This window comes from Cololabis saira, chromosome 4 (assembly GCF_033807715.1).
Source record: "Cololabis saira isolate AMF1-May2022 chromosome 4, fColSai1.1, whole genome shotgun sequence".
Classification (NCBI taxonomy): domain Eukaryota; kingdom Metazoa; phylum Chordata; class Actinopteri; order Beloniformes; family Belonidae; genus Cololabis; species Cololabis saira.
The window spans coordinates 18,885,794-19,000,092 of record NC_084590.1 but is presented as its reverse complement, the minus strand read 5'-3'; the positions used below and the strand labels follow the sequence as shown (position 1 = coordinate 19,000,092).

The 114,299-nt window shown below is 40.7% G+C and overlaps 1 protein-coding gene across 12 annotated transcripts; it reads right to left on the bottom strand.

The window, feature by feature from the left end:
- Positions 1 to 8,536: 8,536 nt before the first annotated feature.
- gramd1bb (GRAM domain containing 1Bb) lies at positions 8,537 to 95,558 on the bottom strand. 12 transcript variants are annotated; one of them, XM_061719059.1, is made up of 23 exons: positions 95,117 to 95,558; positions 86,715 to 86,804; positions 80,488 to 80,514; positions 43,417 to 43,627; positions 40,552 to 40,572; positions 39,132 to 39,155; positions 32,136 to 32,156; positions 31,479 to 31,502; positions 25,346 to 25,430; positions 23,255 to 23,358; positions 23,059 to 23,154; positions 22,626 to 22,706; positions 22,365 to 22,441; positions 21,248 to 21,407; positions 20,911 to 21,100; positions 20,170 to 20,313; positions 19,959 to 20,077; positions 18,155 to 18,297; positions 17,934 to 18,037; positions 14,399 to 14,699; positions 13,525 to 13,632; positions 12,853 to 12,973; positions 8,537 to 10,299 (listed from the first exon to the last, which is right to left on the bottom strand). In XM_061719059.1, exons 1-23 carry the CDS (start codon positions 95,524 to 95,526, stop codon positions 10,210 to 10,212), a joined length of 2,751 nt encoding a protein of 916 aa, XP_061575043.1. In that variant the 5' UTR covers positions 95,527 to 95,558; the 3' UTR covers positions 8,537 to 10,209. The 12 variants fall into 12 exon arrangements, with proteins under 12 accessions (XP_061575043.1, XP_061575041.1, XP_061575050.1 ...); XM_061719057.1 differs by lacking the exon at positions 80,488 to 80,514 and having other exon boundaries at positions 22,365 to 22,480; XM_061719066.1 differs by lacking the exons at positions 86,715 to 86,804; positions 95,117 to 95,558 and adding an exon at positions 81,988 to 82,041 and having other exon boundaries at positions 22,365 to 22,480.
- Between the last annotated feature and the right edge of the window lie 18,741 nt (positions 95,559 to 114,299).

Here is a 114,299-nt window from a genome sequence, read left to right as displayed (position 1 = left end):
AAGAGTACAAATACTACTGGTCAAAATTTACTCCGTTACAAGTAAAAGTATCTCAGTCAAAATATTACTTGAGTAAGAGTAGAAAAGTACTTGCTTTTAAAGGTACTTAAGTATCCAAAAGTAAATGCTTTTAAATTTACTTTAAGTAAAAGTAAGAGTAAGAGTAAGAGTAAATTTCTTATTTTCCACATCAGTAAATTACTATATTTTTTCTAAATTAATTGTTGCAGCTCTATCGTGACCTTTTGCGGCTCTGTCTTGACAAACGCAGGCTACTTTGGCGGTATCGTTTTGAGGAGGCTTGACGTATTTCCGCTTTACGTACATCCCAGTGGAGAGCGTGCACTGTGATAGATCTCCTCCTTTGACAAAAACAGCTTGTGTCCAATAGGATTTTAGGGAAGAAGAAAGAAGAGCAGACCTGAAAGTAACGAGTACTTTTCAGCCTTCCTAGAAATTTACTCGAGTAAAAGTAAAAATATTTGTCTTGAAAATGTATTCAAGTAAGAGTAATAAGTACCAAAGAAATCTAATACTCAAATAAAGTACAAATCCTCTGGATATGTACTTAAGTACAGTACTCAAGTAAATTTACTCCGTTACTGTCCACCAGTGATAATAATTAAAGCTGCAAGCAGCAATGAACGGGCCCTCGCGCATGCAATTTTCACCAATAAAGGTCAAGGAGTCAAAACCGAGTCCGATGACACCACCGACGACTCTGTATCTCATACCAGTCAAAAGTTATGGCAGAAAGTAGGAACTATCAAACATCGACCAATCAGAAGAAGGGGCGGGGATAATTCATGCCAATGAAGGTCAAGTACTCAAAACCGAGTCCGATGACACCACCCACGACTCTCTATGTCAAACCATTCAAAAGTTATGGCAGAAAGTAGGAACTATCAAATATGGACAAATCAGATGAAGGGGCGGGGCGCGCTTGTTGGCGTCTATCGTTGCCACAGTAACGCTTTTGACTGAGAAAAGTAATGCGCATCGTCGCAGGATGGAGACGCACATTTTGATGTATAACACACCTGGGTGCACGTTACGGTTCGGGCAAAGAAGCGGCCGAAAAAATGGCATAAATTGCGGCAAAATTACGCGATTAATTGAAAATAGCCGACTTCCTGTTCGGAGACTTTTCTTTAAGTTGCGACATGATACAGGTGTGTACCGATTTCCGTGCATGTACGTCAAACCGTATTGTGGGGCTTGAGGCACAAAGTTTTCTAGGGGGCGCTGTTGAGCCATTTTGCCACGCCCATTAATACAAACCATTAAATATCAAATTTTTCACCAGGCCTGGCTTGCGTGCAAAATTTGGTGACTTTTGGGGCCCGTTTAGAGGGGCAAAAAGGCCCTCATTTCGTCAGAAAAATAAAAACGAGAAAAAAAAATTCCTACAGATACAATAGGGCCTTCGCACTGTAAGTGCTTGGGCCCTAATAATAATAAATAGTAGTAATATGGGCAGGACAACCTACACAGGATGTAAGAGAGTAAGTGATAGCCAGGTGCTGCTAAAATGGATGAACCAATCAGGTGTGCAGACCTTTCTAAAAGCAGATGTGTTGGCAGTTTGCTAGTCTGGAGCAGTCAGGTGTATGTTTACATAATGCCAAGAGTGGAAAACATCCGCTAATGTCTTAGAAAAGCAGTTGTTTCTGTACAGGAATCTGGAAATTACTGGTAAAACCATTTACAAACAATTTTAAGTTTAATGTTATTCAATTTAATTTAATGCAGTTTACTTTTATTTATATAGTGTCTATTACACAGTATACATTGTAGGTGCTTTCCAGAGACCCAGAACATGACCCCAGAGCAATTATTACATAAACAATGGCAGGTAAAAACTAGCGGGAGAAAACCCTTAAGCCAAACAGTGGCAAGGAAAAACTCCCCTTTAAGAGGGAAGAAACCTTGAGCAGGACCTGGATCATATGGGGTGACCCTCCTGCCCAAGGCCAGCTGGGTAGAGCGGGAAAAGGAAGACAGGAAAGAGAGATTGAAGGACAGAGAGAAGAGAGGTTCAGGCATATTGTCAATGGTACATAAGACAAGATATAAATAAGTGGTCTTTATCTATATAAACGGGTGTAGACAGCAGACACTGAGGTGGTCAGGGGCGAGGGGGGTCTGCAGGTCAGCATGCAGCTCCTGAAGCTCTGGAGGTGGTGGAGGGGGGTGGGAGATCAGCAAAACAAACTACAAGAACAATGGAGAACAATGATGGTTATGAGATACTTCTAATAAATAACCGTGGATTGAGTTTCAGAAAGGAAAGAGAAGAAGAGGAGAGAAAGGGTGAGGGACACTGGTCAGTCGCTCGTGTTGGTGTCCCCCTGCAGCGTTGCTCTATAACTATACAGGACTGTCTCACAAAATTAGAATATTGTGATAAAGTTCTTTATTTTCTGTAATGCAATTAAAAAAACAAAAATGTCATACATTCTGGATTCATTACAAATCAACTGAAATATTGCAAGCCTTTTATTATTTTAATATTGCTAATTATGGTTTACAGTTTAAGGTTAAGATTCCCAAGATTAAGGTTGCAGAATAATACTGGAGGCAATCACAACACCCTCTAATCCCCACCTAAGGTGTTTGGGGCCAAAAACAATAATCTCGGTTTTATCCAAATTTAGAAGTAAAAGGTTAGCGGACATTCAGGCCTTAATGTCCTTAATGCATTCCTGAAGTTTAGTTAACGGTTCTGTTTCAGTTGACGTCATAGACAAATACAGCTACTGTAGGTATCATCAGCATTGTAATGAACATTTATGCCATGATTCTGGATTATACTTCCCAAGGGGCTGTATTTATAAACTGAACAGGATTGGCCCTAGCACTGAACCCTGCGGAACACCATAACAGAGGCTCGTCTGTTCTGAAGAAACCTCATGTACATGAACGAACTGGAAAATGTCAGATAGATATGATTTAAACCAACGTAGAGCTGTCCCTTTAAACCCAACAACATGCTCTAACCTGTGCAGTAAGCAGCACTGAGGTCCAGTAGAACCAGTATGGACACTAATCCCTTATCTGAGGCCATAAGAAGGTCGTTAGTGACTGAAGTTTTTTATTCAGGGTTCATAATACATCGTAGTACAAAAACAGCGCTCAAACAGATAATTTTTATACAAATGGTCACATAACTGGCTTGCAACAACCTTTTCCAGAATTTTAGATATGAATGGAAGGTTGGACATTGGTCTTTAATTAGATAAAATGTCTGGGTCAAGAGAAGGTTTTTTGAGTAAAGGTTAAGTTACTGCAACTTTAAAAACCTGTGGCACATATCCTGATTTCAGGGATAGGTTGAGCTGATCCAATATTTTCATACCAACAACAGAGAAAAACATTTTTGGGCAGTCAAGTCAGGATGGGGTCTAACAGACATGTGGATTATTTAACTTTATTCACGACCAAGATTAGCCTGAGGAAGTTACTGAAGCTGAAGAAACACCCACAGCCGCTACCTGGTGGGCCTGGTTCCTTTTTTCCTCTAATTCTGATGATTTTATTGCTAAAGAAGCTCATAAAGACTTAATTACTGAGAGCTGCAGGAATGCACAGCCCAACAGAGTTATGGCTCTTTGTCAGCCTGGCTACAGTGCTGAACAGAAAAAAAGAGTTATTTTATTATCTTCTATCAATTAGGAATAATAAACTGTTCTAGCATTGTGAAGGGCTTTTTAATATACTTTTTAGACTATACTATTCAGTGATACAAATTGTGGAACCGGAAGCCATTTAATACAGCAGCCATTCCTCCCAGGAGTGGACATCCTGGCAAATTTACAGCATTGTCAGACAGTGCAATACTCAGAGAAAGACTGAAAATAAATAAATAAAAAAAAAAGAGAGAAAAAAACCAAGAGCTGGAGCATACGGGCCAAACTGAGCATGTGAAACGTGAAAGTCCATGTTGACACAATTAGCAGACTGAACTGACTGGCGGGATAAAGACTCCTCTGTCAAAAAAAAAAAGAGCATGGAAGGAATACAGACGATCGCAAAATACATCTGAATAAATCACAAGACTTGTGGTGAAACCACTTTGGAGCAGGCTTCATCTATCCAAAGGACACTTTGGTCTTTACTGTGGCTGGATCTTTGGAGAATTGTACTGACTTAGTGCTGAGTACAAACAAAATAATTCCTACTACTATGGACTTCATGTGTACAACACTTGAGAATTAATCACAGAGGAAGCTGTAGCTCCATGTCCTTGCAAGATTTACTGATGAATTTCTAAAACACAACTATCTCCCTGGCATTTATTTAGAAGTTTATGAAACAGTAATTAAGATGCAACTAACACAGGAGTCAGGGTTTTTTCAGAAGACTGCTGAAGCTGAAGAAGTTGCCTCTTTCTTTACTGACAACATTCAGAAAATCAGAGTCAGTCAGTGCTCCTATGCTAGATGCAAGATATGTGCAGCCTCTGTGTCCACTGAGAGAAACCATGGCACAATTTTGTCCAAATACTCAAAATAAACTGGATCACATCACCTGCCTTGATACTCTGCCAACAGGGTTTTTCAACAGTGTTTCAAAATGGCCTCAGACATTGTAAATACGGCTTTGCTTTCAGATATTTTCCTTCAATGCCTAAAAGCAGTGTCATTAATCCCCTTTTAAAAAAGAATAGTCTAGAAAGACCGGTGGGCAGCACGGTGGCTTAGTAACACTGTTGCCTCACAGCAAGAAGGTTCCCGGTTCGACTCCCAGGCCCAGCAGGACCTTTCTGTGTGGAGTTTGCATGTTCTCCCCGTGCTTGCGTGGGTTTCCCCTGGGTACTCCGGTTTCCTCCCACAGTCCAAAAACATGCATGCTAGGTAAATTGATTATTCTAAATTACCCGTAGGATTGAGTGTGAGTGTGTCTGGTTGTTTGTGGGGACTGCGGGTGGAAACTGTCATTTCTGCCAAACCCGGTGTATTTACACTGCTTATTGTAGTGTTCATGAATATGCATTGTCCCGTCTAAATAAACTTTGAAACTACCACTTATGAACACCTATTGTTCTGTATCAAGCCTCCCCATTCTTAGTAAAATCATAGAAAAAGCAGTTTTTCAACAGTTGTACTAAATGACTGTTTTGATGTCGTCCAAGCATGTTTCCGACACAGCACAGAGACAGCTCTAGTAAAGGTCCTTAATGCATAAAAAATAGAAAAAATAGAAAATAGAAAGTGGCAAAATATCAGTCTTGGTCTTACTGGCTCTCGGTGCTGCATTCAACACAGCCACCTTGCCAGGAGACTATATTCCAATTCATACATTAATCAAATGCACTGATCAAATTAAAGAATGGATATGGATTGAAGTTTCTTCAATTAAATGAAGAGAAAACAGAAATAATAGTGTTTTTTAACAGCCACCTTAGGACAGTAGTGAAGTTAACCTACTGTCACCTAAAGAACAGATCAAGGACTGATGTCTCAGCACTTAGAACAACTTGTCCATGCTTTTATCTTCAGTAGACTGGACTACTGTAACGCTGTTCTCACGGGTCTCCCTGTGCTCAAAGAGAGTGGACTATAACTCCAGCTCTTAGATCTTTACAACGGCTTCCTGTCTGTCACAGAATAGATGTTAAAATCCTGCTATTGGTTTATAAATCTCTGAATGGTCTCGGACCAAAATACATCTCTGATCTCGTGGTCCATTATGAACTAACCAGAACCCTCAGGTCTTCAGGGTCACGTCTACTATCTGTACCTAGAGTTTGAACCAAACACGGTAAGGCAGCCATCAACTTTTATGCTCCTCACTTGTGGAACAAACTCCCAGAATGCATTAGGGCTGCTGAAACTCTCAGTTGCCTTAAGTCAAGGTTAAAAAAATATTTTCATTTACTGCTGCACTTCAGTAATCTCCTAGAATGCACTAAAACCTTTTTTTTTTCTTGCATCTCATTTGTTTTATTCTTTTTAACGTATGTCTTTTTGTCTTTAATTTCTGCTTGTAAACTCTTTCACTTTTTAATGCATTTTTAACCTGATCTTTTTATGTGAATTGTCTTGTTCCTGAAATGTGCTACACGAATACACTTTCCTTATAAAAAGCTACCTCAGCTCCCCAAATAACAATGCTTTCAGTACATGACATGAACTATTGTTAGACCTTTTCTAAAGTGCAGTATAATCAATATTTCATATTGCATTTTCTCTCTTTCAGGAAACTCAGGATCTTATACACTCTGCTCTTATAGAAACACTTGTAGTTCCTGCTGGAGAAATCATTTATGATCAAATCTAAACTTTTTAAAATCAAAATAAATGCAGATGTATTCTAAAGTGTTTGCATTTCCTGTAGATGTGACATAAATAAGTAATCATTGAAAATAAACAGCATTATTTGTTGAATTGTTTTTTCTTTATTCATACTTCCAGTCTTTACTTCACATGAACCAGAAAGCCACTTCTCTCTTCAGTCTCTGAGGCAAAATCATCATTAAGTCAAAACCCACGCGCAGCGCAGGCTGTACACATTATCAGTGTGTGTGTGTGTGTGTGCGTGCAGATACATACACACACAAACACACACACACACATACAACAAAAACTTCTTGTATATTCAACTTGTGTATAAACTTCACTAAAAGTCTAAAGATTAAAACATTTTCTTAAAAAAAAAAAAAAAACAACAACAAAAAAAAACAAAACAAACCAAAACATACAGTAGATTTTGAAAGGAACTACACCAGTACAAGTTTTCTCAAGACACACTCTGAGAAAAGCATTCGAGTTTGATCAGTGGTCATTTTCACGAGGTTGAGAGAGATGCTATTGTGTGTTGCACAAGGCTGTTAGTGAGCGCTTTGCTGCGCGGCTGGCACTGCGTCAGCCGGGCGGATGCCAACTGCAGCAGTCAGCGGAGCGCACAAGCCGTCAGTTGTGAGTGATAAATTCAAAACTCTCGGGTTGCCTTGGTGAGCGGCGAGAGCAACTATAATATCATTCGTGTGACACGGGTTAACAATGTGAGAGCAAACTGGAAACAAGGAATGAACACAAATAAGAGAGGCAAAAAAGAAAAGTAGATGATAGAAACATGGGCGTTCCGAATCCAACTTTTATAAGAGTCAAGGGTCAAGTCAACATCTTGGAAACCGTCTAAGTCAGGCGTTTATCGTGAAACATCAGAGGAGGAGACGTGATGACATCCGAGAATGTAATTACAAATGTAAAAAAAGGAGGAAAAATTGAATACACTCAAAAGCAAACTCTTAAAGCCTTCTAGTCATACTGTCAAACGTGACATTCCTGCACAATCATAGATATGAAGCAAAACTTCAGTACAATCTGTCTGTGTCATCACACTGAGGGAAGTGATGCCTCCAAAGCATTTCTAACTGTTCACATTCGGCTCTTGAAGTTTTTGCGTGCCCTCTTCTAATGCAATGTGCACACAGACTCACACACCAGGCAGGACTCCAGTCTCGAAGCTTATTCCGCTGATTTAAGTTCGTCAGCAACATGCTTCGCAGGCACACTGTACGAACACCTTATATCCCTGCCTTGGCATGAAAACGGAGATGGACGTGTGTCATTATTCTTGCTGTGGGTTGGAGCTGCTTGTTTGGGTCGTGTTTTTGGAATTGTCTCAGTTTCTAATGTAACGAGTTTGGGAGTTGTACATCACCAGTGTGGTATTTCCTCGGCTCTGCATTCTTCTCCAAACTAAACCCTTTTTTTTCTTTCCTTAGCTACCTAAAAAGGCCTTAAAGTGCTTCGCTTTTCTTCTCCATAAAGAAGTTTTTGTTTTTTTTGGAAGTGCCGTAAGGGGTCTCTGTTGTCCATTTCCTAAGAGATAATCTATACTGCACCTCTTCCAGTACTAGTATATATATATATATATATATATATATATATATATATATATATATATATATATATATATATATATATATATATACTGTTGCACATGACATACATGATAAATACTTCATTTAAAACAACATGACAATCCGTGACGGTACATTTCTACTTCTTTCTTTTGGCTCAATTTAGTTGTGTAAAGTTTTATATTCATGCTTTCATTGCATCCAAGACAGACACTTGAAATGAGGAAAAGGAAGGTATATTCTGAGGTGAAGAGATAGTTTGATATTTTGAGAAATGTGGTTATTATTATTTTTTCTTGTTTTAGGTGAAAACATTGAATTCAAAGCTCAAGATGGACTTAGAAGCTTGCTAGGCATCCGGTTTCCCAAGGTTTCTTAGTTTTATAGCATACAGACATGACAGTGGGATAAATCCTCATTGAATGTGTACAAAGATGGCAAACAAGTGCATTTCTTAAAATGTCAAAATGCTCCTTTTTAAACAAAGTGACCAAGCTACAGAAGTGGCAACATGATCAGAAGAGTTCCTCATAGACAGCAAATGAAGGATTCATCTCCAACATGTCAGATATCCATTTCAAGAGAAAAATCATTGATATTTGTCTCTAAATCAGAACAATTTTGATGACTTGCCCCCCCTTATAAATTTCACCTATCAAACGTGTGTCAAAAAAAGACATTTATTTAAGCACTCAATCACTCTGTAAAAGCAGAAGTAACAGTGACAAACTTGTTTTTAAATACTGGATGCATCACTTTGGAACAAAAACTCTCGGGGCTGTAAACTGTACCCTGGTGGGACTAATGCAAGGCGACTTCCAAATGCATTAGCATTCAAAATAAAAGGCAGTCTGGCTGCGTGAGCCAGGAAAGGAAAAATATAAGAAACATACAAGAGTGGAATGGTAAAAATGCCATCACTTCCAACGCACACACGCACACACACACACACACACACACACACACACACACACACACACACACACACACACACACACACACACACACACACACACACACACACACACACACGCACACACGCACGCACGCACGCACTCACTCACACAAATGTACGCGAATATAATCGCGCAAATGTAGAATCATACTTGCACACTGGACATGTCACAGACATATCTGGCATGCATCTCTAAGAAGAAAACACTTTTAGTTAGAAATTCTGTAACTGGTCTAGAGCTCTGATAATTTCTGTATGTACATAAATTAACAATAAATATAGGTAATGTTTATATATTTTGAAATATATATATTATTAAATAATGAAATATTCTTATATATTTCAAATATATTCATAGAATCCTTTCCAATTTGAAACATCTTTAAAGAGATATAATCACAGTTTAGTAATGAAACACGTAAGAATAGCAGGTCTCCCTACTGGTCTGGCTGCAGAGTCCCCGTAACAAAGATCAATAAACTGTGATCAAAGTTGGCTTATTAATCCAGACTAATACATTCCACTTCACCTGAAGATTGAGAAGTAATGCTATGCATGTGGGAGGGCTGAGTAATCACGTGATTTGTGCCCCAAGTAGAGAAAAAAAAGAAAAAAAGACGGGGCTCTGATGGGCTCTGATCGAACCACAGATCTGACTTTTCAATGTTTGAACCCGGCAGTCCGACAGGGAACCAGCCCTGACAGGAACTGTGGAGGCCTGGTTCAAACAAGAACATAGGGATTGATTATTATCCTACAATATATCTATATATATATTTATTATTTTCTCTGGAGCCAAACTGTCGTCTGATCACGTGGATGTTTATTAAAGGGACACTACAGCGAGGACCTCCAGGGGAAGGTTGGTACGGAACAGTCGAGAGAGTGTAAAAAGCCATAAAGACCCGAAAGGACTCCCGTTTCCTTTGACTCAATCTCCCTTCTTCTGTTCTGTTTTTTTTTGTTTTGTTTTGACATACATAGACTGGAACTGGACCACATTAACACTGACTGAGGGGAGCTAGGTTGTCTACATGCATGCAGTAGTTCCTTCTTTCTCTCTGCCCCTCTCTCCTCGACATGGCTTACGGTGGGATGCACTCGGAAACAAAGAGAGCTGAAGGAAACGGTTATCCTCCCATAATGCCTCAGTGATGTTGGGGGAACACCTCAGCTCCCCGTGTGTGTCCATGATTGCCTCCCCTGGGGAGGAGTGTTAATTTCTGGAAACGACTGTTCCTCTCTTTGCATCTTTGGACCCGGTCACCGTTGGTCCCACCTCCCCTTATGTCCTCTGACTGTCTTGCTGATGCCTGCGTATCGGTTCACAAACAAAACAGGTCTCATATTGCACAGCATGCCCTCATGGCCTTGTGGTGGTTCGTCAGTGATAGCGACTTCTCTTCTCCTCTGTCTCAGAGTTGTAGTCCCTCAAACCAATCCCTCGCTGGAGGTTCAATAAAGAGTCTTTCATCTAAAAATCAGAGGAGAAAGATGAAACACAATTGAATGTTTAGCCATGGTAGGGAAATTCAGTCCAAACAACAATCAGTTCTTGAAACAGGGCATGGGAATGGTTTTAAAAAATCTGTCTGGTATTAACACACGTTTTCTTTAAAAAAAAAAATATTATTAACTGGTTTAAGATTCCTTCCACATTTGAACTGCTCTGGTAGATTGTAGATGAGACTTTAAAGTCTAGCAAATGAAAGAAAGATGTTTTTCCTTTGTTTTTATTGGCCCCATGTTTGCGTGACTCAGTACAACGTTGAATGGTGGTGAAATATTTCACATGAAGCTTTAGTGGTTTTTCGCCAGGAGAAACTTTTGGCAGTTTCGCTTATTTTTATTTGAACAGTCCTGCAGAGAAATTCCAAATTAATATAATGAGAAATCCCCTGGAAGACATGCCAAGGTAACAGCGAGTGCTCGAGCTGAATGCTCATTTAGGTTAATGGAACCACAAAGCACGGCACTTTTCAGAACTGAAAGGTTTTTTAACTTTGCAGGGTTTGTGAATATGTGAATATACACTGCCTTCGGTACAGTTATGCATGGTTATTGGCGAAATATGGTGTCTACTTTAGAGCACTAAATCAGTCAGTTATTTTGATTCCTTCTTTTGAAAGCACACCTTGCTGTTCCTGCATGAACTTCCAAACTGTACAAAAGTTCTGTTCAGCTCAGGAAAACAAATTGCCGCACCAAGCACGTGTTAACACTCACAACAAAGGAGAGTGGTAGCCTAGTGGTTACAGGGGAGGGCTTCAAGTTCAGGTTCAAATTCCTGGGATGGCAACTGAGGGGAATCAGTTTGGGCCCCTGCACAAAGCCCTTAACACTAACTGCCCCATGTCTGACTAGTGATGGGTTAGCAGCAGAAGACTTTCAGGTTCAGTGTGTTTCGTGAGAAATTATTATTATTAACATCTAAAATGTGGACTTGATCGAGCCTGGAAGATTTGCAAAAAACATTTTAAAAGAATAAAAATAAAAAAGGTTCAGCCTCTTCCCTCCCACTTCTGTCAGAAACCCCCTCCAGAACAACTGAACGTGCACTTTCAAAGTCAGAACAAAAGTATCTATCATCATGATCCCTTGTCTCCACTTGATTCTGAGCAGAAGCCGCTCATTCCTGAGGGAACCTCCATGACCTCTGATGTTGCAAAACTCACCTTTACTGTGTTTTTAGGTCATTTGTCTTCCTTCGGTTGCTTGACTATGTGGTGGATATGTATAGTCAATAAGTGTAGGAGATCATAAATATAATTGTTCCTTGTTGGATTTTCAGCATCAGAGCAGCCGCTCAGAGCTGTACTATCTTGGTTCAAACACTAGGGGCATATTAACAGTATATGGAGTTAAAGAGGGCAGACGGAAACAAGCAATGTGGGTTTTGTTAATATTGTTTACCTCAAAGTAGTGCTGTGTCTGGGCATGACATGTGACACGCATATTAGACATGCACAATCACTTTTCTAAGGTTTCAATCCAATTCCTGATAACCAGTAGGGATTCCAGTATCAAGGTTATTGATGCTGTTGTTTGTTGTTTCCAAATTGCAATAAAAGTGCGAAAACTGTAAAAACTGAATGATCCAATTCTTCAAACACTGCAAAACGACAGTGTTTGATTTAAGCTTCTTGTAATCGTACAAAGCATGATACAATATACGCATGCAATACCCCAAAGGAACAGGAAAGATGTAAGCCTATGAAGACCATTTCCACCTTAAACACAATTCCTACAAGCAGCAAAGGGAACATGCAGAGAACCTGCACTAATGACTTATTTAAATCCAAATGTTGTCCTCAAAACACACGGAGAGTAACTGACTCCAAATTCCTCATCTGTGAATGCAAACCTGGCCAATAAACCTGAATCTCATTCTGAAAAAAAAAGCTAAGGCTCCAGAGATTGCAACAGTAGAAGGATCGCTCCTCTGTGACTAATTACCTGTCCAACAGTTCCAATCAAGGACACTAACGCCAATATCAACTCTCATTATACCTCCTGACACATCTAGTCTCAGATGTCTCAGGTAAAGCCTGTCTTTTGTAACCCATAGTTTTTCATGCGTCCTCAGGCAATGATCTCCCTTCTCTGACAATGACCGCTCCTCCTCCACCTGGATGTTTGTCTACAACGAAGGTCACGTGCACTCGGCATGCGTGAGAAGAGTTTGCATCACCGCCACAGAAACAAGCAGAAGCCTGGACGACTGCTTGACAAGACGGTGAATCATTGTCCTCGGCTTGAGTAGAAGAATTGGGCATGTTTTTTTACGGCTCCCCAGCCTCCACAGACGACAGATGTTCTTCATATTAATCTTAGAACATGTATTTAATTATTTATGATGAAAATCTAAAAGCAATTTGAACCAATAATACAAAAATGCTTCTTGAAATGATCCCCTACTCCACAATCAGATGAGTCAAATCCACTTATTTCAGGCTGAAACAGTCTCCTCCTGTTAGTGCAAGTACGGTCCTAACTCTTTTAAGACCTCTCCGTTGTATCCGAGTACCTGATCCAGCAGCACTACTGACGACTTGATTATCTCTCTCCACTTCTGCAGCTCAGCGTCATGGTAACGCTGCTGCGCCTCCAGGAGCTGGGCCCACTCCATCTGTGTCTGAGGCAGTTTACTGCAAACACACACACACACACACACACACACACACACACACACACACACACACACACACACACACACACACACACACACACACACACACACACACACACACACACACACACACACACACACACACACACACACACACACACACACACACACACAACATTAGGGGGAAGGACCCGAAGCATGATTTCCATTTGGAGAGACTGCCAATAAACAGTTTGGTAAATTGTTTCAGTAAGCCCAGAGCTATTCAGGGGTAATTTTAGAAACTCTGTTTTCCTGTCACGTGACGGTCCATATGGATATAGTTTAGTCTGTATGTCTGAGAGAGGGTGTGTGTGTGTGTGTGTGTGTGCATGTGTTCAACTGAATGACAGCATTTAGTGCAAACATGACTGGAAGTCTGTTCAGTCTCGTCTCTTCCCTGATAAGGATTTTAGATCCTCAAACGCCACTGAGGTCCATTAATCATGCCCAGTCGCTCCAACAAAAAAACGATCATATGGATAATAGCTAAACAGGAATGTGCAGAATGTAAAATGTGCGCCTGTGTACCTCTCTTGTAGCCGCAGACCTTGCCAGGTTGTTAAGGACTGTGCAGAGTACTCCAGCATCCACAGCTTGTAGAAGAGCATCATGTTTAGGAAGACCAGCAGAACCAGACTGATGGAAGCCAGCAGAGGAACAAAGTCACACAAGAGGTTCCCCCCCATCAAATTTGAGCATTTCCTAGTACATTTTAACCTCATGGCAAGACAGTGGGAGTTATATATTTAATTGTAGTGGGGATACATGTATCTGAGCCAACTGGGTAATACAAAACATCTACCTGAGACAGATCCTAGGGATGGCAGTGGAAGGAGAGGAGACGGTCATTACACTCAAGAGAACAATGATGAAATTATTTAAAAGGAAAGCAAAAGAATATGGTTCCTCACCATAGCAGGACAAAGTTAGCATTTATTTATGTGATTAATTGTGTTTTGTTGTCTTGGCTTTGAGTACTTTATACTCTATAATATGAATGATACAGTAGATTGTGGACAAACAAAGATAAAAAGACAATTGTCTTTGAGACCTGGACCTAGCTCTATCTCTTAAAATGTACACATATTGATCCACTTTCCCCCTGTGCTTTTTATTATCCCATCTGTGCCGTTTGTTAATGTCCTTTTCTTTTTTTTTCTCCTTTTTTCCATATATATTGTAAAATTTCTTAAAAATAAAGTTTAAAAAAAAAAAAAAGGAAAGCAAAAATGTACATTGACAAATATTTTATTTTTAAATCAGTAACTCCTCTGGGTCCACAGAAAATAGTTTTCTCATTTATGTCCTCCAACATCTCTGCATAGAGGACTGTGTGTGTGTGAGTGTGTGTGTGTGTGTGTGTGTGTGTGTGTGTGTGTGTGTGTGTGTGTGCGTCTCCTACACAAAACTGATGATGAGCAGCAGCTTGGAGACGCTGTACAGAGCCAGGCCTCCGGGCAGGTGATGGTGTTCTGGACTCTGGTGTCTGGTCTGCGTGGAGCCGGCCACTTGTTTGATCCTCTGGATCACTTCCTCATCTGTTGGCGTGGTAACAGGACTGAGGGCCTCATCCAGATGTTGGCTGCGCATGTGGGGGAGCGGCCTCTTCTTCCGCCTCACCGTGGAGTTCTTTATCACTTTGGCCTTTGGAGATAACTGGTGGGCCTCGGTCAGCATCTCTTCCAGCTTGGACAGCTCCATCTCTGAGAGGAAACAGAACCTCTGTCAGATGTTTGTGTCAACGCCTCGCTGCACATTCATTAAAAGCCATGACTGAACAAGAGGAACTGGAAGTCTTCACCGTGATTACATATGAAACCAATTGTATTAATGTACTGACTGTGGAGATCAAATTTAGTCAAGTTTTAATTCATCTCAGACCTGCAGTCATGGGTGACAGTACCCCATTTTAAAATTTGTATAGTCAAATACAAGCTCAGATTTGGAGTTGAGAAAGATTTAAAATGCAGGGTAGTGGACCCAGGGGACCTGCACTGAAGAACACGGCTCTGGACTTTGATGAGGCCAGTCCAAAACCTCTTTTATTGTGCAGCCATTCTGATGTAGACGTGTCGGTGTGCTTTGGATCGTTGTCCTGCTGCATGACCTGTCAATGTCAATGTCAGCTCAACTTATATAGCACATATAAGAGCCTACGGCCAACCAAAGAGCTTCACAATGAGAAATCAAAAGCCAAGGTGAACAAATGGGTCCTGAGACGTGTTTTAAAAATGGAGAGGCTATTTTCAGACAGCACAGAGAGGGGCGATGCGTTGCACAGTGTGGGAGCCACAACTGCAAAAGCTCAATCTCCTCTGGTCTTCATGAGGGATCGAGGAACGTCCAGGACCATCTGGTCAGCTGACCTAAGTGCTCTGGAGGGTTGTTGCACCTTAACAAGGTCGGATAAATAATCTGGGGCCAGTCCTGGGGCCAGTAAAATCAATTCTGTACCTGGCCGGAAGCCAGTGGAGTGAAGAAAGCACCGGCGTTATGTGCTCGTATTTCTTTGTCCCAGTCAGGAGACGAGCTGCTGCATCCTGAAGCAGCTGCGGACGGCCGAGTTCAGACTGGCCAATGATGACGTACAGGGAGTTACAGTAATCCAAGCACGATGTAATAAAGGCACGGATAACTTTTTCCAGATCAGCCCTTCTCAGATAAGGTTTGGCTTTGGCTCGAAGCTGAAGCTGAGAGAAGCTAGCCTCGACCACACAGCTGATCTGCTTGTCTAATTTAAACACCCCAATCAAAAATAACACCAAGATTACTTGCCTGCGGTCGCATATACGGTACTAGTGAGCCAATGGAGCTGGTAAGAACCTGGACCATGTCAGGGCAACCAAACAGGACAATCCCAGTTTTGTTTTCAGTTAATCTTAAAAGATTTAAGTCCATCCATGTCTTGATATCCCTCATGCAATTAAACACAGCATGAAGAGATTCCTTAGAAGGGGCCTTTAATGGCAAATAAACCTGCACATCGTCAACGAAGCAAAGAAAATGAATATTATGCTTCGTACATTTTGACCCGAGGGGTAGAACCTGACTTGATTTCAATCACACCTCAGCTGTTGAACACATGGCCTCACATTTGCCTCTAGAAACTGCAGCATGCTGAGGAATTGGAGGCTGCATGTCCTGTGGCTGCAAGACAAACTCAGACACATCACCCCTCCACTGCTGTGGGGACTGTGGGAGAGGTGGTTCTACTGAAATGCTGTGTTTTTATCTTCCTGCAAACATGGTGTTGGACATCAAGGCTAAACTACTTCTCTGGACATTATTCCACAAGTCTGGTGACGGGTTCAGATGTAGTTTTGCAAACCTCAGTTGTGCTTCATTTTTGTTTTTTTGATAGAAGAGGCTTTTTTCTGGTAACTGTATTGTCATGGATCTATTCTGTATTTATTTATTCTTCTAATTGTTCCGTCGTGGACTTAGATTTTTTTATTCCTAGTAGGCTCCGAAAAGTCTGAAATGTAGCTCCTGCATTTACCTATTTATTATTTATTTATCTTGTGAATTGCATAGATCTTTGGTGTAAATTTGCAGGGACGTCTGTTCCTCAGAATATTGGCAACTGCCTTGAATTCTTTCCACCTGTGAATACTTGTTCACAGTATAATAACAATAAAAAAGATGAGTATGTCGAGGTCCAAATTGTTGGGAAGTAGTTTCATTAATCTTTCAAAATCAAACCAAGAGGGAAAAAAAACAATAAGACAAATCCTTTTACAAGACCACTGCTTATGTCGCTGTCGCTTGGCCTTGTGAGAGAGGCTTCATGATAGGCAGCTCCTACGTTCAATTTTCTGCGGAAGCAGGAAGGGGGTACTTAGTATTGCCCGCATTATTTTTCTTTCTGGCTTCATCTTTGATAAAAGTCCCACTTTATTCAAGCATGATCCATAATCAAATTGAACAAGCACCACAGTAAAGTTGTTTTACTCGGATAGCGGCCCAAAAACTCGCCGTCTGTTACCTCATGCAGCCTAAATCTATTACATCTCTGTGAACTGTGGTGAGCAATGTGTTTGTCTGATTTATATAAGAGAGAAAATCCAAATGATTTTTCTTTGGACCTGCACAAATGTTACAGCCCACACATGCTGCTCATATATCTCTTCTTTGGATAACATTTTATAACTGTGTCTTTTATTTGCTTTTCTTTTTTTTATGCCTGTCAACGTATGAAAGCGTTGGTGATGGTTGCTCTGAAAGTCACCTCTGACGGTTCTACTCCATCGGATCAAATAGTTCAGCAATTCACTCCATGTGCCGTTTAAAGTCTTACAGCAGATTGCCTCTGTGGATCGTGTTGCCTGTGTTTTTTGTAAAGACATTAGTGAATATTGGTTGTGGTTCTTCTCTGTAATCATGCTCTTGTGGTTGCTTGTTGCCTTGTGTAATCACTTGCAAGAAGGCACTTGAAGGAATTTAAACTCAAATATGTATCAGCTTTGTTGATTTTTGTGTGAAGTGCGCTTGTGATTGTCAGGAGACCCGGCCAGAATTGAGTTCATACACATTCAGTTCATTATTTCCCGTTACACGCTCTTGAATCAGGGGAACTGCCACTTGTCCATGTCAGTTTGTTGTTACATCTGTTAAACACTGAGGTCAAGTTAACTTTTGGGGCTCTGTTTTCTTTCTTTATTCATTTGGTTTTCTTTTATTGTTTTTTTCCATGTTTCTGTCAGGCTGGTCCCCTCTCTTCAATGAAATCATGGAGAATTAAGTAAAACCCACTTCTATATCAGATTTCTGTTCTGATCTTGGCCTGGCTGAGACGCAGCACTGCACATCTCAGCTGCAGTAGCTCTCCAAACACCAAAGATTTGACATGCTTCTTCCCCATCAAGTACCGCATCAAGTGGGACGAATGGAAAAGTATGTGACCGACCCGAACGGACAAACAAAATCACAAGAGTTACCGAGATGGCGGAAGTTCTCCTCCAGTCCACTCCAGAAGTTTTTCTCAATGAAGCCTTTCACCAGCCCCCACGGCTGTTTCCTGTAGCGCAGCTCTGTCGACACTCTGAAGGGCAGAAGTGTGTTTATACATCCAGGCAGTCTTTGCAAATACCAAATGAATCCAGAATATAGAAGGGGATGGAACTAAAACCCGTCATCATAAAACAGAAGTCTTACTCACCGTAACCGACACTTGTTCTTGGCCACCCGCGTGAGCATGTAACGGTTCAGAGTGTAGAAATAATCGTGGTAGGGCACGTCATGTGTGATGACCTCAGCATCGATTATGTAACACTCGCTCTCCTGACTGGCTTTATACAGAGTCTGAAAGAGATCAAGGACATTTGTTGTTCAGTCCGATGTCGTTTAGGGTGTTTTCAATCTTTAGTTCATTCTTGCTGGTCTTTCTCTTAGTTTGGTTTCCGTTTTAAACAGAGAAAAATCCAAAGTGCCCCAATGTGTCACATCAGTCAACACTAGCATGTCCTCACTACTTCCTCCTTAAATGTGTCGCTAGAGGAACAAAAAAATATAAACAGAGGAAGAAGATGCTGTGGTGTGAAATATAACGGTGTTTAATGACAAGCAGACCAGTATTTTGTAATGTCAACACTACTAAAGACTGCTTGGATCGCCATGAATGGCATCTATTGTGTGGCTCAGTGGGGAGAGCTTCTGTCTGCCAACCCCAAAGTTGGTGGTTTGATTCCTGGCTTCATGATCCATACTGTTTGTTATGGTGTCCAGGCATCAGTGTGTGATTGTGTGTATGATATAAAAAGCACTGCTTAGATTTGATAGAAAATAAATCTGTGCAGATTTCTGCAGACTCCAAGAGTAAAGAATGCTGTATGGATGAAGCCTCCTCGCAGAGTAAACACTACACTGCAAAACAACCCATCTACAAATAAAGCTAATATTCAATAAATCTAGGTCAATTATCTTGTTTTAAGCAAAAAAATACCCAACAAAAACAAAAAAAACAACCACTTAGCCAATGGGATATACATTTTTTTTTTACTATAATTCTTAAAACGGACAAAATAATCTCAAATAATCCACTTATTTTCTTGAAGAAAGCCATTTTTTTTAGAAATGTTCTTTTTTGCAGTGTACTGTATAAATATCTGTGTATGACTGATGACTGGCTCTGATTTAGGCGTCTGTGCCTGAAATGCTGCGGCGCACGACGATGCAAGTTAGTAATGACATAAGGAAGGACACAAGCAGTAAGGGATGTAGAACACGTTTTAAACCGGGGATTACATTCTCTCACATGTAAGTCGCTTTGGATAAAAGCGTCTGCTGAATGACAGTAGTAGTAGTAGTAGTAGTGGTAGTAGTAGTAGTAGTAGTAGTAGTAGTAGTATTAAGATGTTCTGTTAAAACGATAAAGAGACTTTGCTGTCATGCCACCAAACCGGTTCATCGCTACGGTGGTTGCCAGGTGTCATTTTTTCCCAAATAACCTAATTTTGTTGCTTGAATATAAATACTGCACCTTTACTTTTGTTCAGTGTCTGTATGGATTATTTACTTGTCTGGCATGCTGAAGTATTGCAATATTCAATATTCAGTAATATTAGATGTCAAATGTTTCCTAAAGGGACTGCAGCCCTGATTATGCGGCAAAGTGTTTGCCATGCAGGGCAGAACTATCTGATTATTGGTGGAGAGAGCTGCTGCATACATAATCATCCAACAAGGTTTCTATCAGGCTCCGTACCACCTCATGTCTCTACGTTGGTCCAAGATTCATCCCCACAGAACTGTAAACCCATTTTGTGCTGAACCCAGTACCCTAAATCCTGTGATTCAGGACCACACCAGAGTTTTGTCAGACGATTTGGATCGAGAACAAAGTTTGATTGCTGTGTTCACACGGGTCAATACGAAAAGCAGCGAGTACGAAAACAAACAGCAGTTGCTTTACACAGACTACAGCCTGTAGGTGTGAAACGGTCAGAAACCCGAGCCGACTTCACCTGTGTCTCAGTGACTGTGGCTGTTTTAGGTGCCAGGGGGTTGGACAGGGAGATGGTGTACATGATCTCTCTGGTCTGGTTCCCAGCCTCTTCTTTCTTCCACGGATGGTACACCACATCTGAACAGAACATGTTAGGTAATGTATACCGTGTCCCGGGTAGTTAGACAGAAAATACCTCGATGACAGGCAGAAACGCGCCGACTAATTACCTGAAAATCGCCTCTGCTCCATGAAGTCGCTCATGAACTGAGACTCAGTGAAGAGGATGTCATAGAGCTTGTCCACGCTGAACTTGTACACCTCATTGATATGCTGCCTGCCGTTCAGATCCTCGTGAAAGGCTTGTACCTCACCTTCATGTAAAGAATTATCATAAAAGAAGCACATGACCATGGGAAATCAGTAACGATTATTTATTTACCGTATTTTCTGGACTATAAGCCGCACCTGTATATAAGCCGCATCCGCTCTAATTAAAAAAAAAGATATGCAAGCCGCAAATATTTATGTTGTTAGATTAGACATTTACTACATGTACAGAGCCATTTTGAACTGTAAATGATGTACATGTTTGTACCTAAATAGATCCTTTCCTAACAGTGTCTTTTAACACGGCAGCAACTTTGCTGATTAAAACTGGACAGAACCAAGAGAAAATAACCGGTATTTATTTATCTATTTATCTGTTTGAAATCTGCTTCTACCTACTTCTATCTGCTAAAGAAGAAGTAGCGTATTCTTCTTTGCATTTATTTTGTCTTAGTTTTTATTCTAATTCCGGTTAGAGCGCCCGAGCGGTGGCAGAAAAATCCACAGAATAGCCGCACCTTTGTATAAGCTGCATGGTGGAAAACCTATGAAAAAAGTAGTGGCTTATAGTCCAGAAAATACGGTACTTGATTATATTTGGGATCTGAAAGGTGGGAGCTCAGTCTTTTTGGTGCGTTTACCCTCGTCGTGGGTTTCGGAGGAGTCGCTGAGCTCGGTGGGGATGTCTTCATTGTCGTTTAAGTCCAGTGACGGTGAGGGGACAAGACCACCAGGCCCGCTGGTTTCGTTCTTGTCCTCCACCGCTAGAGACACGGCCAGCAGCTCTCCATCTGGTAGGCAGTCTGCAAATTCCTCTGCTGGGAGTTCAAACTAGGGGAAAGCAACGAGACGCAGGACAAGCATTCCATGTAAATGGTGTCAAGTGCATTTCCTGAACGTATTCTGACCTGGAGAGATGCTTAACTTGATTTGGTACTTGCGTAGCGCAGCCGGGATTGGCAGGTGGGTTGAACTTACTGTAATGGGTGTGTCGTGGTGGCCAGGGCCGGGGAGGGTGCTGTTCGGGATGGTCTTCTTGTGTAGCGGAGGGCTGGGCTCAGGCTTGGCTTCGGCACTGTTTTTTGTCAGGTTGTCAACGTTGATCTCATTCTCTTCATTGGGAATCTCTTCACTGAACCTGGGAACAAAAAAAAGAAAAAAAGTGGGGGATTATTTCATTTCCATTGCGTGCCGTCTCTCCTCCTGATTATTTTCAATATGTCAAGAAGTGCTTGGGATTTTTTTTTTCCCCAGCGTGATTTGACTTATTTGGGTCATAAAGAGCTGTGTGTTTGACATATGGTCAAACGCAGATGAAAGACCTGCAGACTCACCCTGAAGAGTGTCTTTCTTTGATTACATTAGCATCTATCAGCTGATGATTCACATGAATGTCTGAGCTAATGTTTCATTTGTTCTGGCAGAAAGCCTCCGGCCCTGTTCCCCTTCCATCCACCTACGCATCAGCTGTTTATTTAAAATGGGTTGGGTCTGATATGATAAGACCGTACGGAGGGACACCATTACGGCTTTCGTTTGTCTTTGTTGCTCTGACTGGTTTTAAGTTTATCCGGATGAAGGCGGAGGCATCCACCACCCACTGATACTGCTCATTAGAAAACAACGGTACTATCTACTCAAGACTAATTCTATGTGTGTGAGAAACATAAGAAATTATCTTTACTTCATTTTGCATCCAAGTATGTAAACGGCCACCCCTCATCAGAGACAGTGAATGTACCACAAATCGAACAGATTCAAACCGAAGCTCTTTATGATTTCAACCGCTTTAGACAGCTATAGAAGATGTAGTGCTAAGCCTTCAGGCTGTATTTACTCTTTTGTATCTTTGGACACATTTCCAGCTGCTCAGCAGTTTCCAACCCATCTGGAAAAGCAAGAACTTTGAAAAAAAACGATGGAATTACTGAATGTGTACAACTGTGGATTGAAAAAGTTTACCCTGGAGAGCTGGAGTGAGTGCTGATGCTAGTAAGTGACTGACCATATGACTGTATGTTGTTATGGGATCACTTATTATTTTCTGTTTCGGGCTATTTTTATTTATTTTTTTAAATGGTACAAGAAAACTCACCCCATGGTGTTGAAGTCATCATCAGGGGGAACGTAGTCCTCGTCGTCACTGGTGAGGCCAAGCTCGTTGCCATAGCACTGGTGGACAAAATGCCACAGTTCTTTAGGGCACAGGGGCTGCAGAAGATGAAAACGATGCAAACGATGAATCAGGAATATGTCTCGGGGATGCATTCATCTGATATATATGATCTATCTGATGTGAGCGTCCATGAGTTTTCAGTTTCAGATAAAGATGAACAATGATCAGTAGTTTTCTTACCTTGTCGAGCAGCGCATTCTGCCACAGTCTGAACATCATCATGTAGGTCCTGTCCCTGGCCCCAAATGAGGTGAAGAAGTGCTGGGAGGAAAAATAAATAAATATTACAAGAAATCAATCCAATCCAATCCAATCCACTTTATTTGTATAGCACATTTTAAAAACAACAAGGTTAACAAAGTAAATCAAAGGAACATATCTATGAGAACGGCCGAATCCCTTCTAAAATAAGATTATCATAATTCAGTGTAACATACATTGATAGGAACTTTCTGAATTTCTGAAAGGAACATGCCCCCTCTGCTGGTGACAAAGATTAAATCCCTAATTTTTTCCTTTTAGCAGTCAGACCCTTTACCACGAGGCCTTCCAAAATGTCATTTGGGCCTACATAAATACATTCACAGGTTAAGTAAAATATTGCATCCCTTACCTTCTCGTTGTCTGTGCAGACCTGGATGGCATTGGGAATGAGGCGAGCTGTCTTCTCTTTCGTCATTGAGCAGATGTCCTTTAGTCTCACTGTCAGCTACGAGCAAATGCACAGCAACGCAGATTAAAAAACGAACGTACACTCTTACACCCATTCCCAGCAAAGCAAATAAAGCGTGGGCAGTTAAAAGCCTTACAAGAGTTTCCCAGCGGAAGATGTTGCTATAGAAACAGATCCAGTTTTCAGAGAGGTAGAGTCGTCCCTGCAGGAGGATGTCCCGTTGGAGAGCACAGGAGTAGTCTGCAACACATAAAAGGCTAAATAATCACTACACACCCGGTAGGATGGTGAGGTACACATTACATGACAACATGGCTAAACTACACCATTACCATGCGTGAACAGTAAAACATTATCACGGGTAGTTAAATCCACGTCTGGTGCAGCACCCTTAAAAACAGAGATCAGACTTGAAAATATTCAAGCTTTACGACAAAGTCCCACAACTTTGAGTAAAAGAGCTTAATTAACATAAACTACCATCAGGGAATGCTAAAACACCAATCCCAAAAGTAAAATTGCAACTCTTCAAAAAGGTTAGATGTTACGCCCTTTTTCAGATGGACGGCAGGCGCCCCGATATCTAAAACGTTAAGAGTGGATACTGTTCACATCCTGGAGCCCTCCAGGCGGGAGACACTCAAATCCTTTTAAGTGTTATGAACTTTGAAACAAAACCGATGTTCTAATGTGTTTCAATGTTGACGGTGTCCTTCTGTAAACAATGACATGGTTGTCACGTGACGCATCATGGACGCATAAAAGCATCACAATCCATCAGAGCGCTCCTTCAGGGAAGAGGATTGTGAAAAAAGACATGGAAGTCATCCATGAACTGCTGGCCACTTGCACCGACGAAGAACTGATCTAATTATGTTACATCTGATCTCAGGTGTTTAGCGCGTCACACCTTGGCTCACGCTGTGAGGTGTCCCGTTCGCTGCAGACGAGCCTGAATGGTTGCTGAAATTAATGTGAAGGTCTTTGAGAAAGGTCAAATTTTCTCTCGCGCTGTGTTTCAAACTTGCATATCAGCAGATTAAAGACACATTATCTGATGTCCAACATTTATTTATATCGACATCAGTTAATGGTTTAACAGCGTTGAAAGGGGGAAAAGTCAACAAACCCTATTATGCTCATGTCCCGCCAAAGAAAATGCATCTAAGAAGTCTGACTTCAATAAAACACAGTTTCAAAAGATGAGGAAGGAATAGGAATAAATGGAAATTTCCCAAAACAAGACAATGGGTATAGTTTTGAGAAAAAAGGGATAAACCTACAGAGCATTCATCAAAAAAAAGAAAAGAAAAACCTGTTCAGAAAAGGCGTTTTTGGATAAAAAACACTGTTACATGCTGGTGCATACAACAACAAGTACAGACTGAGGAGGACCGAAGGATATCTGCACTGAAATAACGATGACTCAAAACAGATCCTTCAGGATAGAAAAACATCAGGTTCAAGACCTGTGGGTCAAACTTTCATGCCTACATGCAACGTTTCGCTGCAGGAAATACTTGGAAATCTTGACGCTACTTCAATATCACTCTTGCAGTCTCATAGCAAGAACCTGCATGACAGAACCCAATGGCGTCACACGGCCAGACGATGACCTCAAGTACGTCTCTGGACTGCCCTGAAACAACCAGGATGATGTGATTAGTCAAGTCCGGACCTCTGAGGAGAACCCCAAGGGTTCAAACCAGATAGCTAAAGAAAAAAAAGCAAATCCCTCGGGGAACCTGTTCGACTGCACTGGAGACGGCAGCAATGCGACGACAGAAAGACGCAGCTACTATATTTGAATTAATCCTGACTTGTATCAGCTCTTCAGAAACGGATCCTGACTGTCCTTCTTGTCAATAAAGTCCTCTTAAACTAAAGATAAACATTTTTGGTTATATTTATACTTTCGGACGGTGTACAGTAAAAAAGCAGACACATTTTTGGCATTTTGCTTTTGTGTACATGTGTAAAGTGTTGGATTGCAAACAAAGGTCACATTCAGAGTTTCCTCTTTAGAGGCATCCGTACTAAACTCAAATCCATAATTAACAGATAAGAATCTACAACATGATCAGCTTATACAAACTTTGAATGTCCAATATTTGTCTACTACTTCCCTGTTTAGCGAGGATTAATCATTCTCTAGACACTAACAAGCTGGGCGCACCCTGCCAGTCCTCAGATGGCCTCGGTGTGTGTGTGTACGCCATCCACTCACCCACAATGAGCCTCTCTGTGTCCGGGAGCTGCTTGAAGAGTTTCCTGAAGTCCTCATTTCGCTGCTTGTATGTTGGGCTCAGCACCTGCAGTGATGGATAGAGTCAGAACCTCTCCCCAAACTCTCATCCTCGTGTTCACTCACAAGCATCTCAGCTGCACAATTCAGTTTCTTTCTTTTCCTCTTTCTTTTCTTTTCTTTTTTATTCTACGAGCATGTGAGATAACCATGTTAAAATCACCCACAGCTTTGAGCAGGACGCCTGGTTTTATTTAGTCGCGTCCCAACCTTCGTGCTGTGGGGGATTTTGACAGGTCCTGGACATGGAGATGCAGTGAATGGCAAGCAAGAAGAATGTGGTTGTGAGTTATCTGCAAGGCCGCACCACCGCCGATACTCAGTGACAGCGTGACGTCACAGGCGATCTGTGAGAAATCAGCAAGAAGCAGATCATCTGATACACATGCTGCCATGACTAAAGTTTAGAACTTGTAATTAAGTTTCTGTGTAAGACTCCACTCTGAGATGGACCGTTTCTGTCAATGAGGTTTTTGTGAAATGGAAATGGGGAAGGACATCTAATAAATGTATCTGAACGCTGAGGTTAAACATCCTGAGAAAAACAGATAAAAACAAATCCCCGCAGCTCTGAGAATGATATCCTCTTCAATACGATCCCCCTTTTTGCTTTCCTTGGCTTGAGCTGACGTGATTATTTGCAGTGCAGAGTCTGTGATGTGCAGAAATCTCCAAACTGAGAGCTCCCAGTGTCTGTGCCAGATGCTTCTCTTCAACAGGAAATTTTCAGGAAACTATAGCTGCCAATACAAGAAACGAGTGGTTGACTGAAACAAAAGAGAAATATATTTCTTTGGAACGGGACTGGTTGGAAAAAGGACATCATGTCCATGTAAGAGAAACATGTCCTTTCCCTGTGTGATGAAGGGAGAGTTATAATATTGAAATACAGTGTCACTTCTGCTAGGTTTTCACTCTGAGAAACATGAGGTGGTCAAATAAGCTGCTGAAATCCCCCCAACCTTCCTCTGTGCCTGGAAACAACTAAACATACTCCCTACATGGCTGATGTATATGAAGTCTCTCACGTAGGAACCTGATGATCTCGCCTAACAACGGGCCCAAGTAAACCCCTCACAGAAGCGAGCCAACAACCGTGACTCATAACCAAAACCAGTGGTTTTATATAGTGCTGGGAAAATGACCACAGACCTACGCTTGCAGCTGCATACAGTGAAGACAAAAGAGTGATTCAAAGCCTTGTTGATGACCCCCACCCTCTTCTCTTGTGACTAAAGTTAATAACACCACAACAATCCCGACTCATCTGCTCTTTGCTCTGCCTGTTGCCTGCAAGCGGAGGTCAACTTACAGCGGGAATGTCCTCAGTGTCCCACTCAGGGTCCTGCAGGTCTGAGGCGGCCCAGCCCCACTCCCAGCCCCACTCCCCTGCAGCTGGCACCCGCAGGAGCCACCCCGCCAACGCCTCATCCAGCTCCAGCACGGCCTCCCACTCCGAAAGCGTGCAATCCTCATCCAGCTCCGAGCTCATTGCTGCGGCTCCTACTTTTGGCGCCTGGATGCAATCAGATTGTTTTTTTTTTTTTCCTCCCCGAAGCTTGCCTCAGCAGGGCTGCCCAGATCCTGAAGGACTTGTCAGTTTAAGAGTGTGTTTGGCAAAGAAGAGGCGATAGATGTGGAGTCCGGTGGTTTGGGGAGCTGCGGTGTCCGCCCCCTCCTGCGTTTGGGTGCTGCAGCGGACGCGGCTCACTCCAGCCACATGATCCGTGTGTTGCTCTGTCGCTCTCCGGAGTTATGGCCGTTGCCCTCCAGTAACCCCAGCCAACAAGTCCTTTATTATCATGCCACAAGCCCTTTTCCTCTCCCCCCCCCCCTCTGTTCCGCTTACTCCTCCTATAAGTGTGTGACCAGAGCGTGTGTGTGCGGTGTTGTCCAGATCTTGAGTGCCTCGTAACTTCTCTGTTTACAAGAAGCAAAGAATGAGACAAGTTTACTTTGTGGAAATGTGGAAAGCAGCCGAGAGAATCTGGATTGTTTTCACTGCGCCTTTTTGAGCATGCGTTGAGTCCGTCGTGCTGTCTGCACGACCGATTGAATTATAGCGAACAGATGTGAGAGTAACCTCCAGTTACCTCTGCCTGCAAAACATGGCCATTAATTTTGACTGTGTCTGCACTGGGCAGTGAGCCGGCGCTCATGTTGTGGAGGGAAGTCCCAGGTCATAAAGGCTCGATATATAAATGTATTGGCAGGTAAAGGGAACAATCTGGAGTTAATTCTTCTGTTTCATGTGCTTTATGTATGAAAAGCTGCTTCAATCCCAGCCAGAGGAGGTGAAAGGGCTGATCGCGGATGATATGGAGTCACATTCAAGCACCCCTGATACTCGATCCCACGCTGTTATTCCGAGCAGATACGAAAGCTGCACAACTCCTTTTTTAGAAGCCCCTTGGAAAAACAATGCATGTGGATGTCTCCCAACTATTCTTCAATCAAAACAGTTCAACAGTCAGGAAGATGGGAATCAGTCTGTATGTCTGCGCGGCCAGTAAATAAAAACAAACAAAACAAAACAAAAAGCAGCTAGAAAAATTTCAGTGCCTCCTGCTGGAAAAAGTAAAAAAAAGTCCAAGCTCAAGTCCAATGTTTGCTGTTTTTTTTCTTCACTGATGAAACCATCCAAAGCAGAGAAATCGTCACAGCGAGCTTCAGCCGCTGTTCTCCCGAGAAGCCCGAGCTTTTATCTCCAGGGAGCGATCTGCATCATTCCGATCAAACTCCAGGGAGATGGTGATTCATTCCTCAAAATGATGCTGAAAGCCATCCTTTATGTCCTTCTCTTCTCTCCGATAAATCAAGCGAAGAAAGAAGCCACTGTGAGAGATGCGGCGGGCAGAGTTCAGGTGACTGCGTGAGGATCAGGATGGGCTGGGACTGCGGATACACGGTGAGTATTGATTTGGTTAATGATTAACTTGCTGGACAAACAGTAGGGGATGGAGGAGACTGGTACTGTGTGTCAGGGCGTGTACTGCCGGAAGACTGTTTTCCTAGAAACAATAAACTATCTTATATAATATCACTATTTTCCATTTGGTGGGGGAGTCAGGCAAATCATAACGATGTTCATAAGAGACGGAGATAAGAATGATTTTTACCAACTTCTGTCAATGCAGATTAAAACTAACTCAGTTCACCAATGTAACCAATGTCACTTAATGTAACAATGTCACTTATTGCGTTGGTTGCCGGGTCTTTCCCCGCTTTTTGCCAGCTTCCTCCAGCCTGTTATTCACAAACTTCCGTCAATATGAAGTGATCATAATGGCATTTTTAAGCCCCTCCTGTTGAGGAAGTGAAGGACAGCGTTTTACGGTCTCCGGAGGTCACACCTTATCTGACCCGAGGTGCAAAGCTTTTCCACACTGCTGGAGCCAGATGGAAAATTAATCGGTTGCACACGTTTCACCGACTGATTGAGTTTCGCTCTAAATGAGTGAGTGAGTGACAGCCAGCGTACAAGATGTCAGGAACGCAGCCACGATGTGATGCATAATCTTTAGAAAGCAAATTCAATTCAAAGCACTCATCAGTGTGCAAGGTTAAATCTGGCACATTTACATGATAGACTGAAGCACTTATGTAAATAAAAGGGCTCTGAACGGCCCCTTTTTTTAGGATAATAAACAAATAGATGCAAACCTATAACCTTATAACCTAGAAGGTAAAACCTATTCCCATTTACTATGTGGTGTCATAAATGAGCCATCTTTTAGAGGTAGTTTCACAAAACCAGAACGAGGTTTGAAGGCTGCATTTAGAAATTAATATATTGAGGGAATTAGGCCTCATTTAACCAGGCTTTCAAATTAAAAGCCTGTTCATTCATAGGAATAATACCGGTGTATTTACTGTCAATAGCCCATCACCATCAGGGTGTGAAAATCCTTTTTGTAAATTTGGAAGGAAGATATTACAGTTCATGCAGACTTTCTGGGCTACACCGATACTTTCCTCAAAAAGTGAGAACAGCAAAGAACAGTGCACACTTTGGTCTTCGCTTAGTTGAGTGCAAAAGCCATGTTGTGGTCCAGCGGAACAGGACAATGTACGCAGAGCTGATTAAATATAGATTCATTCTTCTAATATCAAAGTTTTTACTTTCCTAGTGAGCTAAAAGCTCAATAAAATTGGCATTTTTCCCGGTCTGCTTTTTTTTGAGTTGCGACAAAAAGAAAAGAAAAGAAAAGCTTACAAAGCCTTTGAGCAGTTCTGAAATATGTATGAGCACTATAACATGTGAAATCTTTGCCAACTATTTCTGGACAGTGTGTCTGCAGAAGCAGTTAAACGCTAATGCGACTGTTGCAGATCATCCCCTGATAAGTGACTTACGGTTTAGCTAAATATATTGGCAGGTAAAAGGAACAATCTGGGATTAAATCAACCCAAGAGCTACTATTAGACTGTAAGAAGTGTAAACATTTATTAGGGGACCAAAACATCACGTTATAAAAACAGTTTTGAGTAAAAATGGTTAATATGTTTGCAGCAATCACCAGTAAACTTGGAAATAGGGTCAACTGACATCAGCAAAAATGAATCATTCAAAGCCTCTGACAAGACTTTGTTTTAAGTCCGTACAGACTGCTTATATTTATGACAACATAGGATAGTGTTATAAGAAAAGGCCATGAGCTCTCCTCCACTGAGTGCAGTTGTAGTACCGACACTAATTGACATTTTGCATGACATCCATTTTCTAACCTCGCTCAAAGCTTCTTCAGTTCACATCTCTTTGACCCCTAATGAAAGTTTACGCTCATTTACCACCTAATAATAGCTCTATGGTTGTTTTAACCCAGGAATGTTGATTTAAATCCTTGTTTTTTCAAGGATTAATAATGTTCATGTCTTACAGGATATCCAACTGCTGCTATGGCGAAGCTTGTATTATTATAATGACAATTAAACAGCACTGCATGCTTACCAGTCAAATTCATCTATTTTGGAAAATAATCCTCAATAATACAAATGTTGCCGTTTTAAAAATTCACTTGACGATAGTCATCAGGATTTGTTTCTTGTTTCTTTTGGTGTTTTGCTGGGATTTATTAACAATAAAAGAAAGAAAATTCGTTACGAGCTCCAGTTTACCTTAAATGCCTCCAATACTCATCTTTCCCTATGACAGTGTTCAGTTAACTTTTTCACATGTGTTAGTTTCAAAATCCATCTTTCATTTGCTTGCAAAGGACTTTGAATTGCATTTGATTTCTTTGAAAAAGTGAAATGTAATTGGGTTGTTTGTGTAGTATATTTGAGGATGACAGCTGATTATCATAGTATCAGTGCTGATAGCCAAGTGCAAAAACAACATTATTTGTTAGACAGCATGAGTCAAAGCAGCATCAACTGGACATTTTTACTTAATATGCTCTAATCTGAACAGTTGGTCAAAAGAGGAAATAAAGACAGGTTTATTACAGCATAGGTAAAGGGTTTGTGCATCAACAAGAACCTTTCTGCAGTTTTTGGACTGAGCCTCTTCAGAGCGCCCTATCTCCATATTCATTGTCTGCGGAGACGTCTCTGTATTGTCCACTTATTGTAATACCCAAAAAACAAAGCCAAACGGTGCCCAAGTGCCCATGTTTACCACAACACAAAGAGCAAAGTTCACTGGAGCGAAACATGCGTCAGCCTACACGACCATGCTCCATTCCCACGGCTCATCCAGAGGCCCTCGCCATGATTTGTTTTCTTGTTTAGTACAGTGAAGAGCTCAGCGTGCTTGTTACCACCTGTTGCATACCAGAAAGACAAGTTTGCGTAGCGACAGAGAGCTCTGAATTATAATGAGATAAATGAGACCGACATCATTAATCTGTAATTTGAGTTGGACAAATATTTTAAAACGTGTGTATTTCGAAACAACAAAATCTCTTCCTCCAAAGAGCGGTCTGCAGAGGGGTGGTAACAATACTGAGTGAAGTCAGTGAAATGACAAACAGGAAGGAGAGGTGTTAAAACCCCGGCGGTCTGAGAGACAGAAAGATATCCAGGGTTGCACAAGAATAGGAGTCATGCTTACTCTCAGGATGTGTTGTCGTTCATGCTGGGGAGAGAAAGGAAGAGTGTACACACAAGGAATAATACAGAAATAAATCAAATAAAATGGGAACTTTTGATTTAAAGACACTCCAAGAGGACCTGTGGATTGACACTGGTGTCAACTTTCATTCCTGCTCAGGCTGTGGGCTTAACTTGACCAACAGAGGCCCTCAGAGAAAAAAGATGGTTGACAATAATTGTTAAAAGGGTGTTCAGCGGATCGCTGCACGATGGCTTCACAAACAGTGTTAGTGCCCCACCTGCTGGTGGAAACTGAAACTGCATTATTCAGGCTTAGAGACAACACTTCGTCAACAGGAACAGAAATCTAGATATAAACTCTTGTATTTACTCTACTACACAAGCCTAATCTCTCCATTTCCCTGTTACCTTGCACTGAAGGGCCCACCTGTTGCTCTCTTAAGCCCACGCTAATCCCCGTCGGCATGACTACTAACCCACACTACTGATGTTTGATGCACCAGTGAACCGGGTCAAGGATAAAAACCTTTCACCTCTTAAGCAGGATACATCCAGGATTCACATGCATGACAGGAATTCACACCAGAACACACACACAAACTTAAACGATAATAAAAATACATAAAAAAGTAGATAAAAACAGGGTGTGACTTACATTGTACCAGCTTTGGCTCTTCTGTGGGAAGACAAAGAGAGAAGATGCAGTTAGGCAGGTCTGTGGGTTAACGCACACATATACAGAGAGTGCAACACATGGCCGTCCGTCTCAAAGCAGCTCACAGCAGGTGTGGACGTTGACATTATATCCTGACAGGATTTACAGGAAGTTATCTATGTGACTAACGCGCTCTTTTCCTCTGATGCAGTCAACTAAAGGTGGAATTTGTTTCCAGGTCAGCTACAGAGGAGAGAGAAGTCAATCAAAAATAATAAAAGGCCTTCTGATAAATCTGCTAAATGGACAGGAGGTACTGAATTAAAATTTCACTCCATACACAAGTTTAGCAAGTATGCAAAATTAAAGGTTTATTCAAAATTGTATATTTTACAACCATTTAACTTCATAAACATGAAACTTCTTAACAGTTCTGGATAAAGACAGAACCCATCTCTCTTCATACGCTACTCTCTCAACTAAAGGCTGATTTATGGTCCCGCGTTACACCAACGCAGAGCCTACGGCGTAGGGTACGCGGCGACGCGTGCCGTACGGTGCGTGTCGCCGTAGGCTACGCTGTACCCTACGGCGTAGGCTTGCGTCGATTTAACGCAGAACCATAATTCAGGTTTAACAACCCCTTTCCTGCTGTTGCGCTTTCGCAACAGGAGAGGGCAGCAAATATATCTCCTAATCCTGTAAATAACATTATAACGTTTTTCAGAAACATAAAAATGTTTTCCTTCCTAACTCCTCATCTCATTTCTCTATTTGCACAACTTTGACTCCTTTCCTTGCATCCTAGTGCTTCCCACTAGAGACGCGAGCAGAGGATAAACTGGTGCTTCCTCACTTAAAGACCCTCCAGCAAAACCTCCTCTCTCCTCCAGGTGCGTTTAAGGGACTTTGACATCCTTCATAATATTTGTTGAGATCAATTTCAGGGTCACAGGTGGGGAGGGGGGGTGAAGGAAAGAGAAGACAAAGAGCCACGTAATTTGACAAATGACATGAGCCTTAAAGAGTAAAAGCATGCAGGTGATCATTCAAAGGGTGACACAAGGAAAAGGGTGTTTTTCTGGGAGAAAAACGAGAGTTAAGGGGAAGAAAAATAGCATTTTAGATACTTTTACCAAATTCCAAGTTAAACTGAAAGGTTGCATTTTCTTGTACCTACAAATGTTATTATGATGAACTACGGTCGGAGCTTTAAAGCGAGACCACCATCACCTTTGAAGAAGGCTTCAAACAGGACAGATTTTCAACAGTTTCTTTTTTTGACCTGACCGATAATCAGCTTTGGATGTGACCTTAAAGCATACTTCACAAGCTAAAACAAGACCTACTTATGGTAAATCTGCCCTTTCAAAAACCAGACACACAGCAGAGTTTTCTCTGTCCTGGACGAGGTGCAGTGGCTGTTCTGTGTGGCTGGCGTTAGCCCGCGGCGAGCTCCAGGAACAGGCCCCAGGCCTGGCTGTGACGATCGCTGAGCTAATGTAGACTAATCTGATTTGAAGGTGACAGAGACATGAGAGTGGAATTACTTAGAGGCCACTGTCTGGTTGAGGCTTGTGTCATTGTGCTGTTGATGGGGCTGCAGCCAGTGAGGTTGTGAGATTTATTGTTTCAACACAGACAGCGTGTGTTTATAGTGTGATTGTATACAAGTGAGTTATTTTAAAAGGAAGATGCAGAGAAAGAAAGGGAAATAGGTCAATCAAAATGATGTTTTTCAAATTCAGCTGAATCTGGTGACTAACTAAAAAGTAAATTGAGCATATTTCATCTAACAGATATAACAAAAGTTATCTGACTGATAACTAACATTAACACTGTTGTGATATGTATTCAGGACACAACTACCCCAGGGAGCAACAACTGCTTTTCAAAGCTGAAGCTGTTGTGGAAGTTTGGAAAGCTGCAGTCCCTTGAACGGCCACTAGAGGCTGCCTCCAAAATTCATCCAATCTTCACTGACCCCCAAATGCCCAGCTGTACAGCAGAAATAAACATATTTATATCCTGGTACAAAACAAAACAAAACAACAAAAAAGACAGTTTTGGTCTCCATAGCTAAATTTCACATCCATGACAACTGCAAAATGAAGTCAGTAAAAATAAGCAGAAATCTTTAAAAATAAACATTAAATCACAAATTCATGCATATATCCAGTATATGGGGGTGTTGACAGCTCCATGGCAATTTACTGTGTTAAATAGCAAGCTCTCATCACTTTAGCTACTTGGTACTTTAAGTGAACGTAACTGAGCTGTGAAAATACCTGAGAGAACCTAGTAATTCATATTTTGAATATAATATAATAAGGCTTGTGCTGTAAGTTCTTGTAGGAGACTACTGCAAAGAGTCCTGGGTTGGCTGAACGGTCCAGCAGTGAAGGTAGCTCGGCTGGAGTAGATAGCAGCAGCCGCATTTGTCCCTAGTAGGGATGGGCGATATTTTACCGTTCACGACATACCGTCAAAAAAATTTCCCACGGTAAGAATTTGTCATCTCACGGTAAAAATGATAAATTCCCGTTGATGACGTTTTTGTGTAAAGCTGATTTGGAAAGTCTGAAAGTCTGAAGGAAGGAAGGAAGGAAGGAAGGAAGGAAGGAAGGAAGGAAGGAAGGAAGGAAGGAAGGAAGGAAGGAAGGAAGGAAGGAAGGAAGGAAGGAAGGAAGAAGGGAAGGAAGGAAGGAAGGGAAGAAAGAAGGAAGGAAGGAAGGAAGAAGGGAAGGAAGGAAGGAAGGGAGGAAAGAAGGAAGGAAGGAAGGAAGGAAGGAAGGAAGGAAGGAAGGAGCCAGAAAGAAAGAAAGAAAGAAAGATAGATATGAGCCTGAAAGAAAGAAAGAAAGAAAGAAAGAAAGAAAGAAAGAAAGAAAGAAAGAAAGAAAGAAAGAAAGAAAGAAAGAAAGAAAGAAAGAAAGATTCCCATTGATGACGTTTAGTAGCATTTAGTATTCTTTTAGAGCAGTGTTTTGGGGGCTCCAAAAACTGAATGTGGTGATAGATTTATAGTTACAAAGGTGGAGTTGAATTGGTATTTTTTTATCGTCATTTTTATCGTTATCGGGATAAATGCCAGAAATTATCGTGATAAATTTTTTAGTCCATACCGCCCATCCCTAGTCCCTAGATAAAGTCCATCCGTCGATGGTCGCTGGAGACTGGCTAGCTCGCTCTAGCAGTCGACCTCTCTGGCTACCTCCCCCCCTGCCAAACCATGTTTGCCTCCAGAGGATTTTTCATTAGGTTACTTTTTTTAAGGCCGTCCTGGAATTGTGTGGGAGCAACCTTTTCAGGTGGGCTAGCTGGACTGCAGCTAGCGGCCTAATAATTGTGGACTGGTGGCGGTCCTCATGTCAGCTCTGGGCGTTTTGTTCCAGATGCTGACAGATTTGATAAAATAAAACAAGACCGCTGCGTTTAGCCGGCGCTGGGTTCGTACAAACAGGTGGTTGCTTTGCGATGGTCGGTAGCATGACAGTTAGGGATGAGGAAGTGATAACGGCTAGCGACTGGCCGAGCCAACTGCCAATGACTATTAGAAATAAATGTATAGCTTAATATAAACTCTCCTGGCATGGTACAAAAAAAATAAAAAAATCACCACCCTCTGACTTGCCATGGGTGTGAAATCAAACAATTGGGAGTAAAACTTTTTTTTTTTAACAAGGCTGTTAATATGTTTATTTCTGCTCTAAAGTTAGACATTTTAACATGAAGGTCAGTGGAGATTGACTCACTTTTGGAGCCAGCCTCTATGTGTTAGTTCAGGAACTGCAACAAAACTAGATGTTTGGAGCTTGGCTCTACCCAATAACCATAATGATATGATAATAACAGAAAAGAAGCTGGGAATGCTGTTGTCAAAAAGCCCTTACATACTGGCATTTCTTTGAGGAACATTTCCCCCTTTTGCTGGTCTCCATGCCTGTATGTAAGAGCCCCTTTCTGAAAAGGCATTCAATCTGATCACCTCTTGTATCCATAGATAGATCCTTGTATCCTTGGATAGACCAAAGGGTGTAGAAAGAGTTCTCTCTTGCTTGGGTCAATACGTAAAGCCTGATACAGTAAAGCTGGTGGCCCATTTTTATGTAAATGTTACCAAACACCAGTATTTAAGGGCCTATGTTTTGATTTGAAAGTTTCAGATGCGTGGGCCGATGGGGCAGGTGAGGAGGGAGGGAAGAAGCTGGATCAATCACTTTCTATCAACAGTGATTGCTTTAACCTAAGGCATATATATGTGCATTGCTACTATATTTAATATATATACATATATATACACGCATACATACGCATACACTTCGTGCCTTTGGGCTTTGTGTTTTGATTATCAACATGAACACCATTCCCTGCCTTTTTAGTGTTTCTATCAGTGACCAAAAAGAGAAAGAAAAACTGCAAAAGGAAACCACACCATTTTCAGAACAAGATGATTCAAAAGTCATTGTTTAAAGTGACCTTCCTTAGAATCTAGCACAGACTTAACTCTTGAAAGTCCCATACATTTTCCTGTATTGTCAAATTGTGTCTTCAAGTGATTGGAAAAAAAAAAAATCACTACAACTTTGATGAAACAACAGAGCTCAGGGTTCAGAGGACTTCAATATGGTACATTGTAGGGGAGTGGTGGTCTAGTGGTTACAGAGGATACAGGCTTGGGTCTGGAGGACCCAGGTTCAAGCCCCCAGGATGGCAACCAAGATAAACCACTTTGGGCTGAGCAAAGCCCTTGACCCTAATTGCTCCCCGGGCGCTGGTATAATGGCAGCCCTCTGCTCCTAGTCGAACTAGTGATGGGTTAAAAGCAGAGGACAAATTTCGGTGTGTGTTTCGATGTATACTGACAGATAAAGATTATTAGGGCCCGAGCACTTACAGTGCAAAGGCCCTATTGTATCTGTAGGAGTTTTTGTTTTTATCCTAGTTTTTCTTCCGACGAAACATGCCCCAAAAGTCACCAAATTTTGCACGCAAGCCAGGCCTGGCGAAATTTTTATATTTAATGGTTTGCAAAGTCTCTTGGCGCCATGGCCGAAACCGACAGGAAGTCGGCCATTTTTTTTTTGTTTAAGATTTTTTTGGGCTCTAGTGGCCCTTTATTGGAGATGCAGACTGGAAAGGGGTAGAGAGAGAGAACGGGGAAGACACGCAGCAAAGGTGCGCAGGCTGGATTCGAACCCGCGACCGCTGCAGGAGGAGGACTGTAGCCTCAGTATATGAGCCGCTGCTTAACCCACTGCGCCCAGGTGTGTTTTATATCAAAATGTGAGTCTCAGTCCTGTGACGACCAGCATTACTTTTCTCAGTCAAAAGCGTTACCGTGGCGACAATAGACGCCAAAAAAACGTACCTCTACTTCATCTGATTGGTCCATATTTGATAGTTCCTACTTTCTGCCATAACTTTTGAATGGTTTGACATAAAGAGTCGTGGGTGGTGTCATTGGACTCGGTTTGAGTCCTTGAACATAATTGGTGCAAATTAGCCCCGCCCCTTCTTCTGATTGGTCGATATTTGATAGTCCCTATTTTCTGCCATATTTTTTGAATGGTTTAACATAAAGAGTCATGGGTGGTGTCATCGGACTTAGTTTTGAGTCCTTGAGCTTTATTGGTGAAAATTGCACGTGCGAGGGCCCGTTCATCGTTGCTTGCAGCTTTAATTGTTATTATTATTATATGCCAGACTGTACAAGAAGAACTGGACAAGCCCCTGTGAGGAGCGCTTTGAAGCGTCTTTCCCGACTGCACCGCCTGATGCCATTTTACAAAATGGGAGTAACCAGCAGGCCTGAGAGTAGACTGAATCACACCCACCTTCAGTTAGTTTGTTATCTATAATTCAATTAACATTACTTTGTATTCATTCTGATTACACATGTCCAAAAAGAGCTGTTGCCATCAGCCTGGAAGATGTGGGTTGAGGGACTGCGGGTCCCAGCACAGTTCACAGTGGTTTCGGGTTCAACCTCAGATGTGGCCGCTGTGTTTAGCTGCTAAACGGTTAGCATAAGCTGCCTTCTGCTCAGCTAGGCTTCAACCCAGTGCCAGTCATGGTGGTCTGTTTTTACAGTCAATAGCCCAATAAAACGTATTTACTAAACCTTCCTCCTGTGTTAGCTCTCTGTTACCATCCCCGGTGTTAACGGGTCAGTTTCAACCTGTCTTAAATCAGCTTAATTTGTTTTTTCATGTCTTGGTTACCTTGTTAGGCTTCTTTTTCCATGAAAATGTTGGGTTTAATATTTTTGGTGTGGGTCTCTGGGCCTTTTTTTCAGTATACCTCTTGATATATGAATATATTAAATGTTGTTATGTTACCTGAATATTACTGAGGGGTATAGTGCGTACTGTGCTGTGCTGGTTTCTTTACTCACAGCTCATAGGCTATGCTCAGGAGTCAAGACAATGCTAAGTGCTGAGCAGCAACAGTGATGACAGCTAGACACTGGCTCTGCCTGCTGTCAATCAGAAGACAACGCTCCTCAATATACATCCATTAGTTGTATTATACAATTTTACCTGATGCGGTACATCAGGTAAATCAGGTAGCCTACAGTTGTCATGAATGTGAAATCTAGCGTGGGAGAACTAAACTGTTTTTTGGAGATAGACTGTAAATATGTTAATTTCTGCTGGAAAGTTGTACATTTTAACATGGCGATCAAAGGAGACTGACCTGCTTTAGGAGCCAGCCCCCAGTGGTTAGTTGAGGAACTGCAGCTTTTCTTAAATCTGCATTGGATTCAACCCGAAAGCTGCAGTGTTGCACGCCACAATATAAGAAAAAGAAACAGCTGTGTTTTCAGATGAATTTAGGAAAATGGGTAGCATTGGAGAAAAAAAAACATCAGGGACTGAAACTGTCAAAGGAGAGTAGTGGCACAGCTACACTTCAGAGGGAGAAACGGGCTTGGGATTTAAGGGGCCAGCAGGGATTGCCACTAGGTCAGATGTAAAAAGAAGAAATGCTTACTTTAATCAGGTTTAGTCTGTCATACTGAAAGAAAATTAAAGAGAAAACAAAAAGTTAACAAAAGCAGCGAGTAACATGGGCAAAGACAGGAATGAGAAAAGAGAGAGGACGAAAACGTTGAAATCCAAGTAGCTCCGTGGACAGTACATCTCTGCAGTAAGTATTACAAAGCAATAATGTCAGTAGGCTAATCCTGAAAATTTCACTACACAACTGAATTTGAGCCTCAAGCTAGCTGCTGTGTTACATGAGAAGCCCGATTGATTATTGGTACGCCATCATCACTGCTGCCATCATGAATCCATTCTTGCAGAAAGGCACAATGCCACTGGGTTTACAGAATGCACCCTTTTATTTGGATTGCATTAGGGTTAGGGTGACCAAGCTCACGTTGCTAGAATGACCTCATCCCTTGCATGGGGTCATGTGACCACTGTGGGCAACAAAGGCTTATCTGGGGGCCTTGCAGCGGGGTTTTGGGGTGGACCACCACAAGGGTCCCCCTACAACCATTTGTTAAAAACTCTTCTCTCTCTATCAGATTTTGACACATTTTGACTCTTTCCAAACTACGAATCTAGTAAATAACAACAGAAAGTGGAACAAACCCATGACAAGAACATAATCAGGTGGAAGAAGCGACATTCTCTGTGATGAGGTGAGACATGACACCAGTCTGTGGCACATTTGCAAGACTGAGTGGGATTTTGGGCTTGCGATGCGGGAAAAACAAAAGCAACAAAAAGGCTGATCAAATAATAGTTTTGTTCAAAAGTCCTGAAATGGGATGGTGGCAAGATTTTCAAACGTTTATCCTCCCACAGAGATGATATTACAGAACACAGCAGAACAGACATACAGCTCTCAGTGCCACAGAACAACAATCAGATAAGTTCATGGAAAGAGGCATATAGGGGATACAGGCATGAGCACAGACCAGAAAGAGGAGGAAGGACAGGAATTTTGACTTTTATTTGTGATATTCTTAATAGAAATTTGTATCACTAACATTTACTTTCATACTCGGACTTCTTAGCAAAATCTGGAACTCCTGGACAATCGCGCCTTTGAGTATTTAATCTGCTTTATTGCTGCTTTCCTTGCGTTTGTAAAGCAAATGTCACACCCTTATTTGTTACTCAGTCTTGACACGCATATTGGGGATTTAAAAAAAAAAATTAAGGTCAACTTAAAAGTGTAGAAAGGAAACGGCAGCTGGGAAGAGGGGAGGGAGGAATGTCTGATGGGACTTGCGCTATTGGCCGTCTGCACAAGAGGAAAAGCCGGGTTCAGGGGGGAAGGAGTCAAAACAGGCCTCAGACATTTCCACAGAGCAGCTCACAAGACAGGAGGTGTTGCAGGGGGCGGGGAAGGTGGGCACAGAAATATTTGAAGAACAGAAGAAAAGAGTAATGCTTACTTTGGAAAGTCGCTTGTGAGACTTGCATGCAAACAGGAGAAGAACAAAGAAAAATCAGATAGAAAAATGAAAACAAAACGAACAGAGCTGCAAGAAGGAACAGCTGAAAGAACCAACAGAAGAGCTGAAGAATCGTTATCAGATGGACCACATTGTCACATGGCACGTAGCAGCAGCACAGCGGCAGAGTGAGCGGACCAGACGTGCACATTGTGTTGATTTAAAGACAACAATAACAATGTGATTTAAAAAACAGCAGAGACAGATGAGGGCTGGGTGGAAGGCAAATAATGGCAGGAGAGGCATGATTGTGTCTAACATCTGGGGGGAGCTAAATGGTGGCAACATGCAGGTAAAAATAACCTCATGAAATATCACAACTTATCTGAAATACCATATAGTTCACTTGTGAAGGGAGATGCAGATGAGAGGAAGGACAGGCTATACGCTATACTCAGTGTTACATTGTATATTCTTTGATTTTAAGCAATTGTTTGTTGAAATCAAGACAGAAAACTCAAATGATGATTGAATGATTGCACAACCTCAGAGGAACATAATCACCTAGACATAACTTAACACATTCATGAGAGCCTCTCATTGGAAAAGAAGTGCAGATTTACGGTTTTAGCAAACAAAAAAAAAAAAACAACCTCAAACTACTGTAGTAATATTGAAAAAACTGCTTGTGGTGGAAGAAAAAAATACTACTCTAGTTCAGAACGTTCCTTTTTTGGGTCTTCATCAAGCACACAAACTAAAGAGATTATGCCACTCAAATTAAGTGAAGACCTCCCAAGGGCATTCTTAAAACCTGAAGGTACAGATGTGAAGCATCATCTTCAAGGAAGAAACAAAAATGTAGTATCACTGTGAGATCATAGAGATCACTTAAATGTTTGATAAAATATGACCGAAGAAACTCAACAGTCAAACTTGTGGGGATGTATTTCTTGTTTTTTTTTCAGTGAAGCTAATTTAAGTGACTACTCTACAACCCTACAGTGGCAGAAGGATGATCTGGGGCTGCTTGAGTTGGTCAGGCCTAGGTGCAGCTGTGTAATGTGTCCAAAAATAAGGTCCGCTAACTGTATGAATAACTTAGCTTTTTATTCATCAATAGATTATTTTCTTTGCCCAAGCACACAGACATATTCCATGATGACAAAGTTACAATTCATAAGGCTACAATTCAGAGAGGCTGATTCAGGGAGCATGAGACATCATTTTCACACATGGATTGACCACCATACAGTCCAGACCTTTGCCTCTGATAACTCTTGAGATGTGCAAGAGAAGAACTGTGCAGGCCTCTGACTCTCCTCAATACCTGATCTGGGAGATAAAATAATACAACGCTGAGAGGAAATAAATGTTGTATCATAGCTTAAGTGAATGTGTGCTAAAATCATAGAGGCTGTCAAACAAAATAGTGTGTGTGTTTAATTATTTTCCAGGCATATATATATATATTAGTGATGCACCGAAATGAAAATTTGTGGCCGAAACCGAAACCGAAAATAATAATAAACACTTTCGCCGAATACCGAACAATACCGAACATGGTTCTTCAGCAGTTTTTCATTTATTTTGCCAATTTTTTCACCATTGCATAAATCAAATACATTTGATTTAGGCATGCTTTTCAAAGAAAAAAATCTTTTACAAAATGACAAGGTAGAAAATATTTATTGAACATAAAAAACTGAACATGTTTTAATTTCCCAGCATTATGTTGTTTTGGTTCCACCTCCTGGTGAATATTAGGTCAAATTCTTATGGGGTTAGTTTTTGGTTGGCCAACGATTTATGTTTGTGGTGCAACCGGTACGGGAGCGGCCAGTCTATTTCCTTATATTACAACGCCGTTATTAATCGTTCGGTTTTTTTCCCCACTTATTCCACCGAACACCGAAAGTGTTTTTTTTGCCATTTTCGGCCGAACAATTTCGGTTACCGAACAATCGGTGCATCACTAATATATATAGATGAACTTAAGTCGCTGAGTTGCTACCAGTCAAAGCAGTGGATTTAAGCTGGTAAGAAATTCCCTTTTTTCAGTCTACATGGCATGAATTTGTTTTCTGAGACTGCAGTCCTGTCAACTCGGTGGAATAAAAGGAGAAGTATAAGAGAATGTGTCCTCACTGTTTCATGCATCAGCTTTTCTAATGAAGTATTTGTAGTTTTGGATACTGCTGTAGTTTGAGTTGCTATGACTCATGTCTCCTCCGAAAACTCTTTAGAAGAGTCTCATTTTTAAGAGTTTTGTCAAATCAACAATTTTGGATGTCTTTGGAGCACATTATAATTAAAAGCTTACTCCTATCTTCTCTGTGTGTGCTATCACTGCTCATTTCTCATTTTTGCAAGTTCAATAGCCTTCTGGGTCTTCCTTCAATTGGTCTTAAAGTCTGAATGATCCAAAGGCTGTTTTTCCTACCAGACACAAATTGACTCATTGATCGCTTCAATCCACATCTTTTTGTCTGTCAAAAGTTACACATCTGTAATTTTTAGCTCAGTTCAGGCAAATCATTGTAAGGACCTGGACTGAGAGAAAATGAGTGAAAGTGCTTCCAGGCCTTTTCTTGAAAAGTCAAGTATTCTTCCATGTCCCTGAATCTGCCACCTTGTGCCCAATAATGACCCCACACCACAGCTATTGAGATCTTTATATCATAGAGCACTGTGCAGTTCTGCCCTGAGATTCTTTCCTCACATCACTGCCTGGATGGAAAATGCCCACATCATTCCTGACACAGCTACGAGCTACACACAGGTGGTCTCTCCTTATCTTTATCACGATGTGAAGAAAATGCACCACACAGGTGAAGGAGGGTGGGGTAAGTCCTGCTCACTCACCTTGGAGTTCTTTCCGCCGCTTCGTGCCGACTGCACCGTGTACGTTCTCTGGGGGACCTGCTCAGGTGTGGAGGGGGACTTGTCAGAGGAGTGGTCTGAACCCTTCTCCACCATGTTCTCACACTCCAGGCTCTGTGGTGTGGGCGAGCGTGAGCGTTTACGCAGGACTGGCGAGCAGGCTGGTGTGCTCTTGTTTGAATTACTGGCAGTGCTAGAAAAACAGAAACAAAAACAAAAGACAGGAAGTGGGATGAGAAAAAAAACATTTACGCATTTATTCCAGTACTATTTTAGTCTTTTACCAATGTTCAAATCTCTAAAATAATACAGTAATAGTCGATCCAACATCGTCATAAAATTATTGCTGATCGATTCAATTTTCCATCAATTTGAATCAAATCCACTTGGGACATTTTACGAATCAGAACTGAATTCGGCAACTCAGCAGCAATTCCTTCACAGGTCAGTGTGCAGTCAAGCATAACACACACTCTGTTTCCTCACACTTACATCATTTGAGACTTAATAGGCTTGAAGCACCATGTTCTAACCTGGCTAAAAACGCCTGAGCTAATACAGGAAATCGACAGCAGCAGCAGCAGCAGCAGCAGCAGTCCTGGGGACAACAACTGTGCTGAGATGCCACCACACACAAGAGGCGAGGATCTTCTCACTAATAAAACACTTTAAAGCAACAAGGACATCTGGATGTGCATATTTTTTAACATGGTTGTTGTGAATATTAATATACTGAAATATACAAAATGTTAACAGTGTCCGTAGTTTAAAAAACTCAGAATGACTCTGGCAGCCATAACAAGGTTTAAATGATCAGACGCACGGACATTCTTTTAGCAGGAGCTCAACACCAGCACTTGATTTTGAAATCTTTAACAGAGCAACATCTTGACTTTCCTCCAGGGGGGATTTATTTTAATACCCCCACTAACAGCTCTCCATCCAACTCCAACATGGTGTTGTAACAGGCCGCCCAACCATGTTCCCATCATGCCTTCAAGACGAGACGCTCTCTTCTGAACACACACACACACACACACACACACACACACACACACACACACACACACACACACACACACACACACACACACACACACACACACACACACACACACACACACACACACACACACACACACACACACACACACACACACACACACCAGTGGCTCAGCAATAAGCCTTCTCCTTCCATCGACAGAAGCAAACAAAAGGCTGTGTAAGTGATCTGGGTGACTGCGCGGCTGCCAGGGCCAGTTACTTGACATTATGTAAGTCATTACGTCACAGACAGCCAATGGCCGCTGTTAGTGGCCATAAATTACTGATCTACTGTTACATTGCCGGCATGGATGCAGCTCAGAGCCCTGCACCATGAAAGCTGCTGTTGGACTGGCAGGGCTGCGCCGTGCTGATAGCAGGTCGGCTTTAAACGCAAGGACTTCACAAACCTGAACCTGAACAGCACAGAGGTAGAGGATAAATAATGTACTGGTACTGTATAGTGCATCCAACATCATTTTATGTTTAACAAACAGTGGATGATTGTTTTAGCTATACATTATGTACTCGGCATTGACAATTGACTAGTCCCCGCTGACATGGATTAGAGCAAATGTGAGGAACCGTCACCGCTCAAAGCAGCTCAATGGCGGACGTTAAACCAGAGCCGCAGTTTGAATTTGTAATCTTTGCTTTTCTGCATGAGCCTTCAGTCCTGCGTCTCAGGGTGCCTTTTTTGTGTGTCGTATATTAATTACTGGATTAGTGTGGGTGTACATCATCCATGACACACTGAATGACTGCTAAAATGGGAGGAAGCACAGTTTGTTGATAATCTGTCGGATCCAGAACTCCGACTGGGATAACAAAAATGATAAAAAAAGGAATAAAATTAAAAAAGAAACACAAAAACACGCAAGTTGCTAGACCAATGAACCTGACAAAGGTTTCATTCTGAGAACAGGTGACAAGAAGCCTGGACGCTGATGCATGTTATCTCATGATCATTATTGTTGGCGAATGACCTCCTAAACAGCATCCAAATAATTCCCTGAATACAGGCCGTTTGATGTAACAGATACCACGTATTTATTTAAGATGGGAACCCCCGCTTGTTTTTAAATACATGAGACATTCATTGTTCACCCGTGTCTTTCAGCAACACGACAGTGAACAATAGAAACACTGATCTGTCATCAGCATATGAATGACTAAGCCTAATCAGTCATTCGTACAGCGGTTTGCTCTTTGAACCAGCGTGCAGCCGACCCTCGCCTGTGGAGGAGCAGACAAAAGCACCTATGACAAGTGCTTTGTTGTCAAGCGCTTCACTACAAAACACTGCAAAAGAGCAGAGTGAGGGTACCCGTCAAAGCATCTTCCCTGCACTCTAATGTTTCATGTTTACAATGAATGCCCAACAACGTGATTGGGCTTCAGCGCTGCAATAATAGACAATGCCGTGGCTATCAATACAGCAGCAGACTGTAACAACGACAAATGTGTAAAATACAGGAGTCACCATTAAAAGACTATGAGCTCTTGAATTCAAGTGAACAAATGACCTGAGAGAAGTGGGAAACAATTAAAAGGGCAAACCAATGCGAGCAGTACACACATAGGACCACAAGGCTCAAATAAAGCTCAGCTTTGAATGAATATTGCTATAGCAACAGTGAACAGAAAGAGAGAGGGAGGGACACACACTCACAGAGAGGTTTAAATATTCAATGTGTGTGACTAAATATACTCAAGCAGCTCTGCTGTCAGAGACGCCGTCTGCGCAGCAAACGGGGAGGTGCTGGGACAGACAATGCCTCACTACCCAGTTATTACATGTTATCGATGACCTGATGTGTTGGCGTTTTAATACGCGCATGCATCATTTTGTCGCTGATGACGAACACTTCATGCAGGGGGGTTCGCTCTCATGTGAATTAAATATTTCATCAGATTATCCGTACTGTTTGAGCAAAAATTGCAGTAAATGAGGGCTGATGCAGTCTTTTCTTAAAAGGAACCCAGAAGGTCCTTGTAAACTTCATACAGTAACTCTGAGCCACTAAGACCATTATATCTGTACTTCTGTACTAAATAAGAATTACGGTTCTATGATTTTCTAAGATTCAAGAGTAATTCACACTTTTTTCCCCATTTGGCAAGGTTCATTGACATGTTTCAATGTTTTCAAGGAAGCAACAGGATGCAAGTTAACTAGTGTTAAAGACAGCAAGGAAGCTGTTCAGAAAGTGTTCATTTCTGAGACTTTTGCGCTACAAAGGCTCTTTTAGTTAGCGTCGTGGTTACGAAAAAATACAAAGGGCAGGAGGTTCAGCAGGAAACACATTCGGTCTCTTCATAAGTGACAACAAGCTTTTGGGCCAAGTTTAGGTTCAACAATATTTTGGGAAGAAGGAGCTCGATGTCACTCTTTTATGGAGTACGGTTTACAAGTCAACTACACCTGGACCCCACAGATGTCTCAGCTCACATAAGCAATGACGCTCCTTGTGAAAGGAGAACTGACAATTCATGCTAAACTTATAGCAGGTGCTGCATATATTCTTCTTCTTCTAGATATTCTGGAAAGAATACTGACAGAGGTTATTATCCAGTGCTGCAGCATAGAATATGAATGACATTTTGATAAATACTGACTTAAATCAGCATTGCAGTTTGGTGGACGCAACGTTTTATGTATTTATGGCCCTATAAAACTTAAAGTATCCTTTCTGGTACATGGATAACTTGATACCACCCACATAGTCAAACCTTTCCTGAAAAACCTATTATATTCAATAAGAAAGAAAAATAAGTGTAGTTATTGTCAGTAAATTGCCATAAATGCTCCATGTATTAAATATGATGGACACAAAGAAATGGTTTCCTTTTTTTTCTTTTTAATATTTGTCCAATAAACACATCAAATTCAAAAAGCGAGATTTTTCTGTCTATTTCATATGTCTGTCTACGTATGTAGGTGGGTATGTATGTGTGTATGCATTTTTTATTTAAAAAATAAGTACTCACTGCAAAACTTCTTCTGTCTGAGATGCTCTGTTTTGGTTACTGTCTCTTTAAAACTTGGCCTTCACTTACTGGTCAGCTGACTGGTGTAAAATGAAGTAAGCTTGTGAAACTAGCTACCAAGCTTTTTTTGTGCAAATATACTTCATGATGATGTTGAAAAGTAAGAAAAGGAAAAGTTAAAAGCATGTAACAAACTGCAGGTATAAACTCAAAAAGCATGATGAACTGTATTTGTATCCAAGCCTGTCCTCCATAGCGTGTTCATTTTCATTCTGTGTGAGAGGTTTTGGTCAGAGAAAAGGTCTGCATTACAGAGCTCTGCACAGAAAAACGGCCGCTTACAAGGTGTTAACCAGAGAGGATTCTGCCATGTTCGAGTCATTCAAAACACGTCTGGCTCTTTCTTACACACTGACAGAAAAATAAAATTAAGTGAAAGAGAAACAAGCTTTCTGTTTGTGCCACTTTGTTACAGTCTTTTCTTTAAATAAGCTGTAAATCTCTAAATCCAACTGGCTCAAGATGTCCAAATGTTCGGCTACACAATAGAAAAAGGTTCCGGGCCTTTATGAGGGGCCCGCTTGTTTTCACAGTTTTGCTGATCCTGGAAAATACCCATCTGGCAGTAGACCTTCGGTTCAGCTGGGTTTGAAAAGGCCATGAGGAGCCCCACGCACACCGGCAGCTACTGCGCATGCACTGGCAGGAATGCGCAGACTATACCCAGATGGAGACATAAACACAGGCATGCATGTGGAGGCAAACCCTCACGCCCACGTACTGCAGATGCACGTCACAGCTTACTCACTGGGTTGATCAAATTAGCACCGGTCTACAGGTTATCTACACAATCTACAAAATGAAACCAACTGTGTTCAAATACAACTATGAACTATGTATATTACATAACCATCCAACCGCAGCCATACAGCTTGGAAACACACACGGGCACCGACACATGCACAAACCCTCATACATGCATCAGAGTGTGGGCCATACCCCTGCTGAAACACACAGTCTCTCAGCACCTCGCCGTAGCAGCCTTCACGGCACAGGCAGCCTCCGTTGGTCACCGTAACACACTCAAACACCACCATGTCGTCGCTGGTGGCGCCGAGTAACGGGCTGTTCGTGCCGCGGATCATCCCACGTCTATTCTCCGTCAGTGTAAAAGAAGAAAGGTGGCGCGGCAGATAAATGGAGAGAGAGGTGGAAGAGGCCGGCAGGGAGATTTTCTCTAGCAGGCTTAGAGCCACTGATCTTCCCCGGCCAGCTCTGATCTCCTAATAACCAGCTTACATCGCCCCTGACACCACCTGCCAAAGAAGAGGCACTGGTGGTCTGAGAGGCGGTCACACACAACCCCCCTCTCCCCTCCAACTCCTTGGACTCCTAAATAGTACATGTTGATCTTGACAAATAGAGAAACTACTTATCATGCAGACCAAGCTCCATGTAGCCGAGGCAGGTAAGCAGGCGGTTGTTCCCGTCACTAACCTGCTCGTAGCCATGTAGAGAGCCGCTCCGCAGCAATCAGCCCCTTTCAAATGGCTTCATTTGCGCAGCGGGAGCCTTGGATGAGGTACGGGAGGAAGGAAAGGAGGTGGACGAGGAGAGGGGGGAGAGGAAAGAACAGAGAGGGATGAGGGACGAAGGGAAGGAGGATGGACAGGTTCCGAGGCATGTCAGAGGGAAGACAGGAAAAGGAGGAAGCAGAAAGCAAGAGGGATAGAGGCTGGTAGAAATAGAGAGCGTAATTTCCCAATAGTCGTAGAGGAACCACTGAAGACGGATATGAGGCTTTGCTATTCCATTATTCCACCATTCACTGTCTTCTGCTTTGTCCAGTTTAGGCTGAAAATCTCCGGTATCCCATGGCCCTGACTTCGTCCTTCACTCCCCCAGCTGTTGGATCACCTGCCTGCTCACTGCTCTCCCAAGTGAGGCTATTCTCTCACCATTTCTGCCTCCTGGTTCACACAATTTCCCAGCTGCCGCTGAAAATCGATGGAAAGACACAGAGGGGGAACGTGCAAGCCCGGGAAAAGAGAGAGAGAGAGAGAGAGAGAGAGAGAGAGAGAGAGAGAGAGAGAGAGAGAGAGAGAGATACAGGGCGAATGAAGAAAGAGATGCCTTTCACTTTGCATTCCACCTTTACTCAGAACCGGTGCACCGAGCCTTCTCCTCCCTCAATTATTCATGCGTTTCATGAATGGAGGAGCTGACATCACCGATGTCCAGGTCACTTTACATTTGAAGCTCCCTCTAAATCACATAACAAACGAGCCCAAGCTTTGAGGTAAACACATTTTATGGTTTCACAATCACACACACACACGCACACTTTCCCTTTAACCACAAGAAGTGAACCACAGCGAGATAATGCTGCTTCACACTTGTTGCATCCTGCAACAAATACTTAGAATGTACAGATAATTACAAAACATTCACTTTGGTCAAATGAAGAAACAAAATAAAAAATGCAAAAGAAAGTTAATACAATAGTGATAATAAATACAAAGTAAATCGGATCTGCGCCTGCTCTTCTGATAAAGAAAGAGTTTCCATTCACTCAAGAACAACTTCAGTAATTTTAGAAGAGTTCACCAACATCTACATTGAAAAAAAAACAAACAAACAAAAAAAAAAACTTTTGGAGAAAAGCAGCATGATATAAATCTGCCCTAAATATGGAAGCTGAAACATCTAAACAAACCCACCTTCTATTAAAAAAATCCTTCTGCAATTTATAGTGGAAGGCCAGCAAAATAGGTTGTTACTTGACATCATCATACAGTTTCTCTAAAGCATGTTGTTGTATGCAGCAGTTGTTGAATGAAACAAAGATTTGCCTAAATCTGCTATGCTGTTGTATGACAATATTAGTATTTGGATGTGACATTTCACTGCATGGACATCCAAATTGTGAATTAAAAGTATTTCTAAACAAATGACGGCTGTTTAAAATGAAAATACATAAAGAAAGCAGTGTTTTGAAATCCTAAAAACAGCAAATACATATTAGTAAAATGACTAGCTGGAGCCAATTCATTTTAGGAGTTGCAATCGGAGAGCTTTACTCAATGTATCACAAGTTAGGAAATATGTTCTTCAATGTAAATGTGAAGACTGTTAGGATTGATAATATGTCTGTCACCAAAGTATCACGCCCTGAGCGCTGTTGTCAAATCAGTTCTGGTCTGGAAATCTGGGAATGGGTATGGGTATTGGAGCAAGTCATAAAACCATTATCACTTCATCAGTGCATTCACAAAGTTACGGTAGTGTTTTGCAGGGAAGGACTTGCTTATTCAATCAATACCTAAAGCAGTTCCTGCAAATAATACACCAGCACTGCTCAGTCACAGGACCAAGTTCAGTTTAAATTATTTGAATGATTCTGACTTGGAATCTCCATTTCTCAATTATTTTTTTGTGCAAAAGAAGTTTCAAGAAATTTAAAAAGAGAAAATAAAAAATGAAAAAGGGTGAATCAATTCACTTCCAGACAGTGACGAGCTTCACTCCTGAATGTAGTCATTGTAGGTATAATCTTATGTCTTTACACATCTTTTCTTTTCTTCCATCTGTATTTCATCTTTTAGTAGATCAGTATCTTGAAAAGACAAATGCACTCACTGGCCACTAAACTGGATTTTGTCAAAAGAACCACCATACTTTTGTGCATCATAGTTTCAACAAAGTGCTGCAATTATTGTTCAGAGCTCTTAGTCCTTATAGATACAAAAGCGTCATACCATTGCTGCAGACCTGTCAACTCATCATGATGGGAATCTCCACTGGACTGAGATTCGGTACCTGATGATGTCACTGAGTACAGTGACATCATCATCATCTTAAAAAAAACAATCTGAGGTGATTAGAGCTTTGTGACAAGAGGTGTTATCCAGCTGGATGTAGATAAGTACACCGCGGTCCTAAAGCAGTGTTCTTCAACCCGGGTCCTCAGGACCCGCTTTCCTGCATGTTGTAGATGTCTATCTGCTCTTACACACCTGGATCAAATTAGTGGGCAACTAACAGACCTTTGTATTTTTATTTTTTATTTTTATTTAACCTTTATTTATCCAGGAATAATCCCATTGAGATTAAAATCTCTTTTTCAAGGGGGTCCTGGCCAAGAAGGCAGCACAATAGGTCCACATCAGTTACACATTGAACAACATCAACAAAAGAGACATAAAAAACAGCTAAAACAGTTTGGCAATCACATCACTACAGTATATATCACTCAATGTTTGATAAAAGAACATGTGCATTCAGTAGTCAGATAGACCTTGATCCTAGCTTTAAAATCTAGCAAACTTGGGAGATGATCCAATTTAAGATGACTCTGTAATTTATACCAGGACGAGGGTGCAAATGCTTTGAAGGCCCTTTCCCCAAAAACAGTCCGCGTACGAGGAATAGTATACATTATCACTCTATCGTGCCTGAGACTACAGCTTTTGGTGTTGACTTTAAGAACCAAGAGAGAACACAAATAAGGGGGCAAGTCACACAAGATGGCTTTATAAAGAAAACAATACCAGTGTTCCCATCTACGATTGTGCAAAGAAGACCAGCCAACCCTCTCGTAAAGACTACAGTGATGAGTACGAAAACCTAAATCTGTTACAAATCTTAAGGCTGCATGATACACTGAATCCAGCAATTGTAGACCTTGACAAAAGGTGGCTGTTTAAAACGAAAATACAAACAGAAAAATAAGAACTGATGGGGATCCAATCATGTGGATCAGGGCTGTTAGTGCAGAGCAACATCAAAATGTGCAGGACAGTTGGTCTGAGGACCAGGGTTGAAGAAGGCCGTCACTAAAGGAATGGACAAAATCAGCAACAATACTCCAGTGATACTTAAATTGTGCTACGTGTGGTAAAAAAATATCCCTCACAGCACTGTACTACCCCCACCAGCCTGAAGCGTTCATGCAAGGGAGGACGGAGCCATGTTTTCATGATATTGAGACCAAGTTATTATGATGTGTAGCCTCCGTCTCCTGACACGAGTGGCCCTTCTCATGGTCTTCTGCTGCTGTAGCAGCTTCAAGGTTTAATCTATGCTGCATTTGGTCTTCTGCATACCTAAACCATTCCGTCCACCTGCTTCTGATACTGGCCTCAACTAGGGATGCAAATTATCGATTATTTCATTAATTGATAGTTGATAACCTTATCGATCGATCATCGATTAGTTGATAAGCGGCGTTTTTCCCCCATCTGAGATACAAACATAATTTTTTTTGCTTATATAAAATACAAAGGACATTTTAATGTATTCCTCAATCAAATATTTATTTGATACAAAAGTAACAAAAAGACATTGTTGTACCACAAGGAATATAATATAAAGTGCACTTCAAGGCTATTAGTAGTAGCAGCAGCCATAATAGTGTCATTTGTGTCAAGCTAATTTTAAGTTCTAGTTACGTTTTAAGTTAGAGTTTTGGCAGTGTTCAAAATAAAATTATGAGACCTGCTGTATTGGAGCACATTTTCTTTTAGTTAAAACTGTAGCGGGGACAGATGTTTAGAGAAACCTGTGTATGTACCGGGTGAAGGCTGATTTATGGTTCCGCGTTACAACGACGCAGAGACTACGCCGTAGGCTACGGCGGCGGCTCTGCGTCGATTTAAGGCGGAACCATAATTCAGGCTTTAGGGGAGCATATCGGAGAACAACCAGAAGAATATAGAATGGATTAGAAATAAAAGTTAAGCACAGAGCTACATGTGTCTCCCGTCTGGGCCATTGCAGACTCATTGCCTGAGCATGATATTACTAAAACCAAACATATCCGCCGTCTCTTTCTTCTGTGCGCGCCGCGGCAGCAGCGTGTTGTGTCGCATTGAATGCGGTCCGGGCGTAATACCAGCTGGTGAAATTAAACGAAAAAAATAAATAAATAAATAAATAGATTAATTGTAATCGTTAATTTTAAATCGGGTAATTTCATAACGGCAATTAATCGAAAATCGATTAATTATTAACATCCCTAGCCTCAACGGGTTACTTTCACCCAGTAAACTGTCGCTCAATGAATGCTAACTTTGTTTTTTCTACACTTTGTTCACTTGGGTGTAAAAATCCCAGTAGGTCAGTAGTTTCTGAAATCCTTAGACCAGGTGCCTTTTTGAATGACGTCATAATTCTGAAATACAAAAACGTCCAAAAAAGTCATTTTAAAGTAATCTATCCATGTTCAGATCATTTCATACATAAAAATCGTTACAATCAGCAACCACCTCTGTACTGATGTAAAGACAGAAACTCTTAAGACGGGACTCTTAGCTGTGCTGCAGGAAAGACTGGACCCCGGGGCTGCAGCGAGGCTGGCTGCCTGTGTGGGAGCCCACAGCAGAGCTGTGTTGTGGAACAAAGGAAGCCGGTCCACTGAGCCGGACCACTGTGTGCCCAGATAAGCCCGCCCGGCCTCACACCAACAACTGACCTACTTAGGGGACCTCTGTTCTTGTTGTTGTACACGGGGGACATGCAAATGGTCAAAGTGACACAGTCATAAATGCGATATGTTGCAAACAACCACACGGTCGCAGTGAACAGCTTTTTACTCACTCAACCCAACCACAGACGATGAGACCTGAGTAGGAGACACTCTGAATGAGAGAGACTCCTGTGATTTTCTCCATCGTTTTGAGAGGAAGACATGCTGTTTACAGAGTTGTCATGGCAACTTCAATGTGGTGACGCCTGGCTGGGTCGGAAATGTCTGTCAGCCTGACTGCGTTGGCCGTGCAGTTACCATGGCAGCCCGTCAAGCCATTCATGTGCACTCAAACTGTTCCCGGCTAGAGGGACAAAGACAGAGCTGGGGGAGTGTGTTTGTGTGTTTGTAAGGGGGTGATGCTGCTGCTACGTGAAGCATCATGACACATGATTAGCGTTCTACACAGCATTAGAGTTTAAATGCACTAACATGATTACAGTGACAGCAGCCCTTAGTGGTGGTTGATGTCTGATGTCTTCATCTTTACCAAAGAAGATAGTTGAAAACATCATGAAAATGAGAGGAATAAGTGAGTACTGTACATAAAGTATGTCATTACCTTTCCTAAATCTATCTAAAGCTTGTCCCGCAGGCATAACTTTAACAGTTAGTCCCAAGATTAATTAAAACGGTTAATTATCCCTGCCGCACGGCAACTTAACAGAGGCAGATCTGTGACAATTCTAGGACTCTCATTTGAAGCTGTGACCTACCTATACCCGTACCTGTGGAGGCAAGGAACTGTTTTAACAGCAGATATATTTTAACACGTTGATTTAAATTCAAAAGCACCATTCGGTAAGGTAATTTGAGTGCACAAGGGAGGAAGCCAGGAGGGGACAGGAAACTGGCAACTGCATTGAGCCTCTATGGGACACTTGGTCCCCGTGGGACAGGGCAGAGCCACTGCCCTCCTCAAGGGGACAAAGAGAACCTAGTGTTAGTGACAACATGTTATAAATGTTATAAAAGTAAAGCGAACAGAGAGGAGGTGTGACATATGCAAATAATGATGCTTATTCAAGCTATATCGTAATGATCCATCAGTTCAATTGCTTCCAATTAGAGGAGATTGTGATTTTCTGTGTAGAACAGGTGGTATAATGAAACAAGTAGCTCATTTGGCCTTGAGACACAATGGCTCAATAAATGATGTCAACATTATGACATTATGACTGTGAATCGTGGCATCTTCATTAAACTTTGGGCCTAGAGAGTCTTTTCACATCTTCAAATGATAATTTTCCCTGGATGCCGCTGGCCTCTACAGGAATATATCCTGAGCAGGAGACCTTGAAAAAGAGATGAACATGTGGCACCTCCACATCAGTGAATTCTGCTTTGGGATTTTACAGTTTGAGTTGTGATTGCACTATTTTTGACTCGCTGAGAGCTTTTAGTTCAAGTGTCAGTTTTTGCATCTCATCATATCCTGCTCCCGTCTGGTCAGGAGTGGTAGCATTACTATCGGCTGTAAGGTTTTCATATGATTTAATTTAATTTGTTTAGTTGGGGAAATATCCCAGATTTTGCTTTATAACCAAATAGGCCAGCATTACTATTTTAAACAACTTTACAACAGATAAGCACACTTATTTTCATAATTATAGGGTTTGTGTTCATCACTTTGGAAATTACTTGAACTGTTTATTTTTGTTTCGTCTGCAAAGGAATAGCATTTCAACCAGTCATACAACCAAACACAGATAGGTGTATATGCTTTAGTAGCATAAAGTGATGGAGTTGGTAAACAATAAGCTTTTTTTGCTTTTGTACAGTTGCCTCAGCGTTTCAATGAAGGGAGGGTTTGGTTTGCTCTGACTCTTCTAAAAAGCTTAATAGCAAAATGGCCCTTTTGTTTGAACAGCAAGTGTATGGAACGCTAATGTGAAGCCTTTCAATCATACATCTATCTGGGTGGCACGCACAGATGTCTGTCCCTGAATGCAGCTTCCAGCCCATTAATGATGAGGCCACTGGGCAACAAGGGACGCAAACATTCCCTCCCACCGCATGACACGAGTGAAATGTGAAAGTTGTGCAGAGGTGGTGAAGCTGTAATGACTGCACAACTCTTTAGATGATATTGGTCAGTCTGTTGCCTGAAGAAAAAGGCATCTCTGCAAAATATTGTACATCATTATTAACACATTTATAGTGTCGTCCGTAGACCGTAGATGACAAACTCTACTGTCACATTGAGTTATTGTTATATCACTACCATCATACATTTCTGTTCTACCCCTAAATGCTACTATGCAAGAAACTATAATTTCTTTACAATTTTAAAGGTTTGCCATTTTCGTTTGCATGTGTTTTCTTTATGGTCATATTAGATCTTAAAAGGAACCCTGCATATTAAGACATGTAGGTCTTAAAAGATAAATGTTGGTATCAATTATAACAATGTGATATAAAAAACCTTGTTGATGTCTTCGTTTTTATAAAATTTGAAAATATAATTTAACATGTAGGTCGCCATTGTTTTTTACATTCTGGGTAGTACGTCACACGGTGGCACCTGCTGGCCCCCGTCCACTGTTCTGACACCCAGAAACAGATGAAAACACAGCTAAACAGATGACGGCGCACCAGAAACACCGATGAAAACACATCTGAACATCAAGGTGACGGCGCACCTACAAAAAAGTAAAATAAAATTAAAAAAAAGTGCAGCCCCATACAGCATGAACTATAAAAACACCATAAAACTCAGATAGACTAACAGACCACACGTTTCAACTAGCAGATAACCGATGCTACAATAAAAACCCCAGCCAGATCTGCCGTCATTAAATTAAATAAAGATGTTCTTGCCTATTTGAAGCGAAATCTGCGCCTCCCGTTTCGTCAAAGTCCCGGGCCAGTCCCCTCAGCCCCTGGTCTGTCATCACCCAGCACCGAAGCCGGTTTTAGGGGGGCAGGGGTGGGCTATGCCCACCCAAACGTGCATATTGCCCACCGGCGTCTCCATCCCGGCGGCGGTAGCGAGAGCGGAGAGCGGAGAGCGGGTGGCGGAGCGCTGCGGGCTGTAGAGCCCCGGCTACGCAGGCTACGCCGTCTACGCCGTCTACGCAGGAGCCTAATGCACTGGTAAGATGCTCACGACATTGATCATTTTTGCAGATCTCCCGTGCATCACAGAACTTTGATCCAGTTTGCCTGAACCGAGACGTCTTATGGGCTCCCTCGTCAGCCTCAACGGCCGGGAGATGCTGCTCATCTATGTTTTAGATACCTGTCGCAGTTAAACTAACGGGGCTTATCTTCCCAGAGCCACCGTCGTACGTCATCGCCCCCAGAATACATTGCGCAGGTAAAACATGGCGCCTCCCGCAGGTCAAAATATGTAATAAACATTGTAGATTTTTAAAGCAATTAGATTATTTTATGTGTTTCTAACAACATATTTTAGTATAAGAGAACAATTGTGGCTAATTAGGGACTACATGTCTTAATATGCAGGGTTCCCTTTAAGAAGCAGCTAGCTCTTCTGCATCACACAGCTAATGCCATGCATATATTCAAATGTAATATTCCTGCTGCAGAAGCCTGGGAGCTACAATGTTAAAGTCAGCCTAAAATAGCCCAAAGAGACCCAGCCTGGGATATTGTTCAGATGTGTGCGTGACGACAAAAAAAAAAAAAAAAAACGCCCCCACAAACTTCACTAGATTCCCTTAAAGTATCTAAATGTCTTTGATGTTTTGTTTTTATGGACAATGCATGTGTGTGTGCACGTAGACAGTCGTGGTGGATGTTGCTTCCTCAGAAGGGTGCAAGTACAGATTAGTCATTTGATGGCAGTGCCCCCCCCCCCCCCCCCACTAGAGTTCTTATCTCCACTGCTCTTTGATCATGATGATGGGAAAACACTGCAGCTCTTTGCTTTGATTGGAAGTCATATTTCAAGGATGCATGAAGCTATTTATGCATGCAAGTCCACACCCACAGTCTGTCCAAATGTCCTGCAGCTACAAGGGGCTGCTCTCCCATGCCACGTGCAGCAAGTAATCTTGACATTTAGCCTGCTATCGGTGCCTTCCTGTTGCTACAGCTGCTGCTGGCCATGGCCGCGCATATGCATCTAAGCACATATGTGTATGTGTGTGTGTGTGCAGATTTAAGTCACACCAAATGCCATACCAAGAGCAAACATCCATACTCTGGGGCCATCGCCAAATCCTAAGCAACTCCTTCTTCTCCTTGACGTCACACACACACACAAGTATGTGTGCACACACACGCACACGCACACGCACACGCACACGCACACACACACACACACACACACACACACACACACACACACACAGTCTTTCTCTCAGTCGTTGCTTTTTCCTGTTGTCTCTTCCTTATTACAAGTAAGTACGGTAAAGCAAAAATAACTGTGGTTCTCAGTCACAGCAAGACTGCGACAACCTCACACCTAATAGAGCATCCTTGTTTCCACAGAGAACTCCCCGACCAAAGGGAATCAAGAATAAAAGGAAAGTTATGTGAGCTATAACTTCTTTCGATTATCAAGATATGGCTTTGGTTTCTGCCTATTGGCAAGTATAAGGATAATTTTGAATACTCTGAGCTGTCTCATCTGGCACAGTTCGTAACGAGTTCCCGGCCAGTTCAATGAATTACCTGCAGTGTTCTCAAATATTCAGCACATATAAATCATTGCATCGAGTGCAGACAATTACACTACTATTATTACAATATCACCCATGGCAATGAATACAGTGAATGATAAAAAGTGACACATTGTTTTGGCTCTATAGCAAACTGACCTCAGAACAGGAGTGAGCAGCATAACAACCAGAGATAACTAGTTATAACCACAATATAGTGAGATAAATCCAGAGATTGAAGCTGAATCAACACAGAATGAAACACAGCTAAGATCGGCTTCTTGGATCATTTCTGTGTTTCATGAGTTTTGCACAAAACATCCTTCATTAGACCCAGTAACGTTTGAAAAAAAATATATGTAAATGCGGTTATATAACACAGCAAGTGGCTGGCGTGCAGCTATACACGGATAGTCAGCGAGACAGGTCACTTCCACACACACGGGACCTGCGATGCTAACAGATGGCTGTTGAGTGTAAAGTAACCTGTGACTGTCAGGGGGCTGCTAACAGATTAACCCAAGACAGGTTCAGGTTTAACAGTGTTTCTCTGCTACAAAATGATGATGATGGCCTGGTCACATGACTCCCACGCATACACACAGGCTGTCTCACACACAGTGTGCACAAATCTTAGGAATAGTCTGAGCTGCAGTTTTCAAAGGTAGAGTGTCTTGACTGAAGTAGAAATGTCTGGAGGATTAAATGATGGATTTGAGACACGTCGAATATATATATATATATATATATATATATATATATATATATATATATAATAAGAGAGCAGACAATAGATGTATTAAAAAAGCAGCAGTCAAATATGGAAATAATGAGAGAAGTAGACACTTTAGGGAAAAGAGGTCCTGTGGGGAAAAGATGAGGTCCTCGTGAAAGTGAGAAGGAAGGAAGCGGGACGCACGTTGCCGAAACTGCTCCCTCTCTATCTTTTTTTTCCTCCTGCAGTGCTCTGTAATTCGTCTCTAAAAATATCAAGCAAGAGGAGGAGGAGCATCAAAAAACACAGGGGGGGAGGAGGATAAAAGGAGGGATGATGGAAGTGTGCAAAAGGAGCGCAGGCTTTAGTGAAACAGGTTGAAACAGACAGTGAAGAGCAGAGCTGCCAGGTTGTGGATGTGCTCGTCCATGTGTGATAATGCATAGATGGGAAAACAAGCGAGGGAGACTGCAAGGGGGAATGCCGGGGAGAAACGGAGGGAGCATGTGTCTGTTCTTTTCCAGGCAGCCACGTGAGTGTTTCTCCTCAGCTGCTATGCTCGCACTGAGCCAGCCGGGGGGGAGCTGAGCAGGGTCGCTACAGTCACAGGGGAAAAGAGGCACGCTACGTGGGGCTCACACTGGCTGAACGGGATGTGCACAATCTGGTCGAAGCTTACCGGTATTCATATGGCCCTCGTTATAGTCTGCTGCATTTTCTGGAGATTTACATAACCGTATAGACATACGCAAGCGAAAATGGACAGATCGTCATTGGTGCGCTTTGTTTAAAGAACGCAGATATATGACAGTCCATCTGGCATCACCGAGAGAGTATGCAGCCTCTGACTGACATAAGTCAGTAAAACCACAGGCAACAGAAACACAGCAAAGATAATTACAGGGATGTTGCAGCTGGCTTGGTTGTGCTTTGCATATGAGACAGCCTCAAGTTCTACGCCAAAACAGGTTATATTTTAAAGTCATCATCAGAGGAGTACATTAAAGACATGCATGCCTGTTCTCTGTTTACTCTTACCAGGCGAGCTTGAAGCCTTTCATTAGTACAGCAAGGAGTGTCTGACGTCCATAGCGTGTTGTGGGCACTGGGCTGCCCGTTCACACCGCCGCATGCTGGCTGACTGTCTGCCAGTGCCTCACCTCCCATACACAGAGCAGGAGAGGTGTACAGAGGCAGAAGGGTGGAGTGAATGCAGCGGCTGATGGATGGTAGCGGACCAAAAGTATGGAAAGATGATCCTCGGCTCAGTCCAGCCTTTCTGCTACATTCCTTTGCTTGAATCAGGGTGCCGCAGTGCTGAGCACTTGTGCCAGAAATTCAAACCTCCCTGGGGTTGTTCGGTTTCCCCAAAAGAGAAGCAGGTGACCTGCACTGCAACATTTGCAGCAAAAACTGCACCATGTCGCAGAGGCTTGAAGCCGGACGGCTAGGAATTGTAAATAAATGCCAACATGGCTCTGAACTGCCCCTTTCTACCTCTGTTCCCCTTCCTTTCTACCGCGCTCTCACACTGTTCCCCCCAAGCTTCTGTTTGCTCGCTCAAACTCCCTCCGTCTCAGCCTCAGCCTCCGCAGCGGATGAAAGCCGCACTTGCTGTGCTCACAGTGAGCAGGCGCAGGATCGCTTCCCTCCTCCCCCTTCCCTCCTGTTCTCTCTGTCCATTTCCCTGGATGGCTTTCTTTCTCAGTTCCTCTCAAAGATAAGCCCAGCTGGGCCAGCATGGAGGATGAGGGCAAGGGGGGTTGGGTAGCCTCTGGCCGTAATGTGCTGTGTGCAATGACCTGCACTGCGACCTCCACCCCTGTGCAATGTGATGGAAAGCTATTAAGTGAGGAAACATGCTGTTTATCTTTCCCGTAGCATTCAACTCCAGGCCTAATCAGTGTCGGCAGCTAAACGTGTTAATCTGTTTAATGTTTTGAGTGTAGTATGGTACGCTCCATGTTCATAGCTATGTGCACACATGATGCATCATATGGTCTTCATGGTGACTCAGCTTGCGTAGCTGGCCAATAAGCATTATATAACGTCAGTAGACTGAGATTAAATCTACAGAAAAACCATCCTCATTTGTCTAATTGACCAGGATAACATGTGTGTCAGGCATTACATTTCTCCAGATGCTGAAACAATTCATTTATTTTTAATCTCAGCAAATACACACTGAAACTGAAATAAAAATAAGAATTCAGTAATATAAATCAAACCTCAGATAAACATCACGTGGCATGTCACAGTGTTGTCATTTACTTAACAAAAATTAAGCCAAAATGCCAAAGCAATAGGTGGAAAACTAAGTAACCCTTACTCTATCATCCATCAAACAAACAATTGGGAAGCCATTATTACAGTAATGAGGATGAACTGGGAAAGAACAACACAAAAGAAACCTAACTGCTACGGTTATGCACGGGGGTGGAGGGGTAATGATTTAGGCTTGTTTTCCAACCACAGGACCTGGGGACTTAGAGCCACTGACTTAGCTATGAACTTTTCAAAATACCAACTCAAGTCAAATATGAGGCCATCCGTCAACCACAGAAGCAAAGAACATCAGCAAATGTGCACAGGAAAGCTGAAAAAGAAAAGAATCCAGGTGTTTCAACGACCCAGTTGAAGTACAAACATCGACTCAACTAAATGCTCTGGAGGAACCTTGTGAAAACTGTATAAATAAATGGGGCTAAGTTCCCTGACATTAATGTTAGAGACCAATAATGTTATACAGAAAACACTTACTTAAAGTTATTGCTGCCAAAGGCTGTAATTTCCTCATTTTAAGACCTCACAAAGACCAGGTGATTTTTGTCCTTCCACACAGAATTTATAAAAATAATAAGAAAGTCCAGTTTTATTTGTATGACAATGAAATTACAATTTCAAGTGTTAGAATTTCACAATTTTCTTTGAACACTATCAAATGCACTGTGTTTAACATTGAAAGCTTGAAAAACGTAGGAGTATCAAATTGAGACAAGAGCTTTCCCGGTCATGGTAAATGGTAAATGGCTTACACTTATATAGCGCTTTCCAGCTGTACTCCTACAGCCCCAAAGCGCTTTACACTGCAAACATTCACCCACACACGCACGCACACATTCACACACCGGTCGTTGGCGGAGCTGCCATACACAACGGCGCTGGCCTGACGACCGGGAGCAACCGGGGGATTCAGTGTCTTGCCCAAGGACACTTTGGTGGACACAGGCGGAACTAGGGTTCGAACCACTGACCTTCAGGTTCATGGGCGAACGCTCTACCAACTGAGCCACCTACCCTCATGAAGTCCGAGATGATGATATGCTGTCACACAGATAATAATCGTGACAAGATTGCCACTGCAGCTTTATGCCACTTTTATCACGTCTGTCATCACCTTATAAAGGATGAAAAGTGGAACATCTGTTAATTGCGTTTCCGTTTTTATGGTGAATGAACAAAAGTTGCGCAGGCCAGATATTACATTGGTGTCATTATAGAAGAGGGGGTTACTAATGGTGGAAACAGCTTGTAGTCCCGATGGAAATATGACATCTTTGTTTCATTACGTTAAAATGATACAAGTCAAGGAAATAAAATCCACCACAACATGGCTCTTTTGAGAAATCTTAACTGTTCAGAGAAATTAACACTTTTCAGACCTAGGCTGCCTCAAAAATGTGTTATATCATAGTTGTTCAGTTGCTAGTGACCTCAAATATTCAGAAAAATTGTTTAAGTACAGAAAAAAGATTGTTTTCATAAAATATATTTTTTAAAGTTAACATGTAGTATACCTTTTAAACAGATGCAAAGTTTCAATATACTGACCAAAGAACTGGACACGGTAGAATCACTACTGTTAACACGCAACTGTGTCTATATGTGCTCACTCTTTTTAGTGTTATTTTAACACTGTTTAGTTTAAAAGTAAAACTTTCAGAGTACTACTACTACTACTACTACTACTACTACTACTGTCATTTAGCAGACGCTTTTATCCAAAGTGACTTACATCTGAGAGAACAACACAAACAAGAAATCAGAGTAGAATTTATTAAGTTTTAGTTTATATTTTGAGTATAACATGCTTTTTAACACTTGCAGTGTCAAATTTACCATGGTAAATTAATGAAAAATATATTTTTTTAATTTTACCCTGAAAGTTTTACTTTTACAATAAATGGTGTCAAAATAACTGTTAAAAGAGTGGGCGCATAGACACTGTCTAATGTTAATTTTGCTGTGATAAACTTCCTTTGTGGTTTAATGGCCTTTTGCAATGTTCCTTGGATAATGATGAAATAATTTAAATGCGAAAATGAATGCAAATATATAGGGTTTTGGAAAATGATTTTCTATTCTCTGCTGTGCGCATATGTGCATGTTTGTCTTGAGATTTGCGAAGCCATAAAATGATCTGTGAATGGATGTCAATAACTGGTAGCTGTTCAGTCTTAAAACTACCTGTAGTCATAGTCACACTATGATTGGTTTTAAAACAAACACCCTCATGGGAAGGAGATCTTTGAGTGGATCTTTCATCTGAACACCATGAAGTCACCAAGAGCAGGCAGGAGGATGCTCACTTTGTACTGATGGCTAGAATTGTCTCACTTCAATGGGGACTCTGAATGCAATAGGACTGCAAGACAGAAGGCAAAGGAGAATGCTCTAATCCGTTCGCTGGATACGGCAGCAAGTGTAATAACTTGTGTGTCTGTCAAGTCAATCTGAGACAATACATAGAGCAAATATTGTTTCCCACCTGCTCATGAGCTGAGACCACTTCCACAGACTATATGCACAAACAATGCTACCTCACATGGGGAGTTTTTCCACTCCTAATGGGAGCAGAGCATCTTGACCCAGCTTGCTCAGCTAATAAAAGCAGAGTCTGAAGTAGCATGTATTGATAATTTATGTCAATATTACTCTCTAAAAAAGATTAAGCAGCAAAAGTGGTCATCCTGACATCTTATTAATTGTGTGACTTATTCGGGAAAAAACAAAAAATACATTAAAGCATCCCTTGTCAAAACAAATGAACTATGTGGCATTAAATGTAAAATGACTGCACTACAGATGACTTAAAGCAGACTGTGTACTGTTGTGCCAAATATAATAGTCAAGAGACTGTTTTCCTCAGCTGTAACACACAGAGGCCGGTTTTGTAATGCGTTTTTGGCATCCAAATGAAATAAACTCTGTTGGAGCCTAGCGTAACACAACAAATACCAAGTTTGACTACTGAAAAAATGTATTATATGTTGCAAAATAAAAACTGGAGTTATTTGTAATTAGATTTTTTGTTATCTTTGAATTCTTGAACTTGTTCATTTTTACATTCAATTTTTTGTGTGTGTGTGCAAATCGTATCAGAGCTCTGTTCAGATGGAGCTTGGGGTTCTGAATGGACAGCTCCTGCAGCGATGAGTCCAACAATCAGTGGACTGTTTTGTCTTACTGGCGCCACCTGCTGGCTTCATCACAGGTGGTGGCATCAAGGTAAAGTGCTGTATTTGTTAGAGTAAAGCAATCAAAAATTGTTCCCCATGAGGTCGAGCAAGTTGATTTACTTTCGAGAAAAGGAACTTGTTTTCTGAAGGTTTTATCAGTGATAGTCTTATTGAAGGAGGGTAATTTACATCTTTCCATCCATTATTTATGCCTGCCTATTCCTATTCATGGTCACTGGGATCTGCTGGAGCCTATTCCTGCTCTATTAGGGAGATGGAGGAGAATGTATTCATCCATTTTCTAAACCTGCTTCAACCTGCTCAGGGTCTTGGAGGGGCTTGAGCCTATCCCATCTGTTCAAGGAGGAACAGTCCACATTAATCAAGATCAGCGTGTAAATGCATCATGTAGATGATTCAGTTTTATACAACATTTAGCTCCTGGACACATGGTCGAGACATTTAGCCAAAAATCACTAACTAAGTTGCTTTATCCTTAACTGTGCTTGAAGAAGACATGTTTGAGTTAAAGCCTCATCAAAACAGTCATACACAGATTTGTTCGGACAGTAGCCAACTGAATGCCCAAAGAAAGAGAAGAACAAACAGTCATGTGATTTCTCAGCTTCCTTTTTAGCATTCCTTGAGCATTTTTGTCTTTTTCATTTAATTCTAAGAATAGCACTGGCACATAATCTGGACTAATCCTTCTACACTGCTTTGTGGGACTGGAAAGGATACTTGGTTTGATTCTCCCGCCTTGGTGGGTATTTCTTATTTTATCTTGTGACATTTTGGTTCAACATTCAGGTTCAACAAGTATAACCCCCTCTATGACACTGCTGATGAAACGACCAGACTGAATCATCCCAGTTGTCAAGTTGTTGAGGGAGAGAACACACACCCTAACACCAGCAAACAACAGACCTTGTGAAAAAAAAATTGCTGAGAGTAACTCATTAAAAATGACCAATTTGTTATCTAACTTTATTCTTTTATTTGATATTCAGTGAAGTTCTATTTCAACTTAAATCAAGAAAACATGCTTTCAAATTATATCAGCTAATGTTTGGACATTCATTCGTAAACTTTTTTAATAGTCAAATGGGGTTTTGCCAAACACATCCCTTTGAAAGTTTACTTAGCATGCCCGAACATAACTTCACCTCCATTGCACCTGATGTAACTGATGAAACATCTACCTGAATACACTTCACTATCACCTTTAAGCATTTTCTTCCAATTGTTGGGGCTAGTTTTTTGTTCCGTAAGTGAAACTTGCATCAATGGGCCTTTGCCATTTCATGATCTTAAAACAATCTGTAACCAAAAAGATCTAACTACAAGATTGACTATTTAAATATCTCCAAAGTGTATACATTTTTACCTGAAGTGCCTTTTCCTTCTTACACTCTATTAAAGTGAACAAAACAAAAATAATACACCAATGCACCTTAAAATGTGGAAATCAGTGAGCAATATTCAGTATTTTGTTGTGCAAAGAAGTGTTGCATGCTCCTGCTTTTACATGTTATAATACAAACTAAAAGAAAAAACTGCTTTAAAAGGAATTCTAAATAAAAATGGGCACAAATAAACTTATAGCACCAGCCATTTGTCACATTGCAACTATTGCATTGTAGGGACCCCATTCATTTTCCATGAGGAGGCGTGGTTGACGTCTATGCAAAGCATTTTTCGGGAAGGCAGTATATCCAGAGCGTCAAAATGTTTAGCCCGGCTCAACTTTATGTAAATGTAAAGGTCCAAAGTGATGGCATTATCCAATCAAAGTAGACGTCATCCCCTGCGTCATTGCATTTAGGGTTAAGGTTAGTTTCACTTTAGCTCTGTTGCTTTTGATGTTTCTGAGTAGGAAGGAAGTGTAAATTTGAGCCAGATGGTGCAGTGATACAAGGCTGATATCATCAACAAAAAAAAGAGGCAACGCATAAGCCAGGAACAAAGGCAACGGCTCCCAGTGAGAATAAACAGATGCTAACTTGAGACCGCCACACACAGCAGACACCAGCTCAGCATGAGGCCCGGGTAAACCTAATATTATCCTGAACATGCACAAGCAGCAGGTGTCCCATTGAAGACAGTCTCTGAAGACAGCCAACATTTACAAAAACCTAACAGCGATGGAGAGAGAGCTTGTTAAAGAAAGACTGATGACAGCAATGATGTGACACGTAAGAGAACTTAAACACTAAAACAAACAACACTTTGAGAGACAGATATCGTCAACATTAAGTTGACCCAAAGCGTCTGTGTGTCGGTCACATTTGTTGTAAATAAAAGAACAAAGTATTCAACACTATATGCTGATAGGCTTTACTGTGAAAACTAACAAACAAAAAAGCCTTATTAATTATGTATGCAGCTTTTGAAATCAAATAAATGAAACACCACACAACCAAAACAGTGATGTTCCCTATCATAGTTATATCCTTAATAACTTGAAAATGTTATATTTTGATTAGTAATATTAGATCCTGAAGCAGCAGACCAACCTATATTGATAACCTGCCGTGTGCCGTGTTTTCTGATCACACTGACCCCACGATCATAGTTTTACATTACTTATTAGAGAAGAGAGTACAGGTTTCCCGTTATGTCAGCAGGTGCCACAAAGGTGTCATTTAGTGGGCTTTAACCTGAACCTCAGCTACGAGAAACATAACTACTGTACCTGCATGTACATACATACTGTACATACACACACGCATATGTATTTAAGTATATATATTTAAACTGTTCCGGTCTCAATCCTTTGATTTCACACCCATGACAACTCTGAGGGGAGTGAATGTTGTTGCACGCCATGAGAATTTGTATAGAGCATTAAATGTATTTCTTATATGAGCTATTGACAGTCAGCTCAGATAATGGACAGCTTCTATCACTTCCTCAACCATAATCGTCATGCTACTGTGCTTAGCGAGGCAACCACCTGTTCGTATTAACCCAGACTAGAGTCAGCATGTCAACAGGATATTCTGCTGTAAACGTCTGACGGCACCTCTGTGGTTGTTTGGGTGGAGTTCTGCTGAAGAAGCTGGTAGCCAAAGCTATCTTTGATTGACTTGCGGTGGGTGTGTTCCTGTTGGCTTTTGGAGCATGTGAATTAATGCTTTGTCTATTGTTATATACAGTCTATGGTTGATGTGAGAGAAGAGGATTCAGAGTATAGGGTTAGATGGAGGTGGTTGATTCACCGTGGGGAGCCCTGAGGGGAACAGCCCAAAGGAAAACAAGACCGGAAAGCAGAGAAATAGAGCTTTGTGTGCATATATCAGTCTTTATGGCACCCCCAGGACTACGGAGGTAAGAACACACATAATCACAGACAAGCTACTGCTACTACTAAACGTTGGTGCGAATCAAATATTTTAAATGTTTCTGAAAGCAGTAAAACAGAAGTTTTCTGATTGTGGACCGCACTAGACATTACAGAGTGACCATCGGCAGCTTTGAGTAGGGAGAGTTATGAAGACGTTTATCACTTTTTGGAGGGAAGTGTTATAAATTTCAAGCTACTCAGGACACTTTTTATTATTAACACCCCACAATGAAACTCAGAAGAGGATGGTCCAGTTGCGGTGAGCAGCTAACTATTATAAGCATCTGCTATGAAGAGAGGTGGGAACACTGACAGATCTTTTCTTTCCTAAGACACTCTGAATGTGCTATACTATGAGAACAATCTTCTTCATCACTGCTGGTTGTTGATTGACTACTAATAACCAATAACATTTGATTCTTTTGTGACATAGCAAAATGACAGTCGGCCTTTACTCATTTCCAATAGAAACTGTAGTGTTTGCTATAAAGCAGCAAATCAATGACTCATCACATCCATGACCCTGAGCTCTTCAAACACAACTTTCAGGCGGTCAGAGAGGAAGCCACGAGACAGAGCGGTCAGGTTTCGCTGATCTCCCCACATCCAGCTAGTCGGTCCTGTAACACTGCACTGCTGACGCTCCTCTCAGAGTCACAACATGCTGCGTGACCAATTCAACTGAGAACTTTCAATGAGAAACTAAATGTCTAAAAAGACTGTTGTAGTGCAAAAACGGACTCTAAATGATATTTTTCTCTTACATTTTTGAAGGTTTAAAATATGAATCAACCTTTTTTTACTATCAGCAATACCACATTTCATTGTTCCTGATAAAATAACCACAAAATGAAAGCTAAGTCATCACTGATTTATAAAATGAGTGAGAGTGCGTTACCACAGGGTGATAGTCAACATTCTCTCTGTAGAACGTTTAACTCCAAATTGCTTAGTGACAGTTTTAAAACCCTTCCCAGTTATATCGGCACACTTAAAGGAGCATGAGGCTCCTTTTAAGAAATGAGACTCTATAGCGCCACCCTTTGCCACGACGGCCGTCGGGGGTACTGCAGCCAACAGCGAAGCCGGCACAGGAGAACGGGGAGAACGGGCATGCAGCGGCATGTGACGTCACATCCGCAGGACAGCGCAGGAAATTCCAGCCCGGAATTGCAGCACATTTTGCAGCACACAGCCTGTTCAAGGCAACGGAGAGATAGGGCTCATCCTTTTTGGTTTGGAACGCTTCATCTGACATTATTACTAAAAAACGTAAAACGTATACGAATTCTTTTCATAAATCTTGCCTCAATCCTGCCACATGCTCCTTTAAATCTCATGAAAGCAGTAAAGGAGTTCTAAATATTGTCCACATGATTTGTTTTGGTCCTTAATTTTATTGAATATATAAAGGCACATTAAGTTGTTTGTTTGAGGTTGTTATTTCCTAATGCAAAGACCCACGACGATTGGATGATTCTAATGTTTAAAAAAAACAAAACAAAAACATTGTACTAAAAGTGATGATACACACAGACCTTCTAACTCCAAGGAAAATGCCTGAGATAAGATAAGAAAAGCTTTTTATGTTAAAGGACTGGCGAGAAGTGGTGAGTTTGGATAGGTATTGACTGACCCTTCCCTGACAAATGTACAATTATTCAGTCAGGGATGTTGCCCAGAGACGACCTGCTCCTTAGAGCTACATGTGGACCGTGTGCTGTTTTCTGTCAGACACACAAATAAAACCAGGAGAAACACAATTTATGTTTATGAATGGTTGCTATGGAAGTTCAACACAGAAAAGCTTCAAGAGCAGCACTTTGAGCTATTTTGAGCTTCACAAAGACCAACGTCACACCTGCTAACAAAGGAACAACTGAGCATCAGACTTTAACACATGAACTTCTCAAGGTTGTTCCATTGCAAGACTACTCTGTGAATAAAACCTTGAAACCAGAACACCAGAGACAAGGAAAGTCCTGTAATGAAGAAAGTGAAACTAATCTGAGCCGTAGTTTATTATGTAATCCAGGTGGTCTAATAGTCACCATTAAAGATAAATTCAGCACCAACATGATACCAACATAAGGCCGTGGTGCCAAACATCCACATAATACCTCACATTTACTCTGAAGTTTGGTTCCAGGATCTCACTCACAGTAAAAAGCAAGGTCCAAAGAAAGGATGGTCATGGAAAAAAGAAATCACACCTGCATTCAATCCAAAGAACTGAATCAGGATATAATAAAAAATTAGCACATCTTTTTGTTTTTTTAGTTCATCGAGGTTTTCACTTCTGAAGATCCCACAACAAACTTTCAATTCGATAGATTTTGATAAGACCACTGCACAACCGTGGTTGTCCTTGGAGTTCATGTAGTTCAGAGGAGGCTGTGGCTGACTCAGTGGCATTTGACACTTAGCATCTTGACAGTTGGTATGAGGTGCTTGTGCTGATACGCTGTGCTTTGTTTCCACTAAACGTGGCGTTGTAGATTAAGGCCACAGATCTCCACTTTGATCTTAAATCGGCTCCAGAAATCTTGCAATTTGTTCAAATCCAATTTTGCAAATCTAACCCATGCTGCCATGGTCTTTTTAGAGAAAAATACACTTTATTCTGGAAATTGTCTTAAAGCAAGCCACACTTGTTAAGTCTTTTACTTATTTTAGTGTCAAGGCAGTCTCCTTTTTGTTAACTTCAACCAAGATTGTAACAAATGAGGTCTTATTCAGGGGAGGACCTTTTCTCTCCATTATATGCTGATACATGACATCTAATAATTGTTAAATGGCCTACTTGCATTTTACTTCACTCTTGACGGCAACTAAAGACACAAGACAGCAGGCAAGAACAGCTCCATCTCTTGGTGTCCCTGAGAACGGCATTCTAACACGAGACAAAAGCTGAGCAGGGCTTTTACATTTTCCATGATTTTGAAGTAAATGTCTATTAATGAAACTGGATACCTCAGCATTCAGTAGCACATGGTGGTTTTGAAAAACTCTCCTTTTATCTTCGCTTTAAGGAAAAAATCAAACCCGTAATACAACATCACTGCTGTGTAGAGTGTCTTATGCTCATTGAGTTGTGTCCTACCTTTGAGGTTTCCATATCAGTTTCTTCCACTTCTTTTGCTTGGCCTATCAGTGAAGGTAGAGAAGAGTAAATGAGAAGCTTTTGTAGAATTTCTAGTTTGATGGTTCATGTTACGATCTTCTTGGTTACTACTGAGCTGAAATACTTATATATGGTAATTTAACACTGTAAGATGACAGTTTGCTTCTAGGAAGAGCAAAAATCAAATATAAATTGCAAGCTGTAGCGTGACTCTAAATATATTCTTGGGAGACAAAAGCAAAACAAAACAAAATCAAATAATAGTCGTTTTAAAATCATGTATTTTACATAAAGCTACATGTATGCAGTGTACAAATCTATGCATGTGTGTGTGTGCGTCTAAAAAGCAAAGCCACCGATTGCTGGGTTGGACGGCTGCAGTCCTCTCACTCTACTGGATCCACAGACTCAATACAAAGTGCCCACATGTATCATGAATCACTCCATTTATTCAATTAATTCATGTTTGCTGTGGTGACTGATAATGCATCAGCCTCGACAGTCAGAGCAATTTCTTCCCACTCCTCCACCCCTGCTTGAGCTTTGCAGCAAATAAAGAAGTTTCACTCTGCTGTGCAACACCTCCACAGACAGCTATGACTGTCCGTGAGGTCACCAATGGTAGTTATTGATAACACACTGATGGACATTGATTATTTGAAGAATTACTTCCTGACACTAAAGACTACTTAGGTGCTGCCGCCGCTTGCTTAATAGAGTTAAAATAAAAGCACAGTGTCTACACTAAATGCTTCGATGCTCACTAAGAACAGCTACAAGTAGGTATGTAACACTGACCCTGCGTGCAGAGCAACACAGGAAGCCCAAAGTATGAATAATCTATGGTGCCTTGGGAAGAGCTCGATAGGAAATCAATCATGTCGGTTGTGGAAGAGATAGATTACAGATTAGACTGTATCATTTATAAAACCTGAACAAACAAGTCTTCCAGTCATGACAGAGATTTATACTTACAAAAGTTCTGATTTAACACCACTCTAACCCCCTAAAAAGATCATACACATTAAGTGCCAGTGCCTGAAATTTATTTGGGGAGAATTTCCCTCTAACATCCTCCAGAGTGGACAGAAAAAAAGAAGATATACTCTTAGTTCAAGGATGAAACCCAAGAAATGCTCCACGTTTTCAGTATTCCTATAGTCTCTCTCACTCTTACATTTTATTTAAAACATTTTGGTTCACTTTGTTAATTGTTTAAATCGTGTAATCTGCTGTAAAGCAACAATGTCCCTATTTCAGATGGATAGTCTATTTTGAACCGTTTAAAAAGTGTGCCTTGGAAACTCTTAAAAAACTAATGTTTGTGACACAACATTTAGGACCTAGAGAGCTAGAGAAGCTTCCTTCCTCACCAACCTGAACTTGTTCATGAAGCATCATCTTCTGTGTCACATCTACACAAGACAACTTGTCGTCTACATCATCCAACCTCACTTGGAAAACAGCACTTGAAACAAACAAGGGCCAGTCCATTGAACTCTCTATTGAAGTGAACAAAATACCACGGTGCCAAGCAGAGGGAAGTCAGCCGTCTGTCTGACACGGAGAAACCAAACGTAGCCAGCTTGTTTGTAGGTTCACCAACACCGTCACCTTCAAATCAAATCAATCAAACTCTTCTTGTAAGTGTTATGCTAAAAATGCTGCAACAATAGGACAAGACCAAAAGGTCAAATATAAATTGTGTCTTTTAAAAGAAAAACAAATATTTAGAATATCAAGAATGAAACAAAGTTTCCTGGTTTTCACAAGCAATTGCATGATGCTCTCTGGGGTAATTGAAGGGCACTATTAGGGCTGTTTTTCCAACTGTACTAGTGATCGAAAGACCAAAGGTGTAAGACATAATTTCTTGACAAGTTTTACTATATATTTTACATATCCCACCCAGAGGATAAAAAGTGCATGCCAATCAGGAGGACGTTACACAGAACCAAGGATCAGTGATGAAACGCTGTTTAAGTTTTTAAGAAAAACTTTCTTTAAGAGTGCATTGAAGAAGTTAAAAAACAGCACACATGCAATGTTTTACTGGTCCAAAATGAGCGTTCCCTGACTTGTGAAAAACGGAGATTTGTTGTTCTACATACAGATTTTTTTACTAGCAAATCTTAAAAGAGTCCAATTTTTGGACTAGCAATACTCCTTTGCAGCTCGTCATACTCGTCAACTTGCACCGAGCAAAAGACCAGGTGCACAAAACATGCTCTGAAAGTGAGACGGCAGTCTGTCTGCCTGTGTTTCTGTTCATGTCTTCTACATTCAACGATGCTGCCTGTGTTGAATGAGCCTTATTTAAGAAATCAATATGTTACATTACATCACATTTGGCAAATGCTTTTATCCAAGGCGACTCACAACACTGGAATAGACTCTTACATATTTGTATTTCTGCACACATAAATACAGTATAAATGGAGGAAGAAATGTTCCATATTAAAGATTAAATATTTGCGGGATATTATGAACCTCTGAAGAATAATTGCAACCCCAGGCTAAATTTCAGACCCTTAAGAAAATACATTGTTTGAATAATAGTTATAAAAAAGTAAAATAAAAATCAATCAGACAAGGCATGACCGCTGAAAAATAGGTTTTCTAAAATAACTACAGGCTTTTAGAAGTTTTAATGATTTATAAACTCTCTCCATGGGCCAATAAGAAAATTCTTTGAATAATACTAAATGACCATTAAATCAGAAATCAGAAATCACAAATAAATGTGTACCCCTCTGAGATGTAACATGTCATTGCCTGACACATCCTGACCTGATGTGATGTATACACGACTGACGTGGGCACTGTGGGAGGAGCAAGTACTAACAGAGCCAGCTGAAAGCCAGCGAAAATTTGAACGCACATCACAGGCTGCCTGTTGTGCTTGAAAGTAATTTGAGGGAGAAATACCTAGAGCATAGTCAATATAACAATGAAAATAATCATTATAAGCCTGTGTTTTGAGTAAATATGGTGATATTCACTCTAAATTCCCAGCTGGTTCTTCAACGGGAAACTAAAGGTTAATCTCTTGCGTATGCATCTACGTAGGAGTGCTTATCTGCAAGACATAATAGTGCAACGCTGGCATAATGCGGCACAGGTTAAGACAAAAGGTGTGATCATGGAGTTTGATTTAATGATGAACATATGTTTATTAAACCGTGAGTCACCAGAGTTTAGTCAGAAGTGATGGTGTGCTGATTTTAAAGACACAGCCTTCTTAGATGTAATATTTAACGTAAAGAGGTTTGAAAAGACCTAAAAACTAATCGTACTTACTTTACATAGAGTCTGTTTTTAAGATACTTGTCTCCACTCCTGTACACCTTATAAAGTACTTTAGATTATTCATTTTATCATTCGCTCACAGACCTCAAGAAGACAGAAGTGGATTATGGGTAATTGGTGAATAGACTGGCACCAATTTTAGCTCTTGCTACAGACAAGGAGACAGATTTACCTTTAAAAACAATAACTGAAAGAAATGGAGAGGTCTATACCTCGTGCTGATATCGTTATAATGGCATATGTGCCTAACCCTCATCGTTGTGTAACACTGCAGCGAGGCAGATGTCCACCCAGCATGAAAACAAGACTTCACAAAAGCAAGTAAGTGTGCCAGAGACACACAGATGGTTCTTCATCGGAAAGTGTAAACTTAAAATTCACACTGTTAAAACGATTTCATTCAAATGTAAATAAAGAACTATGTTCTCTCCTGAGGTTTATTCCTTGACGTAATTGTCTACAGCAGTTGTTGACGAGGTTTCCCGTGCTTTATCGCAAGGGATGCATGACTTACTTTCCCCTGAATTTGTTGCTCCTAATTTTTTTTTAAGTCATCTCGAAACACTAATCAGTGGAGGATATATAGGAAAATATATATATATATATATATATATATAAATACATACATACTTATGTGTGTGTGTTTGTAGTTAATGTACATGTCAAACCCCAATTTAACCCCGAAGTGAACTGCAGTGAAATATAGGAGTATCCCAGCATTATTCATGGTATGGACAATCAATATTGATCAGTTTAACATTATTTCCTAAATTCAAATTTAAAAAAATCAAGGAAAACATACCCTGACAAGAAGTGAAATTCAATCAAGTCTTTAAAACAAACCCAACTCTGGTGTAACTAAATGGAGTAACACTGTCGAAAATACAACACAGCCTTAGAGACGGTCCTCTGTGGACTTGCAAATGTATAAACCAGAAATCAAAGTGCTCTATATGGTTTGTCAAATCCTTTATAATCAAAAGAAACTTTAGAGAAATAAAATGTAATTGTCAGGTACCAAACAGATCACTCTGAAAGGGTACTGGGGGATAGGGTGGAGGTTGCAATGCCAGGGGCATCTAGGTCATGTGATCCGGTCAGTGGACACCACATTAGCGCCTCATTATCACTGAAATCAGTAGATAATCACTCTACTGATGATCAGACGGCCACAAGCCCAGTATTGGATTTTACTATACAGAGGAATCTGTTTTAGTGGAGCACATTCAGCTGAATGGACCCACATGCAGGATTAGCAGCAGAGACATCATTCATTTCAACTGTTCATTCTTACTTCACCATATTACAAGAATTGTATGTCTTCCATTAAAAAATTGAATGTTCAACAATATAGTTGCACCAACAACTGAAACTATATATTTCTATGATAAAATGTAGCAGATTATTCCTGTAATCAATAACGTTTTACTTTCATTTCATGCCCCTAATTTAGCATGCACACAAGTTACTGGTTTGAACTCAGAAATAGGTAACAGAAATGCGACCCGACCTTATGTTTGTGCATGGTGAACAGGCAGACACCATCCTGGCCTCTCTCCTGGATCTCATGGCCTCTCTTCAATCACTGTCTCGCTGTCTCACTGTCAATTTGCAACTTGTCCAGGATGCTTTGTCATCCTCACACAGCCTCAAAATCCCTCTGGTCCTAATCTCCTACATAGAACATCCAATATCTGTCAGGGGAAAAATAATGGCTGGAAGCAGAGATGATACACACAACACTTGTTAAGGCAAAATGCCTGCTCGGAAGGGACAGGATGTCCAGGCTGACTGGACACCACTGTCCTGGCAGAATCTAAAACCAAGGCTTTCCTCCATGGACACAACAGTCAAATGGTCGCTATCCCTCACAGCTATATGAACACAACATTTCAGTTTTCAGTCCAGATGATGCACAGACTCGCTTCCCACCGTTTTGCCTCACATCTGCTTTACTGAGCCATGGATGAGCAGTTGTATGAGGGAGGATGGGTCAAGGATGCGAGCGCTCTGATTGGCTCACCAGCCATGGTGTGTGAGTGGGAAGGTTTCGTTGGTAGGCTCGCTGAGAGCAGCTGTGCTCGATAAGGGTGGTCCTTCCCTTCCCATCCTCCACTCCCTTATCAGCCTCCGCCTCCCCCCACCCCACCTGCTCTGCTCCCTTTTGCTTCATCTGCCTGTCCTCCTCCTCCTCCTCCTCCTCCTCCTCCGACTGCCTCTCTACATGCACGAGTCATGCATTTGCAGTCCTTAGTCGCTGCATCGCAGCATCTCTCTAAGGGGGCGATAGCAGCATCTCTGGCTGTATGCATGTTCTAAAATATGCACAAATATGGCTAAGACCTCAAAGTATTTCGCTGTTAAGTCAATTAGATAAAAGGAAAAATGACAACAAATGAAAAATTGGAGAATAGTCATCCCAACCACTGTCAAGACCATTTATCTGATATGATGTTGTACTTAATAAACCTTGAGCTGGAGCTGTCGTACGACATGACAGAGGAAACACATTTCACTAACACAATAATAAAACTGGGTACGTGCATTTTCCAAATACACTTGCCTAATATGATGGATTCCGGCTTTTCAGCGGCTCCGGCACAAAGTTAAGTGGAGGATCATATTATGCTGATCCCCATCACCAGAGGCTAATGTCTCAAACCTCAGACAATGATCAATAATCCAGCTACTGAGAAGGCAGAGGAGCAATGCTGACATTAGATAAAAGGCAGAGTACATGGCAGGACTGCTTAGGAGAAGCTCAGCAGAAGAAGTCCAACAGTCATTACAAAGACCGGATCAGTTACTTTCATAATGGCCACCTCCAAAGCCACTACACTGTCAAGGCAAAAGGGACAACTCAGTCAAAGTTTGCTTTTAAACTACAGAGTTTTTTTAATCGACCACTTTATGAAGTCAGAGGGCTTTTTTCATGCATTATTTACAGTCGTTCCTATAAGAGAGTACTGACCTTGCACAGAGACCAGGAAATGGCTGCAGAGGGTTTACAGAAACAAAACAGTGTAAAACTTTGATTTGATAAATGTTACCATGTTGTACAAAATGTAAAACATATGGAAAAATTATCTTTGGGTGCTTCGGAGGCACTGCAGGGAAATCACTGTCATACAAGCACGATGAAAATCATTGTCAGTGAACACAGTTCATCACTGCATCCATAAATGCAAATAAAAACGTTATTACACAAAGAACAGGACAAGGTGAAGTCCTAGTAAGGTTCTGAACCACACAGAGTCAGTGGTTGTGGTTGGAGGTATATCAATAAATCCTGGATTTTTATAACATTACATGTGACTGCTTATGACACCCAGGGGCGACAATAATTTGTGCCTGTTTGTTTTTTAGAAAAAAGGCAGAAAAAACTAATCATCATGAGAGAGAGAGAGAGAGCTACAAAGAGAAAGAGAGAGAAACTTGTTTTGAAAAAGCTTCACTCTAATAATCTGATAATCTACTTTTCTATAATTAAACAATACGACTTCTGCATTGCAACAGGCTGGAAACCTGGCCATGGTGTACCCCACCTCCCACCAGGTCACAGGTGTGGTAGGCTCCAGCATAACCATGTATAGGTTAAATGAAGCATGAATTGATGAATGAACGAACGAACGACTACTGCAGTTGGAATGTTCAATTAGTAGAATGAATGTAAACGTAAATGAATGTAAATGTAAACATTTTGATTATGGAGTCCTGCAGCCGAGTTTGCAAGTTGGGTCCGATTTGCACGACTGATTAAGGTATTTTTGCAGATAGTGCTGTTTGGATTGACTCATGACAGGGTAGGTAGGCGTGGAGGCTAAATAAACCCGTACCTGTGCAGAAATCTAGAAATATTTCAGCCTTATTTAGACTGTGAGGGTTCTGGGCAGCATCCTACAAAGGTCACTAACATCCCTCTCACTGAGGTTTACTTCTGCGAGGCGTGTTTTTATGAAGTGCACACATGAAGTGCACACATGAAGGCAGTCTAGGGAACTGCCTGGATATCACTTGGTCAGGGCAAACCATCTGGCTAGTGTAGGGAGGGGTGGAAGTGGACACATGTTGTTTTGTCAGATGTCTGTTTAGTCTGTATCTAAACACATCATTTGGTCTTAGTTATGTGTTCCTTGTATGTTGCAGATGTGAATATTCATAAGACAACTGAAAATACATGTTTACATTTACTGAGTTTGACTGTTCTTCACTTTGTAAGGTAGCACCCAACTTATGTACGAAGTGCACTTTTGTAGTGGAGAGGGTGTGTGTGTTTGTGTGTGTGTGTGTGTGTGTGTGTGTAGGGGGGGTACAGTCGACTTGATCTTAATGAGTGATACAAACAAGTTTGCTGTATTGCAGTATGCTTTATTGCAGTATGCAATGCTTGTTTTTATGTTAATGAAGCTGAAGACCAAGGCAAATTCCTGGCAATCTAAAGCTATTTGGTTATTTCATCATTCTTTCCTTCCTTCCTCCAAACAAGTGACTTTCAGGGATAGATTTACTTTTTTCAGCAAGTGATTGCTGAAATAAATATGATTATTTGGGATTGCTTTCACGAGTGTCTCCCCTAACCTTCACTTAACAGGGCCACCATCACTGAACTCTCTAGTCTCTTGATCCTGTCGAGATCAATTCATATTCAGATTGAATTTGATATGATTTGTTATCCAACTGAAGAAAAAAAAAAAGGCAGAAAAATCTTATTTTTGCAATTTGCTTACAAAGGTTAGAAAATAACCTGATTTACATCAATTTTGAATATTGAAAACTGCATTGATGAATAAGAAATAAATATATATTTATCATAAGTTCTCTGTTTTCAGGTACAGCAACTGGCCTGACAGAAATTGCAAAAGTACTGGAGTAGAGAGACTCCTAGTGGTTCCATTCTGGACTGGTGTGCTCCCCTCTCTGTGCACCCAACTTGCATGACTGACCACTTAAATCACACTTAACTGGACAAAAATACACAGTGTCTGTTCTGCTACGGAAATATGGCATACGCACGCCACTTCTTCTGACTGATTACCCCAAAATTACACACACACACACACACACATTCACACATACACATAGCACTTTTTACAAATAGTAAAAACATGGAAAAGGTTCAACATTAATTCTACAGCAGCAGTCCCCAAAATATGCCGCCAGTTAAAAAAACAATGGTTTAGATCTTACAACCATTTAGAACAACTATAATCCAACATGGAAACCTAAAATTAGGAGGATGTCATATATCATTTGTATATTGATTCCAGCGTAACTCTAAAAATACAAAGCTAAACCATAACATTAAATATATGAACCGTCAAAGTGTATTTTACCAGGTGAATTGTGGAGCAATGACCATTCAAGTACAGCAGCTCCGTGTGTCCAATAATTTTCAGGTGGTGCTTGAAAGAATTAGCACATGATTGCTATTCACACTCACCTTTCCAGCCTATGTCTTGAACCTTTTTGCTTAAGGACTTTCGCAGAGTCTCTTGTGACAGCACAGCTTTCACACCCTGAAAAGTGACTGGCCTGTGCCCACAGTGTGTGTCCACAGTGCTGACCTGCCATTGGCTGGCAAGCTAAAAGAGTAAAATCTCCACAATGGTTTCCAACTCACAAAGCCCTGTTTGTGTCTGATGTTGTTTGTCCAAAAAAAAGCAAACAAAGGCATTCCATGGCTTGCAACTGTATTCACTGCTGGCCTCTCCAAGTGTAAAGCGTATTCAGACACCTTGGTTGGCAGACAAAGCCATGAATCTGTGTCACATGCAGGGTGGGCGGGCCGGGGCAAATGGGGTGACAGCAAGGCCATCCCACTGTACCCTTAACTGTATGCATACACTGACCGGCGTGAATGCATGCCCACACTTTTATGGGTAAAAGAGACGTGGTCAGAGAGCAGACTTACCTGATTTTATCCGGTGCACTGTCAGACCTGCACGGAGAAGAGACAGTTCAGTCAAGGGTAGTGCATCCACTGCTTGTCCAAGATTTGAGAGTACAAGGTTGCTGTTGCCACATTTGTACTCCACACGTTCTTTAGTGAGGACCGATCAGAACTGCAGCAGAATCACCGAGTACTTGAACCCGTGTCTTCCTTACAAATTCCTTTATAATGTGGGTAGAGTCTGCATTTGGATTGTCCTCTCATAAACAGCACCCATGTAAAACATAGAAACTTGAGGGCAGTATATGCTGCTGTTATATGTTGTAATATCTCAGTTAATTATTCCGCAATAATGCTGCCATCATAGAAGTGTAAACAAACCCCGACAAGGGTCTGGTACAACCCCATACCATCAGAATTTGGCTTCTGTACTTGTTGCTCATAACAGTCTGAATAGTTCTTTGTCAGTGTCAGTGTCCATTTCTTACAAAAAACCCCCCCAAAAAAACCAAACAACATAAAATCTGGAATATTGATGTGTCAGACAATAGTAAACGTGCGATTCCTTTTTTAAAGAAAGCATACAGAGCATACACTTTATATTCTGCCGTTACATCCCTCCGGTGTAAAAACCAGGATGCTCTGCTTTATTATAAGATCTAAAGCTTCATCAAAATCTGCCATTTTCAGTATCCAGACAGCAAAATCAGAGACTGTCGTTTCCAAATGGAAAGGTGATTTGAAGTAAAAATGGAGTAAGAGAAGATGATAACGGACCTGGAGTTGGAAACTGATCAATAGCAGTCTGCAGTCAGAGAGTCAGCTCCAGTATGAATAATGAATATGAGTAGAATCATTTCATATTTCAGAAGTGAATGTCTATAATGTTTAGATACAAATGTATTTATTAATTCAAACCCAAAATAAGTTCAAAAGGAAATTGGAGCATCCATTAAAACAGCTACACACCTACCAAGAAGACGAAAAACAGACACACTAGTATGAACTCTTGAACATTCATTCTTTATATTGTAATTTGACCTGGTGATGGTAGGTGCCACAGAGTTGATTCACAACTCCCAGTCATGTGCTGTGTCATCTTCACTGATGACTCACATTACCCTCACTCAGCAAAGTCACACTGGGATATTACATAATGCTATCTGCAGTTAAAGAGGAGGAGTTGCGCTTAGCAGCAGCATCAGACGGAGGAAAAAAAAACATGACACGAAATGAATATCAGTTGATGCCATCGACTGAATTTCACAACTTTCTCTCCCAAAACCTTCCGTGATAATCTGGCGCGGGCAGCTACAATCACAGCTACAGGCAGATGTTGGCTGTCAGCCTGCTGCCGGTTCTCCAGAAAACACAAGCACACTCAGTAAACTGCGGCACATTGCACAAACAGACAGATGCAGCGAGAGCAAGACAGGACCAACAGACATGGAGATGGTGGCACGGGTGTAGTGTGGGAGCGGCAGCGGTGCAGCCTCTGAGCAGAAATGCAGCTGGTTTTACCTGCAGAGGAGACATGACATTCCGTGCCCTCTAAAGCCGGCTACAGAACGCTGCTCTCCCTGCAGCTGCTGCAGACTCCCCTCACTAGCTAACACCAGCACGGCAAAGAGAATAGCAGCAAAAAATCCCATAGGTTTGTCGGGTGCTCTTCCTAATTCGAACAAGTGGAGACACTAAGCCAAAGGAATGTGCGGGAGGGAGAGCGAGAAGGAGAAGCAGGGAAAGGAAAGCAGGATAAGGAGGAAGAGTGCACAGCTTGGGTAGAACGAGAAAGATGGCTAAGTGGGTGGTTATTATGAGGCTAGACAAAGAGGATCCCTACAAATTTTTCTTCTTGGAAATTTCTAATTTTATCACCACTTCTGTGGAGCTTCAGCATTTTGTCTGCTCAGTCGATTACTATGAATTCTACACAGGAATACAAGAATGTCGTCTGTGTTATGTTTTTGCATGCACTACAAAGTTAATTCTGCATCATCAAAAGCATTAAATTAGTCTGAGTTGTGAGGGAAATCTTGTAAATAAAAGAACTGAAAATGTTCGGTCTAGTTTAAATGTTTTACAATGGACATTTTGTTGAGCTGTAAGCTTTTAACTTTGAAGCTGGTGTACACAGATATACGGTATGTCTTTAAGTTATTCAAAAATCATTAAAGTTGCAGCGATAGTTTGTAAATATCGTTGCAAACATATGTATCGGACAGCCTGCTCAAAAGAGTTAAATCTTTGCTTGGTTCCACAGTATGGAGGACCAGGAGTTACATGTAATAAGGCATTTTCATCCTCAGTTATTGATTGGGAAATAAAATGATGTATTACTTCATTAGATTGTAAGTTAGTCAATAAATACATAAATAAACAGTCTAATGTCTAAAGTGTTTTCATATTACATATTTTTAATGAACTTGTTAGAAAATGAATTAGGTAATTAATAAAACACTAATTATTAAATAATTTCATTGTAAAATCTTTTTAAAAATGAATTTTAAAATACAGAAAATAAGGAAATGTGCTTTTAATTTCCCTTCTCTTTTCCACGTTGCATTTTCAAATCCTTTTAAATATTGTGTTGTCTAAATTTGTTACCTTCTCTACTTAGCTTCTCCCTTTTCTGTGACACTTGAGCAAAGAAAAGCAGGTTAACAATGGACATCAGGTACTTGAACGCAGCAAAGCTGCATGACTGTTTCTCTCTCTGTTTAGTTGTGCATGTGAAATGAAACATTGTTAAAGTAGACGTAAGCAGAAGAGAATGGAGGAATCCACCTCTAGCAACACTTGGACTACCATGAAAAAAGATTTGATTTGAAAGTTCACGGAGACAAAGCCCAAACGACTTGCTATCTGTTGCCGCAGGATTCTGAGGGAGACCTGCTGCTTTCTCTGCTCTCACTTGCAGTTCCTCAACTGACCACTAGAGGCTGGCTCCAAAAGCCAGGCAATCTCCATCGACTCCCGTGATAGAATGTCTAACTTTAGAAAGGAAATAAACATATTTCCAGCCTGGTTCCTGGTTTTCACACCCATGACAACTCTGACGGGGGTGAATGTTTTTGTACCTCACCAGGACAGTTTATAAAAAACATACATATATTTTTTTATTATACGATTGATTGACAGTCAGCTCAGCCAAAGGCTGAAAAAAATCATCCGCAATGGTAATGCTTAGCGAAGCAATCAGCCATTTGTACTAAACCAACGTTGGCTAAATGTGAATGTCATTTTTGATTTCACAGTCAAGTCAACATTTTAAACGGTGTATCCCGTTGTAAACGTCTGAAGGAGCTGGTAAATAAAGCTAACTTTGATTGACATATGTTGGGCGTGTTCAAGTCAGCTTCTCGAGCAACATGGCTGAGGCCCGTACAGAGAAAAATAGGCTTTAAAACCACTCTTCAGTCATGTGACTTAATTCTTCGTCTATTGTTTTTTTACAGTCTACATCACTTTGCATGTCCTTTGTTTATTTTTATAGTGTTATGAGCAGCAAAGTCACACATGTTTGACTGAAGAAAACATGTTTTCTTGTTTGGTGCCACATGTCTTAAACAATCTAAGTTTAACTTAACAACCCAATAGCTACATAAAATGTTTCAAGTTACGGTGCAATTCATAATCCACAACTGTTTCAGCGAGGATTAGTTATTAGCCCTAATTCTCAAGTTATTACCCTGCCAGTGAGAGTACACTTGGTTCAGTGGAGAACATCTGTCTCTTCTCCTAGCTTGATCTAGTTTTCTAGCCGTCTCAGCTGCTCTTGTGTTTGGGTCATCAGGGCATGTTAATGGGACTTGGTACCCAGACCTATCAACTGTCTGTGTGAACTGTCAGAAAAAAAAGATCTAAAAATGGTATAACATGAACTTGGAGGATCAGATGAGCTGGAATGAAACACATCAACCAACGGTACTTTTGCTTCTCCTGCTTTTAGTTATATATTAGATCTTAGTGAAGTATGAAAGCAAAACTTACATACTGCCAAATATGAATGCTTTGTCTTGTCTTTGTCTTTGTCTTCTACTTTCCAGTTACCAACTGATCTCCTTGCAGGGAAAAGCTCAGTGCGTTTTCCACTGACGCTTTATTTTTGGTTACAATGTGCTGGAAAAAAATGTCTTATCACATTCCAGGCTGCTCGGGGACACATATGCCTGAAAATGACGCTCAAGCATACCTACACACCAGGCTCTGATAGGCCTGTCACTGGTGCTGTTGTGACAACTGAAACTTGTGGCACTGCAATAAGGAGCTACTGACACATCTGTGATAAGCGCTGTCAGCTCAAACTGGGCTCTGAAAAAGCAGATTCACAGTCAGATCAGTGTAGGGTTTAGCTACTTATAACCACTTTAATGTTAAATATAAAATAATGTTAACAAAATGTGTTCATACAGATGGCTGTTCAAAAAACTCAATGACCTTTTGTACTTCACAGCGTGGCACTTACAAGTTTAGGGATTCAGCTGATGAGCCATGCAAACTGATTTCACAGAATAATTGCTTTTACAGGCAAATAATATCTTCAAAAATTCTGTCGCATCCATTTTGCTTGCCACAAACAGGAGGACAGAGGACATACTGCCTTGCACATATCAAGAGATGGCATATATGAGCAGAAATAATGAGATTGATTGATTTGGCTTTTTTCCCCCCTAGGTGAATACAAACAGCGTGTGACCTGGAACACATATTGTATACTTCATTGAAACAAAGGCTTAAATTTGCAAGAGAGCATATAGACTGGACTCTAAACGACTGAAAAAAGGGTAAGTGGCCGGATGAGGTTATAGTGCTGGGCGGTATACCGGTTCATACCGAATACCGGTGTTTATTTTTCTTATGATATGAATTTTTCATATACCGTAATACCGGTGAGTATGTACAATAGCGTAGACAACGTTGGGAACGCCGTGCGGCGCTACGTTCCGCCGCACGTGAGGGGACTGTTTAGCAGTAGTGATGCACCGATTGTTCGGTAACTGAAATTGTTCGGCCGAAAATGGCAAAAAAAACACTTTCGGTGTTCGGTGGAATAAGTGGGAAAAAAAACGAACAATTAATAACGGCGTTGTAATATAAGGAAATAGACTGGCTCTCCCGTAACAGTTGCGCACCACAAACATAAATCGTTGGGCAACCAAAAAGTAACCACGTAACTGTTGCGCACCACAAACATAAATCGTTGGCCAACCAAAAAGTAACCACATAAGAATTTTACCTAACATTCACCAGGAGGTGGAACCAAAACAACATAATGCTGGGAAATTTAAAAAAAATCAGTTTTTTATGTTCAATAAATATTTTCTACCTTGTAATTTTGTAAAAGATAGTCTTTAAGTGTTGTCTGACTGATTCTCTCACTTGATTAGAATCATAAGTGCCGCCACCTCATTGTAAACAGCATCATTTTGTGAGGCCATGCAAACCTGTTTTTATACTAGTGTGGACATGTTTTTCTACAATATTTCCTCCTCATGACAGTAAAATAGGCCATTCTAAGCCAATTTACTGCAGCAATTCCTTTCCAAATCATTAGAAAATGTGGTTAACACCAGTTGTGCATGAAAAAAAAAATACTGTGATATACCGTGAAACCGATATAATTTAGAAAAATACCGTGATATACATTTTTGGTCATACCGCCCAGCACTATGAGGTTATCAGAGTAAGAAGATTGGCAGATGAAAGGATGTACCCATCATTCCTAGGGTCTAATGTGCATGGATGTAATGGCATTTCTATAACCTGGGGGTTGTTTCAGTTGGTCATGATGACTAGATTCAGCAAATGTTAGGTGGTCCAATCATGGACATGCTCCATAATGACAATTCCAGGATTAATGGGGATCAAACTGTGTAACAGTCGTTCAGGTGACAGAAAAGGAAAAGTCCTCATGTTGTGGTCAAAGTCTCACTAAAACAGTAAACATTAAACATTAAACAAGATCTTGATTTAAATAAAGGAATGAAAGACTTAATATATACATTTCATAAAGTTATGATGCCATAGTACATGTGATAGTACATGCCAAAAATATAATATAATATCTAAAATATAACAAATGTGTGTTTTTTTTTTGTTGTTGTTTTGTTTTGTTTGCTTTGGCCAGGCATTGTACGAGAGCTCTTAATTTAATTCAATTACATTAATTTTGATTTCTTTTCCACCAAAATGAAGACATGATTTGTGCAGATGAAAAAACAATAAAATACACACATATTTCTCACCTCTCCTCTCGGATTAATGGCGTCAAGAAGCGAGTGTTGTCATCTTCATGGCTGCTCTGCAGGCTGCTTTGCTGACTGCTCTGCTGGCTGCTGCATGGTGAACAAAAACCATTAGATGTACTGTTATGTAAATTTATACTTTTTTTGTTTGCCCCTAAAAAATAAAAAAATAAATAACTAATAACACAAGTGATTAGCTTGATTGTTGATGTTTTGAAATGTTTCCACTCTTGGACATTTGAAGGGTAACATGGCACAGTGCTTGTCTTCCTGTCATGGGTCTGAGCCTAAGATCACATCAGAAAAGTGTCAAATGTAATCTTCTGGAGACAATTCACAGCATACTGCAGCAACATGCACATGCGCAGTGATAACACTAGATGGGGCTATGTAACGCTGGCTCGCCAAAGATAAGCCCTCTGTTGAGGGTGAATGATCTATAAATATAATAATGACATACAAACGGACATATTAATGAAAAGAAAAGTAAAGCACACACAAAAAGGGAAGAAGTGAACTCTGTGACTGCAATTCTGAAAATATGCAAAAGTTCAAGTTCAAGTTTTTTAATCTAGTATAAAATTATAATTGATGTAAAAGAGGTGTGTTTTAACTTTTGTTTATTGCCTGATTTCTTATTTTAGATGCAGCTGTCTTCCCATCCACACACTGACATTCAAGAATAAAGCCGTTCTGTTGGGAAAGACCTTCATTAATTCCCGCCGTCAGACTGCATGATGCTCCGATCCATTTCCTAAACAGATATGGGCTGTGTAAAGCCTTCAGGGATAGTGGAAGGGTGAGATTATCTTATACATAGATACATACATTAGCGACTGTTAAAAACTAAATTTGGGGTGTTTAGAGGATAATAATATATAATATAATACAACTTCAAACAACAAAAATGATTTTCTGTGTTTTTTTTTTATATGACAAAATGTATTTCTTGGACCTCTTAAAATCAGGATTCTTTAAGAAAATCACAGATCACCAATTTCTGGAGGCACAATACGTCACAAGATCTATTTGAAACCTTTGATTTATCATTTAAAATGATCTGCCAGTCTGACATTTTATTTTTATTCAGCGACACAAAAGTATCAGAACTTTACACCTGTCAATTAATTGACAGGACATGTGTATCATATTTTATATCTTAAACTATATTTCTTTAAAAATGAAGTTTTTCTGCGCTTATACATAATTCATAACAAATAAGAATTAGGATCAAAGCCAATGTCCTCAACATATCAGATTAACAGTTCAGTTGTACAGAGGAAATAAATCAGTTATTGTTGACTGACTTCTTTTATATTTATATATATTAGTTGTAGATTCATAACAACTGAACAGTTTGTTTATAACATGCATCATTTTTCCTTTTTGATCCTGTTTTTTTCTTTTTTCCAGTCTTGCAAAACAGACCCCGGTAACATGTCCAAACTCTTGTTTCGCCTGCACGGCTCTGTAAAAGCCCGCAAGACAGAAATATTTTAAAAGCTTGGATGAGATGGAAGCAGCGAAGCTGGCTGAAAACTACTACATCACTTCCTCAAAATAGCTCATGCTCTTATCAGGCTGCAAACAGCAGATTCCACTGTGTCTGCAAGCTCCCACTATTCTCCAATACACGATCTCAAACGTCCACAGAGTACACATTATGTGCAACGCATAAGACTAGGAGGAGAATAGCATGATGAAGTTAAGCTGATACGGAAACTAATGTGACAATTCAACAAGGAAATGTGGAAAAAACTGAGCTGAGCAGAGACCTATTATTAAAGGAGACCTATTATGAAAAACACGTTTTCTCTTGCTTTAACATATATAAAGTGGTCTCCCCTCAGCCTGCCAACTCAGAAAAGGAGGAAAGCAACCAAATTCTGCAGTGTCTGTACAGCCGCCCGGATGAGCCGTCCAGTCTGATGTGGCTTCTACGAGCCGTTCAGATTCTGCTCGAATACGTAAAGATCCCAATGGAAGCATCCCAACGTAAAGAACGGGATGCTGCAGACATGGCTCAAAGGCTGAATTTCTAATTTATTTAGCAAAAAAAATCAAAAGCTTGTTTTTAAGACATTCAAGGCCTGTTTAAAATAGGTATTAGATGCCATAATAGGTCCCCTTTAAGGTTCCACAAGATTAAAATCAAAACAAACCACATATTCTCATAGTCCTGTCTTCTTCTTTTCAGGATTTAAATCAGCAAAAATAGCAGAACTGAATCAGTTTCTACCTGTTATAAAAGTATTTCAAATTAACTCAATGCAAGACTCGCTGCACTTTACACCAAATTAATGTTCAAATAATTATCATGTATCTAAAAGATAAAGCATGTGCACAGATACACAAGCATAAAATCACTTGATTAGACAGAAATAAAATATTTTTGGAGACTTACAAGATTTTCAACATTCGTCCAAGAAGAAAGATGGTGCTTTCCCAGGAACCTCTATGAGACAGCGAGTTAACTATAAACTCTGTCATGCTTGTACATTTACAGAAAGCAGCGGTATCAAAGCATTTCTGATCACCTTGCATGAACTACAAACCACCTCACAGAGTTACAACTGGCAACTAATCATCTTTTAACAGTGATAATGCTATGCTCATTGTCATTCTTTCTGAAGTCATCAGTTGCTGGTGATTCAACTATAGCTTCACAATGAAGTCCCAAAAAACAGTAACTGATATAGCTTCCCTGGAAATGTTTTTCTAAATCTGTGGCTCGAAGCAGGAATTTGGTGGATCAAAGTTCTGTGCAGTCACGTGAGAATAAGTTATTCCGTTTTTTTCTGATGACACCTCTTTTTCTTTGTACCCCTCCATGTGGCAATACCACTTTTCACCACATGGGGGCATACAGCACTGCTGTGTTGACAAAAGAGCCACCAGCAATACTATGTTAATGAGTGGGGACGGTCCGGCACATCGTAAAATATCACTTTCTACAGTGACAGCTGCAATTTGTGCCACTAGACGCGCACTGGCCACAAGTGCTACACAGGGTGACTTTAATGACAAATAAATCATTTAATCTGCAGAATGCATGTTTGCACATAGAAACAAAAATGGACATTCAAACACAATGTCAGGTAAGAAGACCAAAGAAATGCTTGCGTCTGATACTAGGCTACAGTAGAGGATTTAGCTACAGTAAATGCAGCCATAAGCATGCTAAAGTACTCACAGTTACAATGTTAACCTTTGGATGCTTCCATTTATCACAGGTTAGCATGGTTATATTGGTCGTATAATATTCTCAACAAAAATTTGACAGGCTTTTGGACAATTTCAATCCAATAATGTGCCAGCAGACAGTGTCAGGGATGATTAGGGCTCCTTGTGGAACCATATTTCAGAATAAGATGCCATTATTCTTCTACAGTTGTTGATATATTTCAGACTGTGGAGCAGGATTATAAAACTAAAAGAACAAAAAAGATTTTGCAGCATTAATGCAAAATGAATTGAATGTGTCCCTGTAAATAGTCCTGCAAACACACTGAGATATCAGGTAATAAGTCTTAACAAAAATAAGTTAGATCTTGTTCCCAACATTGCGGTTCCACAGAAAATCACTCTTTTCATTCCTCACGCCAAAGCTAATGTGTATTCACAGAAAATATGTCAACGAAATAGGAAGCCAGAGGCTGCAGTTTTCACAGTGGTGATATAATGGAACAGCTGCATTGAATGTATTAAATATGAGGTTGTCAGGAAAATGCAACCTTGACAAATATGTGTATACACACAAAATGATATAAAAAATAAATAAAAATAAAATGCTGATATGGCATTGGATGTGAGCACAGATGTGGTGCTGCCTCGATAGAAAATATCTTTCAATAAGGACAAATTCTGCTGCAGAACTTCACAACCCTCACACTGATTCTGTATATTAAGTATAAATACCGCACTTGAGTTGCACTTAAAATCCTTAATTTTTCTCAAAAATCGGCAGTGCGCCCCATAATCAGGAGTGCCTTATGTATGAATTCTTGAAGTGCTCACTGACCTTGAACCAATTTAATGTGGTACACTGAGCTTAAAATCTGTCAAAATGTTTTAGTGCAACTTCGGTAGCGACGAAGCCACTCCGCTTGTTTGACTGTCGGGCCATTCAGGGACGTATGTAGTGCTGACAAGCAACCATCATCTAACATCTAGTCCATGTTACCTTACTATAATTAGACATCAGGCCAACGTTAGGTTTTTAGCGTAAAGCTAATTTCAAATATATATCATAATCTAATTATAATCAAATGTTGGAATACAATGATGTTCCAACCCCACACTAACTTCAGGTGTCCGCTATCGCTGGCAAAGATGAACCAATCAGAGAACAGGACGCTTATCCCCTCCACTTTTATTTGTGGATTCGTGGAAGACGAATGATTTAAAATGTGAGAGTATTTTTCTGTGTTAGTTTTGTTTCGCTTTATATATGTCTCATCATGTGCCTTATGTATGAAAATAGACCCATTTATTGATATTGCGCCTTTGATGACGTCATGAACTCATGACGTCATCTCTATGCGCGCATCGCAGACACAGCTCTGTGTACAGCTGGAGTTCGCTACTGTTAGTTTACTGTTAGTTATTTGAAACATGTCTGAATATTTGTCAAATTCTGAGGTTGTGGACGACGACTTTGAATATGATGGACGTCCTTACCGTTTTGAGCCAGAGTATAGTAAGAGCTCACTGAACGGAGGACAGAGTGCGCGCACAGAGATGACGTCATGCAGTTCAGAGGTCTTGTTTACAAACTGATTTATTTGTTACACACACAGCCCCGGATGTGGACAACAGGTCCTGGAAGCAGATCTAGTGATTCATAAAATAAATTAACGAGTTTCGCTGCAATCATGTGTTATTTAGACGCTGCATCGTCTGTGTCCCGCTGTGCCCCATTCACTACCATTATATGGAGAAGCGGCTGGCAAAAAACTCCTAATATCTTCCGAAGGACTCCAAATGTCATCAAACTTGCCTGGGTGAGTATACGACCATAAAAAATGCCAGAAATAAGGTCCAGGTTGTAAAAAACCGAACTTTCCCTTTAAACCCAAAATGGTTATGGTAACATCAAAATCTTGATTGCTTATATTACAACCACATACGTTTAACATCCCTAGATTTATTTGATTAATGCAGCTTAAAAGACTAAGTGAGGAGGGGTCATGCCACCTTAACCTCAAAACAATTGTCTGAGGTGAGAAAAAGCTTGTTCCAGTGGTCCAATAACATCTTTAGGGGGAGCTAGAACTTTACTCAAGATATAATGTAAAAAACAGTATTTTGAACGAAGACAATACACTGATGGAGTGACCAGGCATTCTGGTTCCGCTTGCCACCTGTTATCAGTGACAGCTGGTTCTTCACATCTTAAGCTGGCCCTCTCCCTCTCTCTCTCTCTCTTGCTCCCTTTCCCATTCCCTTCACTTCAAGCAACCTTTACATCATTATCTGGAACAAACTACTTCAAACATTCACCATCAAGTCTTTTTTGTGTGGCGGCTGACTTCTAAGGACACGGCTAAGACAGAAGACAAAACATAACAAGAGACAACTACCATGATTCTTCAGCTCAACAGCTTAGAAAGACACAATACTATTGTTAAATCGATAAAGTAGGTCAACTTTCATCAATTCCCAGCGACTAATTTGAGTTCAGAGCAGCATCAAAGAGGTTTCATCTTAAAGAGGACATACTTGATGCTATTTGGGGTTGTTCCCTTTACCTCAATGTTTTATGCCGTTTTTTTTAAAGCAAATTCTGCACCAAAAGGAGTTAATTCCTCCCACTAATTTGTCTAAAATGTCTAATTTGTATGCTGACTTAGTCTTCATTTGCCATATGACATCAACATGAAAGAGATTTGCATATTACTAGCTAGTTTGTGAAAGATCAAACAGCGAGGGGCCTTAAAGATACAGCTGCTTAATCAGTGTCCAAACACAAAATCACAGAAATGTACACCAAGTGAAAAATAAGGTGTTTTGAACACTATATAACACAGATCATTATTCTTTTAGACAAAAGATAGGTAACATTAACTGCTTCACAAATGTGTTAAGAGCGGCAGCGTGCAGACATCCAGGCATTCATTACGTTTCTGTTGATGTAACTCACGGCTTCAGACCTGTGAATGGGTTCAAGAGAGCCACGGTGTGTGGGTAGTAGGTGCCATTTACACGAGATTGGTAAATCAATTGAGGTCTCAGAAAAAGTTCTGAGTCACAGTATTTACATTTTTTTTTCTTTTTTTATGACTTCCCTCGATTCACATTTGAGGAAGTACAATCTCTTGCAACGGAGACTTCAGATGGGTTCTTAATGATAAATCACTGGCGTTTTGACATAGGCTCCAATCCAATCAATCTGAACTGAATCAGGAATACATAGAGGTATTGGGGGATAAACATAATTTAATGCTCTTTTATGGACTTGGAGGCCATGGAAACTAGGACGAGGCGGGATTTTGAGAGCAGCAACGAGGCTGGTGGATCAGAGACATCAGAAGGCCTGTGAGAGACAGGTACCTCTTGCTCCTTAATTAGACCAATGAATATGATGGAGTAATTCTTCCAGGGGTGAGAACGATCATAAAACGCTGCTCGAAATCTCTACCTAAACTAGCTCCCAGGTGCTTGGCTCATTGGTGTACCCAGCATGCAGTGGTTGAGTACAACGATGCAAGTGGCACGGAATATCACTCTTCTGCATCTCATTTAAGAGAATTTAAGTAAAAGTAATAGCATAGTTCTTATCAACTTGAGAAAAGGTGACACTTCAGTTAAATTCAATTAAAATATTACATTAATCCCTGAAGGGAAAATAAACCAAAAAAAATTATCTTAACAAAACACTTAACTAAACTAAACATTTTATACCCACCCCACCATAACCGTTAACTGCTGAATATTAAAGGAAAAATTACACCACCACACAAACTTCTGGAAGTTCTTCTAACGATATAGGAGCTATTGAAAGTATTATGATGTATTCAGAGAACAGAAGCTTTGGGTACAGCTCAAACGCTTGTAGTTTCCTCTCCTTTATTTTGCTCCAAAGAGCAATTATGATATATGAAAGTATAAAACTTGAACAGTATTGTCTTCTACTGCTTTCTGTCTACTTCTTCTGAGCAATTGTGCAGGAGTTGACTAATGTGACCGCTGCAGTTAAATGTCAAAAGTGACATTGTCAGACTGAATGTGACAAAATAGATAAAATACAAAACAAACATCAAAGGTGTGGTTCAACACTTCTGGTTTCCAGCAGATGAATGAGAAGTAATTTGTGTCTAGATGGGGCTATTATTTGAATAATTCGTAGAGATTTTAAAATTTTGTGGAGAATTGGAGCGCTAAGCTTTTTACATTATAAATTAACCTTACACTACTGTCTTGCTATCCTTAACTTTTATTTATATAAGAAAAACTAAAATTTGGAGAAATATGTTCAACTTTAAATAGGCAAATTTGAGTTCCTGTCCCTTTGAACTTTTGTCAGGTGAAACTACCACTCTATCTGACATGTCAGCCATGCACCCAAGTGGAAGACGCCTATTGATTTTGTAAGCCTCTTGACCTTTGTGCCTCATTTCTCTCAGACCAACCTTTTACAAGGTAAGTAAGTGACCCTGCAGTATCTGCTAAACCATGTGATTCAAGTGTGCAATATCATGTCTGTGTTCTTACACAAGAGGACTCAACTTGTCAATACTGTTGATCTGTGGAAAGAGATCCTCACCCTGGACACTATTGATGTGCAACAACAACCTTTGCAATTATTTGTTATCCCAGCAGTTCAAGTATGAACAATTTGTCTCCTATGAGTGTGACCTCAACCCAACTATCATAATCTATATAATATAATATAATATAATATAATATAATATAATATAATATAATATAATATAATATAATATAATATAATATAATATAATATAATATAATATAATATAATATAATATATTATAATTATAATTATAATCTATGTGGGTTAAATGTGAATTTCATGTAAAAACTGCCTGCAAACAATCCATACACTAGACTGAATCAAATAGGAGGACCATACACCATAGACATGTACACTACACAGGATAGATTACCATGAAAACAAAGATACCCCTACCATCAGTGGAAAATTGACAGAAACATGTTACATTCTATATTAAACACAGGATTGTTTTAAATGAAATGGTTTTGGTCCTTAAACAGTTAAACCAACATGTTCAGTTGTCTAAAGTACCATGAAAACAACTTAACTCTGAATTAGTGATGCATCACGCTAGTGGAGGTAGCAGGAGCTGGAAGCAACATGGAAGTAATAGGGAAGATTTGGGGTATAGAAGGGAGTGGGAAGAGGTGAGAAGGTCCATACCAACCTGCTCTCACTGCCTTGCTCCTTCTTCTCTCTGACCTTCAGCCACCTCCTCAACAGGAAGCGCTTGCGGCGTGGAGAAGCGCTGGGCGTGGAGCAGTTCGACCAGGAGGATGGGATGTCTTCGTCACTGGATGGCGTGATCTCAATGGAAGGCAGCTGGAGGTACTCCTTGGAGCTGGAGCGCGATCTGTCCGTCAGGTGACTGTTCGCAAGCCGCTTTCTCTCCAGCTCCCTCTCACTGGGCACGTTCCTCATACGTCGCATCTTGAAGCGTTTGCGCCGCAGGGTCGGGGTCGAGGAGCTGGATCGCAAAGAGCCATCCGACACGGCGATGTTTCCTCCGTCTGAGTATGCAGGAGCATCTTGCGGGACACTCACCTGGAGTGAAGGAGGTCTAAGAGTGTCACTCATGACTCCGAGCGTTCTAAAATGCAAACAGAACCCCTAACGGTCTGCTGCTGCAAAAACTGCAAGGTCTGAAATTCTGTGGACTGAGGGGTAATCAGGGGTGAGGAAAAGTTAAAGTTGAGTGGTGGAGAGATCTTTTGTGAGACCTCACATAGCCCCCTTGATGTCTTACAAATGTCTGTCTGAGTGCCAGTCAGTGGCTTACAAAACTGGCTTAGAACTCCAGATATCTTCAGACTGACCACGTCCTTCCTCTGCTCCTCAGCTGTTGGTGAATATGCATCAGTTCAGCGGGCTGGCAGGCAGACTGTGAAGAGCAGTCTTGTGGTAGTAAACTCAGTCACTCAGGCTGGGGAGAAGAGGCTAGATTAGATAACAAAGGGGGGTTCTGTTCCGAGAGCAGCCGATGAAACATGCATAAGGCCCGTCAGGGAGTGTAACACAACTCTTTTGCTGGTCCTCTCCCGGGACTGGCAGGCCAAGTTACACATACACACTCTTTTAAACACTAACAACGCTACTGTCCAAGCAGCCAGAGCTGTTATCTTAGCTGCTGTTGTTAACGTTAAAGGGGAAGGCACCAGCTGTCAGGTCCTGAATATCGATGCTAACGTTGCGTATAAGGCTGGGAGGTTGTTTGTTGTCACTTTGTTCTCATTTTGGCGGTCCAGCAGCAGAGGAAGACACACCGTTGTGGTAGAGGTCCGTCCTGAGCGCCAGTGTGTCGCTGTCTCCACGCAGTTACTGCCTACAAGTCAGAAGGAGGTGATAGGACGGCAACGCACAGGCAAGTCTGAGGGTGAGGATGACCAAGTTAAGCAGCCACACAGACAATCACACAGAAAGGATACAATAATAAGACAGACAGGAACATTATGTGCGAGAACACACACAGACACAGGCAAATAATAAGATAAGGAATCACTGTAAACAGGCTAATCTACTAAACATACGCTACCTATCCACCACCAATCACCAGCCTAGGTTTATCAATCCCTAACATGGTGTTAAGTGTATACAAGACCTTTAAACTTTCTGTCAACAACTACAAATAAATCAGAGCTAACAGCTGACCTGTGTAGACCTGGGCCATTGTGCACATATTTGACTGTTAGCTAACAACTTCATGTGTTGAAGGGCAACCAATGTTTACAGAACAGAAAATAACTCTTAGAGTTAGAGACAGATGAAATGGGTTGTCATGGCTGGACAGAAAAATCACCTAATAGTGCCACAACTGTTTTACTAAACCACTTCCAAAAATGATTAAAAAAAATGATGTTATGTTAAAGTATGCTAAAATAATCAAAGCTATAGGAAGCTAGCAATGCAGTTAAACTTCATGGAATTTGGTATCCAAACATAACAATAACTTTTTTCTCCTTCATAAGTCACAAAAATACGTATGATATTCTTAATTTTAGACTTTCTTTGAAATGTGATGATTTAAGGGGTAAATAAAATAATCATTGTATAATTAACAAAGAAACACTAGATAAACATTAAAGAATGAGGAAAATACTGCCCACCACGAAGTCTCGCACTTTGTTCATATAGTGTTCATTAGATATTCTTCAATTTCACATTTGTTGTTGGGTCACTATTCAATCACAAATTCAATTAAAGCTGCAAGCAGCGATGAACGGGCCCCCGCACTCTTGTGCACGTTCAGGCGTGCTGCAGTGGAAGCGCTTGTATGACTTGCATGTAAATGTCTTCAGGCCTGGACATTTAGCGGATGACACCAGCCACGACTCTCTATACCAAACCATTCAAAGGTTATGGCAGAAAGTAGGAACTATCAGATATCGACCAATCAGAAATAGCGGCGGGGCTAATTTGCACCAATTAAGGTGAAGGAGTCAAAACCGAGTCCGATGACACCACCCACGACTCTGTATGTCATACCATTCAAAAGTTATGGCAGAAAATAGGAACTATCACATATCGACCAATCAGAAGAAGGGGTGGGGCTAATTCATGCCAATGAAGGTCAAGTACTCAATACCGAGTCAGATGACACCACCCATGACTCTTTATGTTACACCATTCAAAAGTTATGGCAGAAAGTAGGAACTATCAAATATGGACCAACCAGATGAAGGGGGGGCGCGCTTTTTGGCATCTATCGTCGCCATGGTAACGCTTTTGACTGAGAAAAGTAATGCGCGTCGTCACAGGATGGAGACGCATACTTGGGTTCACGTTACGGTTCGGGCCGTATTAACTACCGAAGGAATGGCATAAATTGCGCCAAAATTACACGATTAATTCAAAATCGCTGACTTCCTGTTTGGTTTCTGCCATGGCGCCAAGAGACTCTTCTTTAAGTTGCGACATGATACAGGTGTGTACCGATTTTCGTGCATGTACTGTACGTCAAACCGTATTGTGGGGCTTGAGGCACAAAGTTTTCTAGGGTGCGCTGTTGAGCCATTAGGCCACGCCCATTAATGCAAACCATTAAATATCAAATCTTTCACCAGGCCTGGCCTGCGTGCAAAATTTGGTGACTTTTGGGGCACGTTTAGGGGGGCAAAAAGGCCCTCCTTTCGTCGGAAAAAGAAAGAAGAAAGAAGAAAGAAGAAAAATTCCTACAGATACAATAGGGCCTTCGCACTGTAAGTGCTCGGGCCCTAATAACAACGCAGGTTAAAATATGGGCATTGACATCCAAGCTACGCGAGTTACGATTCGCTGATTAAAATAAACTATTACGAAAGGAAGAACAAAAACATAACACAGTGCAAAAAGTTTTAAATCTTTAGGTTTTACAAGAGTCCTCCTATTTAGTGTCCTGTAGTCCATTAAGAATAAGATTGGCAATCTTTATGCCGTGATAGCACCTTTATCTTGGCATTACAAAGCAACTTTAACAACTTTAAAAGAACAAACAGGCTCTTCTCATGTGAATGTTACTCAACATCTTCTTAACTTCAGCTATCACAGTCATACAGTCATGCCAGGCACAGAATTTAAGACTGTTTTTTTTAGCACAATCAGTAGTTAAATTACAATCACAAAGTGTAGTTCATTGTGTGATTTTTCTAAATACTTCCCCCAAAAATGATGCACTATGCAAAGAAACACTCATATATTCAAATTCAACAGGCCATGCAAACACAAAAAATGTACTCGTCTCACAAAAGCAGAGTTTGCAAAAACATAATACATCTCAGGCCAAATCAATAGAAGTTTCCCATGACTCCATAAAAAGTCCAGTTTTTTTGGTTTGTGTGTTTTGTTTTGGGTTTTTTAGCATGTTCTCTTTGACTTCCAGGGGATCATACAGACAGATAGATGCCTCTGAATGCCAGTGGATAGCTGCACAACCAATCAAAGCAACAAAGGATGTAAAGTAGGCAGCTATCAGGTGAGTATCAACACAACACATCCGAAATAGCGTGCAGTGGAATACAAACTGCTTTATCTCACAGGGTAATGCAGTTTTTCAGTTTCATCTCTTAATCTGTCCTGTTGTAACACTCCATGAGCAGTGCTTTGAGTGGAGAATGTGGGTTTAACCATGCATCTCAAATGTACTAGATGCTCTGATAAGGCTGAGGAGGAAACGATGGGAGAGAGCTCAGAGGTGAACGATTTACTGCAGCCAGTGCAGAACAAGTGCAGTATGGTGAAGGTGCAGCGCTAGAGAGAACCTGTGAGTTTTATTGTTATGTGTCACCACAAATAAATCAGCGTACGAGGAACACTACGCTAACTGTGAAGACTTTAACAATCTGCAGGGAAGCTGTAGACTCTTTCTATAACTCATCCGAATGTGCTTTCCGGCACCAAGATTTTCCAGTTGATCAGTTGAACCCTGAATGTGCTTTGTGTTACCAAAAATGATTCAGTCTGCACCCTTAATTACAGAACCTTTTACCCAACCCTAAGAGATGGCCAACATATTTCAAAAAGTATACAGTATGAAATTAATTTCAAACACGAAAGCGAAGCGTTATGTTACTAGTCTTCTGGAACTGGGAGAGAATCCAAAATGTGGAAAGAGAACAAGTTTTGGATCTAAATTAGATGTTATCTGTAAATCTAAGCTTTGTTACTGCTAAGACAGTTGTATCTATAGGAAGTGAAATCATGACAAAACTTTTTTTTTGTGTGTGAAGAAGGCACAATCAGAAAATGAGTTTCTCTTTCTTAGAAGTGGCATTGGCATATTAACACTCAGACTTTAAGTCCAAGACAAAAATATTCATGTTCAACAGCCTCTTTCAGAATACAACGTTTCTGGCACAGGGTTTAAAGAAGCAGTCAAGCAGCTTAAGAGATTATAAAAATCATATCTTGTATCTCAAATGTGAACATCAAAAAGATTTAGAGGACTGATGCAAAAGAAGAAAAATACCTTTTGTCAATGCCTGCGTTTGGAGGAAACTACATGATCCAACATACCTGTTCTGATTTATCGCTGGCTTCAACACTCAGGCACTAGTGATACATTTTAGTTTAAAGGAAAAGACTGAATGAAGGAATAAGGTGGCACAACAAAAGCTGATGCTGCCACACAAGCACACTTTGGGGGAGGATTCAGCTTAATCTAATCAAGCACTGTGGGATGTAGTATAACATTCATGAGAAGACCTACTGTTTCACATCTGGCATTAGGATGAAAAGAGGAAGAAATTTAAGTGATTTTGAAAGTGGGTTCGTTGCTGGGTCATGGAGAAGCCTCAATCAAAAAAATTCCTCAACTGGTAACTCTTTCGGTGGAAAGGCTGTCAAAAGCGCAGTTTTTACATATCTACATGTGGTAAAAATGATTTATTTCCAACACGAGCCACACAAGAAGTTATCAATGTAGGTTGCACAAATATATGTGTAATTTGAAAAAAATAAAAGCAGAACAAATAATGACTATAATAAATAATTATTATTAGTGCCGGCAAATAATCAGAGAGTTAGATCATTTTGAAAGAAAAGGATAAAAGCTTTAAAAAAGGCAAGAAAAAAACCTACTGATGGAAATTGCTGTTTCTGTTCCAATGAGCAGCTACACTCAAAGAAAATATATCCACATCTATACTTTCTCAGAGAACGCTCACACTACGCAAACTAAAGAACAGAGAGTGTAATAGAAATGGAAATGAAAACAACACGTCTTATTGATGTTCTTTTGTCATTACAAAAAAAAATAAAATCAGTAGACTCACAAGGCGGAGGGTCACTGGCCTCTTCAATAGAGATGAATAGTTAGATATTTATGACAAATTAGGTAATGGTCAGAAGGAGATGTCAACTCGCCTTTGAACCTATTGATAGTAGTGTGTGCAACACTGGAAGTCGACTGGTACGGCCTAATGACAAAGCAGCAGGGACTGGAAGGAGATGCTTACACAAATGGCTATTTGTACAATTTCAGCACACTTACGAGGTTAAAATTACCCCAGTTTGTCTTTAGGGGCCCAACCCACCGTACCACTTCAGTGGAATAACATTTTTGAGTCTGGTAAAACAATTTATTTTAAAGCGGTTTCATTGCTCCAAGAGTTAAGATTTACTGCCATTTGGATACAAACACATATTCCATTCTCATTCAAAACTGCTTGGATTCACTTTGTTTTGGTCTCCAACAAAAGTTTACACTCCTTACGATCTAATAATAGGCCAAGGGTCGTTTTAACCAGAAGAGTAAGCAACACCCCTTAGTAGAGGGAACTTGAGTCATTAAACCCCAGTGGCGCTTTTATACTAGTACCCACTCAGCGCGACTCGACACGTCCTCGTTTGTTTTTAAACACCCAGATGAGAAGTAGGAGGTTGGAGCGAAGCTGCTGTGACGTATTTGATTGTGTGATCTAAACGGAGAAGACAACAACACTAAAGATGTAGAACCTGGAGGAGATGATATATGTGCTGCTGGGTCTGTGCCTTGTGTTTGATATCAAGTTAAAAAATTAGAGGGAATGAAGCTTCAGGCAGCGACGCTTTTTTTTTAATTTTGTTTGTGTCGGCACTGCTGAAAAATCAGCTGGGAGCCGCGAGCAGCTATGAAGTGACCGAGCGCCTGGTAGATCTGGTTGTTCCTTATCGCCCGTCTACATCCCTTTTTAATTCGCTCCTCAGCCACCAGGATTATGAACATCTGCACCTCAGAGTTGGATCACGAAACAGACTTTTGCGCTGCCATTGCCTGTCGGATAAAATGAGGAAGCCGCGAGCTGCTCTTGCGCTGATTCCCCATTCCTGATTCAAACGTCTGACGGCCCAGCCCCCGACCAATCGGTGACGTGTATTGTGATGATGTCAGATCCAGGGCCGACTCGCTCAGAACCTCGGCAGAATAGGTACAGAAAAAGTACCTACTCTGCACGCCTCTACCCGCCTCGGCCCGTAGTGGAAAAGCGCAAGACGGGGGCGTGGCGAGTAGAGGCGGGCTGAGTAGGTACTAGTGGAAAAGGGCCATAGGTGTCAGACTACATGGTGTAAAATGTCTCTGCACACACACGCACGCACACAATGTGGAGCACCATGGTAAGACACTTCCTGTTACAGTTTCACACCTTCAGAAGTGGCCATCCAAGCGAGTAGGTGGTGTCAGTCTTTTGAGCATAAAAACAAGACGTGAACTTACTTATTGTAGAAAGGAACAGTTCAGTTCTCTACCATTATTGTCATGTGCTGATTTTATTCACTTTAAAAAACAGATTATAAATTAGAAGACACAATGTGAAACACTGCTGTCTATGGCCGGAAACCATGTTGATGGAAAGAGGATGTTAAAAATCAAATGTGCTTTGTATTTCAGGACCCAACTGTAATGTGGAGAGATTCATTCCGATGAATTGATTTTTTCTTATGATAGTGTGGATGTTTGCAAAATACTGTACATTGGTCCTCTTTTTTTTTTTTTTTTTTTTTGAATCACCTGACCTAAATCTGACATAGGAAAACTAGCAGGATGCATTCAGAAGTGCTGCCAGTAAAAGTGCAACCCCCCCATTGTGTAGTATTGTTGGTCAATATTTCTTATAGTGGTCAGCCTCCCCCTGTGTCTCTGCATGTGTCTGTAAGCACAGTGATTGCCTGATTAAATCCTACTTTAGTTACTCTGCACTTGTGTCCGCCTGCTACTTTAAAAACCTGATAGGAAACCCTTTCTGACTTAGCAACATCAAATTAACTCGGATGAGATGTTTCCTGTCAAGGACTGCGGGGATGAGCTTGATCGACGTTTTGAAAACAACTTATTTGTAATCATGCTGCACACTGTGGTTCAGCAGGTCCTGAAAACACTTTAGTTTCATAGACAGGGGAGAAATAATGACACACTTCAACAGGGAGAAAATTAGTACCCTAAAAAGAAATGCATACCTCTTCACAGTTTATTGTTAATTGGTGTGTTGTGCACATTCAGCTTAATTTGTATTTCAAACAATATAACTCAATTCAGAACACAATAAAACTTTATTTGTTAAGCTCCAAACTAACTACAAGCCTATGTTGATTAGGAAAGGAAGACAATGCACATGTTGCTCGACAATAGTCCTTTTAATATTGGCGGCTCCCCCGCGTTTGACACGCAGATCTAGCGTGTCGCCTGTTCTTTTTACATTGACCAAGCAGTCGAGCCATCTTGCACTTCACCGTGCGTACATTAGTGAAGTCAACAGATGGACCTACCGCAGAGTGGCTTTGCTGTTACAGCTGAGAAAGAGATCACAGTTTTCCATCACCGTAATGACTACACAGCGCAGGGCGACCATGTGATTGCCTGCCTTTCATGAGTCATTACTGACCATCAAAGTTCAGCTGTATTGTCCCCTGCCTCTCTATTCTTAGCACTGTGTCCCTGTCAGCCCAATGCCAAAGACTGTGGATGGATTATAGCCGCACGCTAATGCTGATTAACAAACACTCACGAAAAAAAAACATGCAGAATTGATTACTACAATGATTTCAGGGACACAAAATATGGATCATACTGGACAGAGTGATCTCACTGCCATGATGGATAGATCGTAGAGCACTTTGGCAATAAAAAGACTGATAAACCATCCTTGGATTACAGACATCTGTATATTTTTGATCACATCTGATATCTTACTATGTTATTCTATACTTCACATCAGGCAACAGGGAACTGATGTCCCTGGGCAGTGCTGTGAAATTAATTAATAATATAATATAACAATAATAATATAATAACAGCTTGATTTGCACATCACAGCTCTGATGGTAGATGTGACACTGTTACCAGTGCATGTAGTGCCGGCATATGGTCAGAACAGATTTGTACCTTTATGTACCTTTATGTACCTTTATGTAAGGGAAGGTGAGAGCATTTCTGGTACTTTAGTCAATCTTCAGATAATTGGCTTTAAAATTCCATGTACAGGAATTTAAAAGGAAAAGAGTTGACCTGACATTAAAGCTGAAAATATTTTTTTGCCAAATGTGTATTTCTTTTTTCTTGTGTGCTGTTCACAGGAAGTTATTCGTACGAAGTTCAGATCCTGATGTGTTTCATTTGCAGTGAGTTGTATAGAGAAATGTAGGCAACCCTGGACAATGTATCTGAAATTGTGAGTATTTAAATTAGCAAGCAATGACCAAAAAAACTCATGTGTGAACAGTATTAAACCAAATGTGTCAAGTAAGGCCCCGTTTACACGGAGCAAAAACGGTGGCGTTTTCATGCGTTTTGGCCGTTCGTTTACACGAAAACGGAGCTCAAAGCCCCCAAAAACGATCATTTCTGAAAACTCCGGCCAAAGTGGAGATTTTCAAAAACTCCGTTTTCACGTTTGCGTCTAAACGGAGGAAAACAGAGGAAAACGGAGATTTAGGCTTCAGAACGTCACATTATGCAACAGAAACGTCACCAGCGTCATGTGTGCTACCTGTGTTTACAATTAGTTTGGCCAACGTCAATATTTTCTTGTATTTTACCTGTTTTATATTCTAAAGTCACACTTAAAAGTAACTCCACTTCTCTGTCACTCCAAACGAAAGACTCTCGTTCCGTCTTGGAAGTAAAGCCTGAATTATGGTCCCGCGTTAAATCGACGCAGAGCCTACGGCGTAGGGTACGCGGCGATGCGCGCCGTGCGGTGTGCGTCGCCGCGTACCCTACGCCGTAGGCTCTGCGTTGGTGTAACGCGGAACCATAAATCGGGCTTAACTGGAAGTTACACGTGTCATTTTTTGATGTTTTTTCCAGGATTCTGATTGGCTGGCATGACGTTAACAGCGTTTTCATGCGGGTCCATGTAAACGAGGATATTTTTGAAAACGTAGAGGGGAAAATATCCGTTTTTGTAAATACCCGGCTACGTGTAAACGTGGCCTAAGACTCCCAGTAGGGATGGGCAATTAACCGAAAATTAATTGAAACCGACACTTGGAACCTGTAACCGACGTAATCATGCTCAGGGGGTGATTTATTTATGTTTTGTTTGGGGGGATGCACAAGCAAAATAATCGTTGATTAATCGTAATTGAGGTAAAATGTTCAATAAACCGTGATGTTGACATGAGGTGATAATCACCCAGTCCTAACTCCAAGACTTTGATCGAACACCGCCATTTTCAAAGAGACCAAAAAGAAAAGGGGAAAGACATGAGATTAAATAACATTTTCACATTAAAAATGTATACTCTGCCGGTGTGGAACCTCATCCTCCAAAGGATGAGCCTATTGATGTGTTATGATGCGGTGTCAATACTTCACATCTTCCTTCCCAGATGAAATTGAATTAGCAATTTCTCTCCCCGGTAGGGACCTCAACATCACTGCAGTTCTTTGATTCCATCCATCCATCCATCCATCCATCCATCCATCCATCCATCCATCCATCCATCCATCCATCCATCCATCCATCCATCCATCCATCCATCCATCCATCCATCCATCCATCCATCCATCCATCCATCCATCCATCCATCCATCCATCCATCCATCCATCCATCCATCCATCCATCCATCCATCCATCCATCCATCTCCTTTTTAGAGTCACGGGGGTCTGCTGGAGCCTATCCCAGCTAATTTCAGGGGAGAGGCAGTAGTACATCCTGGACAGGTCGCCAGTCCATCGCAGAGTTTTTGCATATCCTATTGAGATCAAATATGCTGACATTATAATTCTTGCTCATGTAACATAGTTCACCCAATGTTACATTTTCCCTGCCCTGTCCTAATCAATTGCATGAATCTCACCAGCACTCCAATATTGCAGAAAGAAGAAGGAACACATTGTACTGTACATGACTGCATTCAAAAGGAGCAAAGTCTCATTCCCTTTGTAGTCCAACTCTTCCATTATACTGAGCACCAGAAAATGAAGTCATTTACTGAAAAATGACCACTGCAAATGTAAATGAAGGGGGAAGAAGCTGATTCATCCTGGGCCATTTTTTCATAACAGCTACTGAAGTTTTAAGACACATGAGAAGAATACCCTGAAGCTTCCTTGCAAATATTGAATCTCCTCGCTGCCCTTTGCTCTATTATAAAAACTTTGTATAACTACCTTTGAAAAACAATCCTGTGACCCACCTACCAGCATAAGAAAGGCTTGCCTCCTCATTTGCTCGAGGATCTTCCTGAAATGATCAAAACCCTACTTTGAATGCATTATTTAGGAACCCTGTCTTCTAAGAACAGCATTGATACGTTACGGAGGCAGGCACAACTCAAACATATTAACTCTATCCCCCAAAATATTCCACGCTATTGTAAACACACAGCCCTCAATGTAATCAAGACAAATCAGCCTTGAGGCTTGGATTTTCCAATCAAGCCACCAAAACTACAGAACTTCAGCGGAAACAATTGTGGTATTTGTCTATACATTAGATTTCAGTTTTATGAAAGCAGCTTGGAGCGATCTTTACTAATGAAGCACTAACATGAAAATCTGGATCAGTCGTAGTAAACTGCCTCTTACATTTAGCATTACGAGGAATTCATTTACGTATCAGATTTCCATCTACCAATATAAAAAACAGTCACTGTGTTTTCACATTTGCCTCAGTAGTAACATACCAAAATGTCTTGATTGAGGAGTTTCTGGACAAATTAAATGGTGCTGTTTGTTTTTCTTACTAAATGGGTCACTCATATTGACAGATACTGACTAAGACAATGTTGGTGGAATATTAAAATTTAAAGTCCTCATAAGCTCACAACACAAGAGGGAAGCACAAACAGGGAAGCATGGTAAGGAAATAGTGTTAGAAAAGGCATACTTCTGCTAGTTTTACCCAGCTTTTTTTATACAGGTGAATGGATAATGATAAATCAAAACAATACATCATACTGTAATAACTTTGACAGACCTGAAGCAATACTTTTTTCAATACTTGAGTGTTTCCATGTTTGCTTGCTGTCTTGATTTTTCTCCATCTCAGACATTGTTGGTTGGTGTGCAAAGGTGCCCTGGCACCACCATAAACATTTAAAGAGCAGAAAAGACCACTGCTTTTTGATTTACTGATCCATATTTTTCTAAACAAAGACATTTTTTTTTAAACTATCAATGGTAAACAGAAAATATTTTCAACTATTGCATTCCCACAGAATCAACATATTGTATTTTAACTGTAAAAAACACATCTATTTAGTATTTCATCCATCCAGTTTCTATACCTGTTTAATCCCGTACAGGGTCACAAGGGTCTTCTGGAGCCTATCCCTGCTCATTACAGGTGAGAATCTATAGATATTTTTTTTAAAACACAATCTTTCATAACTCTGGCAGTTTTTTTTTTCACTCTGGCCCTGGATAGAGTGAATCAATAACACAAAAAGCCTTCGAAACCCACTGAGGTAAAGAGGACTGTGGGTAACAGCGCTGCTTGCTCACCCACCATCATTTCCTGTGGGTTTAAGAATAATTTTCCCAGGCTTGACAACTACAAACAGCTCGGAGAAGAGGCACTGTCTGAAACTAGGTGACATGAGAGTGTGAGTTGAATTTCAAAGTCGTTTCACTCAGCAAAGAGTTGGCTCCCAACGTTCAAGCATATGTGCTAGTTTTAAGAGATGGTTGAAATGTGTCATTAAGCTTGTTTCTTTTACATGAAACAATATTGCTGACACCTTCTTATATGTGTGAACATGTACAGAGCTGGCAACTCAACAGAGAGGGACAGGCTCTCAAAAATATATCTATCACTGTAATGGTTAATTAAAGCCAAGTGGCTGAAAAATGTTTTCCAACATGATGTTTCAGTAGCACCCTGCCTCTCGCTTGTAAGTAGCTGGGCTAGGCTCCAGCAGACCCCTGTGACCCTGCAAAGGATAAAACGGGTATAGAAAATGGATGGATGTTTCAGTAGTTTCACAGGTCTTGCATGTCTGGTCGACATAAGTTCTGTGTAACATGAATAACTAGCTCTTTGAGAAGTTTTCAAAGTGTGAGTTGAGTTATAATCACAAATCCCAGTTGGATGAGAAGAAATGGAGCGAATCATCTTATTCAGGTTAAGATGACTATTTCTTTTGTGGTAATATTAAAACAAAAATGCAAGATCAAATACATTTAGGATGTCATTCATGCATTAAAAAGTAAAACCATAGGGTACTAACAAAACTGGATGTAATGACACCTCCTCAAATGAGAGAAAAACTGCATACCGGTATTCAGCTTCAGGTGCCCAGAAGGTTGCTTGTATTTACCCATACTGGGCTTCATGCACACAGCAAAGCAATTGTGTAATAATAATAATAATAATAATAATAATAATAATAATAATAATAATATTAATATTAATATTAATATTAATATTAATAATAATAATAATAATAATAATCAATTTTATTACTCTCAAACAGCTGGATAATCAGGTTTTAAAACCAATCAACCAAGGATTATCCTCCATCAAAGTCAACTTCACAACATTCAATACCTTATATCCAATTCTATATCAATTTTTTTTTTTATTCTTTCAGATTACAGATTTCTCGATCTTGGCAAATGTCTGTTCAGTCTTTCCAGCACTTTCATCACATGGCTTTAGCAGCAGACAGTTACAATGACTATATATATGTCTGTATAATAGCTGTGTGGCAACACTTTAAACTGAGTAATAACAAAACAAAGAAAGGCTGCCAAATATGCAGTTGGAACTCAACCAACCCCAATGGCACAAAAGCTGTGAAAAATCACCTGGATTCTAAATGAACAGCACCAGTACTAAAGCATCATCTACAGTATCTGTAAAATAGTTAGTAAATGTGCTAACAAACTTAGACGATGGTGATGCGGTCTCCATGGACACAGCAGCGGTAAATCCAGTAGCAGTGACACTACATGACAACACTTGAGTCTTGCTGGTTTGACATTGTAAACTAAAAAGTCCAAGTCCAACAGGACAAAAGCTTTTTGTGTGATATGTACTCTGGTTTGTTGTTATTGGCATAAGTGCATATATTTTTAATAAAAATGTTGTTTGGCTCCGATCATTTATAAAACATATGAAATATAAGAATAATTATATACTGATATCACCACCACTACCGAGAACGCCATAAGCACACTGCATTCTCATTCTGTAGTAAAATTGAAGTCATATATAGTAGCTACATCTGCTCTCTGCCCCAGGCTGACATTTTTAAATGTAGAGAGCAGCTTGCATAGTAGCATGTAGCAGTTATTTACCAGTTGAAAGGTAGATGGTTGGATCCCCAGGCTCGGTAGTCCACATGTCAATCTTTCCTCGGACAAGACATTGAACCACACATTACCCTGAGGTGTTACGTGTCTTACTGCATGTATAGTTGAGAAAAAGTACAGAAGAAGCTAAAAAGAAACTATAAGCCAAAATACTTCCATATGAGAGTGTATGTGAATGTGGCTTGTAATGTAGAGCACTTTGAGGGGTAAACAAAGCATTGTGAAACCAGAAATAAAAAAACAAATAAACCATTAACCTATCTTCAAAATTATGTTTCTCTATGTTTTAGAAATGATAATATGAACAAAAAATCCCCTTGTGCATCTTTATTGTATCAAATTCAAGACAAACTCAGTTTATCAGGTAAATATGCTGAAAAGAAAACAATTCCATGAATGTCACGCATAAATCACGGAATTCTGACACAAACTATCCACGGACACATGCTCTGGACTTCAGTACATCTGTGTGAGGAAAGAATCTCCTCATGCAGAAGCCACTGATATTATCAAATAATTCTATCAATCCAATTGCATAGTAAAGCAAGATCTGTCAGCCTCTAACTTCAGAGGCTACATTCACGCCTGACTGTTCACAGAAGATGAGTTTTAGTGTATCCATGTTCAAAAAATATGTGATGCAACACATTTATGTTTTTTAGCCCAGTCCTGACTTTGAAACTGTCACATTTTGTGAGATGAACAGAAAACTGCTGCATTGTTCAACATAGTGATTTTTTCTCTTAAAAGTAGAGTGAGGTTTTATGTTAGAAGTAAAAGGCATGTTTTGTGTGATTATCTATTTATTATGGGAACTTCATCAGAAAATAAAGGAAATTTAAATACTTGTGCTTGTTCGAATATTTTCAGTTAGGAGCAGCTGTGCAGAGAAGAATGAAGAAAGTACACGTCTGTGTCTAAAATCTAAAAATCTAAAAATACTCCATATTACTAAGTAGGGGAGTTTTATGTACTGTCGGGAACATGCATGAACATCAGAAAAGATGAGCAATATTTTTCTTGCTGCTGATCATTGCGTCATTGCTGGAGAACATATTGGATGTAATGGATCAACACTGGCTGATACAGTGACCGTCAGTTGTACACAATTTTTCATGAGGCATTGTGGAAAGATTGAGTGCACCATATTTGGCTTAACGATTCTCATTCATATTTGGAAAGCATTAGAAAATAGTGAAAAAACCAAAGTTGTGCAAATCCATTCAAGTCCAAATGATACAAATAGTACTTGGCCTGCTTATCACATCAAGAGTGTGTGGGAAATACAAATTATTTACGCAAGTTATTGATTTATTCACAGCTTTCCATTTATTCTGTTTTTCGGGACATGAACAAAACCCTCTGTTATATGTCAGCATCTGCTGCTGAAGCTCACAGCACGTTAGCTGTGCTGGAGTTAGAGCACTCAACCCATGCAGACACAACAGATCCAGACCGACAAACCAAGACCCAGACTAGCCTGAATCTGCAGACTTCATGGACACATGACTTAGTGATACATGAGATTAAATGGTGAGGTCAGAATCACTGTTCCACAGGTTTCTGCTCGTCTCTCTTAACTGCACTTTTGCACACCCTGTCTGTGTTGTCATATAGCCTACTTAACCCTTGCAATGAACTAAGGCTTGTGTCACTTTGACTCAACCAGAGCTAGCTACACAAATAAGCATGGTGCTTTGAAACCGTCCCACTCTCATGCATGATTTCTCTGACTAGCACTAGCTCTGTGGCTGCTGATTAACTGGCAGATGCTTAAAGCATGAAAAGGTCAAAATTCCCCAACTTTTCGGGGAAGCTACACTCCCACCGCAAGACACGGAGCCAAGGATTCTGTTGGGCAAAGCCTGAAATCACCCTGTTGAACGTAAATAGCCGACAACACTGAGGATGTTTTCAGCTTTTACTTTTGATCAAGTTAAAGCAGTCAGATTTGCATCACTGGAGTAGGCTACTATATATGAAGCACACTATGAAGTGCACTGTGGGGACAGGAGGGTGTAATCGGGGACCCAGCCTTCATCGGGAGCCCTGCATATTCCTAGTTTTGTGTTTTATGCCAAAATAGTTCCATATGAGAGTGTATGTGAATGTGGCTTGTAATGTAGAGCACTTAGGGGTAAACAAAGCATTGTGAAACCAGAAATAAAAAAAACAAATAAACCATTAACCTATCTTCAAAATTATGTTTCTCTATGTTTTAGAAATGATAATATGAACTAAAAAACATCTTGCGCATCTTTATTGTATCAAATTCAAGACAAACTCAGTTTATCAGGTAAATATGCTGAAAAGAAAACAATTCCATGAATTTCACGCATAAATCACGAAATTCTGACACAAACTATCCACGGACAGGACAAAGCCTGAAATCACCCCGTTGAACGTAAACAGGTGACAACACTGAGGATGTTTTCAGCTTTTACTTTTGATCAAGTAAAAGCAGTCAGATTTGCATCACTGGAGTAGGCTACTATATATGAAGCACACTATGAAGTGCACTGTGGGGACAGGAGGGTGTGATCGGGGACCCAGCCTTGATCTGGAGCCCTGCACATTCCTAGTTTTGTGTTTTATGCCATTTTGGGGTCGTCTGTGGATATAAGTGGTTCTTACCATGTCTGTCCCTTGGGGTTAGTTGTTTCATAATCTCGTCCATGTTTGAAGCTTTTGACAGTATTCATGCAGGGGCGTCAATTGGGTATGGCAAGGTATGGCAGCTGCCACACCTTGGCCTCAAGGGAAAATGTAAATGTTTGTTTTTTAAATACATTTATGGACTTACTCTGTCTATTTGAATTGATTATTCTATTATTTAATACATATAAAATAACTACAAATGCAAATCAGAACAACATGATCGATTTCACTAGTTATTACACTGCAAAAACTCAAAATCTTAACAAGAATATTTGTCTTATTTCTAGTTAAAATGTCTAATTTTTAGTCAGAAAAATCTCATTACATTTAAGACAAGACTCAAAAACTCAAAAAACAACAATTTTCACCTGTTTCAAGTAGATTTTCACTTAAAATAAGTAGAACATTGTTTTTGCTTGTAATGAGAAGATACATCTTGTCCCACTGGCAGATTTTTCTACTTATTTCAATTGAAAATGTACTTGAAACAGGTGAAAATGGTCAAATAACTTATTTTTCTGGCGATGACTCTTGTTTTAAGTGTAATGAGACTAAAAATGACTAAAAATGAGACATTTTAACTAGAAATAAGACAAATATTCCTGGTAAGATTTTGAGTTTTTGCAGTGTGAGCGAGACTGCATTTGAAAAAGTTCCAGTTTTCTTGACCACACAGATAAGCTACATAGCAGACTTCTGTGATGAGTATTTGCTGGACGTGTTGATTGATACTCTAGTTAAGTTCTGTGACTCGTAACCTTGCCATACCTTAGCTTCGACTGAATTGACGCCGCTGTATTCATGGGTCGAGAACAATTAATAACAATGTCTTAATATATTATATAGCATATGTTATAGATGTGAAATGATCATTAATTGTAGTAGTTTATTTAAAACTAGGACAGCATCTATCTGAGGCAGAGACAGGAACTACCCACGCAGCAAGTGCACGGCGGCTCTCATCGATGCAGGAAATTGCTGCTTGCAACCGCGAGTTATGTTTAGTCTGTCTGCTCTCACATATCAAAGTAATGTTTACTCAGTTCAATAAAGAATTTTCTTAAAGATAATCGACCTTCTTTGAACCATCCGCGTCGCGCTCTGAGTTTCATCTGTTGAGTAAACTGCGTCGCGCCTCAAAGCGAGACGGTGGAGGCTGAAAGCACCGGAGACGTGAGAAACATCACAAAACTAAACAAAAACAAACAAAACTCAGTTTACCTGCTGTGCGTCGTCGCCAACTTCCAGAAACGTAATACTCCACCGCTTTCACTCACAGACGTCACTAGGGAATAACTTCATAGTCGGTGCTCGTCCATGGTTAGAGGAATAAACACAGTGAAGTGTTTGATCGGGCGGAAGACGGGCGCTTGAATTATGGTTCTGCGTTAAATCGACGCAGAACCTACGCCGTAGTGTACTGCGTATGGTACGGCGACGCACACCGTAAGGTGCGTGTCACCGCGTAACGTACGCCGTAGGCTCTGCGTTGGTGGAACGCGGAACCATAAATCATCCTCAATCAGTGCGTCTCAGAGGCGGAGAGCCGCTGTGTTACGGATGAGAGCCGCCGAGAGCAGACCACCGAGCGGTGACCTATCAGTGTCCGGCCAGACACCAATGACCTCCCTTCTTTTAACCCTTTTACTGGCGCCTCATAATCTTCCTCATAATGCTTTTCTGGTTATTTTCAGACCTTATTCTAGTACAGCCGGGTTATTTGTGTCTCGCGTCGCACAGGTGAAGCCCCCACCAATCTGTTTTTCCCAAATAGTTGCAGAAATGTCCCTCAGTATAAGTTTACCGGTCTAATTTTTTTAATTCTGATTCTGAATCCTTTATTTGAACATGGTTAAAAAATTTTTTATGTAATCCTAACCCTTATTTAGGTAGCACTTGACTTTTACAAAATCTTATCCCAATGTGGAATAACTTTAACGAAGAGAAAATATTGTATTTTAACATTAATGTAAATATTTTGACTGGGTATTTTGTTTTCAACAAATTATAAAATGTACATCAGTAAAGTTGCTATAATCAGCCATTTTTTAAAGTGCGATTCATGTGTTTTTACTTATTCATTCATGCAGTATACAGCCTTTACATGGTTATGTAAGCGATACATATTTAAATAAGTTGCTAAGAAGCACATAAGGGATCTTTCATATTCAAGTATTAGTTTAGAATTTAATAAAGATAACATACATCTTTGTATACTTTTAGGAAACATCATCTAGTGGTCTATTTCTAGTATACACAAAACCAGCCAAAGTAACTATGGTCTTCTATTCTAGTTGTATCTTGCAACAAAATTGTGTAAAAATAAAAAAAATGTGGATTTATGGTACTATGTCACATTAACAACAACAGAGCCAGCTTTCGGAGCTACAGTATAGTGGACATCGTGGCAGAGGTGACTAGACACTCAAGAAAGTAATGAAAAGGTGCAGATGGGAGAGAGGTCATGTAGGGCGAACAAG

Bases quoted from the DNA above. Each gene is read 5' to 3' on its own strand.
- gramd1bb (XM_061719057.1), bottom strand. From the start codon at position 95,526: ATGAGTGACACTCTTAGACCTCCTTCACTCCAGGTGAGTGTCCCGCAA. The intron at 23,155-23,254 runs GTAAGGCTTTTA...ATTTGCTCGTAG, and splicing joins TCTTCCGCTGGGAAACTCTT to CTGACAGTGAGACTAAAGGA. The intron at 20,078-20,169 runs GTAATTAGTCGG...TGTTCTGTTCAG, and splicing joins GGAGCAGAGGCGATTTTCAG to ATGTGGTGTACCATCCGTGG.